Below are 144,179 nucleotides of genomic sequence, written 5' to 3'. Positions count from 1 at the left end.
ACTTTTTCTTCTTCACAGGACATTGCGACAGGTAAACACTGAAAGTTTACCTGTCGCACCAAATTTTTACCTGTCGCAATGTTACAAACAGTATTCAGTTACATCAGCCTAAACCTTAATTTTAAGCATCTCTTTTTAAATAAAGTTTTGTAATTCCCAATTATAACAGGTTTAGATCTTTTTGGTTAGATTTGTCCTACAGCACTATAATAAATTACAAAAAAAGCTAAACATTATGTATAAAAATCAATATTCGGATCTTATGTCATAATTGTTTTCTTCCCTTGCCTCCCAAAAAAACTCGTATCTGGTTCGTCTACCCATGGAACAGCTAGATCTTACTCTTTTAATTGATCTTTAAATTAAAGATACAGCACGGTTATAAAATGTAACGAATTGTACTACAAGTCAAACTCAGGCACAACATCTATGCAAAAACGAATTCGTCGAAAGTAGAGTTATTGTTATTGGCAATGTTAAACAGAGCGGAAAGAAAGTCAGCTCGGTATATTAATCATCATATTTAAATAGTAATCATCATATTTAAATAAACACGATTGCCGGGAACCACTTCGCCGAAAATAAATACGGAATTTTGTAATTTCCGAACATTTCCGTAAAATAAAAGTATTAGATTACGAGCTGAAATCGGAACCTTACGCGTTTTATCGGCTTATACGGAAACATGTCGAAACGGGGTTTACAAATAGTGATACACGGATTAACACGCTGAATAATAGTTAAAAATAACATTTATTTAGAAACTGAAAGTAAATTTTCCGAAAATTAAACGGTGCTGACTGTAATTTTTCACCGGACATTGTGACCGACCAAAACAAAAGTTTCGTCGGTCAAAATGAAAATATACCGGACATGTCCGACTGTCCGACGGACATTCGCATTGACAGACAGACAAACAGACACAAATACATAGACAGACATCAACACCGACAGACAGACACACAGACAGACAGGCACATACACACAGACATACACGCACGCACATACACAGTGACACAGACAGACACACACACAGACACATACACACAGACAGACACGTACACAGACAGACACGCACACACAGACAGACACGCACACACACACACATACATACATATACACATACATACATACACACAGACAGACACGCACACAGACAGACACGCACACAGACACACACGCACACACACAGGCAAACAGAAAGACAGACAGACAGACAGAAAGACAGGCCGAGAGACAAACACAGAGACACACATACAAACACACAGGCAGACAGAAAGACAGACCGAGAGACAAACACAGAGACACACATACAAACACACAGGCAAACAGAAAGACAGACCGAGAGACAAACACAGAGACACACATACAAACACACAGGCAGACAGAAAGACAGACCGAGAGACAAACACAGAGACACACATACAAACACACAGGCAGACAGAAAGACAGGCAGACAGACATACACACAGACATACAGACAGACATACAGACAGACAGACCGAGAGACAGATAGACAAACACACAGACAAACATACAGGCAAACAGACAGACATAAAGACAGACGGCCATACAGGCAGAAGACGGGCGGACGGACGGAGGGAGGGACGAACAGACAGACAGACAGACAGACAGAAAGAAAGACACACAGACAAACACAAATAGACACACAGGCAGATAAAAATAAAGACAGACGGATAGACAGACACACACACACACACACACACACACACACACACACACACACACACACACACACACACACACACACACACACACACACACACACACACACACACGTAGATACAGACGGACACACACATAGAAATACACAGAGTTAGGCAGGCAGGCAGACAGACACACACACACACACACACACAAACAGACACACTGATATACAGAAAGAAAGCCACACAGACAAACAGACAGACATACACACTGACAGACCAACACAAAGAAAGACTGACACGCAGACATACATAAACACAGGCTGGCAGGCAGGCAGGCAGGCAGACAGACAGACATACTGACAGACACACAAACAAACAGACAGACAGAAAGACACACAGACAGACACTCACTCACAGACAGACATACACACAGTTAGGCAGGCAGGAAGACAGACACACACAGATACACATACAGAAAGACACACATTCAAACACAGACAGACACACACACACACACACACACACACACACACACAGACAGACGGACGGACAGTTAGACACACACACACAGACACGCCGTTGAGACAGAAGGGAACACTGACAAACACATATACACAGACAGATCCACACATAGACAGACGAACACACATACAAACATAAACACAGACAGGCAGGCGGGCAGACAGACAGACAGAAAGGCACACAGACAGAAATTCACACCTGCCAAAAATACCAGCCAATATTTCCATTTTTCATTCCTACACGAGAGTCAACTTCAGCTACACATTAACCCCTAATAGACCGAAAATCTAAGGTCAAATTCTCATGTTATCATGTTTTGGGAATTGCTGTTATTTGGGTCAAGATTTGGTAGAATGTATTAAAATTTGCCAAGAAAAACATGAAGAGGTATCGAGTGTTATACATAATTATTGACAAGTTAAACTTAATACAAACTTATATATAGCATATGTTTTTTTAATGAGTAACATGAAATTGTTTAAGACATATGACAGCTGTTGATGAAAATGGTATGCTAACAACCTTTTTATTTGGATTGCAAATGTTACCTTTATTGCATTATATATAAATCTGGTCGTTTCATAGGTCGAGTTGTATTACGTATTAAGGGGAATACTTTACTAAGCGTATAGATATTGATTTTACAATGGCAAGTTTATTGATTTCGCATTTTATAAAAAAATCACTCTTTTAATTATTCATTTTAAAGGCTTATGAAGTTCAGTTGAACCCCGTTGCCTCGAACTCCTAAGGACCGGCGAATATACCTCGAGCCTCGGAAAATTCGAATCAAGCGGTAGTTCTTTCCTTCAGTATGATGAAACGAGTCGGCATACCATCCAGATCGGGCCAACGAGAAATTCGAGCCAAACAAGTTCGAGCCAACGGGGTTCGACAGTATACGTTTACACTATATGTAATATACAATCGAAACTTGAAAATACATCAAATTGGTGAAACTGAACCTCCGAATGTTATATTTACTTCAATTGTGTTTACATCATCGTGAACACATTATGTTGCATTGTTATTGCACTTTCGTAAAAAAAGATTTGTTTTGCAAATGTTTCAATAACAAATGCTTTGTTTTGTGTGCATCTTGCATTGCCTTCATACCGTGACCGATGTAAGAACATATTTGTTTACCCCCATCCCCCTCAGAAGTCTTAGTACTACAGCTGGTAATGCTGCGGCATTTTCTGTTTATACTTCCACTACTGCTAGTGCTATTGCCACTGTCACCGCCAGCGCCAAAACACCACCTTCACCACCACCATAGCCACCACCAGCACCACCACCACACCATATTAGGTCAACCTGTTCGATCATTTAATATAGTGCTCTCAATACTTAGTAATATAGCTGGTATTGCTGCGGCTTTTGCTGTTAATACTACCACTAATGCTACTGCTAGTGCTATTGCCACTGTCACCGCCAGCGCCAAAACACCACCTCCAACACCACCACAGTTACCACCACCAACACCACCACCAGTACCTCCACCGATAATGTGATGATGTTGCAGCCCCTGAAACAACTGTCGCTGCTGCATATACGGTTGTTGTTGTTGCCACGGCACCAGCTACTACTACAACTACAAACTATCAAATAACTAATACTACTGATGCTAATCTCGCGATAATCAACTATATGCAGTTGTGGACGAAGGGACTACGTTTTTGTCTTAATGCAAGACCCTTCATTTATGTATTTATAATGATGAAGGTATGAAGAAAAAAAAACAAAACATTATTTTTCAAATATTTTTGATATTCTAAGAAAAACGTATTCCCGAATCATTTTTCATCGTGAACACGAGTCAAAATATTAGTTTGAACATTTATTTTACAACGATTGTGTAAAAAGTTATTTCAACATTATATTAATTACTCTCGTTAACACAATTTCACGCGAGAGTGGGGTCTTGTGTTGTGATGGGAACCGGAGAACCCGGATAAAACCCACTTGTCCGGCTTCGTGACCACAAACCAAATTCACATGCGACCAAGCCGGGAATCCAGCCCGTGTCGCCTAGGTGAAAAGCGAGTGCGCTAACCAATGCGCTAACCGGACAATTAACCCGGTAGTTAATAAAGTTTTGCACCAGTCAGTTGTAACCACTCCCCCTCCCTCCAAGGTCCGGGGAATAGCGGGGACTTTCGGTCCAGCCAACTACGAGTAAAATCCCTGCCCTGCGGGAATGTACTGCTGGTAAAATCCCCGCCAAATGCACCCGCACCCCAGGGACTCTAGGTAATGGCTATTCCCCGGTATACCCCCGGACCTTGGGGTGGGGGTGGGGTGTCGCGTGGTTACAATTGACTGGTTCATTTGGCTCGTAAAGAATTATGACTGGGTCGTGATTTGGGTTAAAATACATCCTTACGAAGGCCAAATCCTAAAACAGCCCCTTAAACAACAATACCGTAATCAAAATTAATCGACACAATCAAAGCTAAAGGCGCTACTTGTATTAATATATTTCGATGTTGCGAGTTCAAGAAATATAATGATTAATTAGTTACACTTGTTTTCAATCTTTAAACATAACTCAAGGGTGTGGTTTAGAGAGTTAAATACCTTTGCCCAGGAGATTATAAACACTATCAAATATTTAATTCTTAGCTTAGTTATAGTTCAGAAAATAATGTCTATATTCAGTAAAAAGCTATTGTTGAAATATTTGTTTTAGTTTTGAAAAGTATCAAAATATACAAATTGAGAAAACCTAAGAAACATAGACTTTTCCAAAAACTGACCAAAATAAGAACTCCCATGCAATAATGTTGGACATAATGGCCATTAAATTTCAATGATTAAGCTGTTGTTTGCAATTTACTAATAACATTTAACTGGAGAATCGCAAAACCACTGACTGGAATATTCTGTATACACACAGACAAACCCACACACACACACACACACACACACACACACACACACACAGACAGACACACACACTGACAGACACGCTCACTGACAGACACACAGACAGACACGCACGCACGCACGCACGCACGCACGCACGCACGCAGACACAAACGCACACACACACAGAGACAGACACACACACAGTCAAACACACACAGACAGACACACCCAGACACGCACGCAAGCAATAACACACTAACACACACAGAAACACACAGACACGCACGCACGCACGTGCGACACACACACAGACACACACAGATAGAATGCCATACAGACAGCGATACAGACAGACAGACAGACAGACAGACACAATGAAATATGGCATATTAAAAGTATAAAACAATAAAGACAAGTAAAGACAAATAAAAGCATAGCATATGTTTAAAAAATACCAGATGATTAATATCTAAATTGAAAGGTAAATGGTACATGTATAGGAATGTTGGGAGGCTAATAGCATAAATTACTTTATAATCTAAGTCTTGGTATTTATAATAACATTTCATAGAAGAAAGGCTTGGTTTAAAAATAACTTAGATTTCTTGTTATGACGATGTTTTGCGAATTCATCCATTAAACGACATACAGTTTGTATTCAGTATTCTATAAGTCGCAGAGAGTTTATATTCAGTATACCATAAGTCGCATACAGTTCAAATTCTGTATACCATAAGTCGAATAGAGTTTAAATTCAGTATACCATAAGTCGCATACAGTTCAAATTCTGTATACCATAAGTCGCAGAGAGTTTATATTCAGTATACCATAAGTCGCATACAGTTCAAATTCTGTATACCATAAGTCGCATAGAGTTTATATTCAGTATACCATAAGTCGCATACAGTTCAAATTCTGTATACCATAAGTCGCATAGAGTTTAAATTCAGTATACCATAAGTCGCATACAGTTCAAATTCTGTATACCATAAGTCGCATAGAGTTTATATTCAGTATACCATAAGTCGCATACAGTTTAAATTCAGTATACCATAAGTCGCATAGAGTTTAAATTCAGTATACCATAAGTCGCATAGAGTTTAAATTCAGTATACCATGAGTCGCATAGAGTTTATATTCTGTACCATAATCGCCAAACAACAGTGGCAGTATGTGTAGTAAGGCTCATAACTCTTAGAATGTGTCGAGTTATGTCCCTTGACTATCTGAGCCAAATAATGAAGAGCATTTAAACCATTCGGAACTCCTCGGCCATTTTTCATCGAAAACAATCTCGGATTTATGTCGGTACATCAGTAGAGGTAGATAAAAAAACTAATTAATTGTAAAAATGAATCGTTGTGTTAAGCGTGTATTTTGAATTACTATTTTTTAATTGATTGTCAGTGAAGCGTATAATTGCAAAGACAATTAAGATTTCCAACAGCCAAGTCATTAAGTTTAACTGCTGAATTAAAAATATTACGCAATCTACTTGCAAATTACTATAATTTAAAGAATTCGATCATTGTAAACCATCTATATACTTCCGAGATGGTTTTTTATGGAAAATGGCCGAGGAGTTTCGAATGCGTTGGAACATAATTATTACGCATTATAATGTTATTTACAGTGTCATTTTATGTACGTGCACAATATATTCATCTAGTCAAACCCCACAGCTAGAACTTTTGCCCAAATCATCGTGAGTTAATATGATGGGGAGTACTTAAGTGTTTCTCAATATTTTTCCATTTGAATAAAGTTCATATAATATAGGATTTGACACGAATAACGAGTCTATGTATGTATACAGGGGCGGCTCCAGGATTCGACGTAAGATGGGGCGCTACTTAGGGGCGTAACCAGTTTAGTTGCTCATCTCCCTCAGAACCGAAATCTATTGGGTTGGAAGTGCTGGCAGGGCAATTAGCGCCAAAAATCGGCCCATAAAATGAGAGGTTCGAAATTTGTAACCCTTCTCACGTTATAGATTTTTTTCTTTCTGAAATAGCGGGTTACGCGGTTACATTGGTTACAACCGGTTACATCGGTTACATCGAATATTTTCATCAAAAATCGAGTTTTCAGGTCGACATATGATTAGAGTTACACGGTTACATTAGTTACAATGAGTTACAGCAAAGTTCTTGAAAAGTTTAAAAAAGTGTGTTTTTTTCTATCTGAAATAATGGGTTACCCGGTTACATTGGTTACAACTGGTTACATCGGTTACATCGAAAATTTTCATCAAAATTCGAGTTTTCAGGTTGACATATAACCGCGTAACCCGCTATTTCAGATAGAAAAAACAACAACACTTTTTCAAACTTTGCAAAAACTTTGCTGTGACTCATTCTAACCAATGTAACCGCTTAACTCTGATCATATGTCGACCTGAAAACTCGATTTTTTTGTTGTTGAACTTTGAAAATCTTCGATGTAACCGGTTGTAACACAATTTTCAGCATACACGCCTTACAATAAACCAGTGTAACCACTTTAACTATGGTCTTATAGGCGTTACAATATTCAAAGGTTTCATTTTATGGGCCAATTTTGTGCCCTATCTCGGCAGGGAAGAGGGAGTTTGGGGTATCCCCCCCCCAAAAAAAAAAGGAAAAATAAAAACAATAAAAGAAAGACAATTTTAGTTCAAATTGTGCACGTTGTGGGTATTTAAGTATTTCAACTATATTGAAATAAAAAAACAAACTTGGACGATTTCAGAGGGTGTGGGTTTGCCCCCCCCCCTCCCCGATCCGCGACAGTGTTGACGGATATATAGCATAGTCTAATAATACACATATGTAAAATACAATTTTGTTGTGATTGTATAAACCGGAGACAATGTTAAACATGCTTAAACTATTTTTGATCAGTTTAAATACTGTGATTGTGTTATTGTAACTTAAATCGTCCTTGGAACATACCTATGATCCATGGCAACGCACACATGGCAACACAGCTGGTCATGGTCACCACATACCAGTTTGAGCGCCTCCTCGGGGTGCCTCTCACATCTCTCAAGGACGTCCAACATCCCTGGTGCTGCTGCCCATTTCTTCACATCCTTTCGGTCGAGCACTGTATGTCACTTGAATAGCTTGTTGTGACCTGGGACACAGTTATCGCAGTAATATTTCGTGCACTGATTACAGAAATGTTGAGCTTCCGTGTTCAGTCCATCTTCTTCACAAGCGGAACAGGCGAACTCATGGATGAAATCACAGCCCCTCTGAATTGAGGATGCAAAATTCAATGCCATAATCCTGTAACATAGGGTTGAAAGTTACAAACATCCTCTCACTGGCCTTTACTTCCAACAAGGAACTTCGATAAATAGCTTATCTCCAACCTACGTAATAGATCAGGTGACTGGATTTTATTGATAAGCATTTAAAAGCTTAACAGATATTTCATATGTAAAAGTTTCATAATGATTGAAATACATTTGTTAAAATACATGAATAATCTACAACTATAATACATCTGAATTCTTTCTGATTAAGCTTAAAAAAATACATTTGGTTCGGGTTACCCGACCCTACTTACGGAATAGGCGCCGACCCTACCGTTTTTATAGTCTGTTTGAAAAAAAGCCTACCTACCCTACCTATTTTTTTAAAAGGATGTAACTCTAACCGAACAATTTTTTTAGGCCTTAAAGCAATTAAACTGCCATTAAGGCCAACAAAAATAACATCTGTGTTTCCTTTTACATGCAGAAGCAAATGGGATCGGTAGGACGTATCCTTTTTCACCTTGTCATAGGAAACATTTTTCCAAGCAAATTTCTATCAATAGAATATATAATCATTGAATGAATGTTGAGTTAAACATTACTGTTCCTGCAAATACTTATTATTCTGTAATCCAATGCATCCTTGTCAAATTCAAGTTGCACCGGCATTTGTGCACGGACATTTTGCTTGCTTTTACTTTCAGTTTCACGTTCATGTTATATATTTCTTTCCAGAAGAAACAAAAACATTTATCGTTCCGATTGCCAATATTCTAACTATGTTCTTTTCTAATAAGTGGCGTAGCAATCAAACTGTTATATAATAGAACTTAACTGTACACGGAAAAGAAACGTTTATCTTCTATTTATTTCTTATTTTTAGCGAGAAATAATATACAATTAAAATGAAAATGAAACTACGTAAATTATTGTTTTTATATTTTAACACATTCGGAACACAATTTTCCATCGAAAACAACTCTGAATGCAAACTTCACAAATTGTTACTTCCCTTGCAGTACAGCTATCACTGCAACCATTCAAATCACATGACCATGGGTATATAACTTGTAGATACGTGTATGTTTTACTTTGATGCTTCGTTTAATTTCATATAAAGTTAAAGTAATGCTTCATAATTTTATCATTGAGATTTTATTTTCAGCTAGCTATTTATAGCTTAAATCATGTTCATTTCATTTTGCTATAAATAATTCAATGTGACACGCGCCTATTTTCGGCATAAAATATGGCATAGTTAACATTAGGTGGCTTGTTTTGAGTTAAGTGTCATTTAAATGTCCTAAAATCATCAACCTATTAGTTCATAAAAATTGTCTATCTCTGTACTTTAACAGATTTAATAACCAAATAAGTTACGACATTTATATTAATATACATGTTTAGCAATCCAAATTTGTACGTGTTTTACCGTTTATTTAATAAATGACTGTATAAATTTTGGCAAGGTATCTTTCCTCTGACGATATCTTCAATATTTCAAGTGACACTCCTATTCAAAATCAATTCGAAAACATGTATAACAAACATAAATATTAAGTGATAACTTTTAAACTTCTTACTAAATAATGCATTTATGGAAAATATCAATTACTGATAACAAAATTGTAACCGTGTATTTAAAGGGACCAAAAAAGTTTTTTCTGTAACGAACCTTAGGACATTTATCTAATAGAATGCGTTACGCTTTGGTGTCATAATTGTAAAAAAAATATCAAAATTAAAAATAAGATTGTGTCGGAGACCGAATTCGAACCCGCGTCGCCAAAATTGAAGACTAGCGTCTTTTCCTACTGAGCTATCAAAGCTTACACTAACTGAATGACATAATTAAACTATAAACCTACCTCGGTAATATCAAGTGATAACACCGACTAGCCAATCACGCATAAGGAATGAATTCTATCTGGTAGACTAACCCCGTAGCCCACCTAAATGACCGTCAACCAGTCTTTTGACGATTTTTAGACTATGGCAGACTGGTTATAGGGATACACATGAAATGTCAAAATAATAAAACAGTATCCCTGATCGCTCATTATTGTAGCTAACTAACCCCGTAATCTTTTTTAATGGGAAAATACGAAATAACTGCTAAACTTAAATAAATTGTAAACTATGTGATATTTCAATTAGTAAGTTTCAATGCATTGTACACATCCATGCCAAGTTAATGTCATTATTCAACTTTTTTTTCGCTTTTTTATGATTTGTGAGACAGTCCCTTTAATAGCTGAAAACGCGAACATAAAATGATTGGTGAATGCTAAATGATTTACTGTGATTTAGAATAGTCTCATTACGTATACATACCGTGTTTTATGCACATTTCTTTCAAATTACACTTGGAATCCCTCAGAAGAACCATTGTTTTCGACATTAATCCATCCTTTTTGGTATATATTAAAACAATATTATTAATTGAGGTTAATCTTATGTGGGAATAAGAGTGCATCTTAAAGTCAGTGTGTGGTATCCCTCTGGACCTCCATAATGTCTTACGACAGATTTTAAAGTTTTTTAAAGGTTGTTATTGTTCCTGAGATGTGAATTTACTTTGTTGATAATTTGAAAGAGTTAGATATCATTTTACATTAGAGTTTTGCTTTATTTTAAGATACCGTATCGTTGGTAATCGGTTTTCGACAATCAGCAAGACTCATTCAGACTGACAGTTTGAAGTTTACACTTTATATAGGTGTGACAGAGACAGAGCAGCAGACACGTGTATTGGTCACACACTAACTGGGCGTGTATGCATTTAAAGTTCATCTTGTACGGATCGAGAGTTGCGACACTTATTTTTGAATCATTATCATCATTAATTAATATGAATAATATTGAAACAAATATGTGATAGAAATATGCAGCCAATTGTATTACACTGGTTCAATCTCTGGTTTGGACAACGGTATCTTAACATTTTTATTGATAAATTAATTCATATCTAACCAAACCATTTAAATATGCAAACAACGAAATGATAACGTGTGGACATCTTATCACATTTGTATACATTTGGCTGGTAATTGATTTCATGCGAATATTAAAGTGATAAAACTAACATTTTAAACCCACCAATAGTTTTATGGACAGTACGTACATAACACCATTGAATTATATTAGTTGATGAGAAACGCAAAACAAATAAAAAAAGAGTAACATTTGATTAAAAAGACCATGCGGTCAGTTCCATGTTGGCTGTATATGTATGCGGTCAGTTCCATGTTGGCAGTACATATATGCGACCAGTTCCATGTTGGCAGTACATATATGCGACCAGTTCCATGTTGGCAGTACATATATGCGACCAGTTCCATGTTGGCAGTACATATATGCGACCAGTTCCATGTTGGCAGTACATATATGCGACCAGTTCCATGTTGGCAGTACATATATGCGACCAGTTCCATGTTGGCAGTACATATATGCGACCAGTTCCATGTTGGCAGTACATATATGCGACCATTTCCTTGTTGGCAGTACATATATGCGACCAGTTCCATGTTGGCGGTGTATGCATGCAGTCAGTTTTATGTTGGAAGTACTTGTATGCGGTCAGTTCCATGTTGGCAGTACATGCATGAGGTCAGTTCCATGTTGGCAGTACTTGTATGTGGTCAGTTCCATGTTGGCGGTGTATGCATGCGTTTTGTTCCATGTTGGAAGTGCATGTATGTGTTCTGTTCCATGTTGGCGGTGTATGCATGCAGTCAGTTTTATGTTGGAAGTACTTGTATGCGGTCAGTTCCATGTTGGCAGTACATGCATGAGGTCAGTTCCATGTTGGCAGTACTTGTATGTGGTCAGTTCCATGTTGGCGGTGTATGCATGCAGTCAGTTTTATGTTGGAAGTACTTGTATGCGGTCAGTTCCATGTTGGCAGTACATGCATGAGGTCAGTTCCATGTTGGCAGTACTTGTATGTGGTCAGTTCCATGTTGGCGGTGTATGCATGCGTTTTGTTCCATGTTGGAAGTGCATGTATGTGTTCTGTTCCATGTTGGCGGTGTATGCATGCAGTCAGTTTTATGTTGGAAGTACTTGTATGCGGTCAGTTCCATGTTGGCGGTGTATGCATGCGTTTTGTTCCATGTTGGACGTACATATGTATGTGGTCTGTTTCATGTTGGCGGTGTATGCATGTGGTTTCATGTAAATGGCCCGTTCTCCCATCCCGTACAAGTTTCATGTACGGGTTACGAATATCCATCTCGTACATGTTGCATGTTTGGAGTCCGTACTTTCATCCCATACATGTTACATGTACGAGGTCCGTACTTCAATCCCTGACACGTTGCGTATACATGTTATGTGAATCCATCCCGTACCTGTTGCATGGACGGAGTCCGTACCTCTATTTCGAACATGAAAGACTACGTGTTTCGTACATCCATACGTATTTTTGCCAACAACTTTAACGGAAAAAATATTCGTTTCTTCAAAAAATACGTATAATAATGGCACCTTTTTATTATAAATATTTAAAGTATCAGTCAGTCAGTCGGTCGGTCGGTCGGTAGGTCGGTCAGTCGGTCAGTCAGTATGTAAAGAATAAGTAAACATGTTGTTTATTATTGCTATTCAAAATATAGAATAGGGTAGGGTACGGTAGGGGAGGGTGGGGCATGATTACATTCGAATTGTTCTGAATACGTTCGGAATGAAACAAAATGATAACTCCAATTTCATGTTTCCATGGCTTAGAATGTTTGCAAGCTAAACTCACGTCTGCATCAAATCTAAAAATATATTTGATATATTTAAGGAACTGTTTTATTTCTATGAATGAGGGCATATTAAATGTAATTTTGTCATGCAATAAGAGATTTTAAGATTTATTGACACATGTCTACGTTACATTAAGAAGACGTGCTGGTTGCAAGACCCATGTCCACGTACATTGCATTAGCATTGTATATGTCGAGTTTGTTTATTTTATAACATTCGGAATAATATAGCTTTAAATAGTTCGAAAAGTACATTACGTAATTGGAATATTTTTCACTATTTAAAAGCAAACCTACTACATACGCGGGTGTTTTTATTAAAATCAAATGAAAAAGTTTATATCTGATTAAATTGCACTAAGCCTCTTAACTTCAAAAGGGACGGTAAATTAGAAATTAACATTAGGTAAAAGTGTATCATTTTCACATTTAAAAGCGCCACCAGTTTGTCTTGTTCAACTACAGCGCTGTTTAAAAAGGTCAATTCAGGCGTCCTTTCAGGGATATAAAATATATCAACGATGTACACAAACGATTAGATAAAAAGTAGTTCGTTGGCAAAACAGGGTGCAACAAAATAACGTCGGTCGGGAAACCATAGACACACAATTATTGTATACACCTTACTTCCATGTGTATCACGAATCAGTTTCAAAACAGTTACGGTTCTGTCAGAGAAGGTGTGCAAACTGGTATGTGTAAGGAAACCGATCCACAAATAAGTTAGTTCTGTCATCGTTCCATTTGCAATATGGTTAATCTTTCCTGAAGGATGGTCCATACTATATTGGTATTTTATAAAATATCACTGATAGCTGATTACTAATAGACTTTTAAGCTTTGATTTCACAGAATTTATAATAGTGATACATTGATACAAATACAAACATGATACTGTAGTGAGTGAGTCGGGCAACACAATACTGTACTAAGTGACACAGGCAACATGATACTGTAGCGAGTGACACATGCCTTATGATACTGTAGTGAGTGACACAGGCAACGTGATGTTTCAGTGCGTGGCACATGATACATGATACTGTAGATAGTGACAAAGGCAATATGATACTGTAGTGAGTGACACAGGTAAACCCATAATGTAGTGCGTGACACAGGCAAACTGATAATGCAACGCGTGTCAAAGGCAACATGATACTACAGTCTATGACTCTTGCAACATAATACTGTAGTGAGTAACACAGACAACACGATACTGTAGTGAGTGACTCAGGCAACATGATACTATATAGAGTGACACGGACACCATGATAATGTAGTGAATGACTCAGTCAACTTGTTACTGTAGTGAGTGACACAGGCAACACGATTCTATAGTGAGTGACACAGGCAACACGATACTGTAGTGAGTGACACAGGTAACACGATACTGTAGTGAGTGACACAGTCAACTTGATACTGTAGTAAGTGATACAGGCAACATGATACTGTAGTGAGCGACACAGGCAACACGATACTGTAGTGAGTGACACAGTCAACATGATACTGTATTGAGTGACACAGGCAACACGAGTCTGTAGTGAGTGACACAGGCAACACGATACTGTAGTGAGTGACACAGTCAACATGATACTGTAGTGAGTGACACAGGCAACATGATACTCTTGTGAGTGACACAGGCAACATGATACTGTAGTGAGTGACACAGGCAACGTGCTACTCTAGTGACTGACACAGGCAACATGATACTGTAGTGAGTGACACATACAACATGATACTCTAGTGACCAACACAGGCAACATGATACTGTAGTAAGTGACACAGTCAACATGATACTGTAGTGAGTGACACAGTCAACGTGATACTGTAGTAAGTGATACAGGCAACATGATACTGTAGTGAGCGACACAGGCAACACGATACTATATTGAGTGACACAGGCAACATGATACTGTAGTGAGTGACACAGGCAACATGATACTCTAGTGACTGACACAGGCAACATGATACTGTAGTGAGTGACACAGTCAACATGATACTGTAGTGAGTGACACAGTCAACATGATACTGTAGTGATTGACACAGTCAACATGATACTCTACTGACTGACACAGGCAACATGATACTGTAGTGAGTGACACAGGCAACACGATACTCTAGTGACTGACACAGGCAACATGATACTCTAGTGAGTGATACAGGCAACATGACACTGTAGTGAGTGACACAGTCAACATGATACTGTAGTAAGTTACACAGATAACATGATACTCTAGTGACTGACACAGGCAGCATGATACTGTAGTGACTGACAAATGCAACATGATACTGTAGTGAGTAACACAGACAACATGATACTATAGTGAGTGATACAGACAATATGATACTGTAGTGGGTGACACTGACAACGTGATACTGTAGTGAGTGATACAGACAACATGCTACTGTAGTGAGTGACACAGGCAACATGATACTGTAGTGAGTGACACAGGCAACATGATACTGAAGTTGGTCCCACAGGCAACATGATACTGTAGTGAGTGACACAGGCAACACGGTACTGTATTGAGTGCAATATACAACATGATTTTGTAGCAAGTGACACAGACAACATGATGCTGTAGTGATTAACAGATGCAACATGGTATTGGGTAGATGATACAGACAAGATGATACTGTAGTGAGTGACAGATGCAACATGATACTTCAGTAAGTGACACTTGCGACATGAAAATGTCACCCACAACAGTATCATGTATTCTGTGGTCTAAATTTACTCTCTGATCAGATTTGGTTATACTTCATTTTCGCAAACACTTGAATGCGTATTGTTAAAAGTGTACACATCCGGGAGGGGGGGGGGGTGCAGAAACCTGGTCACCGACTGCCAGAAAAAATACCTCATTGTATACCGGGCCCTAAATATCTCAGCCCGATAAAAATAGCTCATATATCTGTTCATCCGCCGAGTATACCACTCCGATAAAATATTTCATATCAATGAGTTATCTCCTGACTCAACGACCCAGGTAGAGACATCTTTCATATTAATGTTAACCAAAAAAAACGGGTTCATCTCTGTATATATATTTTATTAATGGGTAAGCCTAAGGTTGAACGAACCCAGCTCGACAAATAGTAACATATCAGCGTTTAACGGATCCAGCTTGACAGACATGTTTCCATATATATGTGTAACTTCTGTTTTAAACGGATCCAGGTGACATACTTGTTTCCATATACATGTTTAACTTCTTTGCTAAACAGATCCAACTTGACAAACATGTTTTCATATACTTGTTTAATTTCTGGGCTTAACAGACCAGCTTGACAAGCATATTTCCATATAAATGTTAAACTTTTTGGCAAAATGGACCCAGTCGGCATACATGCTTCCATATACATGATTAACTTCTGGGCTTAACGGACCCAGCTTGACATAATTTGCTGAATGTGTAACCCCAGACAATTGTTTTGAAATGTTTACACCCAGACAACATATATCATTTAAATGTGTAACCACAAGGCACCCCTGGTTGGAATGTTAAGGGCGTCCTTTTCAAGGTGTACAGGTCTCTAGGATGAGCTAAAACTGGGTAAATAATGGCGTGAATAAAATGTTTCTAAGTATTAATAGGTATTATTGACATCTTTAGTTTGTATTCAGATATTCGATCATTACGATCTACAAATAAGCTTGTCATAAAATCAAGCCCTCCTCTTACTTGCTTACAAATGTAAAAAGCATTCATATATATTTTGCCCGATGTCCAAAAGTAACCTTAAGAGATCGGGAATTCTAAAATAAATTAAAAAAAGAAGACAAACTCCCATTTTCATCTCGCATTAATTTAAAGAAATTTCCAACGGGAACGAGCAACGTCAAAATATATGACATGTGAGATGGCCAGAAAAGGGCCTGAATTTGATAATAATTTGGAATTATACCAAACATGAAATCTTTCAAAACAGCATGGTATCAATGTGAAAGCAAACTTCGCTGACAAACATAAGCAGAACTGAACAGAAAGAATGTTTAAAAAGACTAACTGTTTATCAATTACATTGAAATTGTCAATTTAAATATCATACAGTGTATCATTATCATCGGAAGTGTTCATAAAGATTCTTACAGTAAATCATAACCATCGAAATTGTTTAGTTCCTTACAGTTAAACGTAAACGTCGGAAGGTTTCATAAAGTTACATACAGTAAATAATAAACATCCAAAGTATTTACTCGTATAAAGTTACTAACAGGAAACCATTAAGATTGAAATTAGTATTTTGTTCCTTACAGTAATTCATTAACATGGAAATTGTTCATGAAGTCCCTTACAGTAAACATCGGAAGTGTTCATTAAGTTCAATACAGTAAATTAAGATTTATTAGGAAATTAAGATCGAAAGTATTTAAGTTCCTTACAGTAAAACATACCAAAATTGCATGTCTCTTCATGATCAAACTTTTCTTGTTTAGACACAATACTTTTTGTTCGGGATATATGTATTATATTAAACACTTACTCATTTTAGGTCAAGGTTACATGGTTTGGAATTCATGATAGACAGATTACTTTATAGTGGAATAAAATAACTTAAACGTAGAATCATTCTCATTTTATATACATATATATACATGTACACTTATACATCATTTTTTGTTAACAATAGTTAAGTTCACAGAGCAGTCATCGCACAATATATATATATTTAATACAAGAAATAATGCACAATGTTGATATGATTTACTAGCTTATAACAACTTCTAGAAAACATTGCTTACATTTAACATCCAATGTCAACCAAACTAGATTAAACAAAGGAGGAAACACTCGTACACATCTTCTATCAAGGTTTGTTTTTGCAAACCAGAATATGATGCTGTAGTTCTAGTTCAACACAACTTGATAACAGTTATGTCGTTCTCCTCATAATTCCCAACAATGAGAGTTGAGGTTTGTCCACTAAACCACACTGACTGAGGGCAACAAATGCCATCAGCCTCGCTGGCCACTGTGGTCACCTTCTGTTTCCCCTCCTTGTCTACCTGTACCACAGCGATAGACCCCCGCCCACACACAAACACATGGTCACTGGGGCTGACAAATAGTCCAGTTGGATTTTTTAGGTCAGGGTATTCTACTGTAAATAACACTTGACCGGTTTTATCAAATGTTAATAATTTAGAGATATAATCATTTGTAACATATAATCTCTTCCCAGTAGGAGAGACAGCACAATTGTACACTGTCCTAACACAAGACAAGGCTTCATATATCGTCTTAAGAAGTCTTCCATCCATAGAATATAGGTACAGGCCATCAAAGGAGCCCACATATAGCTGGCCTTTGTGGTGAGCAATGGAATGACAGCAGTGGTCTGTGGTGAACTTTCTCATTGATTGTAGCTTCCCTTTGGTCACTGTGAGGAAGTAGACCTCATTAATAGTAGAGAAGTCACTTACAGCTACTGCTATAACATTGTCTGTGGTGTGACACAAGTGTTGAGGAGTAGAAGGCAGATCAAAGTGGTCAATGACCGCATACTGCCTGTTCAGAAGCTTCACTCTTATGTTGTTATAATCAGCAATAACCATCTCTCCATTTGCCAACCCACATACACCTTTAATACTGCAATTATTCTTGTCCTTCTTTATTCTTACCTTATAATGACTTAAACTCTGAACCTTATACACATAAGTGGAAAAAACACTTTCAACATTGCCAAGGCGCTTTAGGTTTCTCAGAAATGGTAATACACTTTCATCAGATTTGAACTTCATTCCTTCTTTTACTCTTATTTCTTGCACAAAACGATTCGCTTCACTAAGTATAGACTGGCATTTTCTGAATCCAATGTAAGGTATGGTGTCCTTGTTTTTGCCAGTTGTCTGCTGGAGCTTCTCAATTAAGGTCTTGAGTTGGTCATCCATATGGCCAAGGGTTTCTAAATCATCTTTTATAGACTTCTTTAAATCTTCCATCATGCTATCCAACTGTTCAACTGTCTTCTTCTCCAGCTTGTCTAAGATCTGGTTTATTTCTTTGCGGAGCGCCTTGATTTCAACCAGGATGTTCTTGTAGGAGTCTTTCAGTGAGGCTTGGTCTTTCGTCCAATTAGTCTTGAGCTCATCCAGCCTGTACCTCATCTTGTCCACTGCTACTGGCAGCTGCTTGAACTCTTCTGTCTTCAGGAAGCCCTTGGCCAGGTCAGGTAGGTGACTGATGCTGCTACACAGCCTGGAAATTATGTACTCATTTATTTAGTGGCTTTCACCATTTTGGGAAAGGAAGAAAAGGACATATTCCTGCAATATTGCATGCATTTCGACATTATTGTTTCTTTACTTTATGGAAATAAAAGTTTTTTCTTTACCTTTAAAATCGTCAAACTCAACAAGCACACAGAATGGTGAAAGGCAGCGAAAAGGTGTCCAGTTACATGTAACAATTTTAAGATTATATTTAGACTAATAATCACCCGTGGTTTAACTCTCACCTGTGGTTAAGGGCCACACAGACACTGCAGCACAATTCCTGGTGGTCATCACAGTGGACTTCCAGCTCTTTGCCATGCTTGTCACATCTATCCATGGAGAACCCCGCCCACTTTTGAATTTCTCCACGCTCATACACAGCGTGCTTCTTGAAATACTCCCCATGAATTCTTACACATTTGCCACACAGATAGTGTTCACACTGTGGACAGAAGTGCTGTGCTTCAGTGTTAAGGTCATTTTCCTCGCACTTGGAGCAACTATAGTCGTGAATCAGGTCAGATCCCTTGCAAATAGATGAACCTTTTGAGGCCATGTTTTGTTCTTATAGTGAAATAACTGTTTATTTAAAGTCATTTCTGTGTTAAAACAATCAATACCATTGCAACCATTTCACAGTAATGACAATTTCAATAATCCATCACTTAGAAAACATAGCTTTAAATATTACAATTCACATATTTGAGGACCGCCATTGCTGTGACAAGTTATAACTGCGTAACTGATATATGGCAATTTTCCCTTTGTATTTCACGTAACCAGAAAGTAAAATTATTTGCTGAACTATTTTATCATAAACTTATCGGACAGAGATAAACACACACCAAACACACTGAAGATTAGAACTTTAATAAGAAACAGAGATAGCATATTTCATTACGATTTTAATAACTTTTATTAAAGCAAAATTATAAATCATACCTGAATTTCAGAAAACAGATATACATACTATGAATGCTAAAACTATATTTCAGATTTGTTTATTAAACCCCCGGGATTTTTTACCTTCAGCTTAAAGTAATTGGTCCTTTTCATCCAGTTCGAGCCAACGACAAATTCGAGCAAACGAGGTTCGACTGGATAGGCTTTACACTACTAATTCATGTTCCAATACTTTTCAATATAAACAGGCAACACATCACAGTGGGAAAATGCCATTTCAAGCATTTCACGTATATGACAACCAAAATGTCAGTCAGAAATAGCATTCTCATTCTATATATAGAGAGTACATCAGGCGTGAGACCACAGTTATTTTTACTATATGTTTCATATAGACACTAACCTGGCTTTTGACTTTATACACACCCCAATTGAAAAACAAGGACATGGCATCTCTAGAACAATTCAAGACACAAAATATAATCACAAGAAAACACCATGTTGACCATTGACCCGCCTGTCAAAATTGAGTTCAAATACAAAACCCTTCCGCCAGGGAGTCAATCGGCTACAAACAACTAATTTTCAAATTTCCACAAGCTATGATTTTTCCAATATTTACATTGAAAACTATCAATTTCTGCAATAGAGTGTCAAATTCAGTCAAGTTCTCTGCAAAAAGAACATTTTTTGCTTCTTTTTCATAATTTTAATAAAATATTGATACTTGAACACAAGCACTCTTTGTTTCTGTATTCACATCCGGATCTTGGTCAACGGGGGGCAGATAACTGTGGTCTTGAGCCTATTTAAGCAACATTTTTTTCAGAAACAGACTTCAAAACTCCTATAGTTCAGCTTCAGGCTATATGCAACACATACTGAAAGTTTGGCAATGATATATCAAATACTAAATGAATGAGACAAGTATTAGCACCTGTGGTATTTTCATAAAAAGCAGAAACAGCCATTTCCCTCAAATGTTAAGTCGCAAACCTTTGAAGAGCCATTATTTCCTTATGCATTGGAATAATTTGACCAAGTAAAGTTTTCCTTGTAGCTTTTAATGGTGTCTATAGAACAGCACCACAAAACTGGCCTGCCTACTCTTTTAAGATTTTTTTCTAAGCAAAATAAGGTTTTTCCACTTCATCGGCTTAGTGTTTTATATAAAAAATGACATAGAGCCCAACTGAAATGCCTCAACTTGTCAAAATTTTGCTTTTCTGGTCCACTTATATACAAAGGTAACAGAACTGTTCAGTTTAACACAAGAAATTTAGTGATAATGTGTTAATAGACAGTCTAAACAACACTATATGCCAAATTGTTGGCTTCCGGGACAAATGGCGCAACAAAGGAAATGGCAAAAAACACACCAAAACTTAAAGATTCATGACAACTGCTAGTGTTTTCATGTATGAGGTGGCTACATGATGTAGAAAATGCAGAGATGGCATTATTATGCCCATTTTTAAAAAAAAAAATACTTTAAGAATCTGTTTTGAAGGCTAGATTTGGCATTAAATTCAGAGTACAGCACTTCGCTATTGTCTATAAGATGCTTATTTACACCTGATTTGCTATAAATCTCACTCATTGGAATCATTTACACACAAACAAGCACTACAGAGTTGACTAACATCTTCATTCTTCTGAAATATTGGATTCAGAGTTGCATCTCCTGGATTCAGATTGCAGGACTACCGCCTGGGGAAAAGGCCGCAGCTAACTGGAGCTTATTGGCACATCATGATCTGCAAGCAAGACACAAAAGCAATGTTTTACACAAATAAAACTATCTGCCACTACTGTTAAAGTTTGAAAAAGGCCTGTAAACACTCATTTGAGGCATACACAACCTTTAATATAGTCATAAATGTGATAAATATGCAGAAAAGTTCATGAATTCAAAGATTTTCAGGACAAATTTAATAGAATATATAGTCTTTTGGACATTTTGCAATCAGTTTTTAACAACTCAAAGGTAAATCTCATCTTATTGAGTACCCAGATGCATTTTGCAAGCATTCAAACCAGACATGCTTAGAATTTCTTCTTACTTGGAGATGGTATTCCTTTCTTGAAAATCCTCGCCGAGAGCCGGTATGGAAAACCACACGAGACCACAGTTTTACCAGCACTGGTTCATGTCCTTGAAAATTCCTCTGTGGCTACAGCAACCAGGCTGGCTATTAAAATAAGCAATAAATTAGGGTTTTTAAAACATTTATACTGTATTAAGGTTGTGTTTTTAATGCATTAAGGGAAAAGGCTCTATTCTTTATGAAAGCTGCTCACTTTTTATTTATTTTGCCTTGAGAAATGTCAAGTTTTTCAATGAATAAACTGAATAAATGAATGAATTAATGAATATATATGAATGATTGATAGAATGAATTAATGAATTAATGAAAGGTGGCATTATTTCTTTAAAATTGGGATCTCATTGTGTTGCTGTGATTGTTAAAGTATATGTTTTCTTGTCCATAAGCTGATAATCATATGCACACTAAATAAAACATCATTCTGCATCCTATGTGCAGTAAGTTTTGTTTAATTGCTTATAGAATTTGCAATTATTGTAATGTTTGCTTAAAAGAGCAAACAAAATGTGTGAATAGATGCACAATACAGACCAAAGACTGATACAAGTCAGCAGTTTCATTAGAAAATAATATTATTATCAAAGCCACATCAGAAATGATTGACAACATGAAAGAAATTCATTTATGAATGGAACAAACAGTCTCAATGGGCTTTTATGACCAAACTGTCTCACTTTGTACTTCAGTTTGGATACCATTTTCTAATATATTATCTTGAAGTACTTACAAATTACAGCATGTTGGCAAACACCAAGTACAGCTTGGCCTCTGGTGGGCAGCTTGGTGGGGGGTGGGGGGGGGGGTTCTTCAACAGACAGTTCCTCCTGGGTCTGCTTCCTATGTTAAAAAAATCCCTCCATTTATACTTTGGAATTGAAAGTGAGGCTTTCATTCATTAGTTACCATCATTTGGAACTATTTTCAAATATTAAATTGAAAGTGAAAGTAGTTTTTTTTAAAAATGTCAAAAAGACATATAAGAAAATTATATATTATTAATTTATATTATGTAATATAAGATTTTCACATTTCATACTCGAACACCAATATTCTATGGCTAAGCACTGTCAACTGGCCAAATTTCAACCAGATAGCTGTATAAATTAAGAATTTATAACAATTTAAAATAGGCCACCCCTCCAAAAGCTTCCTCTATATCAGGCGTGAGACCACAGTTATTTTTACTATATGTTTCATATAGACACTAACCTGGCTTTTGACTTTATACACACCCCAATTGAAAAACAAGGACATGGCATCTCTAGAACAATTCAAGTCACAAAATATAATCACAAGAAAATACCATGTTGACCATTGACCCGACTGTCAAAATTGAGTTCAAATACAAAACCCTTCCGCCAGGGAGTCAATCGGCTACAAACAACTAATTTTCAGACTTCCACAAGCTATGATTTTTCCAATATTTACATTGAAAACTATCAATTTCTGCAATAGAGTGTCAAATTCAGTCAAGTTCTCTGCAAAAAGAACATTTTTTGCTTCTTTTTCATTCAATTTTAATAAAATATTGATACTTGAACACAAGCACTCTTTGTTTCTGTATTCACATCCGGATCTTGGTCAACGGGGGGCAGATAACTGTGGTCTTGAGCTCAACGGGGGGCAGATAACTGTGGTCTTGAGCCATCATTGACCACATACGAGTACTTGGCAATTAGTAATAACGTACCTATAACGAACGCAGAGTTGAATACGTAACCGTATGCATTTGGTTGTTAAAAAACAAATGTAAAAGTGTATTTCTTGCAGATTTATGAAATGTAATATCTCGATTGATTTGGTTGTTTTGAATTGAAGTGACAAACTTCGTTTTCTTAAGACATCATTACCCAATTAATTTTCATATATTAACACATATTAATACTTCACAATATATTTATAGAAGAAATGTTTCTAAGCACTTTTATACACGCGTCGTTGAAAGACAAAAACACCAAGAATACCTTGCCCGTGCAAACATTTTCCTAGATATACATCCCAGTGCCAAACACACACTTGTGTTATAATTGATTTTATTGCCGCCTGCTGCAAGCTTTAATCCTTAATTTGTCTACAAACGGTGGTTAAAAGTCCAGATTGCCAACTTTTCTATGCAATATGTTTAGTTTATGGTAATATCTGTTTTCAATTTTACTGTTCAAATATATCGTTGGACACCACACACCCAGTTACGTTCTTGCTTTAGAAATTCCACGGTCAAGAGTATGGTTTTATATAGGCCATGTAGGCCGCGGTTTTCGCTTTATTTCTGAAATACATTTAATCTTCTAATGTGAAATGTAAGGGAATCGTTACTACTATTTGTACATACATTTATTAGTAGAGCATATAGGCCAAAACTAAGCTCCGTCATGTTTCTTCAAACTGTGAGTGCCAATTAATTGTGACGGTGTTTGAGTGGTAACTACATGTGGCAACATATACGGGTGTAATATATTACAGTTTGATTTTTTCTTATAATGTCATCATAATGTTACACCAAGTAGCAGTATTTACTCACACAATAACTTTGAACCGCGCGTGACACTCAGAAATGGATCTAATTGTAAATGTTCGATATACTTAGTATCAGTTTTTAAGAATTAAAGTTATACTATAACATGTTGATTATTGTAACGACGGATAAGTTATATACCATGATGTTTGAAACAAGTAACACTTTGTCCGTTGCCATCTATTTCAGTGACAATATTTTTTGTCATACTTTCTGCTTACGTCATATTTATTAAATTACATATTTCTGCGTTTCGCAGCTCAATTATTTTATGACGTAACACAGGGCGCGATGAAAATAACTTTAATGATACAATTTATTTTTCACTCATGGTTAAACGATTTGAAGGCAAAAACAACAGCCCCACATTCATGACGACAGCTCAGTGGCAAAGGTTTAGCACTTTTCTGACAGAGTAAACATGACCTCGTTCTGGTTAAATTGCTTTTAGCTTAATATGTCAGATTTCTCGGAAATCTGTCGTCTGCAAAAGTCCATTGAGTGTTTCTGCAAACCGACTGTTTGTAAAGTACAAGGCATCAATACACTTTGACCAATCTTAAAGTACAAGGATACAGCTGCAAACATTGCAAAGCCAAGGTTTCTTTTCCAATACTTTTATCCAATATTCTTTAATGAAATTTAAAACTGGCTTAAATGTGTCGAGCCTAACCTCAATGCATGTAAATAGAAGTTGTATGTTAAATGCAAAAGCTTAGAAAAAGATGAAAGTCTATTGTTTTATTAATCAACCATGCATCTGGAAACCCTTTAGGAATATTTTCAAACGGAGGAAAAAATGTCTTAACTGTATAACTAATACAATGAAAACTACAGGGACAAGCCCAGAAGTCAAACATTCTAAAATGAACCCTGTTTAGGGGCACAAGACAAGGGCCCAAACAACAATGAACTATAAACACAAACATATTAACATCACAAATACAAACACCAAGTACATATTACACTGCATACATAAATATAAACACAACAAGCAAATCATTCTCTCACTAAAACTGCTTTACCGTGAAATGAAAGGTCAGTGAAACGCTTAGTAAGGATAATTGACAAAACGTTAAAGAATGTCTATGAAAATACATCACCCAAAGCTAACGTTTCCAGCATTTTATTTTTACAAGAACTTTTAATTATCTGACAAAACAGTTGTCCAGTAGACAGTTGTAATATCCTGTATGGATCTAAAAAAACTCCCAAAGGTTCACCATAACATGACGGCACAAAGAGATAGAAATATTAACTTGTTTGTTCTTATTTGTGAAATACTTTAGTAAATTAAAAGTGGGCTAATACATTAAAAGCGTCGACAATGCAAATATATTGAGCATTCCAATAAAGTTTAAAATAGTTTTACATTATTATTTTGGAGATGTAACTTTGTATTACCCCCCCCCCCATTTATAATGAATGCCAAGTTTTAATCACACGTGAACCCCATTGGTGTTTTGATTTTAACCTGTTAAGTGAAGCATAATGCATATTGATATAAAATTTATATATATGTACACTCATATATTGAAGAAATAATTCTGAACTATAGTCTGAGCATAAATGTCAAGTTTAACCCTAAAGTCGAGTATACTGAATATATATTTTAACATTATTAGTAATACCACGCCTTGAATTCATTTGTGTACTCTTTCAAGACATTCGACTATACAAATATACTAAACATGCATATCAAGTTTGTAAATTTTGAACAATATGATAAATTTCAGTAATGCAATGAAAACTACAGCGACAAGCCTAATAGAAAATTCAAAAAATAACCCTGCCAAACATCTGTGTTCCCATTCGTGTTTTAGTTAAACCCAAACGCCAAATTAATACCATTTACTGACCAGAATGAACGGATTCACGAACGTTTTGTGTGATGTCGTTATAACTGTGTTGCACACATTTTTTGATATAATATTTTACAACTTTAACATTAGTGTGTTGTATATAAGTCATGATGTATTTTGTAGACAAGTACATGTATTAACGCTTTTCGTTCAATTTTATAGCTTAATATACAATTCAATATCAGTAAAGAGCCAGTTGGGGACAGAACTCCGCGGGTCAATGAGAGTTAATTCCAGGAACATTTCGCGGACAAAATGCAACAGTATCAAAGTAACACCTTCTATAAAAAATATATGACTGTATATAATAAGGGAGTTGGATTTAAGTCATGGTGTATGTTATGAAACATGGCATGGATAAACACCCTTGTTGGCATTTGAAGTCTTATATTATATTTTATAATAGGGTTATTAATCCGGGAGTTTTGATCCGGGAGGTTGTATTCGACTAGAGTGGATTTTACAGATTCGGATTTCACGAGGCGCTAGCAGAGTGAAATCAAAATCTGCAAAAATCCAGGAGAGTCGAATACGACATTCCGGATCACAACGCAGTACTAAAAACCCTTTTATTATATACTCTACTGGTTAGATCACTTAAAAGCCACATGTTTTCATAATAAATGTCATTTTAACAACGCACGATTTTGTTTTATGACGTCATTTTTAACATCGCGCAACGATACTTGTTATGACGTGACGTCACACGAGTGGAATACGGCCGAATTGCACTTGAGTGGAATACGGACTACCGTATTTTGCGATATGTATTGTGTGTGGATTTATGATGGGTATATGATAAATACATGTATGTAAAAATCCTGTCGGGGATCGAACCTCCGCGGGTCAATACGACTTTCTTACTGCAACAAATCACACCAATCTTTTAGCATTACGTTCAATAAAATAAAGGGCTATATCTGGCTGCATCGTAATTAAAGTGAACTTAATTCGCGGAATCCGGGATTGGCAAACATATAATGGGTGCCGGTAAGTCATGCTTTTTAACGCTAACGCGAAGAAACCGAACAAATTCATTCGTTAACACCGCGTTATTTCTTTTCTTTGGTACAAAATTATTTAATTTGCAATAATGTATCTGTTATTTGCAAAGTAAAGGCGTTCCTTATGACAAGTCAGATATCCGAAAGAGCTATGAACTTATAAGATAATTGTATACTTAGTCATTGGTAACTATAATATTTATCATAGCAAGTGATAAGTGCATTTGCGCTTATTTCTGTATCAGGATGCTGCGTATTAGAATATGGAAACTACAGTTACACAGAATAAATTAAGGGTGCCACACGATTACTAAGGTCCAATATGCACTGGACGAAGGACACATTCCATCACAACAACACATACACAATTTAAATTGACATTAAAATATCTGAACTATTAAAAAATGAGGCTACCGCCTTGGAACTGAATGGATATTCTATTTTGCTTTACCGCAAACACCATGTCCGAGCGTTCGTGCAACGATGATGGTCATGGCACCAATCTTATTAAAATCAGATCCTCAATACACGCTGCACAATATTTGGGAGTATCTAAAATGATATTGTTTGACTATAATTCATGTGTAAATACTTTCGATTCAAATAATAGTGCCACTTTAAGGTTACTCACAAATAACTTTTAAAACATTTTAAACAAACATTGCTTATATTCTATATTAAATACATAGTGCTAGGAAAATGCTCTTTAAAAATATATAATTTATCCTCAACCCAAAAAGCAGAGCATTACTACACGAACGCGACATCTCGATATCAATTGAAACTGGTAATTTGCATCTTTCACTAGTGATTTATTGCCTTACATCGAGAGCTTTCATGGCCTCAAGGACAGTACAAGTAAATACAAATCTGCGAGAAGAGCGATTTCATTCGGAAGTTGTCAGAAAATATAACGCGAAATATTTTAATGCAATCTCTTTTAAGTGGTGAATTGTGTCGTATTGATAATATTACAGGAGTCTATCAGTGTGAAAACTTAACGATCTATCCGCGAAGTTGTTTGTAAGCTTATTAACCTAAATAAGAATAAGTTCGATTCCTGAAAGAACGCTGAAATAAGCTTTTGATAAAGGTATTGGTGGTGTAATGGAAATGATGGATATACTTCTTAATGTTCTGGACCAGTATTCAATATTGATCTTATCCTTATATCATTAGACATGCCTCAGTGATTCCATCCAGCCTATTGGTCAGCTAAATATACAGGCCAATCAAAACACTTAGTTTCCAATCTTTAATTTAAGTTCAATCGAAGTTACTTATTGAATACAGCCCCTGTTCTAAAAAACAAAGCAAATAAAAAGGGTAGTAAAATGTCAAAGTTAATTATTTGAAAAACCCTTCCGTCCCTGACAGTTGCTAACGTTTACAACGGGTTGTCTTGTTTTTTATATGCACAACTTCGTTATATGACACGTTTGTAATAGTGGGTAGCGAAAATTATATATAATTCATTAAAAGTGATAATGTCAATTTAATTCAAATTGGTACACAAAGAAATACTTTGTGATAAATCGGCCGGATTCGAAGCTAAATAAAACTAGGTTAAACAATAAGCACGACGCCTTGATGCCATAGAGTAAAGCGTTTTGAATTTTGAAGCTAATAATTATGTTAAACAATCATCAAATAATTGGGTATATCTTGATACAGTCATTTTATGTAGTGCAATTAATTGACAATTAGTGCAGAAACTGTTGTTTGACTGGTATTGATAGTATATATAAAATGATCGGCAGGATAACAGACTAAGGTTAAGTTTGTTCTGCATTCTTCTTGGAAAATTGATACCAATAATTTCTATTTGGGTTACAGGCAGACAAATATTTTTCGTGTCTGATATTTTTTCGTGAAATTTGCCTCCTGTGTTTCGTATTAAAAAAGAGGATAATTCACTTGGTATCGTAACACCGTTAACTTGCATTGCTATTGCACTAGCCTAGGATCATAGCATAATTCATAGATAGACTCCTGACATACACGTTTTCTTTGTTGAAGTGAGGAATTGATAGTTTAAAAACAGTTATAACAAATACTATCGTGTGGTATAATTAGCCCTTGATCTCTTTCAATGGATTACACCTTTACCCAACACGAATTATTGAGTTTCGATATTCGTTAAAGTAGAGACGTTCACGTTTACACATGATATAACTATTATTATCACTATTGCTCTATAAATGCCATCACAGTATATGTTCCGTGATATTCGTCCAGTTTTATTTGGGCAGTGACATCAGAGCACTGCTCGCGTTACCTCAGAACATTAATAAATGTCAGGTTATTTGAAAGCCTGATATCTGTTAATATACTGATATTGAATTTTTACAGACGTCTCAGTTCAACTTGATCATAATCCTTCCTCCTGACTTACATTTCATAATTCATTACTTTCATAGATAATCAAGGGGGATATTTACTGTGTATTTAATTAGCTATCGCGGAATCTCTCAACTTTCTCATCATAAGCCAGTGCCATGTAATCGCATTTCATGTGTACTTTAGAGCAGCGATTTTGTACTCATTGGGGTCATTGTTCGACACAATTGTTTGGATATCCAATGTGATGTTGGATGTATATCTTACTAATAACTGTTCGGTTTTCCGTAAACATTGTAATCATGCTTGCATTTCCATGTTATTTCTATGTTCCCTTTACTTCAAGGCAGCGAGGCTACCTTACTAATTGAGGTCATCGTTCGTCACAACAGTATGTATATCCAATGAAATGCTGAATTATTTTCTTTGAATTCGTCGTTAGGGATTCCGTAAACATTGTAATCATACGTGCATTACCATGTAATTCAATGTTATTTTAACTTCAAGACCGCATTTTGTATCTATGGGGGCAAACTTATCCCCGAGCGTAATTTCTTATTGAAATTACCATTTCGGAGAGGGTGATCGTACGATATGGTCGTTGAAAAAAGGGACTCTATAAGAAAGCACATCACTTTCAATGTGAGGAAAGCTTCATTCATCAAAGGAAACTCCTTGGAAAAGGTGGTCGTACGATATGATCGTTGAGGAGGGTCGCTATGAGCAAGCACATCACGAAACTTTGTTCATCAAAAGAGCCTCTGATTGGAAGAAATAACAACTTTATTTTTATTTTGCAAAAAACTTATTATCTTAAAACGAAGTGTTCCTTACAGTAAATCATTAACATCGGAAGTGTTCATTTAGTTCCATGAGGTAAATCATTAAGATCGGAAATATGTATGTTCCTTACAGTAATAAAATACCAAATTGTCATGTTTATTAGTGCCTTTAATCCAAACGTTTCATATTTTATAATTATCTCATTTTTTATTGTTTCATCATGATACAAGTGTTCTTTTTTAAATACAAACTTTTTTTGAATGGTATATATTATATTCAACACTTTCTGATGTTAGGTTAATGGTTACAAGGATTGGATTTCATAATAGACTGATTACTTTAAAATGACATGAAATAGATTTAACGTAGAACCATTTTTATATGTCTACAATTAGTTCATGTTCATAAAATTTAAGTTCACAAAACAGACATCGCTTAAGATATATAAACCACTTTATTATTGACAAAAACTAATATTTACAATTTCTATACATTTATGCAAGAAATAATACACACTGTTGATATGGTTTACTAACAAATATCAACTTCTAGAAAACATTGCTTACATTGAACAATAATTATCAGCCAAACTTAATTAAACAATGGAAACAAAGTTAAAAACACTCGCACACATCTTCTGTCAAGGTGTTAATACCTGAATATGATTTGTTTTCATTCAATTCAACTTGATAACAGTTATGTTGTCCTGTAGAAGATTCCCAACAATAAGGGTGGACGTTTGTTCACTGAACCATACTGACCGAGGGTTATACAGTCCATCTGCCTCCCTGGCCACTGTGGCCAGCTTATGTCTCCCCTCCTTGTCTACCTGCATCACAGTGCGAAACCCAAGCCCACACACAAACATATGACCACTTTGGCTTACACATAGTGCAATTGGATATTCTAGTTTAGGATCTTTTATTGTAGATATTACTTGGCCAGTTTTATCAAGTGTTACTTATTCAGAATAATCAGAGTTCGTAACATAAATTCTCTCCCCACAAGCAGAGATAGCACAACTGTACACAGCCTTACCACCAGACAAGTCCTGATATATCGTCTTAATGAGTCTTCCGACCATATTGTACATGTACAGGCCATCAATGGAGCCAACATATAGCTGGTCATTGTGGTGCGCGATTGAGCAACAGTAATGGTGTATGGTGAACTTCCTCATTGCTTGAAGCTTCCCTTTGGTTACTGCCAGGAAGTGAACCTCATTTGTGTCACTAACAGCTACAGCTACATCATTATCTGTGGTGTGACACAAGTGTTCAGGAGTAGCAAGCAGATCACAGTAAGCAATGACCTCGAACTGCCTGTTCAGTAGCTTCACTCTGTCATTCGTATAGTTAGTCAAAACCATTTCTCCACTTGGCAACTCACAGATACCTGCAATATAGCATCGTTTCTTATCCTTCTCTATCCTAACCTTAAAATGACTTGAATTCTGAGCCGTACCCACATAAATGGAAGGAACACGTTCAGCATTGCCAAGGCGGCTCAGTTTTCTCAAAGGTTGCAATACACTTTCATCAGATTTATACTTCACTCCTTCTTTTCCCCTTATTTTATCAACAAAATACTTGGCTTCACTCAATTTAGACTGGCATTTTATGAATCCAATGAAAGAGCTGGTCTCCTTTTTGCCTGCCATATGCTGCTGCTTCTCAATCATGATATTGAGTTGGTCGTCCATGTAAGCACAGGTTTCTAAATCATCTTTTATAGACTTCTCTAAATCTTTCATTATGCTATCCAACTGTTCAACTGTCCTTTCCTCCAGCGTGTCTAAGATCTGGTTAATTTCGTCGCGGAGAGCCTTAATTATAACTAGGATGTTCTCGTAGGAGTCCCTCAGTGAGGCTTGATAATTCTTCATGGAATTAGTGAGATTATACAGCCTGCTTTTAATATTGTCCACTGCAGCTGGCAGCTGCTTAAACTCTGCTGTCTGCAGGAAGCCCTTGGCCAGGTCAGGCAGATGACTGATACTGCTACACAGTGTAATGCGTGATTGATTATATCATCATTTCATGAAATATACAAAAAGAGGCATATCGGCTTATCAACATATTCATGAAATATTGCATGTTTTTGCATTGGTGCATTGTTTCTTTACTTTATTTGTTTCATAGTGGCAAGGGAAATGTATCTGGCTCTACTTATCTGGGATGGGAAAATGTATTCTTTTGCCTTACCTAAAACATTGTCAAACACAGCAAACACACAATGGTGAAAAAATGTTTATTTACATGTTACTTAACTAATATTATCAGACCCGTGGTTAAACTCTCACCTGTGGTTAAGGGCCACACATACACTGCAGCACAATTCCTGATGGTCATCACAGTGGACCTCCAGCTCTTTGCCATGCTGGTCACATTTGTCTATGGAGAACCGCGCCCACTTCTGTATCTCTCCACGCCCGTACACAACATGCTTCTTGAAATACTCCCCATGAATCCTCACAAACTTGTCACACAGATAGTGTTCACATTCGGGACAGAAGTAATGGGCTTCAGTGTTTCGTAGTCGTGAATCAGGTCAGATCCCTTGTAAAAATATGATCCTCCAGCAGCCATATTTTACAAGTTCAATAAGCCTTCACTTGCAAAAAGATAACGTTAAATCTTACAATTCACATATGTGTGGACCGCCATTGCCGAAACAAGTTTAAACTGATTAACTGATAGTGGGTATATTTTCCTGTGTACTTTAAGAAATTTATGAAGAATGACGAGTTTTATTTGAAAGAAATGAGCACCTTAAGAGACGAATAGTAGATCACAGTAAATATTTAAGCATTCACCAATCATTTAATTATTTTGCGCTTTCTGCTAGTAAAAACACGATTACAATTTTGTTATTATTAATTAATATTTCCCATAAATGCATTATTCAACAAGAAGTTTTAGGATTAACACTTAAAATTTATGTTTATCATGCATGAGTTTGTATTGATATTGAATAAAAGTGTCAGTGTAATAAGGAATAGGAATAGAAAATTTTAATAAAAATGCAATAACTTTTTTTAGTGCAACATCATCACCAATATTTGAATATCTGAATTTAACAAAACTAGGCATACTAAAACTTTTTCAGATTGATTTTTTTATAAAACACTCTGGAAGAAAACAATGAGAAGAGCAGCTACTGAATACCTTAGTTGTCAAACATCTTTTAGTCCATAAAAAACGTTAGGGATTCATTTTCATTATTTGAATTTAAAGGGAGGTTAGGTTGTGACCTATAGATCACATTGTTATGGTTCTTAAAAAAGGTACATACACATATTGCTTTGTTCATATTATTCAGATCTAGCATCTAGAATAGGAAAAATTAATTTAGAAATACGGTAATGCTTTTGCATGACATTTTCACATTATAAAGTTCCATAACTAAATAGTTAGTTAAGCCAGAGTTATGGACCTTACAATACATGTACATATCATCGTAAGTATTATGTGTTCAAAGTTTCATTTTAATATCTTAACAATTATCTAGTTATGGATAATATAGATATTTTAAATGACAGGACAAGGCTGGCGCTATGCACGGGTGTAAATAAACTTTACATTTAGTTCCCTGAAGGAAGCTTATGCATCGAGGTCCCTGTCCTATATATATATATATTTATAGATGTACGAACCCCTAATATTCAACATGTACGTGATGGATAAACGGACCCCGTACTAGCAACGTATATGGGGTGGATAAACGGACCGCATATACACAACTTGCTCTAGAACCCGTACAAAAAACGTGCATTGGGTGGATAAACAGACCCCGTACACACAACGTGCATTGGGTGGATAAACGGACCCCGTACACACAACGTGTATTGGGTGGATAAACAGACCTCGTACCGTACACACAACGTGTATTAGGTAGATAAACGGACCCCGTACACACAAGTATACGGGGTGGATAAACGGACCGCATATACACAACTTGCTCTTAAACCCGTACAAACAACGTGCATTGGGTGGATAAACGGACCCCGTACATAAGACGTGTACGGGGTTATTAAACGGGCCTTGCATATGCAACGTGTACGGGATGGATATAAGGACCCAGACATGGAACGTGTACGGGATGCATATACGGAACCCGTAAATGTAACGTGAACTGGAAGGGTATACCGACCCCATACACGCAACGTTGTGTTAAAGGAATTGAACTACGGACCCCGTACAACGTGAACTGGATAGGGATATGGATTCCGTATACGCAACGTCAATATTAGTAAGCACTATTGATAGGACTTTAAAAATAGCGAAATAGTTTATTTAAGATATCATTTAGATCAGCAGAGACTTGTATTGGCGACATAGCTGTGTGTATTGCCTTTAAAATGCCTTTGTAAAGAAATCGAGAGTTGCAATACTTACTTTTGAATCAATTATCATTTTAAGTTTTAAAGGGGCACACAATGGAGGTTGGTGCAATATTATTTTTCATTACTACAGCATTATCTTTAACTCATTTGACTTTAATGATTAAAACACATGTGTGTACATATTACTAGCGATATTTTGGACCACGTAGCTATAAATAAAAACAAAACAAAACATATTTTATAAGGGGTAATAATATTTGAACTTTGACACGTTTTTTATTTGTTCATTTTGTCAAATGAGATTAACATAATCCTTAATTTAATATAAACAATGTTTTTGCATCAACCACTAATGTGCGCTGTTAATAAAAAGAGCATATATCAAGTTTTTTTTTTCGACTACGCTGGTCAAATTCCAAAGTATACTGCAGAACATTAAAACGTATACACTACCATTTAAAGAGCTTCTTTCAATGTTCCATTAAATAATGGCAGATAAAGCTGATACAGACAAAAAGCGTAAGCCAAGCAAGCAAAGCATAAGTGAGCCGAGTGAAATAGAAACCAGTGTGACGGAGGATAAATCTCCTGATACTAAGAAAAAGAAACAGAAAAAGAAAAAGACAAAACACACAGATATAGAAGCGGTCATGGAAGACGACGAGTATGAACTAGAAAAATCAAACGAGAAAGAGATTGCTGGAATTAAAAAGCAGCTAAAAGAGATCACTAGTAAATTAAATAACATGGTGTCAAAAATCGATAAATCGACAAGCACACTAGAAAAGAAGCTTGAGCAAGTCATTGATAAAGATAGCGAGGGAATGAATATAAGAGAAATCATAAAAGAAATGTTCACTGATATGAAGGAAAGCCTTCTCGGGTCAGCGATACTCAGAATTGAAAAACTCGAATGTCAGCAATTTGACAGAGAGTCTGACAAAGACAAGCACTCTAAGAAAATAGAACAATTAGAAAAGCATATCAAAGATAGAGATCAAGAAATACACGCACTGAAGAGAGATGTGATTGAAAACGAAACCAAAAGAGAGTACTCACAGAATGATTTTGAGCAATACACACGCCTTAATAATATACGGATACGAGGATTGCCGGAAAATGACGAAAATCCGAGAGCTGAAAAAGCAGAAGAGACCACCGAAAAAGTGGTAAAACTACTCAGTGAAAGAAAAATCAATGTTGTATATGACGACATTGATATTTCTCACAGGTTATGGAAAACTGTACGTGGAAAACGAGATGTGATCGTTAGATTCAAATCACGAATGAAGCGTGACAGTGTCATGAGAAATAAGAGAAGTCTTCGCGGTTCAGGAATATGGTTGTTTGACGATCTGACAAAACTCAATCATGAGGTATTCATGAGTGTCCGCCATAAGATGAAAGACGAAGTCGATCAAGCGTGGATTTCGAACGGCAAAATCCTATATAGAGACAAATCGGGCAAGGTTATTCGGGTGGACTACGACGATTATGACAGTTGGCTAGATCTCCCTTGGCCGAACACGTAATTTTCTGGTGCACAGTGTAGTAGCAGTGGTCATCGGATTAAACTGTCCATACATTATTTGATATCATGCGCTATTATTGATCCTATTTAGAACGTATCGTGATTATTCATCAAGGTCATCCGCTTGTCAAACATAAGTTAGGTAGTCAATAGCATGCAGTAAACGCATATTGTACATTGTTTAATTATATTATAAGATATATAGCTTTACACATCCCATTCCTGTTTAAATATTATACGAATACACTTCAATTTTACATATTTCAAAATCCATTAATGTGTATAATGAACAAAATATATTTATATCACTAAAATATTCAAGTATATGAACTGTTTACAATACTGGTTAAATACACATGCATATCTTTTATTTTTCTTAGAATACGCATACTTCTGTATAAGCACATGGGTGTTTTTCATATAAGAATAAAAGCATATTGAATCAAAGGCGCAACAGGAAAGACATTTTATTATGATATAACAAAAAAAAGAAAAAAAAATGTAAACATTTAAAAAGGATAATCACTATCAGCAATGCCTTTTTGTTTTGTTTTCGTTAAAAGGCATGGATAGACATTGCTATGCATCTTAAAAACACTTTGCGTCAACATATATCCCTTGTTTTATTTTTTGACAAGGGTTGATATCATTTGATATATCGTCTTATCAAAATTCATGTATTTTACAAGTGTTTTATAGAAACACATAATATATTTTGGCTACACATATTATGACTTTTCTATACACTTTAATATTATATGTGCTTTCCTATACGAATTCGACCTTAGATAGTTACTTCAAACTATATATTTTAATATTTAACTCGTGAAATAGCTTATACCTCTCAATTTGTGTATTTTGTTGTTTAGCTATACTTATAACGTTGCTTGAATAACTTATTATTGATACATATAAATAGAAAATAATCCTGCACGTGCACATACTGAGTAATATATATATTATTCATGCTCATGAATGTGTGTTTGTGTGCGTGCGTCCCTGAGTGAGCTCGTGTGCGCGCGTGCGTGCGTGCGTGTGTGTGTGTGTGTGCGTGCGCATGCGTGGGTGTTTGCTTGTGCATGCGTGTGCGTGCGTGCGTGCCAGATGACACGAACATGTTGGTGAAATATAACACACAGTAGTTAAAATATTGCTAAAATCTTGGTTCATGACAACGTGCAAGCACACGTTCAGAATATGATACTCTTTGTTATACGCGCACATTACGTGCATGTGGGAATATATATTAAATTTATTGTTATGTTCATTATAAACATTAGTTAAAATATTTCTATAAAATATAAATATCATACAAGTTTTTTTTCATATATATTGGTTTTTTTTTAACTTGTATAGGCTATGAATGACATGATATTTAGATACATTATGTTGTAAACCTTTTTATATTGATTGCAATTTTTTCACATGCATATTGGCAAGCTTCTGAAATGTGTTTACAATCACGACCATACGCATCAACGATTTTATATCTTTTGTACATGCAAATAAAATCTGCCAATCATTATACACATACACAATGTTTTACACATTATACAATAGAGGAGCATTCAAATATTTAGCCCAAACTTCTTTATTTAAATCCGCATGGATTGCACATTATGTACTATAAATGTAAGAGGATTAGGAAACAAAACTAAAAGAATGCAAATATTCCAGTGGTTAAAAGAAAAGAATTATATGTTTTATTTGTTACAAGAAACACATTTTCATAATAAAAACAAAGAACAATGGGAAAAAGAATGGGGCGGGTTATGTTACTTTAGTGGTTCTTCCACAAACAGTGAAGGCGTTGGAATCCTTGTTAATCCAAATTTTCCAGCTAGCGACATAATAAAATACGAAGTTTTATTAGGCAGAATTCTAGCAATTGAACTATCTATCAATTCCAAAACATTTATCATTATAAATATATATGGCCATAACACGGACGACGTAAACATATTTAAAATTTTAGAAAATTTTCTGCATTTACACTCAGACACACGATATATCATAGGCGGTGATTTTAACACAATAATTGATGTAAATCTAGATAAGAAAAACGGAAATATCAACAAACATAATCGTTGCCGTAAAAATATAATCGATGTTATGTCGACGTTTAATTTAATTGATATATGGCGTTTGAAACATCCAGATAAAAAGCAATGTACATGGCATTCGAGCACAAAACCAAGCATTCATTGCAGATTAGACTATTTTCTAATTTCAGACATGTTGCAAAATTATTTTATTGACTGTAACATCAATGCAAGTTATTAGACAGACCATTCCTTAGTACTTTTGAAGTTTAACACACAAGAAAACAAAAGAGGACCAGGATACTTTAAAATAAATAATAGCTTATTATTTAATCAAGAATATAAACAATTGATTAAAGATACTATTGAAAACACTGTAAACATAAATAATGAAGCTAATCCAGTCACCCTGTGGGCTATAATTAAAGGCAACATAAGAAACACAACAATAGCATTTGCATCTAATCTAAAAAAGAAAACAAACATAAAAGAAAAAGAAATAATAACCAACGTTGATAATCTAGAGAAAAAAATACCCTTAGAACATGATCATAGCAATATTTCAGAACAGATAATGGCTTTAAAATCAGAACTTAATGAAATTATTTTAAAAAGAGTTAACGGTTCAATCTTGAGATCAAAAGCCATACACATTGAAAATAATGAAAAAAACACGGCATATTTTTCTAATCTTGAAAAAAGGAACGCAGAAATGAAAACTATGAATAAACTAAGAGTCAATAATAAATTAGTTACTGGTCAAAAAGATATACTCAATGAACAACACAAATATTATAATAAATTATATAAGAAAAACGAAAATATTGAAACTGATATGTCAATGTTGAATTATACCAACACTAAATTGAATTATGAACAAATTGGATCTTGCGAAGGCATTTTAACCGAACACGAATGCCATAAAGCAATACACGAAATGAAAAATAACAAAAGCCCTGGTTCTGATGGTCTGTCAGTAGAGTTCTATAAAACCTTTTGGGATAATATAAAACATTATTACTTAAAATCTATTAATGAGTCATTTAGAACAGGGCACTTGTCGGATCTACAAAAGCAAGGAATAATCTCTCTCATCCCAAAACCCGGAAAAGATTCAGAACTAATTTCTAATTGGAGACCAATAAGTTTGCTAAATGTCGACTATAAAATCGCAACAAAATCCATAACGAATAGAATAAAAAACATTTTACCGAGCATTATTAGCCCGTACCAAACAGGTTTTATCAAAAACAGATATATTGGAGAAAATGTCAGACTCGTAGCAGAATGTATATCTCATTTCAAAAAGACAAATACACCTGGTCTCATATTTTTCGCTGACTTTGAAAAAGCATTTGATAGCTTAGACCATAACTTCATGATATCGTGTCTAAGGCATTTCAATTTTGGTCAAGATCTTATAAATTGGGTTAAACTCTTCTACAATGATATAAAAAGCATTATAACAAGTAACGGATACTTTTCAGAGGAAATAAATATTGAACGAGGAGTCCGTCAAGGGTGTCCCCTTTCATCATATTTATTTATTATATGCATTGATATACTGTCAAACGCAATACAAAATCAAAATGATATAATCGGCCTCACCATCAATAATATAGAAATTAAACAATCACTTTTTGCTGACGATGCCACCTATGTAAATAATGGTACAGAAAAATCCTTCTCTACGCTTATAAACACAAGAGAGAATTTCGGTAGAATATCTGGCCTAAAGCTTAATTCGAACAAATCAATTATACTTAGAGTTGGAACTCTTGCCAAATCAAGTTTAACATACTTCCCAGATAAGAAATTTATTTGGACCTCCACAAATGCTAAAACACTTGGAATAACCTTCACTTATAATGAAAAAGAATTATTAGAACTCAATTTCCTCCCCAAATTACAACACTTTAGAAACTGTTTGAAAAGCTGGAACCATAGAAAACTTACACTTCTTGGGAAAGTTACTGTAATAAAAACATTTGCTTTACCAAAAATCATATATCCCTTAACGGTTTTGCAAACCCCACCAAAAAATATACTTGATGAAATTAACAAAGATATATATAAATTCATATGGAATAATAAGCCTGAAAAAATAAAAAGAACTTGTATTACAGAAAAATACGAAACCGGTGGTTTGAATTTACCTGATATATACAAACTCACTTTATCGATAAAATCATCATGGGTTAAAAGAATACTGGATCATACCTATAAAGGTCAATATAAGCAATTCTATAATATTCTATTAAATAAATTCGGGGGTGACCTCGTATTCGAATGCAATTTAAATGAAAAACTCATCAAAAAGATATGCTGCAATAATCCCTTTCTTCTAGATATACTTAGTTCCTGGACAGAAATAAATCAATACACTCCTCAACCACCAACAAGTAAAATAATCATATGGAACAATAAATCAATTAAAAATAATTGCAATACATTTTACATCAATGAGTGGTACGAAAAGGGAAATAAATATCTTCAACATATTTTTGACTATCGTACCAAACAATTTTATTCATTTGAATATATTAAATATTTATACGATATCAATACTAATGATTATCTCACATATTTTCAACTCTTATCTTGTATTCCACATGAAATAAAAAATAAAATGAACTTAGAAACACCAGAAAATACCACAGCAAACACACTTAAACATAAAATTATGTCCAGTAAAACAAAACCAAACAAGCTTTTATACTCTATCCAACAAAAAGGTGAAATGAACCAACACTTACAGGAAAAATGGATAAAACACTTACATTTGAATGGTATTAATGATATACCCTAGAAGTCAGTGTATACAAAATATATAGCTTCGACGAATGACATTTCTTTAAGAAGCTTCCAATATAAGTACATAAACAGAATCATACCGACAAATACTTTCTTATATAAATGCAAATTAACCCAATCAAATTTATGTGATTTTTGTCAGGAAAATATTGGAACACAAGAACATCTGTTTTGGGAATGTAAAATATCACAAGACTTATGGTCACAATTGATGAACTTAATAAATCAAAACATTACTCCACTTGTTTTAGATTTAAAAATAATAAGTCTCGGATACAATGATAAGTCACAACATTCAAACATCGTAAACTTTTTGATATTGGTAATGAAATTTTTCATTAGTAACATGAAAAATAGAGGTATAATTCCAACCTTTGCATTCTTTTTGAATTATATCAGACTAGGAGAAACCATAGAACGAGAAACTGCCCTCGTTTACAATCGAATACATATCCATCAGAAAAAATGGAACCTTTTGAACAATTATTTAAATCTTTGAATGCTCCATACAACAACAACAACAACAACAACAACAACAACAACAATATTTAATGCTCCATACTCCTTACTGTCCATTAATCATCATTCACAATAATAATACTCAAATTTCAAACAGTAACACCAATTATCACTATTTTAAAAACCTACATAAATGACATCACTCTACCAAAACGCAACCAAAAACTCATATAGATCCAGTTGCATAGTATTAAAGTATATTTGTTAAAATAGTAAATACATCATTATCATTGCTTGTATACTGCTTTATATGTGTTTTTCTTGTGAATATTTCATAATAAAAAACAATTAAAAAAAATATTTTTTTTTTCACTTAATAACATCTCTGCTGGAATCTTCCATCTGTCTTACGATACTTACATGAACGGTGTCCACTGAAAATAGTAAACATATAACTGACTCTTCTAGTTGTAGTAAAGGTATTCAAGCTTCTTCACAGGTGTGACTTCCGACAATAAATAGTGCTAAGGTAAGCGATGACAGGTGTGACTTCCGACAATAAATAGTGCTAAGGTAAGCGATGACAGGTATGACTTCCGACAATTAATAGTGCTAAGGTAAGCGATGACAGGTATGACTTCCGACAATAAATAGTGCTAAGGTAAGCGATGACAGGTATGACTTCCGACAATCAACAGTGCTAAGGTAAGCAATGACAGGTGTGGCATCCGACAAAAGACAGTGCTATGGTAAGCAATGACAGGTGTAACACCCGACAAAAACACAGTGCTAAAGTAAGCAATGACAGCTGTGACTTCCAACAATTAATAGTGCTAAGGTAAGCGATGACAGATGGGGCATCCAAAAAATCAGAAATATACTTAGTGATATTTGTGACGTTTCTACGGATTTAAGATAACAGGTATACCGGATTGACAAACGCAAAACAACAGTCCAAACAGCTGTCCCAAATCTTGTTAGAAATACAGCAGATAAATGGTTGAACTTACGGACCACGTACAACATGGCTGGGATGGGAGAACGGACCTCGTACAGCGTGTCTGGGATGGAAGAACGGGCCAAGTACATGCAACGTGTACGGGATGAGAGAACGGACCCCAAACGTGCAACATGCCTGGAAGGTGAGAATGGACCCTATACATTTAACGTGTCTGGGATAGGAGAACGGGCAAATGCATACAACGTGCACGAAATGAGGGAACGGACCCCGTAACCGCAAAGTGTCTTTGATGGGAGAATGGACCCCATACATGCAACGTGTCCGGGATGGGAGAACGGGTCTCATACATGCAACGTATACGGGTTTAGGGATCAGACCCCGTACATGCAACGTATACGGGACGAGGGAACGTACCTCGTACAACGTGTACGGGATGGAAGAACGAACCCCGTACAACGTATACGGGATGAACGGACCCCGTACAACGTGTACGGGATGGGAGAAAGATCCCCGTACAACGTGTACGGGATGGGAGAACGGACCCCGTACAACGTGTACGGGATGGGAGAACGAACCACGTACAACGTATACGGGATGAACGGACCCCGTACAACGTGTACGGGATGGGATAACGGACCCCGTACAACGTATACGGGATGGGAGAACGAACCCCGTACAACGTGTACGGGATGGGAGAACGGACCCCGTACAACGTGTACGGGATGGGAGAACGGACCCCGTACAACGTGTACGGGATGGGAGAACGGACCCCGTACAACGTGGGTTGTTAAGGTGTTAAGAAACGCATACAATATAGAACAAGAACAAAATATTGAATTTGATGTTGAAGTGTATTAAAATCAAGTTAAGTTCTAAGTTTATTACTATTATGACTTAAATGAAGAAAAACACGTGCATAATGTAATTGATTGGATTAGATATGTTTTGTTATTTTTTAGTGAAAAATCGTTTTTGTATTTTTTTTTTGTCAAACTTTGTTTACTGAGAAATGTAGCTAATCTAAAGGTACTTTGAATTAATATGGACTTTGCAAACTGAGGCATATAAATAAGTGATTTATTGGTAAAAAGGTAACTCTCAGATGTTAAATTGAAGTTTAATTACATACATTGTCTACTTTTTCAAGGCAAAATCAAAAACGCTTGATCTTTAATCTTTTTTTAATTTAACGGATAAACGGTCTGGGTACTTCGTATTGCAAAAAACTCCGTACAAAGTTTAATAGAACTAGCCCTATATTTATGAATCAATAAAATTCAGTCCCAAACTCTCAGGTCTGCAATCTGATAGACAGCATACATCATAGGCTTTTCGTAGATCTTGTTTTTATGGTGGCGTACGAACTTCGTATACTATAAAATGGCAGCCATCACGTCAAATATATGTGTTATGATATTTCAATTATTTTGGAGTGTTTAAACTATTCATAATCTATATGAAAAACTACAGACACAAGCTAAATAGCCAAAAGTTTAAACATAAGCCCCGTTTATTTTCCACAGGGTAAACGCCAAAGATATAGAACACACAAACAAACAATCACCAACAAAACCATGGAACAACAGGACAAACCTTCACAGACAACATACATGTAGTACATATTTACTATATAAAAACATGTGTTTATCTTGGAATGTTAGATACCGCCTTGGAACGGTTAGTAAAAGGTAAATTTACTTGGGGTATAAACCACTATGCGTGCACAACTTCACTCACTTATCCCAACAATCCCGAATAAAGAAAAAACGTAAATGATAAAACTTATGAAAGTATTCATTTACTAGAGGGTACTTAATACTAAATAAGTGAAAATAAACTTGTAGGTGAACGCCAAGTACTTCAGTACCAAATGCCAACTTCAGCATGGAAGGCAATTATATGGCATCTACTACCGGTGAGTGAATTAACATTTCGTTACGATGCCGTTTTAATTATTTTTTAATGGACGCTAGACTGGTAGCTTACGTTACTTTTTGGTAAAAATCTTACCATGATGATGATGATGATGATGATGATGATGATGATGATGATAATGATGCATTCGGAGCTCCTCGGCCATTTATCGAAAACAACCTCGGTTGTATGCCGGTACATCAGTTGAAGTAGTTCTTTTATTTTTAAAAATACATCATTATTTAAATGTAGAGTTTTAGCTTGTATTTATTGATCTAAGTTTAAATTGTTTGCCAGTGAAGTGCATTTTAGTAAACATAATTAAGATTCCCAAGATTAAAGTCAATAAGTTGGACTGCCAAATTAAATTACTACACAATCAACTAGCAGCGGACTTAAACATTCAGATTTCTGAGTATGTAAACCGTCCATATACATCCGAGGTTGTTTTCGAGAAAAATGGCCGATGAGTTCCGAATCGCGTTTTCTTTTTTTCGCGTTTTCATCATCATACTATCGAGTATCGCATTTCAGATCAACACATTCAACGAAGGTGGCCCTAAATACATAAATATAATATACAATCTCCGTTTTTTAAGATTCCAACTTGAGTGGAAGACCTTTTAGAGCTGGACTATTAAGGCGGTGTAACTTAAAGCTTTATATGAACTGCTTTAATGCTTTGGACGTCTCGTTCTATTTTACAATGTCATTTTAAAGGCAAACTCCTACAGTTATGTCGCCTTGACAGACATCTGCTGGTTTCAATGATATCCTAAAGGGACTATTTCACGACTTTTAAAATCAGGTCTAAAAATAATGTCCATGTGTATTATTAACAAACTACTTATAACAATGGTAGGTTGTACTTCCATCCATACGTGGTCCTTTCTCCCTTTCCGTACACGTTGCGTGACCGGAGTCCGTATTTCCATCCCGTACACAGTGCGTGTACGTGGTCCGTTCTTCCATCCCGTACACGTTGAGTGTACGTGGTCCGTACTTCCACCCCGTACACGTCGCGTGTGTACGGGTTCCGTTCTCTAATTCCGTACAATGTTTACGGGAATATGTAAATATGTTCTCCCATCCCGGACACGTTGCATATACGGGTTCCGTTCTCCCATCCTGGACACGTTGCATGTACGGGGTCCGTTTTCCCATCCGGTACACGTTGCATATATGGGGTCCGTTTTCCCATCCCGTATACGTTAGATGTACTGAGTCCGTACTTTCATCCCATGTAAAAGTTCCGTTATCCCGTCCCGGACACGTAACATGTACGGGGTCCGTTCTCCCATCCCATACATGTCGCATTTACAGGGTCCGTTCTCCCATCCCTGACATGTTGCGTGTAGTGGGTCCGTTCTCCCACCCCTTACACGTTGCATGTGCGGGCTACGTTTATCCATCCCGTACACGTTGTATTGACGAAGTCCGTACATCCGTTCCAAACAAGAAAGAAACATCCATGTTTTTTTGCCAAAATTTGTAACGGATAAAATATTCTTTTCTTCCTAAATACGTTAAAATTGGCACATTTTTATTATAACTATTGAAAACTCCATATGTAATAACGGGTACGGGAATGGATGTACGGAGGTCCAAACACGTGTTGTTCCGTATCCATACACGTTTGGTGTACGGGTTCGAACACGCCCGTATCTTAAAGATGTACGGGACCGTTCTATCCCGTATATTCTACCATTTTACGCAGTGAAGTACGAACTGGAGATGGGGAATTGAAAAGTTCAATTTCAAAGTAAACTCAACTTTTGTTTGCAGACATTAAGTGTGAACAATTGTCAGCACTATTGATTGAACTTCTATTGACGACCTAATAATTATTAGAAGTTTGTTAACAATACACAAAATAATTATGTGTATGACTGACTTTACTTTGTTGCAACACTTACTATTGAATCATAATAACCATGTTTAGTTTTAAAGGGGCACACTATAGGTTGGTGCAATATTAATTTTCATTAATGCAGCAGTAGTGTTTGGCCAGTTCTGGCTCATTTGACCATATAATGGTTAAAAAACCCTCATTTGACCATATTATGGTTAAAAAACTCATTTGACCATATTATGGTTAAACAACTCATTTGTCCATATTTTGGTTAAAAACTCATTTGTCACTATTATGGTTAAAAAACTCATTTGTCCATATTATGGTTAAAACACACACACACACACACACACACACACACATATATATATATATATATATATATATATATATATATATATATATATATATATATATATATATATATAGGTGATGATGATCCACTTAAAATCGAGCCTGCAGTTATATTTGTGTTGACTAATATGCTGTTGAGAGATAAGATGTTGACCACAGTTTTGGACATCAGTGTAAATTTTACTGTCAAACCCTAAAACAGTTCTGAGAGAGTTTGCTACTGTAAAATCAACCTGGTAGTTGGTTCCCAGCGTGAGTATGGATTTAAGGGTGTTGGGGTTAGCTGATAATCTAATATAGAATTCATCATTTATGGTGTCGTAATGACCATTTTGCCTCATTTTTAACTGAATGAGATCATTAACATCTTCGAGCTCATAGCTACCTTCAGATATATTAATGTTTGTCCATGTAGCACCGTTGTCATGAGAGTACCTTAAGACGTTGTTTGTATAATCGATGTTTGGAAAGCTGTAGTACGTCTCTAGGTTGACTAGAGCCATTTAATATTTCTTAGGCTTATCAAATTGTAATGGTGGGTTAAACCTGGTTTTAATTTCAGTTTTATTATCACTCACCACAATCTGGAATGATTGTTTAGGCTTTGCATTTTTGACTATGGAGTCGCAGGCGCAACTTATCCGTTCTAACAGATCAATACTGATTGCATTCATTTTTTAATACAACATTTTTAAAAAAAAATAACGGGTGCTCTGTGGGGCGCAGCCGCACCATTCTGTACTAAGCCGGGATGTAAAAGTTATCAAACCCACTCCTATACTTTCCATTATGTTTTTTACAAGTCAAGTCAATTACAACAAAACTATGTGGTTTTTCCCAAGTTTTTTTACATAAAATTCTAAACTCATCCTTTGTCATATCACTGCTGACATGATCGTTGTAGATATGGCTTATATTTTTGAGATCTCGAGAAAACAAACAGATAAAGTTTGCATTTTCGCGGATAGTCTGTCTAGGGAGTTTAAAGAAGTTTTGAGATAGGTAGAAGCAGTCCACGTTCGAGTGTCTTCCACGAATGTAATAGGACTCACATTTGTTCTGCTTTTCAAGCAACAAGTCATCAAAGATCATGAGGTTCTTGTTGTCTGTGCTAAGTGTCCGCGGATCTGGTACATCCTTCGACGTCTCGTAAAAACTGCAATCGATGTCAGACTTGTATCTGATGCTTTTACCCATTTCCTCAACTACGGCTACTGGAGAACAATTCAATTTCATGATCTCCTCTTGATTGTTGAATAGCCTAATTATAGCCTCTTTCGGAAGTTTTTCTTCAAGCGCTTTTTTAAGAATCCTGTATTCCGGTTGGAAAAGACTCTTTCCAAAAACGAATAGTTTATTATAGTCCAACCACCCCGGGCGTAGAAGAAGATTTAAGAGGAGGGTCGTGTTGCCACAACCTGACTAACCTATAATAACACGTATTGACTTGGGGAGTAGTTCATTATTAAACCTTTTTGAATTCATTTCATTCCATGAGATATCATTAACATCCATTTTTTTAATATGTAATATATTAAAAATGTACTGCGTAAAATGTGAACGAGCTACTGATACTAAGGATATAGTAGATGTTGTTACTAAACATAACAGAAATATGAAGCTTGGAAAATGCGTGGAATGTGGGTCAACAAAGACTCAATTTGTCAAGGGTACGGCTGCGCCCAACAAGGGTGCAGCTGCACCCCACAAGGGCTCACACAGCGGAAGTGGGTCATGAACAACCTAATTAACAAGCTTTCATTCGAAATGCATCTACCGGGACATAATTTCACAATTAAATTAAATCTAAACAAAAGGCTGAATAAAGACATGACGCCTAAGCCTTGGAGCGTTCCAATAAATCGTGTTGATAATGCCGCGTATCAACGTAATGTGTGCTACGCTAAAAATAAAGATACCAGTACGCGAAATCGTGTGTGTGATAAAAATATGATAGAAGAGATGGATGTGATTTACACCCATCTTTACGTGAAAGGTTAGACCGAAGCATCGTCCAAAAAAATAATTGGAACTAAGATGAACTTTGGGACGGGTGTTAAACAACCCCAAAAAACCCCAAATAGTTTGGACTAACCAATTAGCTAACGAACTACACAAGCCAGTCAATACAAAGTTTCAAAAAAGAAGAGTCTACGTTAAGGGTATATATGAAATTTGGGCCGCTGATTTAGTAGACATGCAGAGCTTTTCCAGACAAAACAAAAACGTCAAGTACCTACTGACTGTAATTGACGTCTTCTCAAAGTATGGTTGGATGATACCGCTAAAAGATAAGATTGGGAAGTCTGTTGCTGATGCATTGAAACAGATCTTAAAGGATCGGAGACCGAAGAAAATGTGGTTGGACAAGGGTAAAAAGTTCTATAACAAGGATGTACAAAACCTTGTTGAGATCTACAGTACGGAAAATGAAGAGAAGTCATCTGTTGTTGAAAGATGGAACAGAACAATGAAGGAGAAAATGTGGAAGTACTTTAGCGTTAATTCTACCAATAAGTACATTGATATATTGAATGATCTTGTAGTTCAATATAACGACACAAAGATGACTCCTGTATAAACTAGTATGAAAAAGAATGAGAATCGTGTGTATAAAAATCTGTATGCCGAGCCTTAGGAGATTGCAGAACTCAAAACTAAAATTTGCTGTTGGTGATAGGGTTAGGATTACCAAGAAAAAATAAAAGTTTGAAAAGGGTTACACAGCGAGATGGACTGAGGAGGTGTTTACAGTATCAGAGATTCAGTATACCAACCCTGTAACATACAAAATTAAAGACCACAACAAAGAAGAAATTCAAGGTACATTTTACGAGCAGGAGCTTCAAAAGACTGACCAAGAGATTTTTAGAATTGAGAGGGTGATACAAAAGAAGGGTAAAAAGGCTCCTATAAAGTGGCTCGGTTATCCAGAGTCGTTTAATTCATGTGTGGAACGAAGTGACCTTTCTGACATAAAAACAAATATAGTTTTTATAAAATGAACATATCAGTTGACAAAGTAGTCTTACCAAACAAACCATTAAGCAATCTAGAATTGATAGATACTGTGGAAATATAAAAAATACCACATTTTAAAGGGGTGTTTATGCGTAATGAGTTGGATGGTCGCCAGGGGCTGGCACAAAGTGCCCGGTGCTTTGATTTAAAAAAAAAACACACTACATTATAAAAAAATGCCTGTTGACAAATTTGGTAGTAGTAGTAGGGATAGGCCTACAGAAGTTTCTGGAGTTTCAGTTACTTACATAAACAATCATTTTTTAAGAAGGGATGGGACAAGTACGGCAACCGGTCCTATTAATATGAGCTCAAATAGAATTATGAATTTAGTTGACCCGAGTGTTGATCAAGACGCATCCACTAAACAGTATGTAGATCATAGTCTTAGTGTTCTCGATGATTCTATCGGTAAAAAAGTACTTCAACTTCAAAATATCCTTACTGGAGCAGATACCGCCAATGAAAAATATACAGATGATGCTGATCTTATCGTTATTCAACGTGCTAAATAATATACAAATGATCGTGATGAAAAGGTTAAAAGATATGTAGATACTAAACTTAATGACGTAAGAAAAGGTTAAAAGGCTGCGGTTTTAGCTGCTACACATGCTGCTAACAAGTATACGGATGCTCTGGATACAGATTCATATACTGCGCTCAGACGGTATATGGAGGAGCTAAAAAATAGGGTCTTCGTCTTGGAGGGCAAGGGTGCGGCTGCGCCCCACTAACGATGATGGCAAGGGCTCCATACTAAAAAATGGAAATAGAGCAAAAGAACAACGATAAAGGACATGGATATCGGTTACAGAAAATTGGTGAAATTCAAAGACTGCTTGAGGATGAGTGTGATAAGCAACATGCTCTAAGTAAAAAGTACCACCGCGCAAGCAATATCATACAGATGATTGATACAGGTCTCATAACCGTGAGTATGGTCTTGGTATATGTGGGGTGATCTACTTTCAACCGTTATTGCTACTCCTGCGGTAATTGTTATGGAAGCCACTGCTACAGGTATAGGATTACTTAGCATCGTTGGAGGTTTTATAAATACGAAACTCTCATTAAAAGCAGAAAAGCATTTACAGATTCAAATAATGGCGGAATCAAAACTAAACACGATCGAAGAACACATCTCTAAAGCTATTATAGATGACTATATATCTGATGAAGAGTTCACCGTGATAGTTTCTGAGCTGAGAAAGTTTAGGAAGATGAAAGAAGGATTGCGGCGTAGCAGTAAGAACACCATGGATTCCAAGATGAAAAACACATTATTAGAACATGGACATGAAGATGCGAGAACGTCTTTTCGCAAAATGTTTGAAAAGAATCAGAGTGATGAAAAACGTGATGAAAAACGTGATGAAAAACGTAATGAAAAACGTGATGAAAAACGTGATTTAAAAAAATCTGGCCGTATAAAAACTGTCGTTTCTAAAAATAACAGACCCGAAGAAGAGGGACTTTATTGTTCAAGAGTATCTAAAAACCAAACGAAACATTCAGCAAAACAATATCACCGAGCGTGTAGATAAACGAAATATGCAAGGTGAACTCTCAAAGATTTTTAAACCCGTGACATCGACTCAGCGGGAGATGACGGAGGATATTCTTAGTGAGCTTAAACCTATTAAAAAGGGGGTTTAAGAGATTCCAACTGCGATAGCGAGGAACGAGTCCTTATCATTTCCTCAGTTTCTAAGTATCAAGATGCTGGAGCCTGAAGTCTCTCAAACTCAAGAAACCTACTTTATTGATCCTATTGCGGAACAGTACTTGAGAAAGTTTGCATCAAAGGATGGTGTTGACAAGACGTATGGGATATATGATAAACATGGAAACTTTTTCATTGGTGATAAACCTATAACGATAGTCGATGATAGTATAGTTATTGGTGATAAAGAGTATGATGGAACACCCGGTCTATGGGAATTATTAGTAAGTAAAGTTTACACATATCAAGACTATGATACGTATGCTGATATAATGTACAACACGAACACATTACACAGAGGAAATAACCCTAATGTTAATCAACCAAAAGCGAGTAAGTGTTGGAAGTGGAAAAATCTCTTGAAAGATATTTGGGAAGATCTATTGCAGCACCAACAGTTTGGGGAAGGGGTGGTATATCCATCATCCACAGACGTAATACTAGACCGTGTTGAACTACTGTTGGCAAGCATGAAGGCGGGAAATACCGGAGTAAAGGATGAGATAGTATTTATTTTAAATCAGTTAAAGAGTCAAAAAGTAGTAAACAATGATACATTTAAAAAGATTTTTCACAACTATAAAACAGCATGTTAATTATAAAAAAATCGCGGATTTAAACGTCGGTATGTTATTGGCGGCTCCGGAATCCTTGATTCTGTTGCGAGTATGCTTTACAGCAGCATAAGCTATAGGAGATGTCAGCTTAGGTATTGCTAGAGAAGGGTCAAAGAAGGCTTTACAGATAGGACAAAAAGAGGCTATTGATGCGGGTACAAAACTTGTTGAAAGGGGGGTGACTAAAATGTCGCCCCAAAACAAAACCATAAAAAAGGGCAAACAAAACCTTTAGTAATTTTTTTAACGGGGATGCAGAGCTCCGCGCCGGGTGCTCTACACCACGCAACTTACAAACCCCGTCAAAGCCTCGCCAGGGGCTCGGAAAACATCAACATCTTAATTAATGGTTCAGGGGCCAATCAAAATGCTATAGCTATACAATATCTTGTTCGAAAGTTGAATGGTTGATTCTGAAAAGTATTAAAATGAGTTAAAGAAATCAAACTTCTATTAAAAACATGAGGAATCTAGGTTTCAAAAGAGTTAACTATCCCAAGTTTCAGTCTGCGTCTATCATCATTAAAAATGCGGTGATAAAACTGAGTGTTGAAGATGAGGCGGTAGCTGTTCAAAAGGGTAAGTATGGCGCCGACTTAGTACCTGTCACATTGATAAAAAAGCATCTGAACATAATGAAAGAAATAGAGAAAACGGTGAATGAATACCTAGTAGATGAGGAAGGTCTGGATAAGGTAACGCTTGTATATGGTAATAGGATTTATCCAAGGATTAAGAAAAATATAGGATTTAAGGTCAATAGGGTAAAATACGTTAAGCTTAGGAGCATATACCTCGCAGGTGCAAAGGCAACCCCACAACTATATCTGACTTATGGTGGTCTCAAATCTGATCTTGAAGATTATTTATTTTTACTCTCGTAAATGAGTTAAAAAAATGTATCTTGTTATTTTAAAAAATGAGTAATCTAGACATTCTAAATATTACTAAGACATCTATAAAAGATGAAAGTATTGAATCATACGAACACAAAGAGTATGAACCTGTTACTAGGGCAAGTCTAAACAATCCTGGTGGTGAGATCAGAATCATCATCGAGACGCATATGTTCACACATCCGAGTGAGTCTTATCTCCTTGTCGAAGGTAGACTCACAAAGGCTAATGGCGATCCATATGGAAATGACAATGTCGTTTCTCTAACAAACAATGCAATTATGTATTTGTTTAGTAACATCAAATAACAGATCTCTTCGCAAGAGAATGAATCTATCACTTCTCCGGGACAGGGGACTACCATGTTAGATTTGTTAAAAAATCCTGATGACTTTAGCAAAAGTCAGGGGTTAAATCAGCTGTGGTTTGAAGATACGGCGTCTGCTCTAGATGACACTCTTGTAAACACTCTTAAACATAATACAGGGTTTGGTATTCGACAAATGTACATCATTCAATCTCCAAATCCTAAAGGAACCTTTAGTTTCAGGATACCTCTCAAGCATATGTTCGGATTTTGTGAGGATTACAATAAAATCCTGTATGGGATAAGGCAAACGTTGACTCTGACCAGAAAGGGTGATAATGATGCAATTTTCCGCTTAGCAGCTGAGGCGGGGGGAGGGGCTGGTAAAGTAACTCTTGATAAGCTTTCATGGTTTATGCCACACATGCTACCAGCTGATGCTGAAAAGTTTGAGCTATACAAGACGACTCAATCTAAGGTGACTCTTCCGGTGGGTTACCGAATGAGACAATGTGAAAACATCACCGTCCACCAGAGCACCAGCTTTACCTGGAGACTGGGTGTCAAGTCTTCACCAGAAAAAACCTCGTTGGATTTTTGTTGGATTCCAGACTGAAAAAGATAACAATCAGCTGAAGAATCCGGCTATCTTTGACAACGTTAATGTGAGTAACATGCACGTCACGTTAAATGAAACTAGATACCCCGCTATTGATTACAATATTGCATTTATTAAGCAATAGTCGGGTATATGGCAACGCTGCGGCAATCAGACCAAGGTTTTTCACATGGATGAGTTGGTGAGTAATCCGAACATCACTCCGAGCGATTACAAGGATTTATACCCACTCTTTGTGTTTGATGTGAGCAAGCAGAGTGAGAGGCTAAAGACCTCTGTGACAGACATCAAGGTCAAAGCGCAGTTCAAAGTAGATGTATCCGCGGATACACAAGCATTTGCTCTAGTCATCTCGGATAAAATGCTATCATTTCAGTCAGACGGAGAGAAGATGAGAGTTATCTATTAAGGGAGCTCTCGCTCGCTTGCCTAACCAAAAAACTCTTGAAAATGACTTAAAGAAATTTTATTTTAGATATAAAATGACAACCAAACTATCAGTACTAAGACGGATCTTGAAAGACAACAAAATAGAAGGCTACTTTCGCTGCAACAAACCTCAATTGATAGAGCTGTTGGAAAAAAGAGGTATTCTACCTGAGGAGGTTATGGAGTCGCAGACGCAAGTAAAGACAAACAGAAACAACCCGAAGCATGTGACACTAACGGATGTCTCATTAGATAAGGAGTATAAATTTCCATCCATCTACAAGGCGGCTCGTTTCATCAAAAAGTCACCAAGAACCATAACATTTTGGAATAATAGGATTTGGAATAAAAAGTACCTAGTTAAAGTTGAGGAGGGGGGGGGGGATAAAGGTAAAGTTAGTGCAGAGAACTTCGTGCCAAATCGGAATAGGTTATACAAAACTTAGAATAATATGTTCCATAAGGTCACTTTGTTTCCAACCTAGTGTATTACATATGATGAATATATTACATAATATGTAATGTGGAGCTCTTCATGCCAATTTCGATGAGTTTATGAAAAAAAATGGATTTTATGAAAATGACTTAAAGAAAAATATATATGTAATAAAATGAATAACAAAACTGTGAAAGATTTGAAAGCCATGGCTAAAGAACGTGGCTTAAAAAGATATTCTGCCTTGCGCAAAGCAAAGTTGGTGGATTTGCTAGCACAGAGCACCGAGCACACATCATCTTTTCACAAAACTATGAAAGATTTGAAAGCCATGGCTAAAGAACGTGGCTTAAAAAGATATTCCGCATTGCGCAAAGCAAAGTAAGTGGATTTGCTAGCACAAAGCACCGAGCACACTTCATCTTTAATGGATGAAAGTACACCAGATATGGGAGTGGCTACTCTACAACCCGTAAATGCAGAGCATCAGGCAAAACATGTCAAAGATAATGTACCGACCCCCAGCGAGGCTTAAGGGCTCGTCCCTCGCTACCGAGCCCCTGGCGAGGCTTAAGGGCTCCCTTTAAATTAAGTTAAAAAAGTGGTATGATTGGTTGGTTGATCATGTACTAACTCCTCCGAAAGTAATTTCAGGTCCATTCAACTCATTCAAGGAGAATGTTAAAGGTTTGTTTAAAAAGCAAACAAAATTTGTAGTAAAGAAAAGTAGGTCGGCTTTAAGAAGATTTCTACGCAATACGAGTTTGAAGGAAGACCCGATGTTGTTAGACTTATTTCCGCGAACAGTATGACAAAAATTAAAGTAATCCTTAACTGTAGGATGGAGAGAACTAGTATACTAACAGGTGATGTTATATCAGAGCCTGCATCATTTCACTCTAATATTGAGATTAACCTTGAAGGAACAGGTGTGAGCGATCTGTATACCACAATGACTGATAGGATTATGGAAGCAATATCAAATTTTTAAAGACAGGGTAGTAATTGGGTCTTCAAAAATATCATTAGTCTGGAGATACATACAGTCAAGTATCAACCACTGCGAGGTAATTCTTATATTCCACTTCCCAACAAGCTTGAATCAAAAAAGGCAATCATAAACATGAAAACGAGTATGATATGTGTTTTACCTGGTGTGTATTGCGAGCGCTAAACCCTGTTGATAAAAACTCAGAACGTATCGATAAATCACTAAAGGGTCATAAAGATCTCTTAAATATGAATTGTATTGAGTATCCGGTTACCCTAAAGGCGATAGATAGGTTTGAAAGACAAATGCCACCATCTCTGTTAATGTCTTCGGCTATGAAAATAAAGACGTCTATCCTCTTAGGATTAGCAACCATGAGCATAACACTTGTGTTAACCTTTTACTTACAGATGATGGGGAAAAACACTACTGTCTCATTATTGTAGTCCGCCGAATGGAGTAAAAACGGACATAAAAGACATTACTGTTATAGATTCCTTAACTCTTTCAACTCGGAGGAATCCTTAGGTAAGCATAAAGAGTACTGCGACCCTGTATTGTGTATGCTGACTTTGAAAGCTTCACACAAAAGTTGGATACAGCCCAACCCAACCCTGATGAGTCTTACACAAAACAGTATCAAAAGCATACACCTAGCGGGTTCTGCTACTATATCAAGTGCTTTGATGATGAGGTTTACCAAAGGATTAACCTCAAGCAAAATCCTATCATTTACACGAAGCAATCTGAAGATGAGGATGTACCTCAGATCTTTCTTGACAGCCTAGAACAAAGCATTAAAGACATCTACACAAAATGTGGACATGCTGAAATGATCATCTCCAAAAATCAGCAAAGAGATTTCGAGGAGGAAATAGTATGCTGGATATGTCAAGGTGTTTTTGATAAAAATGATAAGAAGGTAAGATATCACTGCCATTTTTCTGGTAAGTATCGAGGAGCTGCTCATAACGATTGCAACCTCAAGTACCGAAAACCTAAGTTTACCCCAGTCGTATTTCATAATTTGAGCGGGTATGACAGTCATTTGTTTATTAAAAATCTAGGCAAATCCGTTGGTAATATTAACTGCATCCTTAACAACGAAGAAAAATACATCTCATTCACCAAACAGTATGTCATTGACAGTTTTACTAACAAAAAGGGGGAAGAAAAGGAAGTGAAGCATGAGCTGCGGTTTATTGACAGTTTCAAGTTTATGGCTTCTAGTCTAGATAAACTGGTAGGTAACCTTCAGAAAGATCAATTTGTAAATATCAAGGAGTATCTACGGAAAAAAAATAAGGCTGCAATAGCAGAATACAACACCGCAAAGGATATTGTATATCGACACATTAAAGAACTTGAAAATCCAATTAGCAATGCTATAGATATAGGAGAATTTGATTTCTTAAAATATTTAATAGATGAACAAAACGAACTCAAAAAACTGCTTGCTAACTTGGAAAGTAAGTATGAAGGTGAGCAGCTGAGTTAAGCACAAAGTGCCCAGCGCTTTGCGCTGCTAATACATAAGGGTGTCTATCCATATGATAACGTCGATGGTCTTGAAAAAATGGCTGAAACGCAGTTACCTCCAGGAAGGAAGAATTCTTTTCAAAGTTAAGTGGTGATAACATTTCAGACGAAGACTATGTACATGCACAAAAGGTCTGGAAAGAGTTTGAATGTAAAACAATGAGAGACTATCACAATCTGTATCTCACGTCAGATGTATTGCTTCTGGCAGATGTATTTGATACCTTCCGTGATGTATGCTTGACAAACTATAACCTAGACCCAGCCTGGTATTATACATCACCAGGTTTGGCATGGGGATGCTGCGTTGAAATTGACTGAGGTTAAGTTAGAATTGATAAGCGATCCAGACATGTTACTCATGATTGAAAAGGGGATTAGAGGAGGAGGAGTTTCAACCATAATGACACGGTATGGAAAGGCCAATAATAAATACATGGGGGATGAGTTTGACCCTAAAAAGGATAGTACGTATCTATAGTATCTGGTTGCAAACAATCTGAATGGATGGGCCATAGCAAAGCCTCTACCCACAAGTGGTTTAGAGTGGATGAGTGAAAGCGAACTCGAGGATTGGAAACAGGAGACATGCATCCTCGAAGTAGATTTAGAGTATCCCGAAGACTTACATGATTTACATAACGACTACCCTCTAGCCCCAGAACGAGTCAATGTAAATAAGGTTGAAAAACTTTTCCCTAATCTCAATAACAAAACTAAATACGTAGTGCATTACGAAAATCTTAAGCTCTATGAAAGCTTGGGTTTAAAAATAACAAAGATCATTAGAGGTATCAAAATTATCGAAAGTACTTGGCTCAAAAAGTACATTGATCTCAATACATCTCTTCGAGCTAAAGCAACCAATGACTTCGAAAAGTACTTTTTTAAGCTCATGAACAACTCTGTTTTTGAAAAGACTATGGAAAATATCCGAAACAGGGTTGACATTAAGCTTGTCAACAACGAGACAAAGGCCGTAAAATTATCTGCAAAACCAAACTACAAACATTGTACCATATTTGACGAAAATCTCGTAGCGGTACACATGAAAAAGACCAAGATTAGGTTTGACAAGCCAGTTTACTTGGGGATGTGAATTCTTGACCTGAGCAAAACCTTAATGTGCGACTTCCACTACAATTACATCAAACCTAACTACATTTTGGACGCTTATGGCTCGTCCGGCGCTAAGCTTTTGTTTACTGACACTGACAGTTTAGCATATGAGATTAAAACTGAGGACTTTTACGCAGATATAAATGAAAATGTAGAACAAATGTTTGATACCAGCAACTTCCCAGCTGATCATCCATCTGGTATCAAGTCTGGTGTGAACAAAAAGGTTGTAGGAATGTTTAAGGATGAATGTGGTGGAAAGATTATGCATGAGTTTGTGAAGCTAAGCTTTACAGTTATAGGATGTATGAGGGTAACGAGCCCCTAGCGAGGCCGAAGGAAGAAAAACGGTGCAAAGGTGTTAAGCAAAAGTGTGGTCAAAAGGGAGATTAGCTTTGATGACTACAAGACCTGTATGTTTAGTCGAAAAGAGCAGATACGCAAAATGAATGTAATACGCAGCCACGGTCATGAAATATTCACGGAGGAGGTAAACAACATAGCATTGAGCGCAAACGATGACAAGCTGGTCATTCAGGAGGATGGGGTGCACACGCTGGCCTATGGACACAGTCGCTTGTAAAGACATCATAACACACCATATACACATCATAAGTCTCGCCAGGGACTCAGTACACATCGTAACATACCATTATATGGTCAAATGTTTTTTTTGTCCATAATATGGTCAAATGTGTTTTAACCATAATATGGTCAAATGTGTTTTTTAACCATAATATGGAGAAATGAGTTTTTTAACCATAATATGGACAAATAAGTTTTTTTAACCATAATATGGTCAAATGAGTTTTTTAACCATAATATGGTCAAATGAGTTTTTTTAACCATAATATGGTCAAATGAGCCAGAACTGGCCACACACTACTACTTGCAGCATTACATTTAACTTTTTTTACTTTAATGATTAAAAAAACAACATGATTTGTGTACAGATGACTAGCGATATTTTGGCGCTTTTTAAGGGCCACGTATCTATCAATATAAAACAACAACATATTTTATAAAGGGTAATATTATTTTAACTGGACACGTTCTTTATTTGATCATATTATCAAATGAGATTAACTGATAGTTCTTCATTTAATATAAAAAAATGTTTTTGCATCAACCTTTTAATAAAAACAACAACATTTATCAAAGTGTTATTTTATACTTAATAACATCTTTGTTTGAGACTACCGCCTATGACGACGACCCTTGCATGAACGGTTGATCTGGGTGTTCAGTGAAAATAGTAAACATATAACTGACTCTCTTGTAGTTGTAGTAAAACTGTCCCTCAAACAGTTATAAAAATTACTTTCAAATATATTTTTTATAACTGTCAAACAAATTCCAAGCAATGTTGATTGTCAGATCTTGAAAGTGCATGACCCTTTAACAGCCAACGGAACTTCACTACCAATTACTGTTTACTACAGGTTTACTATAACAGTATGAGTATGTATCATCTACTGTCTGGGGTGATATATACTATCAAATGGTTTATTATAACACAATTCGTAGAAGTATTGTTTATGGTAATATGAAACTTTATTTATCTAATCTCAAATGAGAAACCAATGGACACATTCTTCTGTGCCACTCTATCAGAATGATATAACACAGCAAGCCAGGTAATTGTTTACAATCAAAACTGCTGACCAGAGCAGGCCTCATTAACCCAATTTGCCACGCCTCCTCTGCTAAATAGGCTAAATTGCTGTCCGATAGGATATTTGGGTTTATGTGCTCCGGCCTTTAAAGAGAGAATAATTTATTCGTATACATACACACTCATACCAGACATATAATTATCATATGTGACTAGCATTTCAAAATCAGCAGTGATATGGTTGAAAAACATGCGCACGATCATTTTTATAACTATTTAGCAAAAAGCAAGCGTAATACGTAAAATATAAATGTATATGTATGTTTAAGCAAATATGATTTTTGTATTATATTAAACAGTTTTCATCCGTGTTAATACTTACACGAAAAAGGTTAAAGAAAAAACCCAGTTATATTAACTATATTTTGTCAATTTTCAGTGGATCTATTGTTTTATTTAACGTACATGGACGACAAGGAGCGTGTCTTTATATCCGCCGACAACCAGAGAGGAAGTACGGTTGCTGAAGTATACAGCTTGTGGTTCGTACACTCCGTCTTTTTCCTTTGCCAATGTGGCTAACTTCATCTTCCCGTCCTTGTCAATCTGCATCACTGTATTGGAAGTAAGGTAGCAGACGAACACGTGTCCAGCAGTTGTCACATGTACTCCATAAGGTCTCCTCAAGTCAGGATCAGTGAATGTGGCCAGCTTGTTGCCGAGGTTGTCCAGGGTGATAAGTTGATGGTTTGAGGAGTTTGTGATGTAGAAAGTCTTCCCGTCGTTACTGATGGCAATTCTTCTCACCGTGCCACCATCGGACTTGTACTCGTATAGCTTCTTTACTGGCCGCCCCGTTATCGTATATACGTACAGCGCGGTGTATGAGGAAATGTAAAGGTTGGTCCCGAGATGAACTGCACCGAAACAGTTATGGGGGAAACTTAATTCTCTCGTAGTCACAAGAGTCCCTTTTGTTATGTTAATGAAATGAAGTTCATGTCTATCGTCATCATTGTTGTTAACACAAACGGCAACCTCATTTCCGCCTATGTGGCGCACATCCCATGGATACTCGGGGACATCACGGTGGTCGACAACCCTGTACTCCTGGTCAAGGAGTTTTACTTTCATGTTGTTGTAGTCTGAAATAACAATCTCTCCACCAGGCAGCTCACATATCCCTTGAATATTACATGAAATTTTGTCTGAACTCATCCGTACGTTGTACTCCTTGTAACTTTCGGTAGCGAATACATGCTCTCTAGGGAATAGCGATGCATGTGGTTGTGCACCAAAAACATTCGATTCATTTAACTCTCCAAAATTCTTCATCGAGGACAAATTATCTTCTATTTCATTATGTTTACGAAAAGTTATATCGTATTTGACAACATTTGACATGTTTTGCAGTATTTCGCTTGCTTGTTTGATTATTTCTTCACATTTTCTGAACCCAATGTATATGGGTGGTTCGCCTGATGAGTCTTTGCTCTGTATGTCGTCCATAATGCTCTTTAATTCGTCGTGCATCTGTGTGCAGGAGTCCATATCTTTCTTAATAGACAGTTCCTGATCAGCCACCAGTCGATCTAAATCTTGAACCGTTGTTTTCTCCATCTTGTCAAGAATGTCATTGATCTTTTTACGAATTGCTTTGATTTCATCTATTATGGCTGTTCGAGTTTTCCGTAGTGAAGCACGTTTTTTCTTTCTGTCGTTTTTCATACCTTCTATCTGCTTTCTTAGAACATCCACCCGTTGAGGTAGTTGACGAAACTCGGGATCTTTGCGGATGCCCTTTGCAGCGTCTGGAATGTGCTGTATTGATGAACAGTGTCTGCAATGAAAGAAGGAAAAACTAAAAAGTAAAAGAAGACGGTTTTTTTTATAACATTCTTCTAAAATCACATCAATTTAAATACTTATATTTCGTCGCTTCTTCGTCGTCGTCCTCGTCTTCCAGAACCTGTTGATTTTGCTTTAAAACATCGATGTTCTATTTTTTAGCGTAAATGATAAACATTAAGATAATATCAAGCTGCTCATAAATTGAAATGATGCCAATAAGGGTTCTGTTGAGGTGGCAGTTGTGTTCCCAAATGCGCTCCTAAATGTGCCCCCGAATGCGCTCCCGAATGCGCTCCCGAATGCGCTCCTGAATGAGCTCCCGAATGCGCTCCCGAATGCGCTCCTGAATGAGCTCCCGAATGCGCTCCCGAATGCGCTCCCGAATGCGCTCCAAAATGCGCTCCTGAATGAGCTCCCGAATGCGCTCCAAAATGCGCTCCTGAATGAGCTCCCGAATGATGGGGGAGGAGGAGGAGGAGAAGGCGGCTTTAAAGGCTTGGCGTTTCTGTTTTAGTTTTTCTCTAGAGGCTTGGTGTTTCTGTTTTAGTTTTTCTTTAAAGGCTTGGTGTTTCTTTTTTTTTGTTTTTCTTTAATTTTATACACCATTAAATTGCAATTTCATAATCATGAAATAACCACAAAATTAACTCATTGTAACACGAAATGCATAAGAAGATCTATTGTTAATATCTTACACCTACATTTCTTATATAAACGGTCTGAACAGAATTAGAAGAGTGTTTACTTTCCTGTGCGACAAACCTGAGAACGTCGACCTCATCTGACCTCGTCAGTTGTTAAGTTGATTTAAGTGGTGGAATTCTTATTGAGATTTATGAACATACTAAACAGGTGAACTGCTATATGAGTTATAAAATGTAAAACTTTCACATTGCGGGTTTAAAAAAGGTCGTCTGCTAACCAATATTACAGCGAACTGTTATCCCGCTATAATGGCGGACTATCGGAAATTTAATTTAATTTAAACACTATCGTCTGCTACCGGTATGACGGACGATGATATGCGAAACATAATTTTATGGACTCTGGCGGTTTAAAAGTCGTCTGCTAGGCTGACCGCAAACGACCGGTTAGTTACGGAAGTCTAACGCCGGAGCCGCCGGATCAATAATGTAACGCTCGAGTGCCTACGAAAATTCCCTCATTTTCTACTCCATTCAAGATGGCGGATTTATATAGACATATAGTAAAATAAGTGGTCTGTATGAGCGTATTACACTACTGAAAGGCTTGGTTAAAAATAACTAGGATTTTTGTTTTGACGATGATTTGCGAATTCATAAATTTAACGTCATATAGTTTATATTCAGTATACCATAAGTCGCATTGAGTTTAAATATTCAGTATACCATAAGTCGGATAGAGTTTATATTCAGTATACCATAAGTCGCATAGAGTTTATATTCAGTATACCATAAGTCGTATAGAGTTTATATTCAGTATACCATAAGTCGCATAGAGTTTATATTCAGTATACCATAAGTCGCATATAGTTATTATACAGTATACCATAAGTCGTATAGAGTTTATATTCAGTATACCATAAGTCGCATAGAGTTTATGTTCAGTATACCATAAGTCGCATATAGTTATTATACAGTACCATAAGTCGTATAGAGTTTATATTCAGTATACCATAAGTCGTATAGAGTTTATATTCAGTATACCATAAGTCGCATAGAGTTTATATTCAGTATACCATAAGCCGCTGAAGCCACATTGGCAGTATGCGTAGTAAGGCTCCTAACTTTTAGAAAGTGTTGAGTTATGTCCCTTGACTATCTGAGATAAAATTATACTGAAGAGCGTTGAAACCATTCGGAACTCATCGGAGATTGTTTTTGATGGAAAATGGCCGAGGAGTTCCGAATGCGTTGGAACATCATTATCACTCATTATTATGTTGTTTAGAGCGTCATTTTATTTACGTGCACGACATATGCATCTAGTCAAACCGCACAGCTAGAAATTTGCCAAATTCATCGTGAGTAAATAGGAAGTACTTTAGTGTTTTTCAATATTTCTCCATTTGAATAAAGGTATTTTAATATGGGATCTGACACGAATAACGAGTCTATATATGTATACAGGGGCGGATCCAGGAATCAACGTTAGATGAGGCGCTACTTAGGGGCGTAACCTATTTAATTGCCCATCCCACTCAGAACCAAAATCTATTTGGTTGGAAGTGCTGGCAGTGGGGAGGGAGTTGGGGGTATTCCCCCAAACGGAAAATAATAAATAAATAGATAAAAGAAATGACAATTTTAGTCCAAAATGGTGAACTTTGTGGGTATATTAGTTTTTCAAAAATATTGAAATAAAAAGTAAACTTGGACGATTTCAGAGGGGGGCGGATTCGCCCCCGACTTTCCGATCCGCAAGTGATATATAATTAACGAGTTCAAAAATGTATTAGTAAGCAAGGCTTTATTGACAATGTTGACCAATAAATATATAGCATAGTTTTATAATACACATATGTAAAATACAATTTTGACAATGTTAAGCATGATTGAACTATTTTTTGATCTGTTTAAATACTGTGATTGTGTTATTACAACTTCAATCGTCTTTGAAACATACCTATGATCCATGGCAACGCACACATGGCAACACAGCTTGTCATGGTCACCACAGACAAGTTTGAGCGTCTCCCCGGGGTGCCTGTTACATCTCTCAAGGACGTCTACCATCTCTGGTGCTGCGGCCCATTTCTTCACGTCCTTCCGGTCGAGCACTGTGTGTCTCTTGTATAGCTTGTTGTGAACTGGGACACACTTATCGCAGTAATATTTCGTGCACTGATTACAGAAATGTTGAGCTTCCGTGTTCAATCCATCTTCTTCACAAGCGGAACAGGCGAAATCATGGATGAAATCACACCCCCTCTGAATGGAGGATTCAAAATTTGATGCCATAGTCCTGCCACTTAAAGGGTTAAAGATTAAAGATGTCCTCTCTCTGGCATTCACTTCCAACCAGGAAGTTGAATAAACAGCTAATCTCTCGCCAACGTTATAGGTCACGTGACTTGTTTTTATTGATTGACTTCTTAAACGCAGATTTGTATTGAATATGATAAAGTTTCGGTATAATTGAAATACATTTGAAGAAATTCATAAACACTTTATAAATGGCGTAGCAATCAAACAGTTACACCACAGAACTGAGCGGCGTCAACGATGTACGTCGGTTTAACCTCTATATATTTCTCAATTTTTAGCGAGAATTAATATGCAACTTAAGAAAAGTACAATAACCCTAGCATTAGCCTGCTTCTCCCCCGCACAAGCCCTAATGTAGGAACAAAATGATAAGGGTATAACGAAATCGTTTTCCGGTAATAAGTTTAAGAATATGAGAGTTTTTTATAACCCTACCCCACCCCCCTCTCCAACTTCCCAATCCCATTTAGAAACACATCACCAACGGCATACCTTCCACACCAACAGTTTAGTATGACTAAAAGCTTCTTCCACCCGCCCACGCACAATACTGTTGCATTTATGAGATACCTCCACTCAAAGCATATCCTACTGACATATAATCTAGTATAAGCCCCTCTTCCCCCTAAACGCGCAAAAATGCTATGATAGAGAAAATGAAAGTGTTTTCCAACCTGACCTCCCCTCCCCTACCCTCCTCTCATCTCCTCATACTCTCCCTCCTCAACTCTTCTCTCCTCTCCCCTCTTCTCCTCTCACCTCCTCTTCCCACTTCTCCCCTACCCTACTCCACCCACCCACCTCTCCTATCCGCTCCTCTCCCCTTATCTTCAAACCTCTCCCCTTATCTCCCCTCCTCTCCCTCTATCTTCCCTGCTCTCCACATCTCCCCTCCTCTCCTCTCCCCTCAGATTCCCTCCACACCTCTGTTCTCCTCTCTCCACCTCTCCACATCTCTCCGCTCCTCCTCTCCATCCTTCGCCTCCCCTCCTATCCCCTCCTCTCCTTTCTCCACCTCTTCCCACCTCTCCTCTCCCCTTCTGCCCTCCCCTGCCCTCCCGTCCTCTCCCATCCCGTCCTCTCTCCTCTTCTACTCTCCTCTCCTCTCCCCTCCTCTCCTGACCTCCCAACATCTAAACTCCCCTCATCTCCCATTCTCTCCTTCCCTCCCCTCTCCTCCTCTCCTCTCTCCATCTCTTCCCGTCTTCTCCTCTCCCCTCCTCTCCTCTCCTCTTCCCACCTCTCCCCCACCTCTACTCTCCCCACCTCTCCCCAGCCCCTCCTCTCCCCCCTCCCCACCCCTCCTCTCCTCTGTCCTTCTCTCACCACCTCTTCCCTCCTCTTCTCATCTCTTCCCTCATCTCCCCTCCTCTCCCCACCTCTCACCACCGCTCCCAACCTCTTATCTCCTCTCTCAACCTCTCCACACCTCCCCTCCCCTCCCCTCCCCTCCCCTCCCCTCCCCTCCCCTCCAAACCTCTCCTCTCCTCTGCTCTCCTCCCCTTTCCTCTCCTCTCCCCACTTCTCCCTTCCTATCCCCACCTCTTCCCTCATCTTCCCTCCTCTCACCACCTCTCCCCTCGTCTCCTCTTCTCTCCTCCCCTCCCCTCTCCCCTCCCCTCCTCTCCCCACCTTTCCACTACCATCCCCTCCCCTCCACACCACTCTACTCTCCACCCCTCCCGACCTCTCACCTCCTCTCTTCTTCTCTCCCCTCATCTCCCTACCTCTTCCCACCTCTCATCTCCCCTACTTTCCCAACCTCTCTCTCCCCTCCTCTGCTCCCCACCTCTCCCCTCCTGTCCACTCCTCCACACTCCTCTCCTCATCTCTCTTCTTCTCTCCCCTCCCCGCCTCTCCCCTCCCCTCCAATCCCCTGCCCTTCCCACCTCTCCCCTCCTCTCGATCCATCTCCCTACTCTCTCCTCCTTTTCCCTCCTCCCCCAACCTCTTCCCACATCTCCCCCTTCTCTTCCCACCTATCGCCTCCTCTTCCGACCTGTCCCCTCCTCTCCCCTCATCTCTCTTTCTCTCCCCCCCCCTCTCCTCCCCTCCCCTTCCCACTTCTCCCGTCCCCTCCTCTCCATTGATCCCCACTCCTCAACACCTCTCCTTCTCTCCTTATATTTCCCCTCCTCTCCCCTCCTCTCCCCTCCCCTTCCCTCCCCACCTCTCCCCTTATCTCCACTCCCCTCCTCTCCTCTTTCCTCCTCTCCTCTATTCTCCGGGTCTCCTCCTTTCCGTACCAATGAATTGTCGGCATGTGTCTCACACAACGAGCAAGTATGGTCTGGATAAATATTTCTTGGTAAAGTATGTCTGAAGTACTTTTCAAAGAAGCAAAAGTATAATTTAAAACGCTACAAATGGTCCTGCTTAAAGCTTTCATGAGCTCTTAAGAAGAGCTACTAATCGTTTTATGTTAACTATAAAATATTTAATTATTCACCTCGAATATGTCATAGTTTACAGGTAGTCACTTCCGGTAGTAAACAATATTGTATTAATTCTGATTGGTTGCTTTATTTTGTGATAGTTTTGGTGCAAATATTTCCGCGCTAAAATATTCATTCGATCTTTGTTTGTCGTGCCTGACAGTTATCTTTTGAAATAAGTTGTTAAAAAACTCCCAACCCTAGTTTTATATTGCAGTGTACTGTGTTTGATGTATGTTGTTAAAGCTACATAACTGCTGTTTAACTTCATCTGCAAGTGTTGTGCTATACTTAGGGTTTGTTTGCATGTGCTAGTTAATATTAATCATGATTAGACATCATGTTAATTGTAGTAACACAGTTGTATTAGCTGTTACATTGGTTGTAATTCCTGTAATTTGTTATCTTTGAATTGCGGATTTATATGTTTCTGGTTATTCAATAATAAATTGTTTAATTATATACATTTTATGGCACGACAAGTGAGCAATACATATTGACTATCATTTCGTGTTGTTTATTCTTTTTCCTTTATTAACTGTTTCCACATGTGTTCATATTATCAAGAGCTAGGGGATATCTGCGGATAACAACTATACAGATGCGTGTAAAAGGTTACGCTGTAACCGAACATGTAAACGGCTGTCAACCCGAACAAAATACTTTATCCGAAACCGAAGGCATATTACAAGTTCGATGCAAAGCGTGGCATCTCTATCAACAAATACCGTTCGATGTTTAGTAAACTCTTTAAATGGCTGTAGTGGTACCATTACCTGGAATTACTCACATTATCGTGCCATGTTTGAGTAAAACAGTCCAGTCAATTATTCTGTCTCTAAACATTTATAACAAATAAATTACAATCACCAGTATCGTGTGATATCCAAGCATATCCGAAGCCAAAAAGAAGACTGTTTACTTTGGTAGCCGAATAGATCTTTCCCGCACCATCTAGGGACTTTAACATTATGCAACATTGCCTTGGATACCTTTCAGATAGCAAAGATAATAATTTACACCAATACCTTATACAATTTGTAAAATACGTTATACATTATGGTAATCTTCCACAGTCTCCTAAAACCATACAAGTATTGGTAGTTTTTCGTATAATTTTTGAATCATTTCAAAGGTTTGGCTATATTAATATCCCCATAACATAATATTGGATTAAACATAGTGTCAACAATCTTGAAAGGATATTTAGCTGGAAAGCAACCAAACGGTTTTTGATAGTTTTTCAAAGCAAAAATAGCCGTTTGTGCCTGAGAAGCTAGTTTAACATAAGCTGAACTCCAAGACAACTGTGGAGTAAACAACAATCCCATATAATTGTATACAGAAGTAGTTTAAATTGACTGTCCATGATATAACCATTTTTGATATGCTCGTAGAGGACAACCATTACGGAATACAATGATTTCAGTTTTATCAAGATTTATTTCCATTCCAGTATTAAAACAAAATTGATTGACTGCGTTTACCTGTTGTTGTAACTTAATTGCAGTTTTAGCGCAATTGTCAACATCATCGGCAAGCATTAAACGTAGAATGTCCAGAATATAATTAGTTATAAAAATGCCTGAACCACAATCTAGCCTTAAAATAGACGATAACTCGTCTATAAATAGAGCGAATATTGTTGAACTTGGCTTATCCCCTTGTTTAGTACCAATGTCACGGGCAAAGGACTCCGTGACACTATTTGAGACTTTGACACAAGAGGTTAGACAAGAATACATAGATCTCAGAACTCTTAAGAATTTTCCAAACACACCTTTTTTTCTAAGGATGAATTTTTTTTAACATGGTTAACTTTATCAAATGCCTTACGGAAATCGACATACAAACAGCATAAACGGCCACATTTCTTTGAAAGTTATTTTTGAGTCATCGCCTGTAGACAAAAAACATTGTCAATAGCTATATATCCACGACGAAAACCAGCCTGAGACTCATATTTTCTTTTAATTTTCTTCGTGGTGCAATATCAGCAAGAGTGTCTTTATATAATTTCGCCGGAATACTATCAAGTGCACAAAGTTTACCATTGATTAGTTTTGATATGGACAGTTCAATCTCATGTAATATAAACGGGGTCATTAAGCGAGCTCGCCGTTTCATCGGCATATGCATGATCATTTCCAATATATGGATCAACAACATGAGAGTCTTCAACAAATAAAAGACCACAAAAATACTGGAACCATTCCTCACTAGAAATACTAGAGTCAATAGCTTTAAAGGGCTAACTCTTCTTTAGAACTTTCCAAAACGAACTGGGATTATCACTGCTATTTACTAACGCCAATCTATTCGAAAGTTGATACTCGTATAGTTTCTGTCACAACAATTCTTAAAATATTTTCGCCCGTCTTTATAAAACCGGAGATCTGATGCTAAGTAAGTAACTCTGAATTTACGTAGAGCAGCATATTTTATTGATTTTAATCGATCACACTCATCGTTCCACCATGCAGGCTGAGAAGAAACATATCGAACTGCTGCAGCATGCAGCTGCCCGCTTCCTGAAATAAGGAAGTAATAAAATCTACAGCAGAGTTTACATTCGTGCCTAAAGATCAAATCAGTAATTCATACTGATTTTCTAACAAGTCTCTAAATTTCAATAAAAGAATCATCCTTAACAGAACTGCGCCAACGGAACTTCTTAATTGAGCCCTGCAAATAATTTTTCTGTTCATTATTATGTAAAATCATTGGAAACTCAAAAACACATGAAATAGGAAAAAGGTCTGAATTATCTCTATCTAAGACCTTAAAATCTTAAAATTAACCTTAAAAAGGAAATTCGCTTTTTTTTAAATATTTTTCTACGATACCAGGCCCCAATATCAGGAAAATACTGAAGTCAAATCTCAAATTCATTCTCAACTCATTTTACCATATGTATGTACTTAATTCCATTCGTATGATCTTTAATTATTGTAGCTCATTATTTAACATTTTGAAAATCAGCGAGACTTAGCCAAATGCCGCGTATAATGTGATTTTTTTAACTTGTTTTGACTTCTGCAAATCAGAGATTACTTATGGTGATGATTACAAGATGGTTTTATTAGTAACATATTGTGATAGGCTGCGATTGACATTAGTTTTATGTTTTAGCTGCGATTGGCAGTACATGCATGTGTTAAGCTGCTTTCTGAACTTGACTTCACTCAAATTTTCAATGTGTTAAGCTTGTTTCTGAACTTGACTTCACTTAAATTTTCAATGTGTTAAGCTTGTTTCTGAACTGGACTTAACTCAAATTTTCAATGTGTTAAGCTGCTTTCTGAACTTGACTTCTCTCAAATTTTCAATGTGTTAAGTTGCTTTCTGAACTTGACTTCACTCAAATTTTCAATGTGTTAAGCTTGTTTCTGAACTTGACTTCACTCAAATTTTCAATGTGTTAAGTTGCTTTCTGAACTTGACTTCACTCAAATTTTCAATGTGTTAAGCTTGTTTCTGAACTTGAGTTCACTCAAATTTTCAATAAGAATCTGTTCTTGATAGGTTTAAGCCTTTACATTTTCAATAGCTTATAAAAATGTACAATTTCAACATGACATCATATCTTATACGGTTTCACGTGTGCAAAACAATTTTAAAAACTTAGTCTAAATTAAGTTATATATCTTGTCTTAAAAGAACAAACACCAAGCAGCTATTGGCAGAATTTTGTATATCCAAGCCTGAGGTCATTGTATGTTTAATGCTTGTCGGCACAGGGAGTATTTTTGTCATATTTAAATAAATATTAACAATACAGCTTCAACATGAAACTTATCATCATTTTGTGGACATATAAAAATAAATGGATGTTTTTCTGTGATGTTTAAGCCTTAAAACGTGAACAAACCTTTAACTACTCTAACATTTTATAAGATGTTCTTGCAATAATGTGTGTGTCTAATTGTATGTGTTTATTTTTACTATTAATCAAACAAAATAAACATAAATAACATGTTTGAAATATTTTATTTGTTCATATTTTATACAGTGTGCGTAGGTCATGAATGCATTGTTCCATACAAAACTACTACCTTGCAATTTCTCAATTTTGAAATGCCTGTATTCATAATTGAACAATATAGTTAATGAATAATTGAATACAACTTGGAAAAGTTGAATTGATCTGTTGGTAAACATGAATACTTTAAGGTATGATGTGTATGAACAAACTATTTCACATGTACCTCAGTACTTCAAGACCATTTCGAATGAATAATTAAGGAGAAACAGATCCTAATCAAAATGATATAAGTATCTATCATGTGTTTCCGGTACACACACTTGCCCGAGGGTCGGATTTTTCGACCCGGACTTGAAAAACATGATTGATATTTTTTTCTGGCATATCTAAAATTATAAACTTGTGGAAAAGTTGACGTAAATAACGCACTTTTGTACAGTTCACCGAAAAGGGCGTGCGACGTTGTTTACTGACGTTGTAAATCGCAGTAATTTTAAATCACTAGTGACGTCAAATAGTTCTTCTAAAATGAGAGAAGTCTAGTGGAATAGCCTTACACCTTCAAACTAAAGCAAGTATGTGCCTTGCCTGAAGTTTCACCTCGCATCTCGCGAGATCTTGGTTTCCGATTTTCCCTTGCACTAATCTACCAGCTTGGAACCAACATAAAATTATACGGAATGCCGTTAGGGCCATCGCCTATGAATGTGTTAATCTGAAACACGATACGTGATAGTATGATGATGAAAACGAGAAATCACGAAACTACGATAATGAAAACGCGACAATACAATGATAAAAACGCGACAGTACGACAGCGATACTACGGCAGTTCGATGGTGATAATGCGACTATCGTTTTTTCACCATCGTATTGTCGCATTTCACCAGCGCTTTCATAATCGTAGTATCGTACTGTGCGTTTTCAACGCCTTACTGTCCCGTTTTCATCATCGAACTGTCGCGTTTTCATCATCGTGATATCGCGGTTTCATTATCGTACTACCACGCATTTATCATCGTACTGTTGCGTTTTCATCATCGTACTATCGTGCTTTCATAATCGTACTGTCGTGTTTTCATCATCGTACTGTCGTGTTTTCTACATCGTTCCGTCGCGTTTTCATCATCGTTTTGTCGTGGTCCATCATCGTACTAGCCTTCCCCGTACACATGCGCATAGAATAGTTTGCCCTCCATGTGACAAAATGTCGGTTTCAGGAGTCCTTGCATTATGTCTTCAAATGAAGATTTTATCATGTATTTGACATTGATCTGAAATACTGTTTATTTAAAAGATTTAACAACGATTTAAACAATAAAGATTGAATTATGAATTGTCTTTAACAATTTTTGTTCAATATAACAAACCAGTCAAAACAGTATCTCCGAACAGTTTTCAAAATGCAATACCTCTCAGTTCTCATCATCATCATCATCATCATCATCATCATCATCATCATCATCTGCATCATCTGCATCATCGACATCGTCACCATCGTCAACGTCAGTCGTCGTCGTCGTCGTGATGATCATGGTCATTATCATGATCATGATCATCATCATCATCATCATCATTTACTTTTTGTTATTTTTACCATTTCTCTTGTACAAAGTATTGGATCGTTGTTTATGAAACAAATCAATACACGTAACTCAAATCAACAAGCCACATATTTCCGATATCATTTCAATATCATAATATATCCAAAACATATCTATACATCTTTTCTGAAATAAAGTGTGGCAAATCATAAGGAGCGTTAAAACAAAAATACCAAAAGCTCAAACCCTTCAGCAAATATTTGCCCAAATATCGTCTTTGAAGACCACTCTTTTCAATTGTGTTAGTAACGCGATTGAAAATTAATTACGGCTGTGGTGTTGGTTGATTGACATTATCTCGTGAAGTCATCAATGTATCCTTAAGATGTTAACATATCCTCATTACTTTTTAACGTCCCGGTGGCCGTTAGGACTAAACGCATGTACTTTACTTTGTTCTTGACTTTACCGGCGTGGGTTCGAACCCCACTAAAGCCAAAATTATTTTTAATGCTATAATTGTATTTTTTTCTGCAATTTCGATATCATAGAGTCAAATAATGATAAAATAAGTGTTTCCTGATGCATTAACAATAAAAGTAATTTTTGGTAAAAAAGACATGAGCGAGTCACTTTAAAGTGGCACTCAGTAAAACAGAATGTCCTAGCCAGAGCGTTAATAAAGCTAACAGAAATATACCTGAAGTACTTGAAATCAATCTTATCTTGCATGCAAATTGCTCATATGGAAATGTATTTATTGGTGTCTGAAGTTAATGTTAAATGTCGCTGTCTGTTGGTAAACATACACAATAGGTGTACTTTAAGTATTTGCTGGCTGATTTCTAATACGTTAAAAAAAATAACAACCGACAACACATCATATATTAAGTTATGTACAATTTGTATATTTGCTATTTTGTTTCAATTTTAATGGATGTTAACGCCATATTTTGCAATCTTTGAAGGGCCTAATAAAAAACATTTTAAATTATTTTTGGTAAAAAAATAATTCTGGACACAAAACCCTTTCAAGTGATATCAATATAATATGACGTCACCAGGCAACTGTAGTTCACATCTGCTTGGGCCGAATACCTTATTAATGTTGTCTTATAAACCCGTTGGCTCGATAGCCCAGGGACCGGACGAAATAATTCGAGTCTCGCAAATATCGAGCCAAGCAGTAAAAGAAAATCGGTTCACAACGTTCAGCCAACGAGGAAATCGAGCTAAGCGATATCGAGCCAACGGATTTCGACGTCTGGATGATTTATAAAATATTTCCTGCGAATGGTATAAACCATTTATATATACCAAGAAGAGCGAGTGCGAGTTTGGCCCTTTAAACATAATGTAGTTAAAGGACACGTTTCATTAGTGGATCCAATCCAAGGGTGGCGCCCCCGGCACCCCCCCCCCCCCCTTAAATCGCAAAAGTTTACTTTTTTATTTAAATATATGAAAAAAAAGAGTAAAAACGTACGCCCAAAATGCACCATTTCGGACTATAAGAAAGAATTTTCTTTGGGGATTGCCCCCCTCCCTCAACAATTTAAACAAAATGCATTTTGGTTCAGAGGGAGGGCGCAATTCAAATGGTAACGCCCCCTAAGTCACGCCACCTGTACTCGTCCCTGCATTTTACTTCATCAAATGTCTGACGCTTCTCATAACTCAAAATATTCGAAGACTCTAATGAGTTTTATAACATCCAAGAATGGAAATAGTGACAATGCTTGACAATGTTTGTACCTGCATTTCAGAGGTTAATGGAGACCGCATTGAAACTGTATAATTGTTATATTTTATACTTTCATTTTACAATTTAATAACATCTTGAGCAATATAATAATCCTATATTTTGCTATTGTATATACGACCTTTAATATTTTGAATGTTTCTTTTAATAATAAAATATGTTAAAACCATATCTCGAGCTGATTTAATGCCTTTTACACTGGTGTTGACTTTAAAGCCGCACTCTCACAGATACACTGTTTTTGAACTGTTTATTTTTTTACCTTGGAATGAGCAAGTTTTTGCATAATTATCTGTACACCTGTGATATGAGACTGTTGACAAAAGATGTGATCGCAGTTTTCATATGTACACTCAAAACTTAATGTTTAATGGCTACAAAAGTTACTTACGCTTTAAGAAAAATGATTTTTTGCATAAAAAACAGTAAATACGAAAACATCAGATCTTTTGGCAGCAGTTATATATCACTGGTTTCCGGACATTAACGCAGACATTGACTGTTTCTAAGACAAACAATAATCAAAGCGCGAGGCGCTGAAAGACTATCTGCGGGCAAATATGTGAGAGTTGCAAATTTTATTTGAACTATGGGAATGTGTGAAGGGCACATAGATAAAAGTGAAAAATGTGCCGACAGCGCTTGTGCCAACACTGGGCGAAGAAACAAACATATCTATATCTTTATGGCGTCTTGTGTCATTTTGTTTTTGTAAATGTCACTTCAATCGTCGTAATCCCGTATCCCCATGTATTTAGTGTTACAATGCATGCCCCATTTCAAGCGTTTCTAAAGGTTTTTCGTTGCTTTGATTAGATAACATACGATCGGAAAATACAATACATCATATATTTATCATTTCCGTTTATTAACATACACGTTTTGTTTAGGGAAAATCATTTTTTACAGACAACTTTAGCAATAATTCCATTCAAAATACACAGCTTATCACGTCAGTCGACGTATCCCCATGTTTTTGAAGTTACAGTAAATGCTCTTTTCAATCGCGTCTAAAGGTTTTTCTGTGTTTTGATTAGATAGCATACGTTAGACAAGTTTTATGAACTTACACGTTTTTATTCTTTAAGGATAATGATTCTATTTTACGAGCAACTTTAGCAATAATACCTTTTAAAATGTAGAACTTATCAGATGGTCGTTTTCCCCGCGGTGAGGACAAACATGTGGTCAGTTAATGTATAACGTCATTACCGCAACATTGAGTCATTACCGAAACAGTGTTTTTTTATTATTTACCTTCAGAAATGAAAACTGTTTTAAACTTATTATATTAGCAAACACGTTATTCATATGAAAAGACGATTATAACTGAACGATCAAATAACATATGTTCAGCAAATCATTAATATCGACTACTTTCATAGATCAAATTTGTTTGTTTCTGAGTAATCGCAATTGAGTTAATTATCAAAGCATGTTTATGACACTATTGGACATATTCGTCATTGCGTACAAGAAATTATGTTCATTAGCTTCATAACAGTAAGAAAAAATGGACATTTTACTTTAAAATCTGGGAATATTTCGTACTTTGAAATATGTTGCGATAATGACATTTTGTCCGGCCGTCATATATTTTCCATCTCCATTTTAGCCCTAATGGTCAAAAGTGTGCTCTGCAACAAATACTTCAATATTCAGAATAGTTAATGGAAGCAAACTTTCTTTCTTTTAGTGTGGAATTTTATTTCTTTAAATTTGTAAGTAAAAATTGATAAATTACTTAAAATATAGAATTACCCATCATGATGTATAAAATATATTTAGAATACCGGTCAGTTAATGTAGTTGAATCTATTTTTAGATTAGCGGAACTTGTCTGTTTTATGAATGAGAATATGATTGTGCTTTTTAAAGTTTATTGATAAATTTAATGTTATTAATGTTTTATGTAAGTACCTGTGTAGAAATAGTACTAGTGCTGTTACGAATGCTTCGTACTCTTTGGATGTTAAACAGGTTTAAACCGAACTACTTTACTTCACCAAACGTATGCATGACGCACTGTCGTATCAGGGCATGTGTGCTTATATAAATTGAAAGCCTAATGTCTAAAACTATGCCAAGAATACACCGGAACAAAGCTTTTATGCACAAAAATGAAACATCTCATTAGAAATATAAACGCCTAAAATCATAGAATGAATAATATCTTGTTATTGTGTTGCAGGTAAATTACAATGTATAGTATTTGAAGCATTTGCAATGCTAAACCTGAGATACAACTATTTTAAACTTAGACAATTATTTTTGTTTCTTATCTCATAAAAGTCAATTAAAAAGCACCATTACAAATAAGCGTGCTTCAGGGTCACGTCAGGTTATAATAACAAATCCTGCAGGCGATGGGACACTTGCGGTCGGTAATCATTTCTGAAACATCATGGGCTAAACTCTGAGTGAATATCAATACGTTTTCTTCCTACCAGAGCCTCCTATTTTGACCCTCATTAATCTGATAAATATAACGATCTAAAAATAGTTGTATTCTGCTAAAAATAAAACGCCGGGATACATAATTACAGCGCGGAAATAGCCGAACAAGCAAAACTCATACACGGACTGCAACTCAACCAATCTATTTTTATGGTTCCGACGTCATTCTGCTAAACATAGAGCGCATTGAGACAAAAAAAATGGGTTAAAGCGACATGGATAGAAGTAGTTCTTTGGAGTTTGTGGTCTTAAGACTACCTCCGCGCATGCGCAGATAGTCTAAAAACAGTTGTCAAACGGTAACTCTGTGAGAGTGCAGCTTTGATTAAACTATATTAGTATTACATACATGTGTAAACGATTTGGTATGTACATTCGAGCCAAACACTGAGATTGTTATTGTTAATTTTTGCTTTACAAAGCCTTGAATTGTTAAGTAATGCAAAATTTAATACTTCATTCCTTAGTGTTGTTGTGAATGTCTCGATATTAACCAGCACGCATGTGCGGAACGCTGAATAAACCACTAAATAAGAACAATTAATGACTTATTGGACATTCATTCGGCGTTGTTTCTTAGTCAGAGGCTTTCTAAGTTATTGAATCGGGAACTGTTCGGCGATCCTGTTCACGGACATATGAGCGTAAACACTAAGACATAGTATAAACGGGTTTATCTTTTATATACAGACTTCGTATGCCAGTATGACTTTCAACCTTCTTCAGTAATACTTTACATTTGAAATAAATCACTATAACTGGTCCCTTGCCATACTTATAGGGACCAGTAATTGTGACTCGACATTCATTAGCTTGAAAAAAAAAATCATTTGCAAAGAAATACACCATCCAGGGCATAGGTGGCAATATCGATCAGGGATGTGGTATTTTACAAGTGATAGAATATAATCTTATAGTGTCCACTTCCATGGCAAATATATAAATCTTTAGTAATTAACATGACGCGAAAGAGAGCTTTGTTCCGGCTGGTCAGTTGTCGAGTTGTTTGTAAGAGGTGGTCTAAGTAACCCTTTCGATTATACAACCATGTGATATTTTGGGTGTGTATGTACGCTTATTTATACTCGCACTCGCGCAAGGCACATTCGGCGATTGCTCCGATAAGATTGTTAGTCATTTTACGTGATTGGAACATAGTGCACAGACTGAATGTAACCCTGGTTAGAGCTACCCTAGTTCTTTAAAGTTGCTAGTGTATAGCACTATCACACGGGACCCTCATTTAACGTGCCTCTCGGGGGACGATTAGAATTTACAATGGTCCCGCGGGAAATCGAACCTCTGACCCCTGGATTGACAGTCAAGTGTGTTACACTAGACCACGGATCCGCAAAATGTGCTTTTTTATTGACGAAGTATCCTTTCATTGGCCATTTGACATTCGGAGCTCCTCGGCCATTTTCTCGAAAACAACCTCGGATGTATATGGACGGTTTACATACTCAGAAATCGGTATGTTTAGGTCCGCTGCAAGTAGATCGCGTAGTAATTTAATTTAGCAGTTAAACTTCTTAATGACTTAATTCTTGGGAATCTTAACTATGTTTGCAATAAAATACTTCATTGGCAATCAATTTAAACTAAGATCAATAAATACAAGTTAAAACACTACATTTAATAAATGATCAAATTAAAAAAAAATCACGAACTACTTCCACTCATGTACCGGCATACATCCGAGTTGTTTTTCGAGAAAAATATCCGAGGAGTTCTGAATGGTTCATTTAAATGTTAGAACGACAATCAGCGTCGTATTAAGGGAATGTTTATTTTAAGGCAGGGGCGTACCTAGGCAGACTACAGTACGCCCGGACACGTACAACACACTCTACGTACCCCCCCCCCCTCCCCCCAAAAAGGCATCTTGAATGAAACTCAAAAAGTCTCCGTGAAATCCAATATAAATTAATTGCTTGATTTTCATTCATTTTTTTAACTGGGGGCGAGCGAGGTGAGTATATGTTTGTGCGCTTTCTTATTGCATTAAAGGGACGGATCGATACGCAAAAACAGACCCTAGTTCAACATTTGTATTTGAGTCAATAAATTGTAAGGGGAGGCGGAAAAAAGAGGGGACTGGCGGGGATGAATATCTAGCAATCAATTAATAGTCGCCTTAACTGGTTAAAGTTTATTTTAATTTAGCTGATTGTTGACGACCAGAAAGCTTGAAAATGGTTCTTTGATAACTGTATTCTTAAGTACTAATGAGAGATGTTCACACTTCAATGAGTCTCTCAAGTTATAAGGGCATACAATTCAACATGCTTCCAGGGGCGTAGCTAGCCCTCTTTTCATGTGAATTCATAATTGTGCTATGGGATTCCGGGGGCATTACCCCTCGGAAAAAATGAAAACCATGGTGCAATCTGGTGCATTTTGGGAGTTCTGAGGTGCTTTATTTAGTACTGGAAACTGGGCAGTTATAGGATTACTGAGTCAAGTAATTATACCGAAACTTTGGCTGATTTATTTTTTAATATTTTTGTCAGAATCATGTGGATTCAGCCGCGTACTCGCGTATAGGCAGCTACGCGCTTGGCTTCAGGTAAGCCCATGATAAGTGAACGAGTGCTTAATTCCATCTTTGCTTATTTAGAATATGCATTTTCTTTTAGACTTCGCATGCACGGAGCCGAAGCACCGATACATGACGCAGTTTTACTTTAGCAGACAACCCGTGCACGTGAACGATTCTCTTGTTCTTGTACTCACAAACCGGTTCCTACCGAATGAGCCTGATCAACACGACCTTGCGTGTGACGTCAATCTTGTGATGTCACAAGACCGAAAGCTCATGGTGCACTTTCTGAAAATGATGATTATTTATCCTTTACACTTTTGTTTGACCATGGTCCATAATATCCTAGTGCTAACTGTATATATGTTTTTATTATATGCTTTACGGTGTTTTTTAGGGATTAATCAGTGAGTTTAAAACATTCGAAATGCATATTTTTCACGGTTATAAAATTTTATCCCCCTGTCAGGTTCAAATCGAACGTCAGCTAGGCAAGGGCAACGACGCCATTTCCGAAATGAAGTTACGTGAGCATACAATTGGCGTGTTTTTTTTCAAAAAAAAAAGTAATTAAATGACTTCTAACTTCATTTCTAGGCATTTAATAAAATAAAATTGTTTGTTATACACAATTTAATGTTAACTCTAAATGCCCGCAAACTAAGTGAGTTTACTTTGAAATTAAACTTTTCAATTCCTAAATAACAGTTTGTTTTTAACTGCGGAAAGTAGTTGAATAAATGGGAATGAACGGTCCCGTACACCTTGAATCTACGGGCGTGGCTGGACCCGTACACTAAACGTGTACGGACCCCGTACGCGAATACGTATGCGGAACACCACATGAACGGACTTTTGTACATCCACCCACCAGTAACCGTAAATATATGGAGTTATCAACATCTTAAATATTTTAACATACTTCTGCAGAAAAACATATCTTAACCGTAACCAATTTTTGGCCATATTTTTTATATATATATACACACATATATATATATATATAGAGAGAGAGAGACGTAGCATGTATGAGATGGATAAAGGGACCCCGTACATGTATATACAGAACCTTTACACGTTAGAACCCGTACACGTGACATGTAAGGGACTGATATACGGACCCTGTACATGCAACGTGTGCGGGATGGATATACGGAACCAGTACATGCAACGTGTTTGTGTCTGATATACGGACCCCGTACATGCAACGTGTGCGGGATGGATATACGGACCCCGTACATGCAACGTGTGCGGGATGGATATACGGACCCCGTACATGCAACGGGTAGGTGTCTGATATACGGACCCCGTACATGCAACGTGCACGGGACTGATATACGGACCCCGTACATGCAACGTGTGCGGGATGGATATACGGAACCCGTCCAGGCAACGTTTATTGGATGGACATACGGAACCCGTACATGCAAGGTATACGAGATGAGAAAACGAACCCCGTACATGTATTTGGTGGATATACGGACCGCATATACGCAACGTGTATTTGGTGGATATACGGACCGCATATACGCAACGTGTATTTGGTGGATATACGGACCCCGTACACGCAACGTGTATTTGGTGGATATACGGACCGCATATACGCAACGTGTATTTGGTGGATAAACTGACCGCGTACACGCAACGTGTATTTGGTGGATATACGAACCGCGTACACGCAACGTGTATTTGGTGGATATACGAACCGCATACACGCAACGTGTATTTGGTGGATATACGGACCCCGTACACGCAACGTGTATTTGGTGGATAAACTGACCGCGTACACGCAACGTGTATTTGGTGGATATACGGACCGCATATACGCAACGTGTATTTGGTGGATAAACTGACCGCGTACAAGCAACGTGTATTTGGTGGATAAACTGACGGGACTGATATACGGACCCCGTACATGCAACGTGTGCGGGATGGATATACGGAACCCGTCCAGGCAACATTTATTGGATGGACATACGGAACCCGTACATGCAAGGTATACGAGATGGGAAAACGAACCCCGTACATGTATTTGGTGGATATACGGACCGCATATACGCAACGTGTATTTGGTGGATATACGGACCGCATATACGCAACGTGTATTTGGTGGATATACGGACCCCGTACACGCAACGTGTATTTGGTGGATATACGGACCGCATATACGCAACGTGTATTTGGTGGATAAACTGACCGCGTACACGCAACGTGTATTTGGTGGATATACGAACCGCGTACACGCAACGTGTATTTGGTGGATATACGAACCGCATACACGCAACGTGTATTTGGTGGATATACGGACCCCGTACACGCAACGTGTATTTGGTGGATAAACTGACCGCGTACACGCAACGTGTATTTGGTGAATATACGGACCGCATATACGCAACGTGTATTTGGTGGATAAACTGACCGCGTACACGCAACGTGTATTTGGTGGATATACGGACCCCGTACACGCAACGTGTATTTGGTGGATATACGGACCGCATATACGCAACGTGTTTTTGGTGGATAAACTGACCGCGTACACGCAACGTGTATTTGGTGGATATACGAACCGCATACACGCAACGTGTATTTGGTGGATATACGGACCGCGTACACGCAACGTGTATTTGGTGGATATACGGACCGCGTACACGCAACGTGTATTTGGTGGATATACGGACCGCATATACGCAACGTGTATTTGGTGGATAAACTGACCGCGTACACGCAACGTGTATTTGGTGGATAAACTGACCGCGTACACGCAACGTGTATTTGGTGGATATACGGATCGCATAGACGCAACGTGTATTTGGAGGATAAACTGACCGCGTACACGCAACGTGTATTTGGTGGATATACGAACCGCGTACACGCAACGTGTATTTGGTGGATATACGAACCGCATACACGCAACGTGTATTTGGTGGATATACGGACCCCGTACACGCAACGTGTATTTGGTGGATAAACTGACCGCGTACACGCAACGTGTATTTGGTGGATATACGGCCCCCGTACACGCAACGTGTATTAGGTGGATAAACTGACCGCGTACACGCAACGTGTATTTGGTGGATAAACGGACCGCGTACACGCAACGTGTATTTGGTGGATATACGGACCGCGTACACGCAACGTGTATTTGGTGGATATACGAACGTACACGCGAAGTGTATTTGGTGGATATGCGGACCGCGTACACGCGACGTGTATTTGGTGGGTATGCGGACCGCGTACACGCAACGTGTATTTGGTGGGTATGCGGACCGCGTACACGCAACGTGTATTTGGTGGGTATGCGGACCGCGTACACGCAACGTGTATTTGGTGGGTATGCGGACCGCGTACACGCAACGTGTATTTGGTGGTTATACGTGTACAAAAATATGATTTGTTTACAGATTATTTGCGACGTTTTTGTGCTTTTTAGTGGCCACGTAGCTATTATCTAATGAGTTTAACATAATTCTGCTTATAATATAAAAGCAAAATGTTTTTGAATCAATCTTTATTGTGTGCCTATAATTAAAAACAAAATTAAATATAATCAAGGTATATGTTGTTGTTGTTTTTACTTTATAGCAACTCTGCATAATTGTTACGCCTAGGTTCATCGAGGTGTCCAGTGAAAATAGTTAACATGTAACTGGCTCTCTTGTAGTAGTAAAAGTAGTGAAGCTTTTTATATTCACATGACAATTCGGGCCGTATAATAGATTACAAATTTCAACACTAAATAAAGAATAAATCATATATTTATAACCACACACAACAAATTGAATATACGGGAATAACACTATACAATAAACAATCATTAAGTTGAATAACATGTGCACGATAAACATTATAACTATGAAGCTAAAAGCAAATAAAATACGTCAAATATAAAGGTACATGTACGTTTAAGCAAATATGATTCTTGTATTATATACATGTACATTTTCCATCAGTACTTATATTTACGAGAAAGGTTAAAGTAAAAATCAATCAGTTATAATAATTGTATTTTTGCCACTTGTAATTGGATCTATTATTTATCGTACATTAAGGACGAGGAGCGTGTCTTTCCAACCGCCGACAACCAGAGAGGAAGAACGACTGCTGAAATACAAAGCCTTAGGTCCGTTCACTCCATCTTGTTTCCTTGCCAGTGTGGCCAACTGCGTCTTCCCGTCCTTGTCAACCTGCAGTACTGTATCGGTTTTAAGGCAGCAGACGAACACGTGTCCAGCAGTTGTCACGTGTACTCCGTAAGGTCCCCTTAGGTCAGGATCAGTGAATGTGACCAGCTTGTTGCCGAGGTTGTCCAGGGTGATAAGTTGATTGTTTGAGAGGTTTGTGATGTAGATAGTCTTCCCGTCGTTACTGATGGCAATTTTCCTCACCGTGTAATCAGCGGACTCGTCCTCGTACATCTTCTTTATCAGCTTCCCCGTCATCGTATAGACGTACAACGCTGTGCCTGATGAAATGTAAAGGTTGTTCCCGTGATGAGCTGCGCCGTAACATCTATGGGTGAAACTTAACTTTCTCGTAGTCACAAGTTTCCCTTTTGTAATGTTAATGAAATGAAGTTCACGTCTAACATCATTGTTGTTGTTGTTAACACAAACGGCAACCTCATTCCCACCAATGTGGCAGACGTCAAATGGAAACTTGGGAACATCACAGTGGTCGACAACCCTGTACTCCTGGTCCAGGAGTTTAACTTTCATGTGGTTGTAGTCTGTAATAACACACTCTCCACCAGGTAGCTCACATATCCCTTCAATAATACATGTATCTGTATCTGAACTCATATTTACGTTGTACTCCTTGTAACCTTCTGTAGCAAATACATGATCTCGGGGGAATAGCGATGTACATGGTTGTGCACCAAAAACATTCGATTCATTTAACTCTCCAAATGTCTTCACCGAGGACCAATTATCTTCTATTCCATTATGTTTACGAAAAGTTAAATCGTATTTGACAACATTTGACATGTTTTGCAGTATTTCGTTTGCTTGTTTGATTATTCCTTCACATTTTCTGAACCCAATGTATAAGGGTGGTTCGCCTGATGAGTCTTTGCTTTGTATGTCATCTATGATGTTCTTTAATTCGTCGTCCATCTGTGTGCAGGATTCCATATCTTTCTTAATGGACAGTTCCTGTGCAGCCACCAGACCGTCTAATTCTTGAACGGTTGTTTTCTCCATCTTGTCAAGAATGTCGTTGATTTTTCTACGGATTACTTTGATTTCATCAACAATGGCTGTTCGAGTCTTCCTCAGTGAGGAACTATTTTTCTTTCTGTCGTTTTTCATATCTTCTATCTGCAGCCTAAGAACAGCTACCCGTTGAGGTAGTTGACGAAACTCGGGATCTTTGCGGATGCCCTTTGCAACGTCTGGAATGTGCTGTATTGCTGAACATTGTCTGCAATAAAAGAAGGAAAAATATATGTATTTTTATAAAGACACTTTCTTTTAACAATCTTCTATAATCATATCAATTTAAATACTCATATTTCGTGGTAATCGTCTTCGTCGTCGTCGTCACACAAACATACACAGTCAGACATGCAGGCAGGCAGGCAGGCAGACAGACAGACACACACACACACAAACAGACACACTGATATACAGAAAGAAACCCACACAGACAAACAGACAGACATTCATACAGACAGACCGACACAAAGAAAGACTGACACGCAGACATACATAAACACAGGCTGGCAGGCAGGCAGGCAGGCAGGCAGGCAGGCAGACAGACATACTGACAGACACATAAACAAACCGACAGACTGAAAGACACACAGACAGACACTCACTCACAGACAGACGAACACAAAGTCAGACATACACACAGTTAGGCAGGCAGGAAGACAGACACACACAGATACACATATAGAAAGACACACATTCAAACACAGACAGACACACACACAGACAGACGGACAGTCAGTCAGACACACACACACACACACACACAGACACGCCGTTGAGACAGAAGGGAACACTGACAAACACATATACACAGACAGATCCACACATAGACAGACGGACACACATACAAACATAAACACAGACAGGCAGGCGGGCAGACAGACAGACAGACAGAAAGGCACACAGACAGAAATTCACACCTGCCAAAATATACCAGCCAATATTTCCACTTTTCATTCCTACACGAGAGTCAACTACAGCTACACATTAACCCCTAACTGACCGATAATCTTACGTCAAATTATCATGACATCATGTTTTGGGAATTGCTGTTGTTTGGGTCAAGATTTGGTAGAATGTATTAAATTTTGCCAAGAAAAGCATGAAGAAGTATCGAGTGTTATACATAATTATTGACAAGTTAAACTTAATACAAACTGTTGATGAAAATGGTATGCTAACAACCTTTTTATTTGGATTGCAAATGTTACCTTTATTGCATTATATATGAATCTGGTCGTGCACCTGCTTTATCGTTAATTTTGCTCGTAAACCTACGACCAGTAAGAGGCACTCGTTAACTTAACGATCAAGATGGCGGATGAAGATTTTCGCCATATCAAAGTATACTTTTACTTTTTATCAACATTTGAGAGTTTAATATTGCGTGTAGCATGTTCGCTGGTGTGGAATTTATAAACTATGTCTAAAAATAGCTGAAAACAGTACGACAATGTTCTATTTTCCCCGTTCTGTCAAAAAAAAGGATTTTAACTGTAGGAGATGTAAGCTTTTTGTTATATTTAGTAAATGTGCTGATATTGTGTACATCTAAAACATTGAATATGATGTAGAATTTGATTTGGTTCCATTGCTGTTTTATATGTTATGTAAAACATTTTCTTGAAATTCTTCTATTTCGGATGGTTTTTAATTCGGATAAATAAATGTCTGTACATATTTTGTTGTAATATTACCGGTCTTTGTGGCATGTAGTCAGTGAATTATTAAACAGTGTTACCATTTTATCATGTCATGATATAACATTATTATTTTTCTTATTTTTGCACATCTTAAACTAGCTAAAGAACTTCAACGAACACGTTATATATTACCTTTTTGGTTGTAAACATCAAAAAAATATATATCAACATTAAAGTTATGGAAGCCAGAACTAATCTAAAACTGATGCTAAATATATATAAATATACTGTACAGTAATGTAAACAACACTGTCACAACAAATAAGTTGATTATTGACTACTTTAATACCAATTACCATGAACACTTTTAGGTGATAACGTAATCATTTTAGTTCACCTTTACTTGTAATTGAAACTTGTTTTAGTAAGGTATCCTATGGTTTATGTAGAACTCTGTAGTATAGTACATATGTGAGTTTTCAACTGACAAAGGTTAAATCTTGTCTTTTCAGTCATACCATTTGATGCCAAGTGTACAATAAAAACTGAAATGAAAATTGACAGCAGAAGTGTCATGGTCTTGGTGGAAAATGCTGTGCTCTTCATTGACCTCTGTTTAATAATGGTATGGAAAAGGGAATTAAATTCTAATGTTGGTTTTATGAATAATATAAGAGGTATATTCAACATATGAACACATAAGGACTAATGTAGAAACTGAACTGCAAAACCATATTATATATCTGCAGTTAATGTACAGGCTATGTACAAATGCTTATTGATATAATATGTTTTCATTTATTTAGTTTTTTTGCTTGTTAAATATTTGTTTTAGTTAATTATTTCAGGCTCATGATAAAAAAACTACCAGGAATGCTTCAAGATGGCAATGGAGGGCAGTGTAAAAGTAGGTAGGAAATGATAAAATGCAATAGGATATAAACAAATTTTATGAATAATACAATAAGATGATGTTGGGCATCTTACTTTGAGCAGTTAACTGGTATAACATAATTGTTATTTAACTTATATGAACATTAAACAAGAAATAAAATGTGACCAGAATGGTGTTTACATGTTTTCTTAAATACCCCACTTATTTCTTTTTTCAAAAGACAATAATTATCATAAAATATGCATACTATTTCAGTTGAAAAATGGGAATGTAAATTATGTGTTACTTGTAGTTTAACCATTAAAAGGCGTTTTCATAAATGTATTATATTGTGCTGTATTAAACAATATTTTATAACTTTTTGTCTTTTTCAGGACACTGAGAAATCACAATGTTTCAAACATCTAGAATATGCCCAGAGTCAGTCTTCAAGATACTCACCTTAAAAGTTCCAGTGTGATTTAGGAGACTTTGTCAGAACAGTACATTATACCTACATACACTGGAGATACCAGACCCAACAGATAACTACAGATATATTTAAACAGAACCTGAAATTAATTGCATATCCCAATACAACATAATACTTTAAACGGTTAAAAAGGCAGTGAGGCATTTGTGTGTAATCTTCATTTAATATTTGAAATTTCTTTTTCCTTTTTTTTTGATTTTGCATTTAAAAGCCATTAGCATTAGATTTTTCAAAAATATATGTATTTTTATACAGTTTCAACTGTGATGTATATCGAGTTGTACATGTTTCCTCTAAGGATTAAAACACTTTTGAATTATATAGGAAAATTGAAATGATACATTTATTCAAACTTATGATAAAATATAAAACACACACTACCATTGTTGATCATGTAAACCTTCATACTATCTTTTATAGAAATTATGTGAATCTTTTGATATTTCTAAATACATTTTTTTTTTTACTTTTACTGGCTCATGTTTAAACACAGAATGCTATATAAAGTGTATACTCCAGTGTATATCATAACATGATTGAAATAGATAATAGATAATATTTGCATGAAACTCTGAACACTTAACCACTATGGCAATCTGCACCAGTTAAGATACTTTTTGTTGAATAATGTGTTTTGATGAGACGAGCTTGTAAAATAGCTGTATTTCTTTTAGTCATTTTGTGAATACCTGAATTATCCTCGGGATCTATCTCAGTCATACAGATCCCAAGTACCGGTTAGGGCAATGTGTCATGTACCGCATCAGGGGAATCGGGTCAGCAGTGCAGAGAATTGGGCATTAAAATGTTGCTATTGGTTCGCCACGTCCAGGATCGGGTGTTAACTTAGGGTTTTTACCTTGACTCCGACAATGGACCGCGAGCTATGGGGCGGAATACGCGGGGGAATATGACCCCTGTGGGTGATTGCATGGTTCTATGGGTTTATATAATCTGAGGTGAGATATCTGAGTTTCACACCTGTAGGTAGTGGTTAAGACACATGTTAGGGGATTACTTATATTCCTACGACTCTACCGGCTGGGTTGAACTTGAACTTATCGGATTTTCTGGTAACACCAGGAGGCCGACCAAGGGAATTGGAGGTGGCTAAACCCTAATAGGAATTCGTAAGAGTACGCACGAAGGGGGAGATTTGACGTGATTCATAATGCCAAGATGGTTGAACCTGAATCATGCAGCCCCGGGGGCGAAAGTTAGGAAGGCCCAAGTTAGATAAACCGTGGGGGTAAAGTTTGATGGTCCTCTAATTGGAAAGTATTTGAAGTCTGGGAGGCGGGTAGCTAGGTTTGTTTGTGCAAATAATGCCAATTTGTCGGTCAAATGGTTAGCTCAGAGAGTCAGAGAGGTAGAAATGCTTCCTCTGGTAGTAACTTCGAGAGGGGTGGGGCACGTTCGGGGGTCCGTCCTTTTGGAAAAGGGATGGGTGCTTTATCTGTCGTACAAGAGTAGAGATTTCATTTTTGCCGAGGCTGAACAGTCTCCGGGCCCAAAATAAAGTTCAGAGAATTCTCCCAGGTAACGTTTGGCCAAACAGGCTGTTTCTGTGTCTGATCCACGCCTGGTACAGGTTCAACCATTCATTGTCATGGTATCTCTAACTGAAAATGGGGCAAATATGAAGGTTAAGGTGCCTAATTCAGAGGATGATGTAGTCACACCGCCGGTGGGGTCTGCAGAGTCCGCACTCTTAGAGGGGGGGGGGGGGGGGCAATGAGGGTCATTTTTGGTGGTAGATTTGCCTGGGGGAAGTTTCCCAAAGACGGGTAATAATTCAAATTGGGGGGCGGGTAATAATTCAAATTGGGGGGCGGGGTGAGACTAGTTCTTGTCTCCCTCGGTTGGCAAAAGCAACTCAAGTGCCATATCTGTGGTTGCATATTGTTTTTAATTATAAATTATTTAAGTGGCCATTCCTCAACTACCGATTATTCTAACAATGCATTTAGGTCCTCTCGAACATATAGAAAATATACAAACATAATCTATACATGTACAATGAACATGAACATTTTCAATAATTTAAAATGCGAACATTTGGTAGGCAGCAGAGATTATTGTTGAATTATAACCTACATTTTCAGTCTTTGATTAGTACCAAGACTAGTCGTTATTAAGATTTGTAGTTTAACAATTTTACAGAAATGACATTTAATTTGGTTCCCCGCCTTCTCAAATTGGGTCTAAGACATTTACAACATATAAGATACAATCTCAAAGATCAAGCTGGGCGGAGAAAGCGAAACAGGTTATATAGCCCTTTATTCATGTGGATTCATATAATTATGCAAGGGGGGGGGGTCCAGGGACATGCCCCCTCGGATTATTTTGAAAACCATGGTGCAGTCTTGTGCATTCTTGGCGTTCTGAGTTGCTTTACTTAGGACTAGAAAATGGACGGTTTTAGAATCATGTAGTCAAGTACGCATACTGCAATTTTGGCTGTTTTTTTGTCAGAATCATGTGTATTCAGCCGCGTACTCGCGTATAGGCAGCTACGCGCCTTTTAGCTATAAGATATTTTAAACATGTTGGGTAAAATCTTGAAACTTAGTACGACTAGCTCGCCTCGCCCGTTCCAACTTTCCTTATTTTTTTACCTAATTTGTTTGTTTACTTAACACTTACACTGTGCTGGTTTTCCATTTTTCCTCAATCTATCCCAATTCAGGGCAGTATTGCTTGTCCTTGTGAGCACTTGAAAAGACTAGGAGTGATAACGTGAAAACAATGGACGAAAAAGATTTCGTTTGATAAAATTCACATTAGTTTGGCTTTGTGTAATATAATATAAGCCAAGTCATCGGATGATTCATTTAATAGCATTATTTCTTGCTTGTTCTGACAGACAAGCTTTTGGTTTAAAGGAACTCGTTTATATTCGTCGAGTCAGGCATCGAAACAAATCATTTTGTTAAAATGTAAATAAAACGTTTGTTACAATGATAAACACATTATTCGGAACACCCCGGTCATTTTCCATCGAAAACAACCTAGGTTACATGCCGGTACATCAGTAAAAGTAGTTAGTATTTTTTTAGATAATAGTATTAATCATTTATAGTAGTTTAAATCCTAGTTTGAAATGCTTGCCAGTGATGTGTATTGTTGCATACATAATTGAGATTCCTAAGAGTAAAGTCACAAAGTTGAATTGCTAAATTAAAATTACTACGCGATCTACTTGCAGCGTAGTAAAATGTAAAGGTTTTTGACATCGTAAACCGTCCAAATACATCCGAGGTTGTTTTCGATGAAAATTGGCCGAGGTGCTCCGAATGCATCAAACGTGATAAACAGTGCTCTGCTGTAAATACTAATTGAATCACGTTACAGAAAAAAGTTATGTTGGACCGAAATATGTTAATAACCTCTGAAAATATATTTGTTTTAAACTTATTAAACCTATTAAAATTGAATTGTCTTATGTTTGAATTTAGAATATTTTGCTCAAACGGGTATCTGCGAGTTGCTGTTTGGTGGTTGTACATAAAAGTTAGTAATACGACTAAATTTCAACAGTAAAACAATATATGAGTGAGTGCCTTTAAAAAAGAAAAAAAACTGTCTTACAAAAAATTAGGGATAAAAGAATCGAGAGGTTAGTTGTGTTATGCGAACTCTGTCTTATGTTCCATTATGTTCAGTTCGTTGTATGGTTTGTGTTATTTTCCTTATTGCAACAGAACATGCAGAACGAATATTTGTAACATAGAACAATGTTAGCACTGAATACATTTATAACAAAAAATAGCTTTTCAAACGTTTATCATACTTACGCATCACATTGCGGATACTATATCGTAAGACATTTAGGCACCCAATTCTGAAGATCATTGTCAGAAAACGTTAACGAGCTGGCGTATTTTTGTCGACCATAGAAACATTAATAATAGACCATAGAAAAAAGACCATAGAAAAAATAATTTTAATTAAAAGACCATTGAAACATTAATAATGCACATAAACAGACCGCCTCGCTGTGAATTTAAAGCCTTTAATAGAGAGATATAGTTTTCATTAAAGACATTTAAAATCATTGGTATACCATCAATTGTCTTACTATTTCAATTAGCAATGTATTCAAAACAGAACGTAACTTATAAATCATTAAGGATCTAATACCATTTTCAAACTGTACCGAATACCGGCTTTTAACAGCGCTGGTAATGGCTGAATATATGGTTCATTTTAATTGGTCATTCGGAGCTGCTCGGCCATTTTTTCAAAAACAACCTCGGATGTATGCCGGTACATCTGTTGAAGTAGTCCGTATTTTTTTAATAAAAGCATTAATTAAATATAGTGTTTAAGAGTTGTATTCATTGCTCTCAGTTTAAATTGATTGCCAGTGAAATGTATTATTGCGAACATAATTACGATTCCCAAGAGTTAAGTCATAAATTTTAACTACTAAATAAGATTACTGCGCGATCTATTTGCAGCGGACTTAAACGTACCACTTTTTAAGTATGTAAACCGTCCATATACATCCGAGGTTGTTTTTGAAAAAATGGCCGAGGAGTTCCGAATGTTTAATTGGTCAGTTAACGTGATGTTCCGGAAAATATAGCATTCGGAATTCCTCGGCCATTTTATCGAAAACAACCTCGGATGTATGCCGGTACATCTGTTGAAGTAATTCGTAATTTTTTGAATAATATCATTAATTAAATGTAGTGTTTAAGAGTTGTATTTATTGATCTCAGTTTAAATTGATTGCCAGTGAAGTGTTCTATTGCAAACATAATAAAGATTCCCAAGAGTTAAGTCATAAAGTTTAACTGCTAAATAAGATTACTACGCGATCTATTTGCAGCGGACTTAAACGTACCACTTTTTGAGTATGTAAACCGTCCAAATACATCCGAGGTTGTTTTTGAAAAAAATGGCCGAATAACTATCGGTGCACCAGTATTTGTCATTTGACTGGTAGATTCTATCATATGTCATGGATGAAATCATACAATGTGTACAGTGGGTACAAAAGTATAACATTTATGTGCGACCAGTAAAGTTGGGACTTTAGTACCCTTTAGGACTGTTTAGTAATATTCAGGGGCGGTTCCAGCATATGAAACTAGAGAGCCAGTGTCGTTTAATGTAAATCTTTCAACTCTATATATTTTCACCTCAACATTCATCCCTTAATTGAACCGCGTTTCGGCAATAGCGATTACCATCCGATGAAAGCAACATCTTCGGATATGCTCGGATCGCGTATAAATATACATGTACATTGGAAATGGTTAATCTCGTTAAAGATGTTAATATTGTATCAGATTGATTGTCAGATCGTTTGACGCGGCCTGGGTTTGGACTTTCCTGGGATGAACCAGTACTGGGTACACAATTTTCCTAGTACTACCCTTGAAATGACAAGCTCTAGGCAAGGGAGCTTCAGGTACCATATTTTAACTTTCAGCTTGGCGCGGCTGGGGTTTGAACCCTCGACCTTTGGCACCCGAAGCGTACGCTCTACCACTGAGCTTTCGAGGTGGTAGTGACTATGCCGGTGGTGTGTAAGCTTATTTATACTAGCACTCGTCCCATTCGGCGAGTGTTCCGAAAAGATTGTTACTGTAGTCATATACGTTTTAGAGCATAGTACACAGACAGATTATTACCCTGGTTAGAGCTACCCTGGTTCTTTAACGTGCATCAGTGTATAGCACCGTCATTATTTGAAATAAAAAAAAAATGATTTTTTTAAGTTTGACTTTTCATTTAAAAGCCATTAGCATTAGATTTTCCAAATATATATTTTTTATACAGTTTCAACTGTGATGTATATCCAGTTGTACATGTTTCCTCTAAGGATTTAAACACTTTTGAATTATATAGGAAAATTTAAATGACACATTTATTCAAACTTATGATAATATATATAAACACACACTACCATGGTTGATCATGTAAACCTTCATACTATCTTATTATAGAAATTAAGTGAATCTTTTGATACTTCTGGATACATTTATTTTTACTTTGACTGGCTCATGTATAAACACAGAATGCTACATAAAGTGTATACTCCAGTGTATATCATAACATGATTGAAATAGATTATAGATACTATTTGCATGAAACTCTGAACACTTAACCACTATGGCAATCTGCACAAGTTATTAAGATACTTTTTGTTGAATAATGTGTTTTGATGAGACGAGCTTGTAAAATAGCTGTATTTCTTTTAGTCATTTTGTGTATTTGAAACATGTCTGCAAATGTAGATTTTATCATGTATTTTGAATGGATCTGAAATGCTGTTTATTTAACTGTTATTACAACGATTGACACAATAAAGATATATTTATGAATTGTCTTCATACAAAGAATCCAACCAGTCAAAATTATATTTTCGAACTGTTTCCCAATACAATAAGTCTCAGTCACTGTTTTGGTGCATAAACGTATGAACTTTACTCGTTATCTGAACTAAGGCCGGTTGTTGATGATTGGAATCAGTAATCATCATCATCATCATCATCATCATCATCATCATAATCATCATAATCATCCACCACACATACACAACCACCACCACCACCAACTTAACCACCTTCATCATCATCCAAATCAATCATCAGCAACATCTACGCACCATCATCTCGTCATGGTCATTGTCGTCATCGTCACATCATAATTAGTATCATTGCCGTCGTCGCATCATCATTATTATTATCATCATCTTCTTAGTCGTCGTCGTCGCATTATCATTATAATAATCATAATATTCGTCTTCGTCGTCGCCGCATTATCACTATCGTCGTCATCGCATCACCATTATTATGATTATAGTGTCGTTGTCGCATTATAATTATTGAATCATCATTGTCGTTGTCGTCGCATCTTCGTGACTATCATCATCAGCACCATGCTGCACGTTTGCATTTACTTTACAGAACATTCATAATACGCATACTATAATATTTTACTTATCAAAGTAAAATCACCAGCCTGAAAAAACAACGTATTTTGTTGTTGTCCAATTTTCATTATAATTAGACAAATTTTAAAGGGAACGTCGATCTGAACCCGCCACTGCCTCCATCACAAAAAATCACGAATGATGATGTACTTAAGATACAATTGTAACATAAATAGCAGATGGTTAATCAGAATAGAGACCACGAGTTTGTATCATTTGTGTCAATCATTATAAAAAGGAGAGTTACATTAATTGATTCCCTTCAAGAGATTATCAGTATTATTATTATTATTATTATTATTATTATTATTATTATTATTAATAAAAAAGACAGGTGCTCATCAGGTTAATATGACGTAACGTCATTTCACTTCAGACTGGGTCACTCGCTTTAACGCTGTGCTTTATCGTTATTTTTTACGTACGACCGGAGAGTTTACGAGACGTTTCTGAAACGCCTTTATGATTATCGTTAAGTTGGTCGTTATTATGATCGTAAATTTACGATAATGGCATATCGTAAAATCTATCTGAAACGCACCCCTGGTCGTTTAATAGGTCGAATTGTATTACGTATTAAGGGGAATGCTTTACTAAGCGTATAGATATTGATTTTACAATGGCATATTAATTGATTTCGCATTTTATAAAAAAAATCACACTTTTAATTATTCATTTTATACGCTTTGTTTTTCACTGTATTTTTATTAAGTTCAGTTGAACCCCATTGCCTCGAACTCCTAGGGACCGGCGAATATACCTCGAGCCTCGGAAAATTCGAACCAAGCGGTTCTTTCCTTCAGTATAATGAAACGAGTCGGCATACCATCCAGATCGGGCCAACGAGAAATTCGAGCCAAACGAGTTCGAGCCAACGGGGTTCGACAGTATACGTTTACACTATATGTATAATACAATCGAAACTTGAAAATACATCAAATTGGTGAAACTGAACCTCCGAATGTTAAATTTACTTCAATTGTGTTTACATCATCGTGAACACTTTATGTTGCATTGTTATTGCACTTTCGTCAAAAAAAGATTTGTTTTGCAAATGTTTCAATAAAAAAAATGCTTTGTTTTGTGTGCATCTTGCATCGCCTTCATACCGTGACCGATATAAGAACATATTTGTTTACCCCCATCACCCTCAGAAATCTTAGTAATACAGCTGGTAATGCTGCGTCATTTTATGCTTATACTACCACTACTGCTAGTGCTATTGCCAGCGCCAAAACACCACCTCCACCACCACCATAGCCACCACCAGCACCACCACCACCATATTAGGTCAACATGTTCGATCATTTAATATAGTGCTCTCAATACTTAGTAATACAGCTGGTATTGCTGCGGCTTTTGCTGTTAATACTACCACTAATGCTACTGCTACTGCTATTGCCACTGTCACCGCCAGTGCCAAAACACCACCTCCAACACCACCACAGCCACCACCACCACCACCACCAGTACCTCCACCGATGTGATGATGTTGCAGCCCCTGAAACAACTGTCGCTGCTGCAGATACGGTTGTTGTTGTTGCCACGGCACCAACTACTAATACAACTACAAACTATCCAATACCTAATACTACTGATGCTAATCTTGCGATAAATAACTATATGCAGTTGTGGACGAAGGGGCTACGTTTTTTGTCTCAATGCAAGACCCTTCATTTATGTATTTATAATGATGAAGGTATGAAGAAAAAAACAACATTATTTACGCATATTTTTGACATTCACAGAAAAACGTCTCCCCGAATCATTTTTCATCGTGTACAGGAGTCAAAATATTAGTTTAAACATATTTATTTTACAACGATTGTGTAAAAAAGTTATTTTCAACATTATATTAATTACACTCGTTAACACAATTTCACGCGAGAGTGGGGTCTTGTGTTGTGATGGGAACCAGAGAACCCGGATAAAACCCACTTGTCCGGCTTCGTGACCACAAACCAAATTCACATGCGAACAAGCCGGGAATCCAGCCCGGGTCGCCTAGGTGAGAAGCGAGTGCGCTAACCAATGCGCTAACCGGACAACTAACCCGGTAGTCAATAAAGTTTTGCACCAGTCAATTGTAACTACGCCCAAACTCCCCCACCCCCAAGGTCCCCGGGGAATAGCGGGGACTTTGACTTTCAGTCCAGCCAACTACGAGTAAAATCCCTGCCCTGCGGGGATGTACTGCTGGTATAATCCCCGCCAAATGCACCCGCACCCCAGGGATTCTAGGTAATGACTATTCCCCGGTATACCGCCGGACCTTGGGGTGGGGGTGGGGGTTGTCGCGTGGTTACAATTGACTGGTTCATTTGGCTCGTAAAGAATTATGACTGGGTCGTGATTGGGTTAAAATATATCCTTACGAAGGCCAAATTCTAATAGCCCCTTAAACAACAATACCGGAATCAAGTTGTTAAATTAATCGACACAATCAAAGCTAATGGCGCTACTAGTATTAATACATTTAGATGTTGCGAGTTCAAGAAATATAATAATTAATTAGTTACACTTGTACTTGATGTTTTCAATCTTTAAACATAACTCAAGGGTGTGGTTTAGAGAGTTAAATACTTTTGCCCAGGAGATTATAAACACTATCAAAGATTTAATTCTTAGCTTAGTTATAGTTCAGAAAATCATGTCTTTATTCAGTAAAAATCTATTGTTGAAATATTTCTATTAATTTTGACAAGTATCAAAATAAACAAATTGAGATTAAGCGTTAAACCTAAGAAACATAGACTTTTCCAAAAACTGACCAAAATAAGAACTCCCATGCAATTAATGCTGGACGTAATGGCAATTAAATTTCGATGATTTAGCTGTTGTTTGCAATTTACTAATAACATTTGACTGGAGAATCGCAAAACCACTGACTGGAATATTCTGTATACACACAGACAAACACAGACAGACAGACACACACACACACACGCACGCACACACACACACACACACACACACACACACACACACACACACACACACACAGAAATACACATAAACAGAAAAAAAACTGTAATATTCTGCATACACACAAACAAACAGATGGACACACAATCAGACATAAGAAACGAGAATCTTTATTTACAGTCGGGTATGTGTTAACAAGAAATGTTAGCTCAATGAGCTATTTTCCGACGAACACTCAGGTAAACACTCAGACAGACGGACGGACGGACGGACGGACGCACGGACAGACAGACAGACAGACAGACACACAGACAGACACACAGACAAGTTCAAGAAATATGCTATAAAGCAAGTCTTAGTTGACAATATTGACTAATAAAATTAGAGCATAGTTTTATAGTACACATATGTAAAGTACAATTGTTAATGGTTGTATTAACCAGAAACAAGGTTAAGCATGGATCAAAATATTTATTGATCGGTCTTAATACTGTGCTTGTGTTATTTTACTTTAAAATCGTCTTTGAAATAATATTATACCTATGATCCATGGCAACGCACACGTGACAACACAGCTGGTCATGGTCACCACAGACCAGCTTGAGCGCCTCCCCGGGGTGCCTCTCGCATCTCTCAAGGACGTCCACCATCCCTGGTGCTGCTGCCCATTTCGTCATGTCCGTCCGGTCGAGCACCGAGTGTCTCTTGAATAGCTTGTAGTGAACTGGGACACAGTTTACGCAGTAATATTTCGTACACTGATTACAGAAATATTGAGCTTCCGTGTTTAATCCATCTTCTTCGCATGGGGAACAGACGAAATCGTGGATGAAATCACAGCCCCTCTGAATGGAGGATTCAAAATTTGAAGCCATAGTCCTGTCACATTTAGGGTTTTACTTATAAATGTCCTTTCCCTGGCCTACACTTCCAACAAGGAAGTTAAATAAACAACTTATCGTCTCAAATCTGTACAAACAAAAACATAAATATCTCAATTCTATACGAACGTAAAACGTTTGTCGTAAACAATTTCGACACTATTTTCTTCACTAATTGTATCCTTTAAATAATATTTTTGATATAAAACAAGAGTATAGGAAGTAATTGAACATATTTCATGAGAGAAATCAACCTTACAATGATTGTTTATAACTTTACGTTTGTATCTAGAAGTTCAAAGTCAGTGTTTTTTGTTTGCATAGATCTGAGACGTCAATATTTAATAAACCACTCTTATATATATGTAAATTTTATACAAACGTTAATTTTTTGTGAATTCACGTTGGATGGACTGAGATGATTTTCATAGCGATGGTATTCACGTTTCTTTAGACTGCAATACATGTCCTCAGAATGTTATTTACGTTTGTATAAACAGTTCTCAAAAGGCATGTAGTCGAGAGAAACGGCCAAAACCTTTATAGATTGTCCAAGATACATAGTTTAATGTTTAATTTAGATCATGACCTCTTATCACTCTAAGGCATTTTCAAGAGAGTATGTTATGTCATACTAATGTACACATTAATTTTGGTAAGGATGGCACTGTTGTAAAGTTTTTGTGTCTTATAATATTGATTTAAGCAATCAAATTGTTTTATAATAAATACACTTTCATTTTATATGCCTTAAACGAAAGTAATAATACTTTGCGGCAAACGGTCCACTTTATGATAATTGTGTTTGCATGTAATCGAAGAGTATCGTTTGTATAGATTTTAACTATGACGACTTATCTCTCGCCTACATGATAGGTCATGTGACTGATTTTTGGGTACAGACTAAAACGCAGACAACATGGATAAATATGTATATAGTAACGCATACAACAAATGCAAAGAAGGGTTTCAACTTTGCATACAATATACACTAAGAAGGTGTTACGAAACGCTAACAATATAGAATCAGAGCAAACTATTGAATTTTAAGTTTAAGTTTTAAGTTTATTATTTTATGACTTATATAAAAAAGAACACGTTTATGACGTAATTGATTGGGTATGATGTATTTGTTATTGTCTTAGGGAAAAAACTTTCACCCCTTACACGTTGCATGTTCGGGATCCGTACTTTTATCCCTTCAAAGTTGCATTCACGGGGTTCTTACTTTCATCCCTTATACGTTGCATGTACGAGGTTCGTTGTTTTATCCCTAATACGGTGAATGTACGGGGTCCGTACTTTTATCCCTTATCATGACGTTGTTTATACAGGGTACTTTAATTCCGAACATTAGCCTGGGTGTACGGGGTCTGGACGTCCATCCCAAACATGCTAGTGTACGGGGTCCGTACTTTCATCCCAAACATGCTAGTGTACGGGGTCCGTACTTTCATCTAAAACATGCTAGTGTACGTCAACAAATGCTACAGATGAAATATGTTCTCTTGTTAAAAATACATTGAAAAAAGGATTTTTTTATCATAGATATTGAAAAGTCCATATTTATTAACGGGTGCGGGTTCAGTGTACAAAAGTCCATACAGGTGGCGTTCCGTATACGTATTCATGAATGGGGTCCGTACACGTTTAGTTAAGAAGTTCAATTTAAAAGTAAACTCAACTAGTTTGTACACATTTAGTGTGAGCAATACATTCTGTACATACAATTCATTGTTTAGTACAAATGCATCAGGCAAATGTTAAAGGGGGGACATAAATGAAATACATATACAGGTAGATTAAAGGGACTAGACACCAGATAAAACCATTGTATGAAAAAAGAAAATTGTCAAAAAATTACATAAAATCGATATCGCTGTGTACAACGCATTGCATCTTTCTTACTGATGTATCACATCGCTAATGACACAATTTTGTTTGTGTCTTTCGCAGTGTTTGCATTTTTTCCAATGCAAAATTCACTGGGTTTGTCTACCACATAAATCACAGTGAATTTAAAAATCGCGTCTGTTTATGTACCTATTCTAATCACGGGAAATTCACGGGCTAAATGTATACACTATGAACTGGGAAATCTGAATGCGCTATTTTAGTAATGAAAAATAATGAATTATAGGCCTCATTCCACTGCCTTTATATTTGATAACAAATGAAATTAGATGGATCCCTGGTCAAATCGCCGTACAGATATGCCAAAAGTGGCCCTTCTACGTATTTGAACAGATACAGAAATGGCGTTATGCGCCAATGGAGGGTCTTTTGGTAGGACGAAAGCCTAGTTCTGGGATAGACCTCTACTGAATATAGCTATTGAAAAACCAAACCAACTTCGGAAAAAGTCAAACAATAAAACTAAAATATATGCGGATTTTGACTCTTCTTGTGTGCATCAATAGAGGAAATATATCCTAAAATGCTATACTATACAGTTTACCGAAACTAATTGAAATTGCTGATGTCACTTGTCTAAAAGCCAGTTATTTTCATATCACGGAGACTTTTACTAGTTCCCGAAGATATGTCACTAAATGATATATGACGCGTGTTGAGTGTATTGTCAGCAGTGTGATATACACGTCTGGCATTACGGGTCAATCGTTGTAATAACAAGACAAACGAACTTTATACACAACACAGAGTTGTAGGCAAAAGGGTTCATTATTCTGTTTATTCAAAAACAAAAACAAAATCGACAATTCGAATTCCGATTTTGACATTCGAATACCAAACGTTTAATCGAATATTCGAATATTGGTTTGCATCCCTAAAAATAATGAATTATAGGTCTCATACCAGCTCGTATCGACATTAAGGCTTGTTTTGAGGAAATACTGTATTTGACGATTTTTGGACCATCTGGTGTCAAGTCCCTTTAAGGTTATTATGAATCATGGTCAAACAAAAGTGTAAAGGCTAAATACTCGTCAATATTTAAGCACATGCTGGTCATGCATGTATTTATCTGTCATGGTAAACAAGCTATTTGTTCAACAAAACAAATGCGCATACAAGATTTACACAACGGTATTCAGCGCTAGAATACCACAAATTAAACAACATATAACAAACAGAAGTAAAACTGTTAACACTATTAATCACATGGCATACAAGCATACTCATTTAAAATTAAAAGACACCGTTAAACAACAAAATAATATAGGTTATTGTTAAGGAAATCATAACAAACATTAACTCTCACATACAAATTATTAAGCAGTAAACTTTATTAAACTTTCATTTCTTTTTATGGGAAATAAATCACCAGAATAAAGGCAAAAATAGTTCAAGACCTTTATTGGCTTTTGTACTTTAAGGACTTTTCACGAATTCATCAAGAATTTAATAGATATGGGTAAAGTAATCTGTTTCAAAGGAGATTGGACATATTGATATTACGAGGGTGGCTTTCTTTTTCTCCTATTTTAAAGTTTTAAAATATTTCAAAGCCTTTTTTAAAGTAGTTGATTGTTTTACATTTTTAATAAAATTTAAAATGTGTTCACGTCGTTCAAATATTTCGAGTATTCCAAGGCCATGGACATTATGATTGATCGATTAAATATAAGAGGAAATATTAAAAGACTTTTCAATGGACTGGAGAAGAAATTTCAAGACCATTTTAATTACCTGGGGAGAGAGTTCAAGGCTTTAAAATAAATATATTGGATAAGATTAGAGAGTTGAAGGTTTTTATGGACTGGTGGAATGATTTATTTTTTATGCACTGGTGGAATGATTTCAAGGTTTTTTAAGAACCTGAAGTGAGAAATTAAGGCTTTTTGATGGCCTGCAAAAATGACTTGTAGGATTCATAGACGGCATTGGGGTCCTCCCACGAGGGGTAGTGTCCTATCGCCGCGTCTAGTACAGTTATACTCGGGGATGGTACTACTTTCCTGTGAAAATAAAAAGAATATCGCAGTAACACTCTGGAATTGAACTACTTTCCTGTGGAAATAAAAAGTAGTTCGCAGTAATACTCCGTGATAATACATCTTACATCTAGAAATTTAAAAGAACTGGTGGTACTACTTTCAAGTTTTAATAAAATATTGATTGCAGCAATAGCCTTGGATGGTACTTCTTACCTGTTAAAAGGAAATAAATATGCCTAGGCTCAGTAGATGGTAGACGAAACGAATAGAAAATGGAACGAAATGGATATTTCTATTTTTTCTCGGCCTTCACTAAAAAGATGTTTATGTTTTGTTATTTCACATTCCAGGGCCGACTGCAATAATTATATAGGTAATAAATATGTATGAAATGGATTTTTACTTGTAATGATCAACGAAAGCGTATCCACTGTTTACTGGATCAGATGGCCCATATATCATGTGAACTGAAATAAAAAATATATATTATTAAATATTCAAAATATTTTGCAGAGTATAACGAATAGAATCATTGGTTTCTAGTCAATTTTGCCGAATGGCGGCCATCTTGAAAAATGGCATACTGCCTGGTCCTCGAGTTTTATATTTCTGTTTTAATATATAGTTTTCCTGCATTAAAATATGTTTCTTTACCCTTGATACTATCTTGACAATAGAGTAATTTGTTAGGTACAAACTGATGTAAAGTTTATCACCTGGAAGTTTCGTTTGCACGAGTGCACCGACCCATCTGTCCTTGTTTTCTGCCCGCTGGTTAAGATATTTTATCAATCTGAAATACAGAACGTCTTGTTTAATAAAATCACGCATCTTGGCAAAACATTCAAATGAAATAAATTTAACTAACGAATCTTATTCCATGTTATAAATAAGTCATAATTCTCAAAGGCATCAAAACAGTATTTGTTTTCGGTTCCTTTCGGTTCCCGACCTTCTCTCAATTTTTGCACCTAACCATAGTTTATTTACTTTGTCTTTGGACAAATTGGTTGTGACCACTTAACCTGTTCTTTTTGATATTTTTTTGGAATTCGGAACTCCTCAGCCATTTTTATCGAAAATTACCTTCGCCGGTACATAAGTAGAAGTAGTTCGTATTTTTTTCAATTATATCAGACTCGATATCTGACATTGTAAACCTTTCCATATATACCCGAGGTTGTTTTCGGTAAAAAATGGTCGAGTAACTATTTACTGCGATCTACTATCGTCTCACAAGGTAGAAATACCGTGTTTTCTGCACATTTCTTTCAAATTAAACTCGTTATCCTTCATAAAAAAACATTGTTTTTGATATTTATTCATCCTTTTTTTGGTACATTAATACATTTGTATTAACTGTGGAAAATCTTATTTGTGAGTATGAGTGCATCTTTAAGTAAAATCTTTACCCCAAGTTATGCCTTAGGCCACAACAAATTGATCATTTGTTCGTCGGATTTGCCGCACCTAAAATTCGAAAAACGCAAAAAAATAAAAAAAAACTTTTTTTTGCACCCGCACATACTTTTTGGCCACGCATATTATTTTTTTGTTTACTTCTGAATTTCCTCTACTTTCTGAAGTTCTTTTACATAGAATTTAAACTTGCAACGTCGACTTCGCCTTTTTTTGAAGGTATTTCTATGCTTTACATTCTTTGCGAGCAAAATTTCCTCGTGTCAGGACAAAATCAGGTCCGGGTAACCGCAAAACAGCCGATATTTGTTGACAGTCTTTTTTGTCGGGGATGTTTTTCAGGTCGCACCGTTGTTATTTATTTCCGGTATTATTCAGGTTACTTTCAGTTATCGTAATGTAAAATACAAGTTTTAAATGAAAATCAGTGTCATAGTCAATGGATTCTAGTCTTCAGTAAACAACAACAGTTTCACAGCGCCGAAGGCAATAATTATTTATGTGTGTTTTAGTAATTCATTGTTTTGTACTCAAAATTTAGTGTTAAATAATAACTAAATCGGATTTTGAGTGTAAAACTTATATTAAAATACACGAACACACAACTTACAACAATTGAACATGTTTTCGTGAGTAATTTTTAAATTCTAAAATGCATTTCTCAGTTTTCATATACTCATAATTGTTATAAACAGATAAAAATAGTAGGACTTGTCAATGTTTTAAAATATTCCCCCATCCCCCCATCCAGTGTCCGGGGGTATACCAGGGTTAGCCGGGTGAATGTGATGGATTTACCAGGGCTTGGCTGGACTGAAAGTCCAGTAAAGTGGCCTGTGATTAAAGTGGCCTGTTTCTTACGGGCATTAAAGCTATGGAGGCCGTCATGATATTCTTTTTCAAGGCACGGACCTTTAACCCGCAGGTTCATGGCAAAGGCGAGGTCTTGAAAGGAAAACGTCTTTATTCCACCACCTGTATAATGACCGGTGCAACGTTTGCAGATTTGTTTGGTGCTGCTTTAATTATGATGTCCCGCAATTTAATCCACAATGTCTTTTTTTTAATTGTTCTCTGTGTTATTTACATTTTCGATCTTCCGCAATGTCAAAGTCACTACAACCTTATCATGTGCTTTAAGAGGTTCAAATTTAGACCTGACCCAATATTTGGAAATGCTCAAATGTTGAATTACTCTGGCAAGTCTAAAATGTTTTTTGTGATAGTAAGTTACGGAATGAATACAAAAGTTTTGGTCTTCGGATAACTGCACGTTAACTATGAGGAATGTTGTCTTTACAATATATCCACGTTTAAATTGAACTTAAGAGTTAAGCACTGGATCTTATTGCCGTTTGTTAAATATTGAGACAGATTTTCATGTGATACAATCTAAACCTTTTCATTTATAACTGAGAACCTATGTGTGCAATTAAAAAGCATTTCTTGACATAATTGTATGATAAATTTGGTAAGAAATAAACGTTTTTATTTATTTTTTAATTTTTCGCTTTGCGCTCGCCTCTGAAATACCTTAAATATAAAAAAAAGTATATTTTTTTTTCGCTCGCTCGCTCCTACTTTTTTTTGCAAAATCCGTAGAACAAATGATCAATTTGTTGTGGCCTTATGCTTCATGAAAAATTCAGTGCAAAGGCAGTTTGACCATTGTTTTATAAATAACAATAATAAGTATCTTCCATAGCCGAGGATGTAAAATAGTTTCATCTCAACCCGAGCGTAGGTCTTTTATGGCGGAAACGAGCTTTACCGAAAATATATTTTACACGAGTATCCATGGTAGACATCAATTAAACCGTTGTGAATACGTACATAGTTAAACTGTATTTTATCACTGGAACTCTTTAGTTACATACGGATACTCGTTTATCTTTGCCCTTGAAATAGTTATTCTTATGCCTTAAAACAAGATATTGTTTTTTAACCACTAGGCTTTTCCCTTTATTTTCCATTTTTTATTAAATCAAATTCAAACCTTGAATTAACGACGTTGCCATTTTTTCGTCTGACTATTGCGTAGAAATCCATCATTTCATCAGAAGTTGGTTGGGTATCAACTCCGAACACCTTTGACATGCTGAAAAAAGACGGAAACACTCCTAAGGCGCCGCGGAACGAACGCCCACCGCCGATTGTTCTTTTTAGTGACATATACGGGACATTCTGCACTTATTAAAGCAAAAGTTCACATATGCTCATTCTCACTGGTATTGTGTATATTAAATATCATGTGAATATCTTGAATTGTTATTAACTTACAGCCAAGATCATTGTTTGCATGAGTTATTCATATTCTCAAGGGTCATAACTTGATTACTATGAAAACCAAAGTACTTGAACTTTCTACAATTGGGTTTTTATCGCTAATAACATGTACGCAAAGTTTTATTTGAAAATGTTCAATAGTTATTAAATAAAGCCAAGTCAAAGTGTTCATTTGCCTATCTTCATTTTTTTTAACTACATGTATGTTAAAAGTCAGCACATCGACTTTGACGAAACCAAAGCTATGACAATAACTTGACATTTGTATTAAACAAGCAGACTAGCTAGAAGTGGCTTCCCGGAAAAAGATGAGCTAAAATGTTCCGACCAACGGTAACTTACTTATACATTTACAACGGAGTGTATAAGAAACATTAACAACGACATAAACTAGCCTTACCCCCTTTCAAAAATCCGGTAGAAGGTAAAATGGCTCAGTACGGGCCCAAGAACTGGCGTCAAAAGAAGCTGTAATGAGGATATATAAGTGACATTTATAAAGAGTCGAGCCTAGAAGTACATGGTCGCCGATTCCTGCCATTTGGTATTACGATAATACGCCAAACGACGGTGCGAAAATACAAAATAAAACAATATGAGATGTGGCGAGCAAAATTACAATAGTTCGCAATGTTGCGTGGCAAAAAAGGTAATAATAATCGGTCGTTTTTTCGCACCGCCATATACAATGGCGTGTTTTTATATTTTCGCCCCGCTATTTTAATATTTTCGCGGCAAAAATAAAAAATGACAAATCAAGCATTATAAACAAGGTGCCCAAGGCTTGTGTAAAAAACAAAGGGAATGAATATTTACAAATGTTATCAATCGTTTTACTGCACTCACTATTTAAAATGAAATTATGATAAACAAGCGCTAAGCATGAGTTTTGTATTTTTTCAATCAATAAAAAGAGGGTAGTGGAGGCATTTTGTCACTTATCGTGTAAAAATTAATTGCACGAGATATTGAAATTATTATCAACGAGCGCAAAGTGCGAGTTATGTATTATTTCAAGCAATGATAAGTTGGTAGTGGGTTGTACCCTATTGTCACCTATCGTTTAATAACTAGCAATGGTATATTGGAACAACGTTGTAATTTATTCGCACGCAACTCTGTTTTATGGTTACCGTTCTTACATCAGGAATAATGAAACGAGATAAAAACACACACATTGCAATATGGTACAGGATGTTTTACGCTTTAATATGTTCATTATGTTTTGGAAAATAATTCCTTATATCAGACTTCACAAAGAAACGTACCTTTTGGCCTACTCCAGGGGTATTTGTCTCTGGAAACACGCCTAAAACAGGAATTAATTCAATGGTTAATTGCGAGATCGATATGTATTTGTAAATGCTACGAAATCATAAAAATGTTTTGTATTAAATTTGAACTAAAAACCTTCATGTCCATTGTAGGAATCCGTAAATCCAGTAATTGTCATCTGGTTTGCTTAATACGGCGAGCATAGTGCAAACAAACCCCGCTGTCTCGAGCTCGCTTGGCTCGAATTCGTATTTGGGTCGAACTGGATGTTATGGACCGATTTATATAAATTGAAGTAAAGCATTCCCGCTTGGCTCAAATTTATCGAGGCTCGAGTTATTTTCGTCGGTCCCTGGGAGTTCGAGCCAACGGGGTTGGACTGCAGTATGTATTAGTACCAAAGCCCGTTGTCGGTATTTTAAGAGCTGTTTGGCGACATTAAGTACCATAAATAAAAATCGTTGCAGAGTGTTCCGAGGGGATGCGCCACCGTGGAAATTTTAAGTTGAGGATGAGCGCAGGCTTTAGGCTAAAACAAAGTTCTGACTTACCGCCATTTAACATGCACATTGATTCAAGCTGAAACTTTGATTCTTTGTTGTTGAATCTGAAATGAAAAACAAACTCATATGTTATATAAATTAATGGATGATCTATAAAAATAAAACAAATAATTTATTTATGGATCTGTATGCAATTTTGGAAACACCAAAATCACGGTGTACGTAAAAGCCGGTACCAGCTTTACGTTGACTTTTATTTCAAGATTGGCTTATTTAATGGGGTAACAAGAGTAAAACAATTAATGTTATGTACCTAATTGTTTGGCAGGGTCTGTATGGTCTAAAACTGCAGTGCGGGCTCAGAAATTTAAGACGGGGTCTAAGATGACCACTATACATTACTATTTCGATAAAAATGATATGTTTAAATATGGCTGTGTTTAACAAACAAAAAAATACTTATAACTTTTACGGTTGCCAAAAGTCGTTATGTTATATCGTACAGGAGTTTTACTCCTCCGAATATGACTTATTTTGTTACGTGTTAAGGTAAGCAATAACAGGTGTGACATCCGACAATTAACAGGGCTTAGGTAAGCAATTACAGGTGTAACATCCGACAACAAACAGGGCTGTGACATCCGACAATAAACAGGGCTTAGGTGAGCAATAACAGGTTTGATATCTGACAATAAACAGGGCTTAGGTAAGCAATGAAAGAAGTGATATCCGGCAATAAACAGGGCTTAGGAAAGCAATAACAGGTGTGACATCCGACAATAAACAGGGCTTAGGTAAGCAATAACAGGTGTGACATCCGACAATAAACAGGGCTTAGGTAAGCAATAACAGGTGTGACATCCGACAATAGACCGTGCTTATGTAAGCAATGAAAGTAGTGACATCCGACAGTAAACAGGGCTTACGTAAGCAATAACAGGTGTGACATCCGACAATAAACATGGCTTAGATAAGCAATGACAGGTGTGACATCCGTCAATAAACAGGGCTTAGGTAAGCAATAACAGGTGTGACATCCGACAATAAACAGGGCGTAGGAAAGCAATAACAGGTGTGACATCCAACAATAACGAGTGCTTAGGAAAGCAATAACAGGTGTGATATCCTACAATAAACAGTGCTTAGGTAAGCAAACTACAGGTGTGACATCCGACAATAAACAGGGCTTAGGTAAGCAATAACAGGTGTAACATCCGACAAAAAACAGGGCTTAGGAAAGTTATGAAAGTAATGTTATTCGACAATAAACACGGCTTAGGTAAGCAATAACAGGTGTGACATCCGCCAATAAACAGTGCGTAGGTAAGCAATAAAAGGTGTGACATCGGACAATAAACAGGGCTTAGGTCAGCAATAACAGATGTGACATCCGACAATAAACAGGGATTAGGTAAGCAATAACAGTTGTGACATCCGACAATAAACCGTGCTTAGGTAAGCAATGAAAGTAGTGACATCCGAAGAAAAACAGTGCTAAGAAAAGTAATGACAGGTGTGACATCCGACAACACAAAGTACCAAGGTAACAATTAACAGATGTGACATCCGACAAAAAACAGTGCTTAGTTAAGCAATAACAGGTGTGACATCCGACAATAAACAGGGCTTAAGAAAGCAATAACAGTTGTAACATCCGACAATAAACAGTGCTAAGGAAAGCAATGATAGATGTGACATCCGACAATAAACAGTGCTTAGTAACGCAATAACAGGTGTGACATCCGACAATAAACAGTGCTTAGTAACGCAATAACAGGTGTGACATCCGACAATAAACAGGGCTTATGTAAGCAATGACAGGTGTGACATCCGTCAATAAGCAGGGCTTATGTAAGCAATAACAGGTGAGACATCCGACAATAAACAGGGCTTATGTAAGCAATAACAGATGTGACATCCGACAATAAACAGGGATTATGTAAGCAATAACAGGTGTGACATCCGACAATAAACACGGCTTAGGTAAGCAATAACAGGTGTGACATCCGCCAATAAACAGTGTGTATGTAAGCAATACCAGGTGTGACATCCGACAATAAACAGTGCTTAGTAACGCAATAACAGGTGTGACATCCGACAATAAACAGGGCTTATGTAAGCAATTATAGGTGTGGCATCCGACAATAAACCGTGCTTAGGTAAGCAATAAAAATAGTGGCATCTGCTTAAGTAAGTAATGACGGTCGTGACATCCGACAATACAAAGTACTAAGGTAGGAATTAACAGGTGTGACATCCGACAATAAACAGGGCTTAGGTTAGCAATAACAGGTGTGACATCCGACAATAAACAGGGCTTAAGTAAGCAATAACAGGTGTGACATCCGACATGCCCATGGCTTAAGTGAGCAATAACAGGTGAGACTTCCGACAATAAACCGTGCTTATTTAAGCATTGAAAGTAGTGACATCCGACATCCATTTTTCTAAGGACAAAAGAAAATTCTAAGGTAAGTAATGACCGGTGTGACATCCGACAATAGACAGTACTAAGGTAAGCATAACAGGTGTGACATCCGACAATATAAAGGACTCAGGTAAGAATAACAGGTGTGATATCTGACAACAAACAGTAATAAGGTAAGCAATGACAGGTGTGACATTCGACGATAAACCGTACTAAGGTCAGCAATAATAGGTGTGACATGCGAAAATAGACAGTACTAAGGTAAGAATAGCAGGTGTGGTATCCGAAAATAGACAGTACTTAGATACCCAGTACCATACATGACATCCAAAAATAGACAGTACTAAGATAGTATATACCAGGTATGAAATCCGTCTATACACAGTGCTAAGGTAAATAATAACAGGTGTGATATCTGACAAAAGATGGTGCTAAGGTTAGCATAAACAGGTGTGACATCTGACAATAAAACAGTTTTAATGTAAGCAATACCCTGTGTGACATGCGACAATAACGGTACTGAGGTAAGCAATGACAGGTGTGACATCCGATCGTTCAAAGTACTAAGGTAAGCAATGGCAGGCGTGACATACAAAAATTAGACAGAACTCGGGTATGCAATGACAGGCGTGACATACGATAGTTCAAAGTACAAAGGTAAGCAATGACAGGCGTTACATACGACAATAATCAATACTAAGGTTAGCAATGACAGGCGTGACAAACGACAATAAACATTACTCAAGTAAGCAATGATAGATGTGACATTCGACAATAAACAGTACTAAGGTAAGCAATGGCACGCGTGACATACGACAATAAACAGTACTCAGTAAGCAATGACAGGTTTGGCATACGACAATGCGAAGGTAAGTTATACCAGGTGTGAAAGCGAAGGGCTTTTAACTAAGAAATTTCTCAATTAAATTTATAGGAACATATTTTGTAAAGTATTAATTAGTTAGAAGGGCAGAGTGGACGAGGCGAGCGATCTCTTCTTCATTATTAAGAATTTACAAAATGTGGTGAAACTGACTTAGATTATGTTATAGTTAGATGACATGAAGTCAAATCTTTAAAACCAGGAATCGGCGGATTTGGCATAAAAGACGACATTAAGATTGCATTTCAGGGCATTGAACTGTCTTAGGTCACAACCTCATTGTCTAACATTTCGTCAACGCAAAGTCTGACACAGGGAGTGTGTATCGGTTGAGTGGCAGTAGGCGGACCTTCAAACACCTGCGAATGGTAAAATTCTTAACGATTAACCCTAGTACTGAATGATCGCCTTTCTGCAATTCCATTGGCTGAAAATGACGGTTTATTCTTCAGCAAGTTTTCAGCAGACGGGGTACCAAATTATGACGTCATGTCTATTAAGATTTTTAACGATTAAGCGAAGTACTTATCTAAACCGTTAGGCGACTTCCTTGGCTGGAAATGAAGGTTATAAGCTAATTAAGCTATGTAATACAACAAGCTACAACAGTTCCATTTCTACTCAATCCTCTTACCTGTGAAGCAGTTCCAAGGCCACAGTGTCACCATAGTCATGTGACATCACGTGTGCGCGTGATATAGAAAGTGACGTCAGCAGAGCCTCGTGGATGTCCGCCTGTTCCGTAATCAGGTAGTCGTGGTCGAGCTGTAAACAAGGAATGTGGGGTATGTTTACTGACGTCAGTGTTAAAAATAAACGCAAAAATAAATCAATTCAAAAATCAAGCATTTCATCAAAACTGTATGCTATCAATAAAACTTTCCATTCGCCACAAACCGGTTTGTCTGAGAATCCATATCCTAACATATCCAGCATAATGATTTTGCTGAACTGCGATTTCATGCGACCAAGAATCTGAAAAAAACAGCATTTATATATTATTTTCACTTAAAAAGGGAAATATCTGATAGGTAAAATCGAAGAAAAGAACACTTAACTTATTCTTGAGACTGCCCCTCGAGAAAAAAAAATATTGTAAGGATTTTGTATGTCTATTACAATTATGACCCCAGGGCTTTTGACAATTTTCGCTGCCCCAGGGCTGGAATTTGCAGTTTGTCTAAATCTCATGGAGTGCCCCCGTCCCTCCCCCGGGGCAAAACATGTATAGGTGTATGATAAACCTTGCTCCAATCATGGCTGGAGGTGGGAAATCCATGGATCAACACAAGTGTGCTTCCATTGCTTGGTACTCCTTCCTCAACTGTAAACAAAATGGTTTCTCTCAGAAATAAATTTGACATAAATTTATATAAATACATTTTTACCATTAAGCATCTATATTCGCTAATAGAAAAAGATCGAAAGTATAAATCAATTTGTGTGATTGAATTGTACACTCGTTATTTTGCTTTTTTTCTATAACAAATCAAGATTTAATACGCCATAATACATTTTTAGGGATTTTTTTATGCCGAGGTTTGTTTCATTGATAATCAGTATACAAATGTTATATCATTTAATTTGTTGCACATTTAAAACTTTAAAGAAATAATAAAAGAACAACAATACTAACCTATATAAAATATATCAAATCCCTTATATTTGAAGATGTTGCCTTTCTTTTGCCAGTTGAGTAGCGTCGATGAAAGTGGCGGTGGTGGCATGTTGAGGAAATATACGGTGGCGGCGGTGACAACCACAATCCATGCAATGGTTTGGTACGCCATTTCAGCGACTAACTAATTATATTCACGCGTGCCTGATATTTCAAACAAAATAGTCAGATGTAAAATAATTTCTATAGTTGATTTCACTAAAACAATGCAAAAGTTGCGGACTATTTAGGGCCTACCAGAGTGTAAAACATGGTTTGAAATACCAACACATAAACTGTTACAGAACGGGTTTTTTCACTTATTTTTGGGGTTCAACATTTAACAAACATAAATCAAACATTGTTTGCAACATGTGTAGGTGTAATTATTAAAGGAGATGTGCAAATCTTACGAAAAAGGATTTATCAGTTATTAGCTCAAAAAACAATCAGATTTTTTTTTCAGAAAGTCTTTGAATTGTTCTTTTTATATGTCAAAATATTTGAAAATATCTAATCAACAATTTATTGTTTATTTACGGTGATAGCTTCTTTTTTTATGATAGGAAGTTGCATTGTCGTTACCAGGAAGTAAATTTCATTTCCTATTGTATTGAATATAATTCTTATTTAACCTCAGAAGTAAATAAAACATTAACTTTTGAAACATTTCAATTTCTAGCCTCCCCCACCCACTTTTAAAACATATGGAAGGTCCCTTAAATTCATGTCTATAATGTGCATTCACTTATAGGGAAGTCAAATCAAAGAACTTAAACATGTGTAGGTTAAAACATTGATAATATAAAATATACGTGTAAAGTCGACTAAAAGATCAATTCACAAAATGATAATAACTTCGTGTTGTTCAGTTTGGTCAATATATAAATACATGATGCAGAAGCAAAAAGTATCACTACTGTATAAGTATGTGACGAACACTGTGTTTCGTTGTGTAATTTACTTTCAAAAACCTGTGAGATTATGAACATATTAGTCATGTTATTATTGGATGAAAAAAACCGTATGACTTACCTTTCTAATTTCACAGTTAAATATGTTGTTTAATATCCTATGGAGACAAATATTATTTCGTCCCTTCTTTTAACCTTAACGTTCTACTTTTTGACTCGTTATGTGAGGAAAGTTATAGTTGCCGTGATCCGGGACCCAAAAACTTAATATTGGTTTTGTCTTTTGCATTTGAGTTGGTACAAAGTGTTTAAAATGTGTTAAATGCGTAAAATCAAGTGTATTATTAACAAAAAGACATGCTTTATCTGCAAATATCAAGAGGCACTTATGACACGGATATATTTTGAATTATTTGTAAAGAATGTTATGTATAAACATAATATGAATATTATTTATCGGAATTAATGAAATTTGCAAAGCACGTCTTTATTGAGTGTACTTTCGTGAACTGTAAATTCAAAATAAAATGTAGGCTCTGTTTGGTAACTTAATAGTCAGGTATTTTCTTTTTAATACTATATATTCGATATCATATAATGTTAACGCGAGAGATTTAATGTCAACTGAGGCATTTGGATGGATAACAATGTCATTTTACCTAACGTACGTAACTTGTTATCATTGTAAAATATGCATGTACAAGGCATTAGCCAATCCGCACTTTTACGCTTTTTATCGGGATATATTGTTATGATACCCTCGCATGGGTCTCAAAATGGACACTTGTTATTATCGAGTCGAAACGGACGCTTATAAAACAAGTTATATTCAAGCGCTTCAATGTTTGCATACGAGATCAGCTGTCAGACGACGAATTTCGATGCAAGGCATTTATAATTAAGTATAAGCATTTTAAAAAGTGATTGAAATTAGCAGGAATGCCATGAATAATTGAATTTGTATTTAACAAATTAAACCGAGAGATCGTCATGTTGTCATAAACTAGAAAAAATACTTCTTTGGGTGAGTTTATGAAGGTCTTCCCTCGCCCTGTAATGTAATAAGGCCTAATGTGAGTAATCTCATGGAATGAATCGGTTATTTCAGTAATCATGGCAAAGATTATATACGATGTTCTTCTTATCGTGAAAACGTCCGAAAGTGAGCTGCAGCGTTCTGTCAAGCCAAGTGTTTTCCCTTGACAATGGGAAATAACCACTACGTCTGACCAGCGTGAAGCTGTGAAAAAGCTTTGAATATAATACCACACTATTTTTAAGAAGAAAATACTTGCAACAATGATATTACCAGACATCGTCGACACTAAGAATGTACACTCCATGCAACTACACTCAATATAAGACATGCTGCCTTCTTTACAATTTTCCACAATAATGAATAATTAATAAGTCTAACTTGATAATTTATATATGCAAAAGTCATTTTTATATCCGATTCATCACATTATAATGCATTCCTTAACTCTTCAACCTATGTCTAAGTCATGCATTTTTCATTTGAAACACTGAATGTGTACCAACCGAAATGCAAAGTATAATCCAATATTTAAATTAGGATCCCGGGTCCCGACAAATATAACTTTCCATATGAGTCAAAAAGTAGTGCGTTAAACTTAAGTTTAAAAGTGGGGACGTAAAAAATATTTGCAAAGGTATGTAGTAGTCTATTTTCATCTAATGATGCAATCAGTTATTATGTTTCCATATTTAAGTTCGTTGATGTTAATTACAAGGAAGCAGAGTACTTGTCAAAATGAATGATACTTTGGCACACTACTTCAGTACTTATACTGCACACAATTCATGCATGTACAATGTCAGTAAACTAAACCATGAGTCATAACCATTAAGTCAATTGATCACTTAAATATAATCAAAATGCATTTTGAATGTATTTAGCAGTAATAACAATTGTCGTCTTACGTAACCTTATTCACATGTATTCAGGTGTGGATCTAGGACAACGTTTTTACATGTACATGTAACCTTTTGACTTGCACCCCTACCATGGATCCAAACCGAAAGTTGTTTTAAGTGTTGTCGGGGAAGGGGGGGGGGGTGCATGTTGGTACTCACTACTGACGATTTTAACAACTTTTAGTCTGATGTGGTGTTTTGGGGTCGTATTTATTTTTATGTATGTAAACATTGATGAATTTAGGTGGTGGGGGCGTGGGGGGCACCGGTATCCCTGGATCCGCTAGTGATATTATGTTTACATGTCATGTGTTTTATCTTCCCTGTTTGTATAAGGTCAAACTTATTTGGTTAGGTTACAGATTGTGCAAAAAAACACATTTTATTAAGGAATTTAAGTCCTTATTATTATAACGTTTAAGGATTCATGTAAGAACGGTATTGTGGTCATTGGGGAACGGCGTTAAAGGTTTTTAAAATACATATTAGACACACATTAAATAGGGGTTATTTGTTATTTTAACCAAATTACTATGAAAACAGTAGCCTATTTCGAAGGAAGGGTCGGTATATCGAACCAGAAATGTTCCTTTACACCTCATTTGGGCATATGAATTGGGCTTTCTACAGTGCAAATGTTGGTGGAGAAGGCCATGTAGAGTTTTGAAGGAAGAATAAGAAAGAAAATATGTAAAAATAATGAAAACGCGAACTGAATTCACTTCTTAGTTACAACAATGTAAGTATTTATTTTTAATCATCGGAATGCAACCACCAAAAAGCCACAATGCGTTGTTGATTGGGTAGTCTTTAACAGTTTGACACAAAACATTTTGGAGAAAGCCTTTTAGAAATAAAATTTCTGACGTTGTAAACGGTCCATATACATACAAGGTTGTTTTTGATAAAAATGGATGTTCCGAATGATACCTGCATTTGCACATCCTGAAATATTTTATGCTCAGGTACTTCAAACCATATCTTGCACTGTGTATTTCCGTGTGTGAAAAAAAGTACATTAATATTTTTAAAATGACTGTGTTTGAAATAACCTTTTCCATGAATATAATCAGTTAGTCGCTGGGATGGGGTACCAAAACATTGCATGGATTGTGGTTGTCACCGCCGCCACCGTATATTTCCTCAACATTCCACCACCGCCACTTTCATCGACGCTGCTCAACTGGCAAAAGAAAGGCGACATCTTCAAATATAAGGGATTTGATATATTTTATATAGGTAGGCACTCTTTTTTATTAAGTACTCGATTTGCAACGAATTACAATTATTACATAAAATAATTACAGAACTATTCTAAATGAAATTAGACAGATGATAAAAATAATATTTAAGTTTGCATGTTTATCAAATCATATGAAATATTATCCCTTATGAACTTAATGATAAGGCAAAAAAAATCGATTGTAAGATTGAATCATATGAATCATACATACATTATTTATGAATCATACATAAAATAAAAAAAAATGTAATGTCAATTTTATTTTTGAGGAAAAAATATTTTTCAGTTGAGGAAGGAGTACCAAGCGATGGAAGCACCCTTGTGTTGATCCATGGATTTCCCACCTCCAGCCATGATTGGAGCAAGGTTGATCATATATCTTTCAATGTTTTGCCCCGGGGGAGAGGGGGGGGGGGCACACCCAGGAGATTTAGACAAAGTGCAAATTTTGTTGTCGAAATTCCAACTCTTGGGCAGTGAAAATTTTCGAAAATATATTGGGCATTATATTGATAGTTGCATCATGAAGTTATAACATAAATCTGTATATGCAAAATATAAAGCAAATTACCAGTATTGCAGAATCGATAAGTAAGCTTGGCCGTATTCATAATGCATCTTTAGTCATTTTCTAATTGAAGTCGAGATCTTAAAATATTCATAGTCAAATTAAAAAGATGCATAAATGTTTTTAACATTGAAAAATGTATTTTTTTCAGTTAGGTCAATGCAAATATTATATTTCAGAAATTATTGAGATTTTAAACATGGCAAATGAAATACCTAAATTAGGAAAACAGTAAATGACTTAAGATGCTTCAAACCAGCCCAGTACTTATCCAACTTATATTCCAAATTAGGCCAACCATTAATTAGAATGATTTTGATCAAATTGCTTTCTATGGCTTACCAAAGTAAGGCAAGCTGCATAAATATTCGGACGTACGGCTACAGCTGTAGTTTTATTGATGGAACTATAATATACATTGTAGCTTCAAATAGAACGACAGCAGTCCTAATTTACGGATGTAGCTAAACATAGAGATGCAGCGATACAATACAACAGTATGTTCTAATTATACAGGGTAACTGTATTTCAGGCACCCAAAGTAGGTATGCCACTGTTTTCATATTGCAATACTTTTAAGCCACTTGGTAAGCCATACAGCTGTAGCTATTTTTCATTGGCCACTCTTGTCATATTGTACTTTTTGAGCCTCTTGGTACGTCATACAGATGTAGCTATGTTTTATTGGCCACTGTTCTCATACTGTACTTTTGAGCGACTTGATACCCCATACAGGTGTAGGTATGTTTGATTGACCAATGTTGTCATGCTGTACTTTGTGAGCTACAACATACCCCATACAGCTGTAGCTATGTTTGATTGGCCAGTGTTCTCATATTGTATTTTGTGAGGTACTTGATACCCCATACAGCTGTAGATGTGTTTGATTGGCCAGTGTTTCCATATTGTATCTTTTGAGCCACCTGATACCCCATACAGCTAGAAGCTATGTTATATTGGCCACTGTTGTCATACAGTTATTTTGAGACACTTGATACCCCATACAGCTGTTGTCATATTGTATCTTTTGAGCCACCTGATACCCTATACAGCTAGAAGCTATGTTATATTGGCCACTGTTGTCATATAGTATCTTTTGAGCCACCTGATACCCCATACAGCTAGAAGCTATGTTATATTGGTCACTGTTGTCATATTTTATCTTTTGAGCCATCTGATACCCCATACAGCTAGAAGCTATGTTATATTGGCCACTGTTCTCATACAGTACTTTTGAGACACTTGATACCCCATACAGCTGTTGTCATATTATATCTTTTGAGCCATCTGATACCCCATACATCTAGAAGCTGTTTCATTGGCCAGTGTTGTCATACAGTACTTTTGAGACACTAATTGATACCCCATACAGCTTTGTTTGATTGGCCACTGTTTTCATATTGTATTTTGTGAGGTACTTGATACCCCACACAGCTGTAGCTATGTTTGATTTGCCACTGTTTTCATATTGGAATTTTTGAGTCACTTGGTACCCCATTCAGCTGTTGCTTTGTTGATTGGCCATTGTTTTCATATTGTAACTTATGAGCCACTTGATACCCGATACCGCTGTAGCTATGTTTGATTGGCCACTGTTTTCACATTGTAACTCTTGGTCCACTTGATAGCCCATACAGCTGTAGCTTTGTTTGGTTGGCCATTGTTGTCATATTGCAACAGTTACTGCCATATGTTTTAGCTATAGGTTTCTTTATTTACCAACTGTACGCATTAAAATGAATCAAGCTTCATTGGATGTCACTTATGATAAACACAAGACGCCGGCCATCATGTTGTTTCGTTTATCAGCGGTAGTTCAATGCACACGTGTTGTATGAGTTGCTAGCTTAAGTATTTTGTATTCATATTTTTTTTTTTAATTCAAAAAGTACCTAGCAGATATTCCCATTTTGAATGCAAATAATATTAGGACAATACGATCAGCCAAAAACAATATTGTGTCTAGATTAAAGTTGATTGATTTTTGCGTGTTACACGATTTTCTCAATCTTGCAATAGGAAAGTTCGTTCATTAAATATATGTATGTGCTTTGTTGTGTTTTCAGATTCTTGGTGGTATGAAATCACAGTTCAGCAAAATCATTATGCTGGATATGTTGGGATATGGATTCTCAGATAAGCCGGTATGTCGTTCACAAATGTTCTTTTAGCTCGGCTTTTGGAAGAATAAGGAGGGCTGTACTTCTCCTAGGCATCTGCGTCGGCGTCTGGTTTTAAGTTTAAGGACAAGTTGGCAGTTTTACTAATTATCCAATACCCTACATTCATTTTACTCCAAACTTCACACAGTAATTCAGGACCATCACACAATGAGATAACATAACTGTTTTACCCTAAATACAAATCATAGTCCCTGATTGACTTACGACCTTAGGTTAAAGTTTTAGGACAAGTTGAGAGTTATACCTATAAGTTTTATACCAGTTGACTTCATACCTCACATAATTGTGGAAGGCCATCATAAAATTAAGCTTGATAACTCCATCTAATCTTGATAAAAATATGACTCTTGAATGACCTATTGGAAATCGAAAGTTTGGATAAAGTTTTAGGACATCTTTGGGTTTTAGCTGAGATTTCAAATACCGTTCATTCCATAAACTTCATACTTCACACAGTTGTTCACGGTCATTACATAATTAGATTACCTAACTCCATATTGACTTCAATACAATTTATTTCCCTTGATTGTTTTCTTTTGATATTTTTTATCTTCTTATGGATTTTGGCAGGCACATATAACATCACAAATGCATTGGAGTGACGTTTAGTCGAGCGCGTTGTACTATGACAGCTCTTGCATTAATATCGTTAATTTTTGATAAAAGAACATCATGAGCTTTACTTGGTAAGGCAGAGATTGGGTTGTAATAAACTGATTTAATTAGTCGAGTGTTATTATCAACACATATTAACTAATATATATAAGAAAATCTATCTACATGGTATTTTCACTACCAGGTATGAAAAAGTTAGTCATAATGCGCCAAATCTGTGAAAAGTGATAGGCCCAGGCCTACAAGGCCTATATGTAGCTACGCCACTGCGATGCCCTTAATAACTTTTTTAACTTTAACAAAGTTCTGAACAATCGGGCCGGTTTGTTTTCCATGAGCCACGTATATAACCAGACAAGAGAAAAGTTAAACTTATAAGTACAATTTTAATCCAAATGACTTATTAACAGCTTGAACACGACTACCTAATTACGGAACAGGCGGACATTCACGAGGCTCTGCTGACGTCACTTTCCATACCACGCGCACACGTGATGTCACATGACTACGGCGACACCGTGGCCTTGGAACTGCTTCATAGGTTAGATAACCTGAGAGTAAAATCAACCGGTGTTGTAAATGATAAAAACGAAAGTGACATTAAAAGTAGCCGATGAAACAGTTTCAATATCCGATGGAACCGTTTTGATATCAGATAAAACCGTTTCGATATCCAATGTACCGGTTCCGATATCCGATATAACCGTTCGACATCCGCTAAGATCGTTTCGATAGCAGATAGAACCGTTTTTATCAGATAGAACCGTTCGAAATAAGATATAACCGTTTCATTATCAGATATAACAATTTCGATATCAGATAGAATCGTTTCGATAGAACCGTTTCGATATCAGATAGAACCGGTCGATATCAGATAGAACCGTTTCGGTATCATATATCAACGTTTATATATCAAATAGACCCATATCTTTTTCAGAGAGAAACGTTTCAATATCAAATCGAACCTGTTTCGATAACAGAACCATTTTAATTTCAGATAGTACCCTTTCGATACCAGATAAAACCGTTTCAATATCCGATAGAAGCTTTTTATTTTCACACACATCCCTCCTCGTATTGATTACGTTTGTATTAAGGATTAATGTCAAATCAATATTTGTTTCAATGCCGGATGGCGTATGAACGACATACACCGTAACATAATTATTCCAGTCAGGAAAATACACGAAACAAAAGAGGTAAAATTTATTATTTAGTTTGGCTGAATAAATTGTAAGCATACATTTTGGACCCCTTAACAATTGTTAATTTACAATATCTTTAGTGTCAAAATGAATCTCCTGTCCTGCGAAATGGGTTCCAAAATGAATTTGAGGTTTAATTATGCTTACATATAAATAATATTTTTTCCGTACTATGATAGTTAGTAATGTGTTCATCGAAGACAGTTAGAACATTTAGTTGACCTGCTTTAAGTGGGTCCGAAACTGTAGTTAACTGTTCTGTGATAAATACATTACTAACTACTTTTAGACGTATAGCTTTTTACCAGCTTTTTTATAAAGTGTACTTCTGAGATTGCATATATGTATATATATTAATTATTACATTTATTAAATCCTTTTTGAATTGTATATCATACGACATGCGTCTGTTTTCAGGTTCGACAACAAAGAATCAAAATTTCAGCTTGAATCATTGTGCATGTTGAATGGCGGTAAGTCCGAACTTTGTTTGAGTTTGAACCGATGCTAAATCTTCAGAACTCCTCGGCAACTTTCCATCAAAAACAACCTTGTGTGTATGCCGGTACATCAGTAGAAGTTGTCCGTAAATTTTGAATTAAATCATTAATTAAATGTAGTGTTTTAGCTTGTATTTATTGATCTAAGTATAAATTGATGACAAGTGAAGTGTTTTATTGCAGACATAATTAACATTTCCAAGAGTTAAGTCATAAAGTTCAAATGCTAAAAGAAATTACTACGCGATCTACTTGCAGCGGACTTATACATACCGAGTTTTGAGTTTGTTAACTGTCCATATACATCTCAGGTTTTTTTCGATAAAAATGGCCGAGGAGCTCAGGATGATGCTAAATATAGCTGTTATACTCGTTTTATCGACTAATATGTCAATGCTTAATATACTGAACGTTTACTATGGACCGATTGTTGAAGGGTCGTTTTTTTAAAGCATCTTAGTGAATACATTCAACTTAGAGAATTTTTTGTAATTTTTGACAACGATTATTTTAAATGACCTCTACTTTAATTATTTTTTTCATATGTATATATTGTCAAGGTCATTTTCTTGTTTATTTTCATATTTTTGGTATACAAAAAGTGTTAGTTTTCTTTCAATCCAATTAAGAAAAAGGGAAAATTTCCATCAAGTTGAACAAAATTCACACTAAGATGGTTTATGAATACAACCCAAGAACTTTATTTTAGTTTACAACGTTGTTAACGGCATCGTTGTTATATTATACTGCAATTTCTAAATAACATCACAATTCCTGTTAGCTGTCAAATCGGTTTTGCTGTGGAAAATTCACCGATACACTTATGATTTGCGGTATACATAACACGATTTGAGACAACTTTTTCAGCTTTAATATTACTTGTTGTATTTATATATATGAGCAATTCATCAAATATTTCACCTTTAAAGTTAACAACGATGGCGTTTATCAAGTTGTTAACTTTAACAAAGTTTTGAACGATCGGTACTATATCTGCTTCTACTACACTGTACATGCATTTGTTAGTTTAAGTTTAATGCAAAACAATTTGATTTGATTATATTTTATGGCATGAAATACATTTGACAATGAGAATATCAATGCAAATTTTAACACAAAACAATTTCATGACTGCCTTACGTACCAGGACATTAGAGGGGTCGTAGCTAAGGGCGTATCCTTTGACTTGCACCCCTCCCTCGTAGTCGACATTATTTTTTTATTTTTTTTATTATTTTATTTTTTATTTATTTATTAATTTATTTATTTTTTTATTCATTATTATTATTTATTTTTTTTTTTTTGGGGGGGGGGGGGTGTTCCCCCATCAACTTTTCAGACAATATCATGTCCGAAATGGTGCATTTTAAGGGTATTTGACTTTGTACTTTTTTCTATTAAATTGAAATAAACTTATCCGCTAGTGCATCCTTAAATGTATAACTACAAGTGTTTTGCAAACATGCGCAATTCACCATTGCTATTTCTATTTCAGGCGTGTTTCCGGAGACACATTCCCCTTTAATTGGCCAAACGGTATGGGTTTTTTTTTGTGAATTCTGATTATAAAAATTATTAGAAATTATTCCCAAATCATAATATACGTACTAAAGTAGACCAAAACGAGAATTTCTAGAATAATAAGTCAAATTAAAACGTTTTTTTTTACCTAATTGAAGATTGTCTTCGTTGAATGCGTTAATGCATTAACTCTAACATGAGGACGGTAGTCATAACACAGAGCTCGTATTTATTAACTGTGCGATAAGTTACGATATTTCAATATATCATTGCTTCTTATTGCAGTGTATGTGACAATATTGTTCAGCTCACGACTCTCTCGTTCTTGATTCAAATAAAACAGAACTCGAGCTTTGCGTTTGTTGATCATGATTTCAATAACGCGGATAGTGGATGCAGTAACTATAACAAGCATTTAGAAGACAACCTTCATTTTTATCCTCGGCACCCAAGCGTTTTCTTAACCTGTATGATATGTTATGAATACGCTTGTGCAAAGGGGCTTACCACAGTGCCAAGACTCTATATTCGGGTCAGTTGTGACCAAAACTAGGTCCAGACTCAAAAAACATGTGACCCTCTTATATATAGATTCCTGGCACCGTGACAACCCCCTTTGCGCTTGGGTGCTGAGGATGTTCATTTTAAGCCAATGAAATTGCAGATAGGCAACCATTAAGTACCTAACTAGTAAGAATTTCACCTTTCGCGGGCTTTTAACAATTAGCCTTCTGCCAATCACCCGGTACACACTCCCTGCGTCAAATTTGGTGTTGTCAGTGTATCAGCCAATGAGGTTGTATTCTAAGTCGGTTACGCTAAGCTCAATCCGCCCATTCTTATTAATTAAGAATTTGCTTCAAGTCATCTGAATATAACTTACACCAGTCCGTGCAAATGGTTTTGTTCAAACGAGGCTTAGGTGACATGCTTATAGTTAATTAAAGAAAATATATGTTTAAAGATATTTAATTGGAAAATCGCTCGAAATTTAAGCCAGGTGACGTCATACTGGAAATTACGTCATTGATTTGTCTTCTCAGCACCGTGTGCGTTTACTTTCGTTTTTTAAAGTGAAACGGGCTGAGCTGAGCGAAACCGTGAACTTATGTTACGATAAAAATCCTGCCTTAAGCTGATATAACGAAAAGCATGACATAAAAAGAGAAACCTCACCAGAAACGCTTATAACTGGACCATTTGCATGATTTGGCGTATTGTAGTATTGTAGTATGTTACGTAAAATACGAAATGGCACAAATCGGCCACTATACATTTTTATGTTCTCCTCGTATAATGGCTTTTATGTTCTTATTACAGCTCCTTTTGACGCCTGTTCTTGGGTCCGTACTGAGCCATTTTACCTTCTACCGGATTTATGAAAGGAGGTAAGGCTAGTACATGCCGTTGTAACTGTTTCTTATCCCATTCGGAACTCCTCGGCCATTCTTATCGAAAACAACCTCGGAGGTATATGGACGGTTTACAAGTCAGAAATCGGTACACTCTTAGTCCGCTGCAAGTAGATCGCGTAGTAATTTAATTTAGCGGTTAAACTCAATGACTTAACTCTTGGAAATCTTAATTATGTTTGCGATAATAGATCAGCAAATACAAGCTAAAACACTACAGTTAATTAATGATACAATTCAAAATTTTACGATCTACTTCTACCAATGGACCGGCATACATCCGAGGTTGTTTTCGATAAAAATGGCCGAAGAGCTCCAAATGTCAAGATATTCGAATGAACACATGGTGCACATCTTGCCAGAGGCAATACGCATATGTGCAACAAGATTATTACTTTGGGTTTAATATTTGTCCGGTTTTGCCCCTTGATAGAATGAATACGTATTGCAACAAATTTCATTTGACTGTAACTTTCAAGATGTTCACATAAAACTGTGTATACCTATTGTAGTGAGAAAGTGCACCTGTTAAGCAAAGAACATAACTCTGGTTTTAATAATTGTCAAGTTATGTTTCCTATTAGTTTGAAAAAGTATTGCAACAACTGTGACATGGTTGGAACTATTCAAGATATTCATACGGAACTTTGTATTCATATTATACTGAGTATGTGGACCTGTTTTACAAGTACAATAACTCTTGCTGTAATAAGTTTCGAGTAATGCCCCGTAGTGACTAAAAAGAACAATCGAACTTTGTCGTTCGCTCCGCTGCGCTCTTGTTTTGTTACTCCTAAGTATTTGCTTGTATTTTCAGCTTGTCAAAGGTGTTCGGAGCAGACACCCAGCCAACTTCTGATGAAATGATGGATTTCTACGCAATAGTCCAAAGAAAAAATGGAAACGTCGTTAATTCAAGGTTTGACCTAGAGAGAGAGAGAGAGAGAGAGAGAGAGACGGACAGAGAGTTTAGTCAACATCGTAAATTCAAGGTGTACCATTGAGAGAGAGAGAGAGAGAGAGAGAGAGAGAGAGAGAGAGAGAGAGAGAGAGGGGGGGGGGAGAAAGAGAAAGAGAGAGTTTAGTCAACATTGTTAATTCAAGGTTTGACCTTGAGAGAGAGAGAGAGAGAGAGAGAGAGAGAGAGAGGGAGAGAGAGGGAAAGAGAGAGGGAGAGAGAATGAGAGGCAGGGAAGCAGAGAAAGAGGCAAAGAAAGAGAGTTTAGTCAACATTGTTAATTGAAGGTTTGACCTTGAGAGAGAGAGAGAGAGAGAGAGAGAGAGAGAGAGAGAGAGAGAGAGAGAGAGAGAGAGAGATAGGGAAGCAGAGAGAGAGAAAAAGAGAGAGAGAGAGAGAGAGAATGAGAGACAGGGAAGCAGAGAAAGAGACAGAGAGTTTAGTCATCGTTTATTGTTAAAAATGACCCTTACAAGTCATTTCGGTGCAACAAACAAAAAGGGAGAGGGAAAATTAAAACAAAGTACATTCACAACAAAATATTTCGAAGGCAATATAAAAATAACAGTTCGGTGAAAAGAACAAAGGTAGGTAGGGAAATCGGAAACAAACATATTTGTTTCGCCTATAGAGCATGACTAATTTGTAAAATGAAATCAGTTTGTTTTATTTAAATAATTTACCTAAATGCGTGTGTTTTTAAACAAAACGTTCTATGTTCCAGGTTAATAAAATATATCACCCAACGAGCAGAAAACAAGGACAGATGGGTCGGGGCACTCGTGAAGACGAAACTTCCAGGTGATAAATTTCACATACTTTTTTTATTGATTGTACTTAACAACCATCTCTATTTGGCAAACTGATATCAAAGGTTATAGGAACAAAAAATCATAGTTTAATGCATCAAAACTGGGTGGAGTTTAAAAAGGAAATATGGAGATCCTGGACAAGGCCGTATGCAATTTGGCGGCCATTTTCCAAGATGGCCGCCATTCGCCAATATTGACTAGAAACACAATGCTTCTATTTGTCCTTCTCAACAAACAAAACACAATGCTTCTATTTGTCCTTCTCAACAAACTATTTTAATTACTTACTAATGAATATTTTTACTTCAGTTCACATGATATATGGGCCATCTGATCCAGTTAACAGTGGTTGATCATTACAAGTAAAAAACCATTTCATTACTACACAACTTTTATTGTGTTATAATAACCGATTTATTATTAATTATTTGTATTCACATTTAAGGCGCACAATAAAGGTTGACGTATTTTTTTTTAAATAATTTTAAAGCATTTTTATGTTAAACTCATTTGAATTTAATGATTAACACAAAAAAACGCATATAATTTAGGTGCAGATAACAAAATATTAGCTTTGCTAAATGAGGTTTTGGAATAAATATATATATATATATATATATATATAAGTACGCTGCCACAAATTCCACAGGAAGAAAAGGCGCCAAAAAATGCTATTTTTTATCTGTACATAAATCGTATGCATTTTCTAACATTAAAGTCAGATAAAAAAACATTGAAATCAACCTATATGGTGCGCCTTTAAAATAATAGCAAATATTTAATCTTATTTAACCTTCATTTTCATAGCAATTATTGTAACTTAATATGAATTCTAGTTTCAAATATATGCGACCTAAATATTGCACTCTGCCCTGGAATTCATATCTTCTAAAATTCATTGCAAAATTTACAAGTTATAATGTTTCCTTGTAAAACGAATGTGTTTTAACGAAAATAAAACATACCCTTATTGAAGGCTGAGCGCAAGACCCATTTTTTTCAATTTTTGTACTGAGCCAGGGGCCGATGTCTAATTTTGAATTTTTCAGAGAGTAGTACCATCTAAGAGTATTACTACGTTTTATTTCCACATGAAAGCAGTGCCATCTATGAGCATTACTGCGATCTATTTTTTATTTCAACATGAAAGTAGTTCCATCCGCGGGTATAACTGTGATCTACGCTTTCATTTTGCAGGAAAGTAGTGACATATCCGAGTATTACTGTGGTCTACTTTTTATTTTTAACAGGAAAGTAGTGCCATTCCCGATAATAACTAGGGTCTACTTCTTATTTTGACTTGAAATAATTGCCATCCGGGATTATTACTGAGATCTACTTTTTATTTCTACAGGAAAAGAGTGCTATCCGCGGGTATAACTGTGATCTACGGATTCATTTTGCAGGAAAGTAGTGCCATCCGCGGGTATAACTGTGAATTACGCTTTCATTTTGCAGGAAAGTAGTGCCATCCCCGAGTATTACTGTACTAGACGCAGCGATAGGACACTACCCGCAGTGGGAGGATCCGAATGCCGTCTTTGAATCGTACAAGTCCTTCTTACAGTCCATCAAAAAGACTTAAATTCTCACTTCAGGTTCATCATAAACATTGAAATCATTCCACCAGTGCATAAAAACGCCTTGAAATTAATCCACTAGTCCATATAGGATTTTTGAAATCATTATACCAGTCCATCAAAACGCCTTGAAATAAAATTTAATAAATCAACCAGTCCATCAAAAAGCATTGAATCATTCTCTCCAGACTATTAACGCATTGAAATCACATAACCAGTCCATTAACACGCGTTGAAATCAATCCACTAGTTCATTAAAGATGCACTATTACTCCCAACTAAGTTTTACCATGTTTAATACAATTGTTTGAATTTACCAAAAAGGATTAATTAATGTCAAAAGAATGGTTCCTATGAAGGATACTGTCTTTAATTTGAAAGAACGGTGCAGAAAACACGGCAATCTACCTTATGAAACAAAACTAGATCGCAGTAAATCTTTTAGCATTCACCAATCATTTAATATTTTTGCATTTTCAGCTTTTGAATACACGGTTATAAACTTGTTACCAGTAATAAATTATTAATATTTTCATTTATGCATCATCTAGTAATAAGTTGAAGGTTTATTACTCAGAATTTATGTTTTTTATACATGTGTATGTATTGATTTTAAATGAGAGTGTCATTGTAAGAATCATTGTCCAAGAAAACGCATCGCGATCAACCAACCAGTCCATTAAACAATATTGTATATTCCCCTCCAGCCCATCAAAATGCCTTGAACATTTTGTCATGCTCATTTGGAGGCATTTCCATATTTACCTTATCCTAAAAATTATATTGGTCTCCAGTTAGCATGTTCCTAAAATGCACAAAATAAAGAACCCCACCCACCCTACCCCACCCCAATTTAATTTGTCAATTGTTTTTTTTTTAATTCTTAACGACAGGAATCATTGAAACATCTCGACATTATTACTTTAGTTTCCAATATTTAGTTTAATTGTTAGGTGACCAAAATTTCACTGAGGTAAAATACTTTGTCTCCTATACTATTTCAAGCATTGTAATATTGCCATATTTTGCAATCTTTGAAGGACCTAATAAAAACATTTTAAATTATTTTCGGTAAAAATAAAAGTGTTTAATTTTCTGCACACACAATCCTTTCAATTGATATCGATATAATATGACGTCACCAGGCATCTGTAAGTCACATCTGTTTTGGTCGAATACCTTTCCAAGGTTGTCTTATAAACCAGAAGAGAAAATAAATGTACAGCCGAAAACCGTTGGCTTGGTATCCCAGGGACCGGACGAAATACTTCGATCCTCGCGAAAATCGGGCCAAGCGAGCATCTTTACAAAGAGTAAAACAAAATTGGTTCTCAACGTTCAGTTCCAGTCAACGAGGAAATCGAGCCAAGCGATATCGAGCGAACGGGTTTCGACTGTATGATTTATAAAATATTTTCTACGAATGGTATAAACCTGAATTATATACCAAGAAGAGCAAGTTTTGCCGTTTAAACATTATCTAGGTTATAGGACAAATTCCATTAGCGGATCCAACGGGAGTGGACCAGGCGCCCCACCCGCCTAAAATCGTCAAAGTTAACTTCTTATTTAAATATAGGAGGTAAGAGTTTCGGGCTAGAACTTGTGAACATTTTCAAGGGGGCTGGCCTCCCAACCCCTTGAACACGTTAAACCATATTAATATTGGTTCTAAGGAAGGGGCGCAAGTCAAACGGTTACGAAATATCCAATCCTGGATTCACACCAGCTTTCCACTTTAAGAAATGTCTGACGCTTTTCATTACTCAAAATATTCGCAGACTCTAATGAGTTTTATAATATTTAATTTAGTATCAAAGAATGGAAATTGTTACAATGCTTGACAATGTTTCACCTGCGTTTCGACGGTTAATGGAGACCGCATTGAAACTGTATAATTGTTATATGTTGTAATTTTATTTTACAAAAAATACTTGTCGAGCAATATAATAATCCTATATTTTGATATGGTATATACGACCTTGCATACTTTGTATGTTTCTTTTTGTAATAAAATATGTTTAAACCATATGACGAGCGTGATTTAATGCCTTTTACACTGGTGTAGACTTGAACTAAACTATATTAGTATTACATTCAAATGAAAATAACAACCAGGTATGTACATTCGCGCCAAACACTAAGATTGTTATTGTTATTCTTTGCTGTACTAAATCATGAATTGTTTAGTAATGCAAACTTAGATAACATATTCGTTAATGTTGTTGTGAATGTCTCGACATTAACCAGCACGCATGTGCGGAACGCTGAATAACTGACCAATTAAAAAAATGACTCAATGAATATAAATTCGCTGTTGTTTTTTAGATAGAGACTTTCTAGGTTATTGAAATGGGCTCCGTACGGCGATCCCGTTCACGGACACATGAGCGTAAACACCAAGGTATAGTATAAAACGGGTTTAACTTTTTTATACAGACTTCGTATACAAGTATTTCTTTTAACTTGCTTAAGTATTACTTTATTTTTTTAAATAAATCACTATTACTGGTCCCTGATCATAATCATGAGGACCAGTAATTGTGACTCGACATTCTTTAGGTTGAAAACAACATTCATTTGCAAAGAAATAACCCATCGGTCAGGGTTGTGGTCTTTCACAACATATAAAATGTTATGTTACGGGATGAGGTGGTGCCCCGATATGGGTAAAGGAAACCATATCCGGTGAAAGCAAAGCGAAGCTCGTAACCAAATATGGTTTCCTGCCCCCCATATATCCCATATAGTTTAAACATATCTATTTTACAACGATTGAAAAACAAGTTATTACAACATTGTATTAATTACTCGCGTTGGCCCGATTTTACGCAAGAGTGTGGTCTTGTGTTGTCGGGGAAACCGGAGAACCCGGAGGAAACCCACTTGTCCGGCTTGGTTACCACGAACCAAACTCACATCCGCCGAAGCCGGGAAACGAACCTTGGACGCCTAGGTGAGAAGCGAGTGCGCTAACCACTGCGCTAACCGGACAACCTGGTGACCACGAACCAAACGCACATGCGCCTGTCACATATCCCATATCGGGTCACCTACTAACCCGTAACGTATATATCACGTCGACAACCCGTTAACATGTTTCATTTATTCATCGGAATCAGAAAATAAACGCCATTAAATATTGGGTCATCGTGTGACCATTCTTCGACCAATGGCGTTACGTTATTTATGTTCGCGGCGTGATATAATCTAATAATGTGCACTTCCATGAAAAAGTGATAGATTTTATTAAGTAAAAATTAGTTAAATTAGTAATTAACATGACGTGAAGAAAAACTTTGTTCCGACTAGTCATTTGTAGGGTTTGTTTGTAAGAGGTAGTCTAAGTAATTCATTTGATTGTACAACCATGTCCTATATTTGGGTGTGTATGTAAGGTTATTTATACTCGCACTCGCGCAAGGCACATTCGGCGAGTGCTCCGATGTGATTCTTAGTCATTTAACGTGATTGGAGCATAGTGCACAGACAAAATGTAACCCTGGTTAGAGCTACCCTGGTTCTTTAACGTGCACCAGTGAATAGCACTGTCACAAGGGACCCGAATTTAACGTCTCTACCGGAAGACAATTAGTGTTTTAGTGATACAACGGGGAATCGAACCTGCGACCCCTGGATTGACAGTCAATTATGTTACAATAGACCACGGATCCGTCACATGTGCTACTTTTATTGACGAAATATCCTTTCATTGGTCATGTGACATTCGGAACAACAACCTCGGATGTATATGGACGGTTTACATACTCAGAAATCGGTATGTTTAAGTCCGCTGCAAGTAGATCGCGTAATTTAGCAGTTAATCTTGATGACTTAAGTCTTGGGAATCTTAAGTATGTTTGCAATAATTAATACACTTTACTAGCAATCAATTTAAACTAAGATCAATAAATACAAGCTAGATCACTACATTTAATTAATGATATAATTCAAAAATTTACGACTTACTAAAAGCATACATCCGAGGTTGTTTTCGAGAAAAATGACCGAGGAGTTCCGAATGGTTCATTTTAATGGTAGAACGGCAATCAGCGTCTTGTAAAGGGGGTGTTTACAGGCAGTGGCGTACCTAGGCATACCCTAGTACCCCCCGAACGTACAACTCAATATACGTAGCGATATCAAAAACAATGATCGTAGAATGATTGAGTGTATATCTGAACACTTTAGGAAGTAACTGAAAAAGTGTCCGTGGAATCCAATATAAATTAATTGCTAGATATTCATACAGACGTTCTTAAATGGGGGCGAAGGAGGGGGGGGGGGGGTACATTTTATTTTTTTGTTTTTCGTAAATGACATTTTCATCGTTGACTATGTGTTCATGCTCTTTCTTATCGCATAAGGGACGGATTGATACGCATAAACAAGCCCTAGTTCAACATTTTTATTTGAGTCAATAAACTTTAAGGGGAGGCAGAAAAAGGGGGGACTTGCGGGGATGAAAGTCTAGCAATTAATTTTTACTCGCCTTCAATGGTTAAAGTTTATTTTTGTTTAGCTGATTGTTGGCGATCAGAATGCTTGAAAATATGTTTTTAATAACTGTATTCTTTTTAACTTATGAAAGATGAGTCTCTCAAGTTATAGGGGCATACAATTCAACATGCTTCCAGGGGCGTAACTAGCCCTCTATTCATGTGGATTTATAATTGTGCTATGGGATTTCTGGAGCATGTCCCCTCGGAACAAAAGAAAACAATTGTGCAATCTGGTGCACTCTGGGCGTTCTGAGGTACGAATACGTAAACGGAGCACCACGTGTACGGACTTTACATCCAAACCCCGAACTTGTAAATATATGGAGATATTAATTTCTTAAATAATTTAACACTTATGCAGAAAAAGATATTTTAACCGTTAATTTTTTGGCCAAAAAATAATATATAGATATACATATGGATGTACCGAAGCCGTATCCTGGCATGCTCGGGATGGAAGAACGGACTCCATATATATAACGTGCATACGATCGATATACGGACCCCATACACGTAGCATGTACAGGATGGATAAAGGGACACCATGCATGCAACGTGTAAGCTATGGAAATACGGACCCCGTGCATGCAACGTGTAAGCTATGGAAATACGGACCCCGTGCATGCAACGTGTAAGCTATGGGAGACGGACCCCGTGCATCAACGTGTAAGCTATGGAAATACGGACCCCGTGCATGCTACCTGTAAGCTATGGAAATACGGACCCGTGCATGCAACGTGTAAGCTATGGAAATACGGTCCACGTGCATGCAACGTGCAAGCAATGGAAATACGGACCCCATGCATGCTACCTGTAAGCTATGGAAATACGGACCCCATGCATGCAACGTGTAGGCTATGGAAATACGGTCCACGTGCATGCAACCTGTAAGCTATGGAAATACGGTCCACGTGCATGCAACGTGCAAGCAATGGAAATACGGACCCCATGCATGCTACCTGTAAGCTATGGAAATACGGACTCCATGCATGCAACGTGTAAGCAATGGAAATACGGACCCCATGCATGCAACGTGTAAGCTATGGAAAAACGGACCCCGTGCATGCAACGTGTAAGGTATTGAAATACGGACCCCATGCATGCAACGTGTAAGCTATGGAAATACAGACCCCATGCATGCAACGTGTAAGCTATGGGGAGAAGGATCCCGTGCATGCAACGTGTAAGCTATAGGAAGACGGATCCCGTGCATCAACGTGTAAGCTATGGAAATACGGACCCCGTGCATGCAACGTGTAAGCTATGGAAAGACGGACCCAATGCATGCAACGTGTAAGTAATGGAAATACGGACTCCATGCATGCTACCTGTAAGCTATTGAAAGACGGACCCCATGCATGCAACGTGTAAGCTATGAAAAGACACACCCCATGCATGCAACGTGTAAGCTATGAAAATACGGACCCCGGGCATGCTTTGTGTGAGTTATGGAAAGACGGACCCCATGCATACAACGTGTAAGCTATGGGAAGACGGACCCCGTGCTTGCAACGTGTAAGCTATGAAAATACGGAACCCGTGCATGCAACGTGTAAGATATGGAAAAACGGACCCCATGCATGCAACGTGTAAGCTATGGAAATACAGACCCCATGCATGCAACGTGTAAGCTATGGGGAGAAGGACCCCGTGCATCAACGTGTTAGCTATGGAAAGACGGACCCCATGCATGCAACGTGTGAGCTATGTAAATACAGACACCATGCATGCAACGTGTAAGCTATGGAAATACGGACACCGTGCATGCAAAGTGTAAGTTATGGAAAACAGACCGAATGCATGCAACGTGTAAGCTATGGGAAGACGGACCCCGTGCATGCAACGTGTAAGATAAGGAAAGACGGACCCCGTGCATGCAACGTGTATGGTATAGAAATACGGACCCCGATATGGTACGTGTAAGCTATGGAAATACGGACCCCGTGCATGCAACGTGTAAGCTATGAAAATACGGACCCCGTGCATGCAACGTGTAAGCAATGGGAAGACGGACCCCGTGCATGCAACGTGTAAGCTATGGAAATACGGAACCCTAGCATTCTACTTGTGAGCTACGGAAAGACGGACTCTGGGCATGCAGCGTGTAAGCTACGGAAATACGGACCCTGTGCATGCAACGTGTAAGCTATGGAAATACTGACCCCATGCATGCTACGTGTGAGCTATGGAAATACGGACCCCATTCATGCAACGTGTAAGCTTCGAAAACACGGACCCCATGCATGCAACGCGTAAGCTATGGGCAGACGGACCCCGTGCATGCAACGTGTGAGCTATGGAAACATGGACCCCATGCATGCATCGTGTAAGCTATGGAAAGACAGACCCAGCGCATGCAACGTGTAAGCTATGGAAAGACGGACCCCATGCATGCTACGTGTAAGCTATGGAAAGACGGATCCCATGCATTCAACGTGTTAACTATGGAAATAAGGAACCCGTGCATGCTATGTGTGAGCTATGGTAAGACGGACCCCATGCATGCTACGTGTGAGCTATGGTAAGACGGACCCCATGCATGCTAAGTGTATGGTATGTGAAGACGGACTCCGTGCTTGCAACGTGTAAGCTATGGAAATACGGACCCCGTGCATGCAACGTATAAGTTATGGAAACACGGACTCCATGCATGCAACGGGTAAGCTTAGGAAATACGGACCCCGTGCATGCAACGTGTAAGCTATGGAAGTACGGACCACATGCATGCAATGTGTAAGCTATGGAAACACGGACCCCGTGCATGCAACGTGTAAGTTTCGGAAATACGGACCCCATGCATGCTACGTGTAAGCTATGGGCAGTCGGACCCCGTGTATGCAACGTATGAGCTATTGAAACACGGACCCCATGCATGCAACGTGTAAGCTATGGAAAGACAGATCCCGCGCATGCAACGTGAAAGATATGGAAATACGGACCCCGTGCATGCTAAGTGTGAGCTTTGGAAAGACGGACCCGATGCATGCAACGTGTAAGATATAGGAAGATGGACCCCATGCATGCAACTGGTAAGCTATGGAAAGACGGATCCCATTCATGCAACTTGTTAGCTATGGAAATACAGACACCGTGCATGCTATGTGTGAGCTATGGTAAGACGGACCCCATGCATCCTACGTGAAAGGTATGGGAAGACGGACTCCGTGCTTGCAACGTGTAAGCTATGGAAAAACGGACCACGTGCATGCAACGTGTAAGCTATAGAAGTACGGACCACATGCATGCAACGGGTAAGCTATAGTAATATGGACCCCATGCATGCAACGTGTAAGCTATGGGGAGAAGGACTCCGTGCATCAACGTGTAAGCTTTGGAAATAAGGACCCCGTGAATGCAACGTTTGAGCTATGGAAATACGGACCACGTGCATGCAACGTGTGAGCTATGGAAATACGGACCCCGTGCATGCAACGTGTAAGCTATGGATACACGGACCCCGTGCATGCAACGTGTAAGCTATGGAAAAACGGACCCCGTGCACGCAACGTGTGAGCTATGGAAATACGGACCCCGTGCATGCAAAGTACAAGCTATGGAAACACGGACTCCATGCATGCAACGGGTAAGCTATGGAAATACGAACTCCGTGCATGCAACGTGTTAGCATTGGAAATACGGACCCCTTGCATGCAATGTGTTAGCTATGTAAATACGGACCCCATGCATGCAACGGTTGAGCTATGGAAATACGGACCCCTTGCATGCTACGTGTGAGCTTTGATAAGACGGACCCGATGCATGCACCATGTAAAATATGGGAAGACGGACCTCATGCAAGCAACGTGTAAGCTATGGGAAAACGGACCTCGTGCATGCAACGTGTAAGCTATGGAAATAAGAACCCCGTGTATGCTACTTGTGAGTTACGGATAGACGGACCCCGTGCATACAATATGTAAGCTACGGAAAGACGGACTCCGTGCATGCAACGTGTAAGCTATGGAAATACGGACCCCATGCATGCTACGTGTGGGCTATGGAAATACGGACCCCGTGCATGCAACGTGTAAGCTATGGAAACACAGACCCCGCGGAAGCTACGTCTGAGCTATGGCAATACGGACCCCGTGCATGCAACGTGTAAGCTATGGAAATACAGACCCCATGCATGCAACGTGTAAGCTATAGGGAGATGGACGCCGTGCATCAACGTGTAAGCTATGGAAATACGGACACCATGCATGCAACGTGTAAGCTATGGAAAGACGGACACCATGCACGCAACGTGTAAGCTATGGAAATACAGACCCCATGCATGCAACTTGTAATGCTATGGGAAGACGGACCCCGTGCATGCAACGTGTAAGATATGGAAACACGGACCCCGTGCATGCAACGTGTAAGCTATGGAAACACGGACCCCGTGCATGCAACGTGTATGGTATAGAAATACGGACCCCGTGCATGCTACGTGTAAGCTATGGAAATACGGACCCCATGCATGCAACGTGTAAGCTATGGAAATACGGACCCCGTGCATGCTACGTGTGAGCTACGGAAGGACGGACCCCGTGCATGCAACGTGTAAGCTACGGAAATACGGACCCTATGCATGCAACGTGTAAGGTATGGAAATACGGACCCCATGCATGGTACGTGTGAGCTATGAAAATACGGAACCCGTTCATGCAACGTGTAAGCTTCGGAAACACGGACCCCGTGCAAGCTACGTGTGAGCTATGGAAATACGGAACATGTGCATGCAACGTGTAAGCTATGGAAACACGGACCCCATGCATGCAACGTGTAAGCTACGGGCAGACGGACCCCGTGCATGCAACGTTTGAGATATGGAAACACGGACCCCATGCATGCAACGTGTAAGCTATGGAAAGACGGACCCCGTGCATGCAACGTGTAAGCTATGGAAAGACGGACCCCATGCATGCAACGTGTAAGCTACGGAAATACAGACCCCATGCATGCTACCTGTAAGCTATGGAAAGACGGACCCCATGCATGCAACGGGTAAGCTATTGAAAGACGGACGCCATGCATGCAACGTGTTAGCTATGGAAATACGGACCTCGTGCATGCTACTTGTGAGCTATGTTAAGACGGACCCCATGCATGCTACGTGTAAGCTATGGAAGACGGATTCCATGCATGCAACGGGTAAGCTATGGAAATACGGACCCCGTGCATGCAACGTGTAAGCTATGGAAACACGGATTCCATGCATGCAACGGGTAAGCTATGGAAATACGGACCCCGTGCATGCAACGTGTAAGCTATGGAAACACGGACCTCGTGCATGCTACGTGTGAGCTATGGAAATACGGACCACGTGCATGCTACGTGTAAGATATGGAAATACGGACCCCATGCATGCTACGTGTGAGCTTTGGAAAGACGGACCCGATGCATGCAACGTGTAAGCTATGGGAAGTCGGACCCCATGCATGCAACGTTGAAGCTATGGGGATACGGACCTCACCCATGCAACATGTAAGCTATAGAAATAAGAACCCCGTGCATGCTACGTATAGACGGACCCCGTGCATGTAACGTGTAAGCTACGGAAAGACGGACCCCGTGCATGCAACGTGTAAGCTATGGAAATACGGACCTTTGCATGCTACGTGTGAGCTATGGAAATACGGACCCCGTGCATGCAACGTGTAAGCTATGGAAACACGGACCCCGTGCATGCTACGTGTGAGCTATGTAAATACGGACCCCGTGCATTCAACGTGTATGGTATAGAAATACGGACCCCGTGCATGCAACGTGTAAGCTATTGAAATATAAACCCCGTGGTATTTTACGTGTGAGCTATGGAAAGGCGGACCCCGTACATGCAACGCGTAAGCTATGGAAATACGGACCCCGTGCATGCAACGTGTGAGCTATGGAAATACGGACCCCGTGCATGCAACGGTTGAGCTATGGAAAAACGGACCCCGTACATGCAACGCGTAAGCTATGGAAATACGGACCCCTTACATGCAACGTGTAAGTTATGGGAAGACGGACCCCGTACATGCAACGTGTAAGCTATGGGAAGACGGACCCCGTACATGCAACGTGTAAGCTACTGAAATACGGACCCCGTGCATGCTGCGTGTAAGCTATGTAAATACAGACCCCGTGCATGCTACGTGTATGCTTTGGAAATACGGACCCCGTGCATGTAACATGTAAGCTATGAAAATACGGACCCCGTATATGCACCGTGTAAGCCGTGGAAATACGGACCCGTTCACGTAACGCGTACGTGGTGGATATACATAATCAGTCCACGTTAGAACCCGTACACCTAACGTGTATTGGACTGATTTACGGAACCCGTACATGCATCGTGTACGGGATAGATAAATGTAACCCGTCCAGACAACGTGTAAGCTATGGAAATACGGACCCTGTAACGTGTACGGGGAGGATATACGGATTGTAAACAGACTCTGAACACGTTGGTGCAATATTATTATTTTATAAATGCAGTATTATGTTTAATTCATTCGATAATAATTACCAAAACAAACAATAAACATAATTTGTGTAAAGACGTTTTTGTGCGTGTTAATGGCCACGTAGCTATTAATTAAAAATATGCTATTATTTTACTAAAAACATATCGCATTATATTTGTTAATGTTTTGATCATACTGAATGCGTTCAACATAATTCTGCATTTAATATAAAATATAATTGTTATTGTTTTTACTTTAAAGAAACTCTGCATAATTAATGCACCTATGTTCATCTAGGTGTCCAGTGAAAATAGTTAACATATTACTGGCTCTCTTGTAGTTGTAGTAAAAGTATTGAAGCTTTTTAAAGGCACATGTATTATATATTTTATTTTAACATTAAATAAAGAATAATCTAAATATATATATATGCGAGTATACATGCACACTAACAACATATTGAATATACGGGAATAACATTATACAATAAACAATCATTAAGTTGAATAACATGTGCACGATAAACATTATAACTATGTAGCTATTTAAAAAGCAAATAAAATACGTCAACTATAAAGGTAAACGTACGTTTAAGCAAATATGATTCTTGTATTATAAACATGTACATTTTCCATCCGTACTTATATTTACGAGAAAGGTTAAAGTAAAAATCAATCAGTTATAATAATTGTATTTTTGCCACTTGTAATTGGATCTATTATTTATCGTACATAAAGGACGAGAAGCGTGTCTTTATTTCCGCCGACAACCAGAGAGGAAGTACGGCTGCTGAAGAACAAAGCTCTAGGTCCGTACAATCCGTCTTGTTGCCTTGCCAGTGTGGCCAACTTCGTCTTTTCGTCCTTGTCAACCTGCAAGACTGTGTCGGAGTGAAAGCAGGAGACGAACCCGTACGTGTTTGGTATCAAAATTCTTAAAATGTGATCAATCTCTATATTAAAATTGAATAAAACATTTGGTTTTAAATGAAATCAGAAAAAGTACAAAACATGAAGTTTAAGTTGAAATGTGTCGGAAACTAAAGAGATTGGTAAGCCCCTCCCACAATCGATCCGGCAGACCTTTCTTTTTTGAATCTTCTCTCTGATTGGCTGAGGGCAATATTCTGGCATATTGCGATTTAAATAGGTAGTCACGCCCACAAAGTTATACATTCGAGGCATATCCTGTCCCCTTTTATGGCCCTTGTGACAACCTAGGCACAATAAAATCACATCTTGTGTATATTGTGTACATCCTAAATATACAAATTTGAGTTAAATTTCATATCTTTAATTGTTAAAGAAATATCAAGAAATTATCAATATCTTTTCGCAAACAATACAAATTGAATGATTAGCAGTAAAATAAACATATTCATTTTTGTCATAAAAAAGGAAACCAAAATTAATGAGTTTCCGTTTAAACGTGAGATGGCAATGCAGTATACACCAGAGCCCCGAAATTAAACTTTGTTGAATCCGGTTAAATCAAAATACTTCTACATGTTATTTCCAATTTAGTTCAACTAAAAACAAAAGGTTAATGAACATAAAGACTTCCAAACAAATAGTTACTGATTATAAGAGAATGATTTTCTATTTCATAATATGTTTTTGCAAGAAGTTGAAAATTCGACGTATACAGAATTCATGTTTTACGATCAATTTATTTCTTTGTATTAAGCCGATACAAGAAAATTAATATACTCTATATAGAATGATGTTTTCTATCCCAATAATATATGTAATCGCATGGATTGTGTACAAATTTAGGGTGTTAACTCTATGATTCTACGAAGATACAGAACAGAACAGAACAGAACAGAAATTTTATTCGACTTAAGCATAAAAAGCTCATCGTCACAACAATATGTATAGAAACAATGCATGGCATGTGACAAATATAACATAAGTTCTATTAATAAATCAATCATAAGTTTGATATAGATATTGTGAGAGTGTGTATAACAATAACAAGAATGTCATCGATATTAAGGTATAATATGAAAAGGTAATGATTTCGGTGTTATAACAATCTATATGAATTTCTCTCTATATATAAATACTTCTCAACGTTGATTAATACAGCCGCAAGATTCAAGCTGCGTGATACATACAACTTTGTGGCTACTGTTTAAGGATATGAATATTACAAAATAAAAAAGACAACAAAAACAACAACAACAATAACAGCAAAATGAAAAACACGCACACAAAAGGAAAAAGAATATGTACATCTCGTATGTCCTAAGGATCTACAGATTTATGTTTAAACACTACCGTTTATGATACAATCAAAATACCAAAGAAACATAGCAAAAATTTATACTATATTAAGGAATCACGTAATACAGCTGACTAAAGATCATCCACACTAACAACACATCATTCAAAGAAAATTTATAATTGTACAATTAAATTCAATTAAATGTCCGTCATTGTCAGAATCTGTGAATAGAAAGATGTTTAAACATAATTACATGTATGTATAATAACTTTCAAATAAAACATTCAATTTGTTTGTTTATTTGCTATAAACATGTAATTTGTTTCTCAGCAATATGTATTGTATAATATAAAACAGATAATTGATGCACTTAATTTGTTATATACCATTATTACAGTTTGTTGTAAAAATATCAATCATCTTTTAATACATTAATCTATTAATTGGTTTGTTGATATCATTGTTCTGTTCATTAAAGTTAATTATTAAATAACACCTGCACACCATTGAATATTTTTTGTTTGTTTTTCTTTTATTTGCTTTAAAGTATTTCTCAAAAAGTATCATTTTTTCAATTGTTATTGAATATTTTCTAAAAACATTCTGTATCACATTGTTTTGATTGAGTGTTTTGGGTATAATATTTGTGTCCGGATGTTCAAATATCCAATGTTTTTTTCATGTGAAAATGTCAAGTAACGTTGTGTATTTCAATTACTGCATGACACTTGAGACTCGTAAGGGTTACTCAGATTAGGAGGGGCCTAACATAACCCCAAAACAACGAATGTCTATTAGTGTCAGACGTCAACACCTTCTATCAACACACACCATCCTCTCTATAAAACCTAAATATTTTCTAACTCAAAACTACTATGATCTGGAATTTCTAGGTTAAAATTGTATTTTTGCAATTCAAAGCTAACTTGTAATATTTTTACGTTTCGGTTTGTGAATCAAAACCATGGCCGCATTCAAGAGAAATCACAACAAGTAAGGTTTATTTTATGCTGATATAAGATATGATTTAGAAATCGTTCTGAAATATTTTATCAAATTTATTGTCTATATGTTGACCGAAGATCTCTGCCAAAAGTTTGCAACCAGATTGGAACATATTATCAGTTTGAAACGGTTGAGTTATATTTATTAATTATAAATTATTATTAAAACGTCGTTAATTATTCATATAATGTATCACATCGTTTAATTAATTCATCCAAAATAACATTATACAAAAATAGTACAAAATATCATCATTTCGAGCTAGTGTAATATTTAGCCCATGACAGTGTTGGATTCGAAACTATGACTCTTCGGGAATGTTTGAAATAGACTAGAAGCTACTAAGATTTGAATTTCTGAAAAAATATGATTATTTAGCTATTTAGTTAATGGCTGCGAACCTCTGTTTTCACACGATTTTATTTCCTAACTATTTTATTTAAAATTAAAATTAAATTATGAAATAACATGCGTTTCTCTATAATTTTGAAAAGAGATTCAATTTGGTTTGTCTGTCGGGGCGGCAATTCTGGGTTTTGCACATTTATATCTCCTGAAGACATTAATAAAAATAAAAGAAAATGCATGTTTTGTTTGAATTCTAGCTAAATATCTTAATCTTAAATTCTGAAATAGCATGAATTTTCTTTAATCTTGTAAAGAGAATGAATTTGGTTTGTCTGCCAGGGACTGTAATGCCGGGTTTTGCAGACATAAGTGTCTGGAAGATATAAAATATAACCCAAAGAAATAGCCTGATTTGTTTGAATTCTTGCTAAACAATACAAATGTATATTCAATCTTTAATATATTTTGAAATAGCATACATTTTTCTATAATTTTGAAAAAAATATTCAATTTTGTCTTCTTGGGACGGCAATGCTGGGTTTTGCAGACATAAGAGTTTAGAAGACATAAAAATAAAATAATGCATAATTTGTTTGAAATCTAGCTGAATATTATACCCAGTATTTATGCATACATTTGTCTATAATGCATACCTTTCTCTATAATTTTGAAAAGAGATTCAATCTGATTTGTCTGCCGGGCGGCAAAACTGGGTTTTGTAGATACATATGTCTTGAAGACATTTATAAAGATAAAAAAATGCATGATTAGTTTGAATTCTAGCTAAATATTATACATTTTCTTTAATTCTAACACGACAAGTAAATAGCCTATATACACATAGTAGAAAACTAAAGTCAGGTTATTCTGCAATATACCACGGGCGTGCAAATGCGATGACGTCAATCCTTTTTGATCCAGGCGCGTAAAAAAGTAGTTACCATTATTCTAACATTGTT

At 36.8% G+C, this 144,179-nt stretch overlaps 8 protein-coding genes, 2 long non-coding RNA genes and 1 pseudogene across 11 annotated transcripts in view; 3 read left to right on the top strand and 8 right to left on the bottom strand.

The window, feature by feature from the left end:
• Positions 1 to 8,106, bottom strand: part of LOC128216220 (uncharacterized) — a 10,008-nt gene extending 1,902 nt beyond the window's left edge. Inside the window, exon 1 of the mRNA XM_052922789.1 lies at positions 7,997 to 8,106. Within this exon, the coding sequence (XP_052778749.1) occupies positions 7,997 to 8,106 (110 nt within the window). The remainder of the gene's footprint in view (positions 1 to 7,996) is intronic.
• Positions 8,107 to 17,913: 9,807 nt separating this feature from the next.
• Positions 17,914 to 19,831, bottom strand: LOC128216219 (uncharacterized). The gene is made up of 2 exons (XM_052922788.1): positions 19,518 to 19,831; positions 17,914 to 19,258 (listed from the first exon to the last, which is right to left on the bottom strand). The coding sequence occupies exons 1-2, from the start codon at positions 19,829 to 19,831 to the stop codon at positions 17,914 to 17,916; spliced, it is 1,659 nt and encodes a 552-aa protein (XP_052778748.1).
• A 1,989-nt stretch (positions 19,832 to 21,820) lies between these two features.
• On the bottom strand, positions 21,821 to 23,072 carry LOC128218334 (uncharacterized). The gene is made up of 3 exons (XR_008258353.1): positions 23,014 to 23,072; positions 22,242 to 22,370; positions 21,821 to 21,935 (listed from the first exon to the last, which is right to left on the bottom strand). It is a non-coding gene; the product is annotated as an uncharacterized LOC128218334 (long non-coding RNA).
• An 8,394-nt stretch (positions 23,073 to 31,466) lies between these two features.
• Positions 31,467 to 33,456, bottom strand: LOC128216218 (uncharacterized). Its single transcript, XM_052922787.1, has 4 exons — positions 33,439 to 33,456; positions 33,093 to 33,268; positions 31,872 to 32,790; positions 31,467 to 31,619 (listed from the first exon to the last, which is right to left on the bottom strand). Exons 1-4 carry the CDS (start codon positions 33,454 to 33,456, stop codon positions 31,467 to 31,469), a joined length of 1,266 nt encoding a protein of 421 aa, XP_052778747.1.
• A 2,167-nt stretch (positions 33,457 to 35,623) lies between these two features.
• Positions 35,624 to 36,667, top strand: LOC128216216 (putative leucine-rich repeat-containing protein DDB_G0290503). Its single transcript, XM_052922786.1, has one exon. The coding sequence runs from the start codon at positions 35,624 to 35,626 to the stop codon at positions 36,665 to 36,667; it is 1,044 nt and encodes a 347-aa protein (XP_052778746.1).
• Positions 36,668 to 60,039: 23,372 nt separating this feature from the next.
• LOC128218323 (uncharacterized) lies at positions 60,040 to 65,218 on the bottom strand. Its single transcript, XM_052925975.1, has 2 exons — positions 64,836 to 65,218; positions 60,040 to 62,217 (listed from the first exon to the last, which is right to left on the bottom strand). Exons 1-2 carry the CDS (start codon positions 65,168 to 65,170, stop codon positions 60,834 to 60,836), a joined length of 1,719 nt encoding a protein of 572 aa, XP_052781935.1. The 5' UTR covers positions 65,171 to 65,218; the 3' UTR covers positions 60,040 to 60,833.
• A 1,728-nt stretch (positions 65,219 to 66,946) lies between these two features.
• On the bottom strand, positions 66,947 to 67,460 carry LOC128216215 (anti-sigma-I factor RsgI-like). Its single transcript, XM_052922785.1, has 2 exons — positions 67,368 to 67,460; positions 66,947 to 67,276 (listed from the first exon to the last, which is right to left on the bottom strand). Exons 1-2 carry the CDS (start codon positions 67,458 to 67,460, stop codon positions 66,947 to 66,949), a joined length of 423 nt encoding a protein of 140 aa, XP_052778745.1.
• Positions 67,461 to 83,447: 15,987 nt separating this feature from the next.
• LOC128218322 (uncharacterized) lies at positions 83,448 to 99,005 on the bottom strand. The gene is made up of 2 exons (XM_052925974.1): positions 98,563 to 99,005; positions 83,448 to 85,343 (listed from the first exon to the last, which is right to left on the bottom strand). Exons 1-2 carry the CDS (start codon positions 98,895 to 98,897, stop codon positions 83,957 to 83,959), a joined length of 1,722 nt encoding a protein of 573 aa, XP_052781934.1. The 5' UTR covers positions 98,898 to 99,005; the 3' UTR covers positions 83,448 to 83,956.
• On the top strand, positions 86,380 to 88,577 carry LOC128218333 (uncharacterized). 2 transcript variants are annotated; one of them, XR_008258351.1, is made up of 4 exons: positions 86,380 to 86,479; positions 87,291 to 87,403; positions 87,627 to 87,685; positions 88,048 to 88,577. It is a non-coding gene; the product is annotated as an uncharacterized LOC128218333 (long non-coding RNA). The 2 variants fall into 2 exon arrangements; XR_008258352.1 differs by lacking the exon at positions 86,380 to 86,479 and adding an exon at positions 86,594 to 86,640.
• A 2,569-nt stretch (positions 99,006 to 101,574) lies between the features above and the next one.
• LOC128218330 (mesoderm-specific transcript protein-like) lies at positions 101,575 to 114,373 on the bottom strand. Its single transcript, XM_052925981.1, has 12 exons — positions 114,289 to 114,373; positions 113,233 to 113,418; positions 112,841 to 112,920; positions 112,494 to 112,571; positions 112,231 to 112,361; positions 108,334 to 108,389; positions 107,776 to 107,816; positions 106,908 to 106,975; positions 106,218 to 106,319; positions 103,519 to 103,595; positions 103,206 to 103,269; positions 101,575 to 102,823 (listed from the first exon to the last, which is right to left on the bottom strand). The coding sequence occupies exons 2-12, from the start codon at positions 113,384 to 113,386 to the stop codon at positions 102,697 to 102,699; spliced, it is 978 nt and encodes a 325-aa protein (XP_052781941.1). The 5' UTR covers positions 113,387 to 113,418; positions 114,289 to 114,373; the 3' UTR covers positions 101,575 to 102,696.
• Positions 114,374 to 115,794: 1,421 nt separating this feature from the next.
• Positions 115,795 to 130,674, top strand: LOC128218331 (mesoderm-specific transcript homolog protein-like; annotated as a pseudogene).
• Positions 130,675 to 144,179: the final 13,505 nt, after the last annotated feature.

The sequence above is a fragment of the Mya arenaria genome, chromosome 14, assembly GCF_026914265.1.
Source record: "Mya arenaria isolate MELC-2E11 chromosome 14, ASM2691426v1".
Taxonomy (NCBI): Eukaryota; Metazoa; Mollusca; class Bivalvia; order Myida; family Myidae; genus Mya; species Mya arenaria.
Note: the sequence above shows the minus strand (reverse complement) of the source record. Positions and strands in the feature narration are given on the sequence as shown.

Bases quoted from the DNA above. Each gene is read 5' to 3' on its own strand.
- LOC128216216 (XM_052922786.1), top strand. From the start codon at position 35,624: ATGGCAGATAAAGCTGATACAGACAAAAAGCGTAAGCCAAGCAAGCAA.
- LOC128218322 (XM_052925974.1), bottom strand. From the start codon at position 98,897: ATGGCTTCAAATTTTGAATCCTCCATTCAGAGGGGCTGTGATTTCATC. The intron at 85,344-98,562 runs GTATAATATTAT...CTTTTATTGCAG, and splicing joins TGCGTTGCCATGGATCATAG to ACAATGTTCAGCAATACAGC.
- LOC128216219 (XM_052922788.1), bottom strand. From the start codon at position 19,831: ATGGCCTCAAAAGGTTCATCTATTTGCAAGGGATCTGACCTGATTCAC. The intron at 19,259-19,517 runs GTGAGAGTTAAA...CATAATTTCCAG, and splicing joins TGTGTGGCCCTTAACCACAG to GCTGTGTAGCAGCATCAGTC.
- LOC128216218 (XM_052922787.1), bottom strand. The intron at 32,791-33,092 runs GTGAGAGTTTAA...TACACTGTGTAG, and splicing joins TGTGTGGCCCTTAACCACAG to CAGTATCAGTCATCTGCCTG. The intron at 31,620-31,871 runs GTCGGAAGACTC...ACTGTGATGCAG, and splicing joins GCCTGTACATGTACAATATG to GTAGACAAGGAGGGGAGACA.
- LOC128218323 (XM_052925975.1), bottom strand. From the start codon at position 65,170: ATGGCATCAAATTTTGAATCCTCCATTCAGAGGGGGTGTGATTTCATC. The intron at 62,218-64,835 runs GTATGTTTCAAA...CTTTCATTGCAG, and splicing joins TGCGTTGCCATGGATCATAG to ACACTGTTCATCAATACAGC.
- LOC128218330 (XM_052925981.1), bottom strand. From the start codon at position 113,386: ATGGCGTACCAAACCATTGCATGGATTGTGGTTGTCACCGCCGCCACC. The intron at 103,270-103,518 runs GTGATAAACTTT...TTTTTATTTCAG, and splicing joins CGTGCAAACGAAACTTCCAG to TTCACATGATATATGGGCCA. The intron at 102,824-103,205 runs GTAAAAATCCAT...TTATTTTCACAG, and splicing joins GCTTTCGTTGATCATTACAA to GAAAGTAGTACCATCCCCGA.
- LOC128216215 (XM_052922785.1), bottom strand. From the start codon at position 67,460: ATGCCGACAATTCATTGGTACGGAAAGGAGGAGACCCGGAGAATAGAG. The intron at 67,277-67,367 runs GTGGGGAGGGAA...ATCAATGGAGAG, and splicing joins GAGTGGAGATAAGGGGAGAG to GAGGGGACGGGAGAAGTGGG.